General features: G+C 39.8%; 2 protein-coding genes across 2 annotated transcripts; both read left to right on the top strand.

The window, feature by feature from the left end:
• The first annotated feature begins 761 nt into the window (after positions 1–761).
• Positions 762–12,098, top strand: LOC115362027 (glutamate receptor U1). Its single transcript, XM_030055791.1, has 10 exons — positions 762–864; positions 1,032–1,110; positions 3,387–3,418; positions 3,642–3,821; positions 5,451–5,674; positions 7,984–8,081; positions 8,270–8,487; positions 8,917–9,136; positions 11,195–11,445; positions 11,539–12,098. The coding sequence occupies exons 2-10, from the start codon at positions 1,047–1,049 to the stop codon at positions 11,635–11,637; spliced, it is 1,386 nt and encodes a 461-aa protein (XP_029911651.1). The 5' UTR covers positions 762–864; positions 1,032–1,046; the 3' UTR covers positions 11,638–12,098.
• A 3,166-nt stretch (positions 12,099–15,264) lies between these two features.
• On the top strand, positions 15,265–90,278 carry LOC115361472 (MORN repeat-containing protein 1-like). The gene is made up of 13 exons (XM_030054842.1): positions 15,265–15,368; positions 16,596–16,694; positions 18,649–18,759; positions 19,555–19,645; positions 21,219–21,306; positions 26,710–26,806; positions 32,684–32,794; positions 33,910–34,033; positions 36,637–36,857; positions 64,535–64,674; positions 69,350–69,426; positions 84,665–84,735; positions 89,983–90,278. The coding sequence occupies exons 1-13, from the start codon at positions 15,287–15,289 to the stop codon at positions 90,159–90,161; spliced, it is 1,491 nt and encodes a 496-aa protein (XP_029910702.1). The 5' UTR covers positions 15,265–15,286; the 3' UTR covers positions 90,162–90,278.
• Positions 90,279–101,088: the final 10,810 nt, after the last annotated feature.

Here is a 101,088-nt window from a genome sequence, read left to right as displayed (position 1 = left end):
GTGCAAAAAAACCAACTACATAGTTAACAATATGAGAATAAATTTAATAGTAATTTCTGTTGATTGGATTATTGGGATTGTACTTCCTTGAACTACTTTAACCAAAGTGTTGCCATGGTTGCTCTTTTTGATTATAATACATCAAACTGACACCAGATTTGTTTTGTAATTTTTTTTTTTTTTAAAAACAGGATTTAAAGAATTGTGTGTTTCTTTCTCAGTGACTACACATCTTTCATTCTGCATCTGCTCTGTTGAAAGAGTTCCCTCAGGGTTTGAGAAGACAGAAATCTGGTAGAAAAAAAAATTCCTCCACCGCAGACTCCTTCCTCCTTCCCCCACTCCATGCATCTCAGTTCATTACACCCACGTTCCCCATCCCAGTGGCTGCAAAGCTGTGTTATGTAACCTCACAATAACAGGTGTGGTCATTCAAATCAACAAGCTCCAAGCTATATTATGTAGTCATGTTCTATAATAATAGACAGCAGTGTGTAGTAAGTCAATTCAGTCAATTTTGGTGTTGGTTGTTGCATTGGCACCACTTATAGTCAACATGAACTTGAACGAGATATTGTACATATTACAGTGGAATACATCTGCTTGTAATTTTAAGCAGCTCTCTCAAAACTACTTTTTCTCCCATCCCACTCAGCAACAGTCATGTGCTTCTCACTCTTTTGAGGCTCTATCTCCTCCCTCAGCATCCACCCCCATATAAATCCCCCAAAAACTGCTGCACCCAACCGTTCCCACTGCCCACTTGGAGGAGTTGCAGTATCTCCCTTCCATATTTTGCTGAAGTCTTCCCATTCGCTCAAACACGCAAGCAAAGTGAAGGGTTTTATTCACTGTGCATCTGAGGTAAGAGCATTATTGGAGCATTATTATTTTTCACATTTTAACCCATTCAATTATGCATCCATCTCCGTAAAAGTGTTAATAATCTGCAAAATTAAGCTTATTTGTGAAGTTTAATGGATAAAATTTGTTTATTTGTCAATTAAATAATGAACTGATGTCAGTTTCAGGCTGAGCGTGGCATCATGAAAGGCTGCATGACGTTGGTTTTGTGTGTGGCAGCACTGATTGCAGCAGTGTACACTACAGGTAAGCCTAGCACAACACAGCCATGCGCCGAAATGCCACCTAGACCAAATCATTGTATCTAAATTTGTTAATTATTTGCAGACCCAGGTCTTTCTCCACTTATAAAGTGAAAAAGAACCATCATTTGATGTCTTGGTTTGCTGTCAGGGTTGGAAATGAACTTTGATATGATAACTATGATAAATTATTTGCCAGTCACGCATCTTACTACTTCTTCCATTTGCTGAAACACAACACTTTTTTTTCATCTTTGTCCACAGGCCTCTTAACTCCAACAGTGTGCCACCATATTCTGATGCTAGCCTGACAGTCTTACTTAACCTCAGGGTCAACAAGCTAAATATAGATTGCGAGTAGTGAGGGTGCCCTGTTTAATATTTTCTTTGGTAACAAGATTTTAGATTAAAATGATATGTTTTGGTTTTTTTTTTTTTTTTTTTTTTTTTTTTTTTTAACTGTGAGTATGGTGCATGGAAGTGTTCACATATAATAATAATAACAACAACAATAATAATAATAATGATAATAACAATAATAATAATAATAATAATAATAGTTGTTATTTTTATTATAGGTTCATTTTTTGGGGCAGTGCACATTAATGAACAGTTAAAAGAAAATGAAAAAACGAAACCAGAGTTAGAAGGCTAATTTTCATGCATTGTCCCGGGTATTATAGACATTTCATATGGTTGTTGATAGCTGATATTTTGTAAAACTAATCTTGAGGTCTGTAAACCAAGACCTGCGATATTTTCCATATTTCATATTTAAAGTGTTTCTTTCAGTTCAGGTTAATGCCAACCAGACAAGAGGCCTCCAACAGTGCAAGCAGACAGGAGATTTACTACTATAAACGTATAAGAAACAGTCGGTCAAGCTTCGGTTTTTTGCGTCGCACTTCCACTGCTTGACTGGCTTGTTTGACGATGTTGCGGTTGCACGTTCTAAAAATCAGTCTGTTGTTGTGTTAGCTACTGCACTGAAAAGTGAGTTAGCCAGCTAATGAAGGGAAGTGCCGGACTGGACGTTTCGCACAAAGAAAACCTAAAGTGGATGCATCTGTATTTCTGTTGAAAACACCAGGTGAATACCATCCAAAAGATGTTTAATTTGTGTTCAGTTTAAGTTCAACTCTTTGTTATTGAGGTTGAACTCTGCAAATAACATAATTTATGCCTTTGGAGCAGAATCCGAAAAAAAAAAAATGCGAAAACTAAAACTCCAAACTGCTGCCAGCAGACTCTGGCTATCCAGGGGGTGCACCCCAAAATCATTCTCCGCATTTGACTCTTTCCCCACTGGCAGCTGGATGAGGCTGCTGGACTTCTATCAAAGTGCACAGGGGCATCATCTGCTGTGGCACTGTCCTGTTTCTCACGAGTTGAGGTGGTGGAGTCGGGGGGCAGTTCCTTGCTGTGATACACAAAGTACTGTGATAAATCAATTAACTCTGTGGGGAGAAGACTCGGCAGGCAGGCCGTGAACTGACAGGCATCTCCGCAGCTCTTAGGTCTTGCCATCTTCTCTAGAGGAGGCTGATGGGGTGTCATCTGGTTTACATGGGAAAAGATGGGGGAGAGGAGGGTGCCCCTGCACATACCCCCAGCCCAACCGGGCTCGCTTTTGTATAGCAAGTAATTATGAAGAAGTTGCACCCCTGGCACCTCCGCTTATCCCCCCTCCCTTCACTGACCAACCCTGGCAGGGCATGTTAGGTCCCACTGGACATGCTGCGAATGCCATTGGTCACAGTTGACGGCAAAAAGAAAACAAGTTTGAGAGTCATGGATAAATGTGAAATCCTTACCAGACAGAGGGCAGGGGGGAGGCTCTGCCCCAGCTCTGATTATATGGTGGGAGGAAAGGCGAAGGGAGCACCGGAACACATCTTTAGGGAGGGGTCCACACTTTGATCTCCCCCCAGGAGCCTAGGCTGTTTCATAATGTCCTGCTGTTGTACCTTGCAGCTGTCCCACTTGTATGAAGCCCTTTTTCACAGCCCCTGGAAAGAGAACTGAGAACAAGACTATCATTGTCCTCTGCTGGCTGCTTGGCTTATTTACTCCTGTGGCTGAGAGAAAAACACATAGAGGGACACAAAGCAACAACATGGTTCATTAAGGCTTCAGAGCCCGGTTTACCACGGACGTTCGTAGACATGAAATGAAACCACTAATTAGCCAGGATCAGAGCAAAGAACTGGCTCCGAATAAATCCTCTTATCTCATGCTTGATTTTTTGAAAGGAAATTTATTGTATATTTTCCGTTCCAGATGCCAAGGAGTTATCCATCACCACTATAAAGGTACTCCTCCTCTCTCCGGATCTCTGCTCTAAAATGCCAAAGCAGTCATGGCTTTGTTCATCTTTATATCTCTGTCCTCTGCAGTGTGTCATATTGCCTTTTGTCAAATTTCCCCTCATTAGCCATTAAAGTTTCATCTAATCTAATTTCCCTCTAAGTCATGGGGATTTCAGAGTTTAATGGGACTCTCGCATTTGAACAAAGCTTTTCTATCACCCTTTAGCAAGAGCCGTATACCATGCCCAGTGGCTCTGATCTGGAGGGCTACTGCATTGACCTGATATCTGAACTCTCAAAGAAGCTGGGGTTCAGGTACAAAATCCATCTGGTGAAGGACAGCCGCTATGGCTCAATGGATTCCAGTGGGAACTGGAACGGCATGATTGGTGAGGTGATCCGAGGGGTGAGTAGCCATTTCACTATGATGGTGAAACTGGTCTAGATGCAAGGCCTCTACTTTTATTTATCCCTTAGGTAACCAAGAGGGTCCCACTGAGATACAATATCTCCTCTGCTAGGAAGTCCCAGTCAAGACGCCAATGAAAAGCAAGTCACACAGAAAAACACTCAGCTATTCAAAACAATGGAAAGGTTATTCAGAGAATTTTGAGAGTACATAACACTGTTCACATCAAGGCAGTACTGGGTCGGGGCTTTTTGAAACAAGAGCAAGTTCCCTTCGGAATAGTCTTCAAGATATTTCTGAATATATTTATTACAGGGGTAATGTCGCCAGATTTAAATTATTTTGAAGTTTGCCCTGCGCCTAAGGCACCTGGATAGAAAAGGCAGATTTACCGAGCTGTGACGGCACTTTGGAGGAGTTAAAATAATCTGACTGGAAGATCTAGTGATGTAGTTACTTGAAGAATAAGATAATAAGTTTAGAAATTTGCCTGACAATGTCTTAAAAAAGAAATGCAGACATATGCATTTTTTCCTCTGCAATATAGTGATTGAAACTGTATACATATTTGAGTATGTCAAGTAATATGTTAAATACACTCTATCTTATATTTTTACCATGTGTACTAACATGTATTGTATTGTCTTAGCCTTATTTATCAGTTAATCCTGGCACATTTGGGCAATACTGTCCTATTAAAAATCAAAGTGTTACGTACTGCTTACATGATTGAGGTTCCTACAGACCACAGCTACATAGAAAAGCATGCAAGCAAGTTTCCTTCCAATGAAGAGTTGTAGTGGGTCACATCGAACTCTGGTAGCATGATGGGTTGTATAGTTCCCCGGGTGTGATATGAGTCCACATGGTGATGAAATATCTTCATTAGTTGCTCTGTGCTCCCCTGGGCTGCTGGAATACTATATTTTTATTTTTTTATTCTCCATTTGAATAAGAAAGAAGATCCAGCACATAGTGTCTGCAGGAAACTTCCGCATAGTAATTCTGTGCGAGGAAATATCCGGATAATACTTTGACAAATAATTGAAATTACACAGATTGTTGTTTCTTATATGAGCAAATACAAATACAGTATTCTGGATTAGCAGCCCCGGAGAGCACGGAGTAACTAATAAGGATATTTCTTAGGATGAGAATATTTTGTCCACGATTTGGAATCATGTTGCAAGCAGTTAACTACAGATAGATAGATAGATATACTTTATTGATCCCAACCAGGGAAATTCTGGAGTTAGGGTTAGGGTTAGTATACAGCTACAGTATACAACTCAATACTTCAAATCAAAGTTTAATTTTGCTTTGCAGCTGCAAACACTGAAATAATTGACTAGTTTTGGTTTTAGTGGAAAGTTTTAGCATCATATGGTAGTCTAAATGTTATTTCAGAGGTTTTCCATCCAGCTGAATCAAAGTCTGGTGAGGAAATTAATGTTTGTAATATCTTAGCATGGAAATTTCAAGATGCTGAATATCTGTCATCTTGTCTCGCAAGCTATCAAAGATTTCAGACTGAAAATGTCCATCAAAAACTTGAACTGTGTTACTATGACAAATTGTGACTGTGTCTGGATTACGTTCTTGCTGGTGTGCCACACTGTATATCAGGAGGCTGACCTGGCTGTGGCCCCGCTGACCCTCACAGCCGTCAGAGAGCAGTTTGTGGAGATGACCACGCCCTTCATGCAAACAGGAATCGGCTTCATCCTGCGCAAAGACTTGACATCTGAGGAGAGTCACTTCAGCTTCCTCTCCCCTTTCTCTACCGACATGTGGGTGGGCATCCTTATTGCATTCCTGCTAACTGGCCTCAGCATCTTTTTGGTAGCCAGGTGAGTGCCAGCTGGTGTGGTACTGTTAGTGCTGCTTATTCAACAATATGTTGCTTAGAACTGATACATATCATTTTTTTTTTTTTTTTGAGGAATTCTCCAATGAGAGGAAATATCATATGATATTTCATTCAAATATTAACACACGCTCTGTGAATTGTTTTGGTCTTTTAACAACTAATACTCGATTACAGTGGTTGTCTCTGTGTTATTGTTACTCCTACCAGTGCTGTAACCTTGAAAAGGGACTGCTCCAGTCGTTCAAAACAGTATCAGGAGAGCTTAGTTAAGTATTCCAGGGCCAAAGAGTTCTCCTGAGTCCCAGCACAAAATGACCTTTTCCTGAATTTCCTGAAACCAAGTCATTTTCATCTAAAGCAAGACCAGGCAATCCTCAAGTGACCCCACCATCTGAAGCACAAGCTCCAGCTCCAGCTAACATATTTATGAGAAAGAGAAATTTCGGCATCCAAGATACAAAATCAGCAGAACAATGAATACCTCACTCCAGTCAGTCTCACTTAACAAACGGGGAACCTGAATGGGAATTTCTAAACCACTTCTCTGTGTTGTGGTATTTTTTAAATATATTTTTGAGGGGCAATTTTATGGTAATTTTCTTGTAATATAATTTGAAATTTAGAATTACAATAATTATCTATTTACTTTTGGGCAAATTTTCTGGTAATGTTTTGCTAATTTATAATTTTTTGTTCTTTTTTTTGCAACATTTTTTTTTACTACTTTCTTGTACTAATTTTCTAGTTTACTAATGTCTTTCTCATATTTGGGTAATTTCTTGCTAATTTATTCATTGCCTTTCAACCTGTTTCCAAAAGAAATGAAGTGAATTTTCTCAGGATTCACAGAATTAAACTTAGTGTTTGCAGAGAGCTTATCTGAGGAAACGGCCGCACGAGAGGTTTTTTCAACTGTGCATAAAACCTACAGTGAAAGCTGGTGGTGGAAATATTCAGGAGGTGATGTTTCATCGAATACACCAAATGATCACAGAGAAGTACTACTCTATTCTGAAAAGGCATGTCATCCCTTCTGGCTCAAAGCTGAGTGGAGGAGGATTCATTTTCCAGCAGGACAGTGACACAACATGCACTGAAGCTATGCCAAGCCTCTTTGAAGTCCAAGGAGAGTAGGGAGCAGGGAGTGCTGATGTGCATGGCTTTCACCCCAGATCTCAACCCCACTCAACATCTTTGGGGACATTTGAAAAAAAAAAAAAAAAAAAAGCCAAACATATAGTAGCACATCAAGACACACTCAGAGATTACCTTAAAAACAGTGCTGAAACAATGTGGATTCTCAAATTCTTAAAAAGAAAAGAAAGTATTCAGTGCCAAACAGAGTAGAAGCTGGGGACAAAACTTGGACATTCATGTGAAAATTTTTCAGTTTGAGTGAAGGTTGCACAAGTGAAAAAAAACCTTGATTGAGAAATATCGTTTGACAAAAAAATGTATTATGTTTGTATTATTGTTCTCTCTCTCTCACACACACACTCAGTGCTCTATAGGAGACACTTGTATTTTGCCATGAAAGCAAAATTGCTGGTGTGTTGGGCTGTGTAGTTCCCTGGGCATTATACGAGTCCACATGATGGTGACATATCCTCATTAGGTGCCTCATCTGTGCTACATTGGACTGGTAATCCAGAGTACTTTATTTGTGTTTCTCCATTCACTTCCATAGCAAAACAGCTCCAAAATAACACTTTCAGCACATAAACGAACCAAAAACCACAACGGACAAAGTGGATTACACCAACATAAAAAGAGAAGTCCTGCTAAACATTTTTTTGTGTAATTACAGTTATTCACAAAAAAAATTCAGGTATTCAGGTAACTTTTTTCTGGCACAACGTTACTATGCAGAAGTTTTCTGCATAGTAACCTACCCTCCAATTCAAACTAAAAAATAGCCTCAAAAATGCGTACTGGGACTTTTTTATCAACATAATCCACTTCCACAGAGCACTTAATGAGGATATTTGATCACTCCCAGGGAACTATACAACCCAACACTTTAAATTTTACTTTAAGGTACAATTTGTCCATTCCCGTGTGGAGATGATTTCCCACTAGTCACCATGCAAACAGCACAGTTTCTTTTGGGCAAAATGACTGAATCTGCAATGTCTCAGTTAGTACAGATCAAATGCTGTTCTTTCTTGTGGCCCCACTTGATGATTTAGGTTGATAAGATGAGTGTATTTTTTCATAGAAAGTCCTTTGCAGCTTTAACAGTGCTGTCTAGCTGGTCCTCTACTTCCCCTGTCTTCCCTGTATTTCCAGGATCAGTCCTACTGAATGGGCTGAACCAGAGACAGAGGAACATGCCTTCACCTTGATGCACAGTTTCTGGTACATCACTGGAGCTCTCACCCTGCAAGGTAACAGCACTAAAGTGGGCAAATTAAAAAGTGGCGACCAAGCTGTTGATCATTACCAGGCAACCATCAATGTCAATTATAAACAAATTCGAATAATATTCAATAGTACAGAATCATCTGCACTATTCTATACTGAAGCTGTACATACCTGACAAACTCTTACTTGCAGTCTGTGTCTGTCTTCCCAGGTGCTGGTCCTCACCCAAAAGCCTTGTCTGGACGTGTAATTATCGCCATCTGGTGGGTGTTTGCTATACTCCTGCTGGCCTGTTACTTTGCCAACTTCAACTCCATGCTGCACTCTGATACCAAGCATGCCTCCATCAAGAGCTTTGAAGACCTTGCCAACCAGGATGTTATAGATTATGGTACAGTTGAGGCCGGTTCCTCAATGTCTTTCTTCAAGGTACACCCAGTAGTTGCTAATTAGTTAGAGCCCTTGGCACTACAGCAATGATTACTAATGCCTAAGATCTACTGATACATACTTAGTGGTGGTTTCTCAGACAAAGATTAAATCAAAACAGGTGCTGGCTTTAATCCAGAATACTTAATCACCACCAAAACAGCTTAACGTAGTTACTTAGTTACATCTGAACTATGAAATCCTTGGTTCAATTTAAAGTGACATCTTTGTTTTTCTTGGTTTTTGCAACACCTGTGGTAAGAAGTGGTCATTGGTTTGATGTTTATATATATATATATATATATATATATATATATATATATATATATATATATATATGTATGGGACAACAAGTATGTTGAGATTCATCAGTGTCTTCTGCAAGACTGGGGCACTGTCTGGATCCGTTGTTTAATCTTTCCTATTCAGAATTCCAACAATCCTGTGTATCGGCGAATCTACCAGCATATGGAGCGAAAGAAAACTTATGTACCCAACATGGAGGAGGGTATTCGCCGTGCCCAAGAAGGAAACTTTGCCTTTATCGGTGAGGCAGTGTCCCTGGACCTGGCTGTGGCCCGCTACTGTAAACTGACCCGTTCTCAGGAAGTCATTGCTATGAGAGGATACAGCATTGCAGCACCTCTGGGTGAGTGCTATAGGCTTCTTGGAACTTTCTTGGGAAAGAAAGCCATATAAAGGGGGTTGTATTGGATTTTTGCTTTAACATAGTAAACTCCAACTTTATTATTTTTTTTTTATATTGTTTTCCATCTTTTGTGCTATATGTCATTGCTGAGGTGTTTTTTTAAGCGGTCATTTCTGTGGCACTTTGGCAAGGCCTAAGGATCGGCATGTCGGTCTGTATGTCTATCTGTCTGTTCAACACTTTACTCCAAGCAACATATATTGAAATCTAAATTCCATTCTCCCACTTCAAATCTGTAATCCCATGTGCCAAGACAGCGGGGTACCAGTGGTGGAATGCCCAGACTACTTTTTCATATATTCCATCTCCATCTTTGGTGTTAAGAACTCATTGATGTAGTTTGAGGTACTGTCGGTGACACACTGTCATTTTCCATAGCATATAATGCTGCTCATGCTAACTACACAGTTCTTTTATGTATTCAAAAACACGCCAGAAATGTAAAACACATCTCATGTGGAGTTGAGGGCTTTTTCCAAGAAAGAATTACCACACTGATTCTTGGGAATTTGGATAAATCACGTCCCACTAAGAAAAATGCTATTTCTTTTGGAAATTTACAACATTTTAATGAATAAAAAGAATCAAGGGCATAATCAGGGGGTCCTTTGCACATTTGTAAGGTTCTTTTATAGGTTTATTTTTATTTTTTATTAATTTAATGATTATATGTTGGCCCATGGCCTACAAAACCAGTTGTCCTCGGATAGGAGATAATCATTTCTACTTGATTAAAACAATAAAAAGTAATAATTTCATTGAATAATATATTTACCGCATGAAAAAGTACATCATAATATGATGTACTTCTGAGGATCCCTTTTCAAACCTTCAGCTCTACTGCATGCTTCAAGACCACTCAGGCTCCTGGAAGTTTGCTATTTTCTCTTAAATCTCTTCATATTTTTGGACACTGCTACTGTCACAACCATAACATGTCAACACCGTCACTTCTGTATAAAAAATATTAAATTAGATTATGGAATAAATGTATACTTTTTAAGAAGAGGTCTGATGCAGGTAGCAACAGGGCGAAAACAAGCTGGCTAATGTGAACAACTCATGCTGATCATGTGAAAGAGCAGGTTTTTGTCACCACCGTCAGACGTCACCACCGTCAGGTTTTCTGTGTGACGGTGATGACTGAAGTGTGAAAAATGCTTATAACAGTGCTCAGGATTGTTATTTTTTGTACCAAATAGTTAAATAAAGTTGTTAAGCAAGAAGCCATTGACTTGAGTGGCATAAATTTTGGAAATCTATGTTTTAATGAGGTGACTGTCACCACCGTCAGATTAGTGTCACCACCGTCAGAGGCATTTACATTTGTTTTAAATGAATATACGTACAATATGTTTCTTTGGTGCTGTTGAATTATTTAAGTATTAGTCTCTTTTAATACAAAAATATGTTTTTTCAAAAAAAAAAAAAACATTACGGTGACAGTGTTGACAAAAACAAAGTAGCCTAATAACTGGGAAAATGGCTATTTTATGAAAAAAATGCAAAATGAGGAGGTTGCACCGGTACATTGCTGAACAGCCAAGACCTTGGCCTATAATGATATTCCTTCAGATTTTGTAATTTAACACACTTTTTTTTTTTTTTTTTTCAAAATTAAAACCTGTTTTATCCAAATTCCCAACAATCAGTGACCAGACACATCTGTGAAGATTCTCAGTCATCCAGGTTATAGTTATCCAAGGAGAGTTGAACTGAGGACAAGTGTACTTGTTTATAGATTCTTGCAGACTTTTCAGTTCTCATCCAAGAGGCTTCATCATTTCTGATGGACTGGTGGGGAGTCAGTTCCAGTCCAGTTGCCCTCAATTCAACTCTCCTTGGATAATTACCAGACATCAGATGTTGAGAACAGCACATGCAAAACCCACTATAGAATGTAGCAAAACATTTTTTAAAAAACCTTGCAGAATATTAATTTAATTTGTAAAAGACATTGTAACATACTGCTCATAGGACTTCCCTTTCTTCCAACAGGTTCCCAACTAGTAAAAAACCTGACAGTGGCCATCCTCCAGCTGAGTGAGTCTGGTGAGCTAACCTACCTGAGGAACAAATGGTGGGCCAACAGCTGTGTGGGGAGTGATGGAGGGGAGACTTCCGAGGCCCTTCAGCCCCATGACTTACGGGGCCTTTTCCTCCTTCTGGGCATGGGTCTCGGCCTGGGGGTCCTGCTGGCCCTACTGGAACTTGTATCAAAGGCCCGCAACCAAGCTAAGGATGGCAAGGTAATGAAGTGCAGTACGTGTTGTGTTCATGTTGTAGTCAGATTCAATAGCTGTTTAATCTTCTTGCCTTTTTTTCTATTTTGTCCTCTGCAGAAGTCATGCTGCTCGGCATTGACAAAAGAACTAAACCGGCGTTTTGGCAGTGGAGCAGAGAGCACAGACCAAGAGACCTCAGACAAAAACAAAGCTTAAAGGCAGTGTTTACAGGCAAGCTGAAAACATGATAGTGACAGAGAAGGGAATAACCTTGGATGCCTGTGTCAAGAACTTAGTTCCAATTCCAACAAATAGAAAGCAATCTATGTTTTTTGAGTAATAACCATGCCATTCTGTTGTTCAGTTGCAAGATTTATGTTTTGTATCACTTCCAGGAAAGGCTGGTGACCACATGGAACACATGAAGTAGCATTTCCTACTTTAACTACAACATATTATGTCACTGTATAAACAGCAACAGACCGCAGGACTTGGGGCTTCAATCTGCAGTACTACTAATCTGATCAGATTTATTTAGTGATGACTTTTGTGGTATCAAATATGCACCTCTCATCCATGTTATGATCCCCTTTCACCTACTAACTGACATATCTTGTATAATAATTGTGTTTCACTTTAACCTTTGTGTCTCCTAAATAAATCCTTCAATATCCTGAGCGCTCTATTTTCTCAAAATGTGTCCTGTCAGCTACAATGTGAGCTGGGAATGTAAAGTAGAAAGTCTCTTAAGTAGACTGCATTAGTAAGAGCACAGCACAAAACATGACCAATATATGAAATGATCATCAACCAGTGTGCATTTTTGCTGAAACCAAAGTTTTGATGTCCTCCCTATGGTTTACTATAAAATGTTCCTTATTCAGAAGTTCCAGGTTTTTATTTCACAACATGATATGAAACATCCATACATCCAAGTAATTATCACATGGTATCCTCAGGCTGACGGTGATATTTTTTGCTCAGAAACAAACAACAAAAAAAGGTTCAAGTGCTATGTTAGGATTATAATGGATCTTAGACCCGATTTTTTGATACAATGAAGGAAACTTGCATACTTGAAAAAAATGTCTCGCCTGAAACTCTAAGACCACATAAACAAGTGTAAATAAAATAGTAGAGTATTTTGGGGACTGTTTTTTATTGCCGTTACAGCTCTAGGTTATATGGTTTTATACAGTAGGGGAAAGAACTGTAAAAATCCTCAAACAGATTTATAGACTGACAAATAGTGTCACAGGGGGAGTGGGCAAGTTGACCCAAACGCAGACTAGGGAGCCAAAGGTGAGATTCTTTTGTCTTTACTGAAGTTTATTGTGTGGAGCAAGAACAAGCAGGGCATCTATCATAGATCCAAAGCACGACAACAACCTGGCAAGGACAAAACAGAAAGCTGAACTTAAATACAAACCAAGCTAAGAGGGAATAAAGAAGAGGTGGGAGGACACAGGAACAGGCATGGAGCTGATAGGCTGGGAGATGGTAAAAGGTAATCACACAGAATCTGGAGACTGCGACACATAACAGATAAACATTAGCAGTAATACACCCACTTCTATAAAAATTGTAGTAGCCTAAGTATACTGTTATATATACAACAGTAATAAGAAATAAAAATAAAATAAAAAGTAATAAAAATAACAATCTATCAATCATACGTGACAGATATATAGATATAGATACATAGATATACTGTGTAATATTTTATTTGTGTGATAGGTGTCTGTGTGTGTGTGCACGCACATATATGTGTATATATATATATGTGTGTGTGTGTGTGTGTGTATGAGGGACGAAAAATGACAAAACAATAAATAAATGAATAAATAAATAAATATGCATATAAATATATAAATGCATAAATAATTAAATTAATAAATATTTCTACATTTATTTATTTATTTCTGTTTTTATTCATGCATTTATTTATTTATTTGTGTATTGATACATTTATTTATGTATTTATTTATTTATTTTTACATTTATTTATTTATTTATTTATTTCTACATTTATTTATTCATTTGTGTATTTATATATTTATTTTTACATTTATTTATTTATACTTTTATTTATTTCTACATTTATTCATTTATTTATTCTTTCTTTTATTTCTACATTTATTTATTTATTTCTACATTTATTTATTTATTCCTACATTTATTTCTGTATTTCTACATTTCCACATTTATTTATTTCTGTATTTCTGTGTCGTATGTTAATAAGGTGGGCGGTTCTTACATTCGTCTTAAGCACGATTGGTTTGTGGGTGTGATCCTATCCACTGCTACTGCCTGGACTGGCAGTAGCAGTGGATAGCAGTGGACTAGATAGCTACTAGGGCATTAACAACTCCGTCGTCGACGTTATGTCGACCCGTCAACACCGGGAGATTTTGGGGGGGGCTAGCGGGGCTCCAACCGGAGGGAGGGAGGGGTTGTAGTGGAGCGCCGACCGTGTGTGTGGGGGTGTGTGTGTGTTTCTTCGACTTTCGACGGGTCGATGTTTACATTAATGCCCTACTAGCTACTGTGTAAAACGCAATGGAAAGTGTTTTGAGAGCCATCGTCAGTGATTTAAGGTCACTGGCGAATGATGTGGTAAATCATGCACCCACCGACTACTTCCAGTAGTCCGACTACACACACGGTCGGCGCTCCACCACAGCCTCCTCACCCCCCCGGTCGCCCGGTCGGCGTTCCACTACAACCCCTCCCTCCCTCCGGTTGGAGCCCCGCTAGCCCCCCCAAAAATCTCCCGGTGTTGACGGGTCGACGTAACGTCGACAACATTGAAAAGTCTGGCGTTGTTAATGCCCTAGTAGCTAGCTAGTCCACTGCTATCCACTGCTACTGCCAGTCCAGGTAGTAGCAGTGGATAGGATCACACCCACAAACCAATCGTGCTTAAGACTAATGTAAGAACCGCCCACCTTATTAACATACGACACAGAAATACAGAAATAAATAAATGTGGAAATGTAGAAATACAGAAATAAATGTAGGAATAAATAAATAAATGTAGAAATAAATTAATAAATGTAGAAATAAAAGAAAGAATAAATAAATGAATAAATGTAGAAATAAATAAAAGTATAAATAAATAAATAAATAAATAAATGTAAAAATAAATAAATAAATACATAAATAAATGTATAAATACACAAATAAATAAATAAATGCATGAATAAAAACAGAAATAAATAAATAAATAAATGTAGAAATATTTATTAATTTAATTATTTATGCATTTATATATTTATATGCGTATTTATTTATTTATTCATTTATTTATTGTTTTGTCATTTTTCGTCCCTCATAGTGTGTGTGTGTGTGTGTGTGTGTGTGTGTGTGTATATACACACATAGTATGTATACATGTATGTATATATGTATATGCCATATACACATATACATACAGAGTCTTTTTTTTCTACTTGTATTTGGCTGACTTGTATTTATTTATTTATTTACATATATTAAATATATATTAAAGTATACTGTAGATATTACAAGTATATTGCAGATATTAAATCATTGGTATAGAACTAGTGGATTGCCTCGCCAGGCGACAGTCGGTTGCCATAGCAACTGTTGTTTAGGACGCATCGAGGGCACAATGGCCACCGAAAAAGTAGTAGAAAACAAAGAACCAAACTCTCCATACTATGTTGGAGATGTGAGAAACCAAAAGAGACACGGTAAACGCATGAGAACTGTACTGCTGTTTGTCACTGTAGGCCTGCTAGTCGGTGTTAACTGCTAACGTCATGCTGAATGTCGCACCGAGACGTTACACCGGTCAGTAGCACGGTGCTGTTCATATTAATAAACTTAACAATTTAACCTTATGCGTTTAGGTTTTGGCCGCTATGTGTATGCAAACAGCTTTTTCCGATATGAGGGAGAGTGGAACAAGGGAAGAAAGCACGGTGAGTGACCTGTTAGCTATGTTCTCTGTGGAAATAAGAGTAGGTCTACTGTAGCTACTAGAGACGAGAGACCTGTACCAGCCGGCTGTCTGTTGTCCTTGCTTGCTATAACGGGACTTACAGTAAAACCTCACATGACGCCTTTTTGTCATCTTAGAAGCCACTCTCACTTCCTCCTGACACCAGGAATTCTTTCAGAAAAATTCAGGGGTGACTTGGGGTTGAGAGGGACATTCATTCCTAAGGGTACTGTAGTGTTAGTTTTCACTGCAAGTCACACTAATGGTTGTTGTCTCATTGCTGACTGTCTACTGATCCAAGAATAACTGGTGTGTTGTTGCTTTGCAAATTGCCTGACAAACTGATAGTTTAGAATTATAATGCTGTCATCCAGTTAATTATTATGTAACTATCTAACAATCTAGTATCCATCATGGACATGAAGCGCCATCAGCAGCTTTGGCATTTTGTCATTATTTAGGTATACATTTATTCATTTATTTATTCAGCATATTAACATGGGATGTTTAAAGAGCTGTTCCGGCTCTTTGATTCTTAGAACTTCATTGGGTTCTGTCAGGCTGATAACATTTGGAGGAGTGGGATTTGAACAAATCAGTGTTTCCCATGATCATTGGAAGGCACTTATACACTAGACACTGAATGTTGCTGTGTGAAGTTATCATTTAAACAGATAAATTGCTTGGTCATTGCTGCGTGTTCAGTACACAGTATTATTAATATTGGTATATTATTTAATCTTTCATCCCATATTATATGTAAGAAAGTAAACAAGCAAGCCAGTTCATTTGTAGAGCACCTTTCACACACAAGGTAATTCAAAGTTTTTTTTTAATATATTAGGATAGAAATATCAAAAACACAAGACATAAAATCAAAAAACCCAATTACCCAATTTCCCCATGACCCAGTTTACCCTCAGGATGAATAAAAATTTCTGATTCTGATTCTGATAAAAACAGAAACAAAAGTAGTGATCCATAAGACCAGAACAAGAACAATTTAAAGTGGGCAACATTTCAAAACGGTGAAAAGGTCGTAAATTCCTTGAATAAAGCGAACAGGTGGAAAGACAACAGAAGAAGTCACCCTGCACACACAGCTACAGAAATAAGATGTGAAATTATGCTGGGGACCATATGTGAGATCCTTATTATCCCCGTGCCATATCTGTCTGTAACTTGGGTATTCTTCTCTTCTGTCCAGGACAAGGCAAGCTGTTTATGAGAGATGGAAGTTACTACGAGGGTGAGTTCAGGCATGGCGAAATCGAAGGGAATGGATATCGATACTGGGCTACGACAGGTGAGACAGTGAGGCTTTTCACATGGCTTTTCATTGATGCCAATACATACATTGCTCACAATATGTATTCTTCTTAAAGGATCATACCAGTGATTATATGTGTTTAGCATATTAGCTACAAAATATATGTACTTTACATTTCTGATCATTTTTTCCAAAGTGAGCAGTCATATTTTAGAACTCTGATACAATTTTTCCTGTCTTTTACCCAGCCATCGGTTTCCATTTTTTTCAGTACAATATGAAAAAGAACTCTCAGAAACTTCAAACTTTCTTCACACCAGTATTCCAACACCATAATATCCACATTAGTTTTCCTAAAAGCAGCAGCACAGTTGTGTTTTGATTACTTGAAATTGGGTGGATCCCTCCGCCAGAAAATACTTCCCGGGAAAATGTTTGCTTTACACAGCCAGGTATCAGTTCTGTGATTTATGAAGCATGACGACTTTGTTAGCTGCAAAAGCAGAACATTATAAGGTGGGTGTTAAAGCCAATAATTCAAAATTGAAAATTCAGATTTTTATTGCATGCTGTACCCTCTCATGATTGGCAAAATGTTTGGTGCAATGTAAAATGTGGGTAAATCTTTTGTGGCCACTCTGCCAATGGCAGTGTCAAGGATTTCAAGGGAAAATCAACCCAAAGATGCTTAAAAACAATTTAAAACAGCTACTTGCATTTCTGGTCCCATTTATTTATTTAATTAATTAATTAATTAATTTGTGGTGAAATTTACCTGGTAGAGCACGTACCGCATATGAATTGGACTAATGTTGCTTTCCCAGTATACGTGACCAAGTCAAAGAAACGATTTACTGATGAAAGTAGCCTATGTCAGCATCTGATGAAGATTTTCGGCTAATGATCAGAAGAAGAAGACTTTTAGACCGATTGAAGTGTTTACATTCTGTAGTAAACTGATCCCCAATCCAGTATCTAGGTCTCTTTTAAATTACATAAACCCACTGACTGAAGTAGACACAGGAGACTGAGAGAAAGTGCATAGAACAAAAAGATAAATTACATCACTTTGGGCCCTATTCTCGCATTAATATTAGCAGGCAGCAAAGGAATTAAAACCTGGTGATATTATGTCTGGGGTGTGGCCCATTTGTGAATGCCCATTTAAAGAGATTCATAGGCATCGGACTCTCCCAATTAATTTCAGTTAGAGCAGGCATACACTACTTTTAGTGTAGAGAAGTCTACTTTTACACATATTTCAGGTGGTGAGTGCAAGCAGCAAAACATGAAATGCTCATGTGTGTTTGATTGGTATTACTGAAGCAGTACAGCTATACATCCACCAAGTGGCCAGAATTTTCAAGCAAAACATTTGCAAGCATTTGATGTCATGGTAGTGGGTATTTGGGGTAAGACTGCTTTTTGATGGGCAAGGGCAATAGCAATATTTTAGGCCAGAATGGTAACAAAATTGCACAGCTCCAGGGGATTCCACGGGTGGTCCGTGGCCCCCTGGTGGTCTGTGAATGTATTGCAGGACCATGAAATCAATAATGTAACCGCCTGGTAATGCAATCATCTGACCATGCAAACAATAAAGAAGTCTGAATGCTGGAAGCAATTTTTTTCCCTTACACATTTCCATTTATTACATCTTGTTTATAGATAATCAAATTCATTCAAAAATGTAACATTTTTAAAATTCATGGTGACTTTTCTGGTTGATGATTACAAATATCTGGTCCCATCTGGGCTTTGAAATTGTTGTTAAAAAAAAAAAAAAAAATACATAGCTGGACGAATTGGCACAGTTGGAGAGTACGTCCATCTGAGTACAGCATATGTTCCAAAATTCATGTAAATGACAAAACCTTATAATTCTAAGATCACAAATGAATAAAACAGCCCCAAAGCAAAATGGATTCTAAATAGAGAAGCACAAAAACTTGACATGATAACTGTTTGTCTACTTGTGCTATTATTATAGGGGAGTCTTACTCTGGTCAGTTCAGTGAAGGGGAGCTCCATGGGTTTGGAGTGATGCACAAAGCCAGCGGTGAGAGATATGAAGGACAGTTCTCCTATGGCCAAAGAGATGGTATGTAACCATATTGGTATTACAACATTTTTGCAGAGCTTTGCAGTGCTACCCAGATATGTTTTGCCTCTGAAAACTCTTCTACAGCATTTCTTGTTGGGCAGAGGGGGTACAGGAGACTTCATTTTCTAGGCATCTTCTTGCTTTTGTTCCACCTCTTTAACTTTCATGTTTGAAAAAGGTATGCAAAGGTGATACATGCAAAGGTATGCAAGTATCAGTGCTGTGTGGTACGTTGTTACAAATAGTGTATCTGAGTATATTTTTACCCACTGGTGAAAAGTTGCAGTGCACCACACTGTTTTCGTTTGGGTTAGATGGAAGTGTGTACTCAATTCTTATTCCACATGGGTTTCTCTGGTCATGTGACACAGGCAGCTTCAGAGCTGTTTACTGGCACAAACATCATCAAAAGTGCAAAAAAAAAAAACTGAATGACACAACCACAGTTTCAGTTTATATTAATATATTAAAGCAGTGACTGTCTGGATTAATATCTAATATACATAAAAAGAGCAACATCATTTTTAGAATTCGACTTCATGCTGTATATGGAATGGTTTATTCTATGAGCATTTCACAGGCCACTCTGTTGGATCTCTGCTTCAATTTTCTGTTTTGTGTGAATGTAACTTTAATGTTTGTGTCAACTACAGGGGACCATAAGCTGTACCAGATCCTGATCCGTGCTGTTGTACTATTTCAGCTGGAGATAGTGTTGGATAAATGACATTTATTATTCACAATTTTAAGCAAACAGAAAGTCAGTTCTCTTTTTCTTCACTCTATCAACAGGCCATGGTTCTCTTGTGGATAAGGATGGCCAGACATATGAGGGATCCTTTTATCAAAACAAGAGGCATGGTGAAGGCCAGATGCAATACAGGTATACAGGTCTATTATGTCTTCTATATTTCTTAAATTGTGAAGCCAAAGGCAAATTTGCACTTGCTGGACAATAAAGATTCTATCCACTAACCTATCTACAAAATAGTCATTATACTTATGTACTTGAATGAATCATTTACAACAGTGTAGAGCAGAGCAGACTTTGCAAACTGTTTCATGTTCTGGACAATGACTGATCTAGGGGATGGCAGCTGCCATCCTAAAAAAGACCTTGCTGCCCCAACTGCCACCCCAGTTTTGGGCAGCCTAAAAAAATGTTGTTGCAGGTCAGAAATTTGCAGTTCCAAAACTCTAATTTCTGAGTTCAAGTGAACACATCATGGTGTGTGGAAACCCGTAGACAAATTCAAGAAGGATGAGACTATATGGTACTGCACTTTTTCTCTGTCTCACAGTAGTCAGTGGCTTTAGTTGGGCCTTCACACATTATATGGAAAAGTATTGGGCCACCTATATGTTACACCTACGGGAGCTTTTCTGACCTCCCATTCTAAATCCATAGGCATAAATATGGAGTTGGTCCCCCTTCGCAGCTAGAACAGCTTCCACTCTTCTGGGAAGGCTTTCTACAAGAGTTTTGTGTGTGTGGGAATTTTTGCCTGTTCATCGAGAAGAGCATTTGTGAGGTCAGACACTGATGTTGGACAAGAGGACCTGGCTCACAGTCTACATTCTAGTTCATCCCAAAGGTGTTGGATGGGGTTGAGGTCAGGACTCTGTGCGGGCTCTTCCACACCAAACTCAGCCAGCCATGCCTTTATGGAGCTGCTTTGTCTACTGGGGCTCAGTCATGCTGGAAGAAAAAGGGTCTTCCCCAAACTGTTCCCACAAAGCTGGAAGCAGAGAATTGTCCAAAATGTCTCGGTGAGCTGAAGAATTAAGATTGCTTGGTGTTGTGCTTGGTGATGTGAAGCTTGCATGAGGCTGCTCGGCCATGGAAACCCATACCATGAAGCTCCCAGCAAAGAGTTTCTGTGCTGATGTTGATGCCAGAGGAGGTTTGGAGCTGTACAGTTATAGAGTCAGCAGAGCATTTGCCACTTTTACGCACTATGAGCTTCGGCGCTCGGCGACCCCGCTCTGTAACTTTACATGGTCTGCCACCTGGTGGCTGAGTTGTTGTGGTTCCTAAATGCTTCTACTTTGCAATAGTACCACTTACAGTTGATGGTGGAATATCTGGGAAGGAAGAAATTTCTCAAACCGACTTGTTGCAGCGATGACATCCTATTACATCACTATTACAGCACCACGCTGGAATTCAGCGAGCTCTTTAGAACGAGCCATTCTGTCACAAATGGAGGTGGCCTCAGGTATTCTTGTAATGTTTCCAAACTGAAGACATGCTAAAGAAATTAAAGACAAGCCATTTCCCAATTAAGATAGATAGATAGATAGATAGATAGATAGATAGATAGATAGATAGACAGATAGATAGAACAATATAATACAGTATAACAATAGAAAGTAAAAATGTAACTTTCTTTGTGCCTTATGACAAAATGTGAGTCCTTGTCAAACCCTGCAAGGTTTCTCTCTACATTTTTCAGGAATGGGGATCATTACGAAGGAGGTTGGCTTCTGGACCAAAAGCAAGGCCATGGAGTGATGCACTTTGGAGATGGCTCACTCTATGAGGTGAGTCAACATCTCCATCTTACATGGGTTTAGGGGAAAAAATAATAATGATAATAATAAATTAAAAAAAACTTTTGTGCTTTTGATCTTTGACCACTGATCTGAACATTTTTGTATCTACAAATAGATAGAAATACGTCTGTATCTAACAAATTCATTTCACTGAGCTTCATTTGTGAATGTTTTATTTTATTTTTTTATATCAGATATATATATATATATATATATATATATATCAGATATTGTGTGTGTGTGTGTGTGTTATAGTTGGTGCAAAGCAAATGATTTGTTACAAATGAATGATGAACACAGTGGCTGCTATGTAATGCACTTGAACTGATTTCTTATTACCCCCTTTGCACTTTCAGAATCAGAATTAGAATCAGAAATACTTTATTGATCCCTGAGGGAAAATTAGGTAATTAGGTTTCGTGTCCAATGTGAGGTTTGTCATGCACATATGTGGCCACTTGGAGGCACTATTGTATTTTTATTGCAGGCTCAGTGAGGTTTGACTCATAACCAGCTGATGGACACTTTCTAATAATCTGGCATCACACACACACACACACACATCCATGCAGCCCAGCCATTATACATCAAGTGTACTTACTAGTGCGGTATTTCTATTTATGTTAGACTTGCTGAATAGAGTCCTGGGTTATAAACTTCTATTCTGAATCATTTCCCCAGTTTTTTTCTCTGTGAATTTGTCATTAAATTATATGTTAGTGACATTTACATACACGTTTACTCCACATCATTATAGCAGCTTGTATTTTGTATCTAGCTTATGTTTTTGTACTGTACTAAATATCAATGATTACATTTGCCCATCTGAGCTCTAGAGTGGTGTTTTTCATGTGGTGGGGAAAATGTGATATTTCATCATAGTTTTTGTCAACAAAGGTTCATTTCTGTTCAGATTTTGTCTCAGTTTTTAGCGTCTTTCCAACAGTCAGTACAATACAAACAGTTGATTTTTTACATTGTATCAACGGTCAGTCATGAAACACAGGAAAAAAGAAAAATATGAATGAATGAATGAATGAATAAGATGGGATGGGTGTTCAATCGTCTTCTGTTGAGCTTCAGCTCAACAGTTGAGCTGATCAGTATATTTCAGAAAAGGGTTCCAGGTTTTTTGGAGTGTTTTTATCAAGCCTATGAGAGAGAATCTGAGTTTCTGAGTTTCCAAGTTTGATGTTATATAGAACTTCCTTAACCCACTGATGGTGTGTAGGGGGAGAAGTATGCTTCTGTTTCAATAAAAGCAAACGTCAGCATGTCAGTTATTTTACAAAAATCAATAAGATCAACTTGAAAGGGCTGCTCCACATGAACTAGTATATACCAGTATAACTCAGAGATTCATTAGATGATCAACTACGATACAACTTTGACGAGTCGTATTCTGCTTCTACACAGACAGCGTCAGTTTTGACAGGCTGCAGAATTTCGTTTACATCTATGATTTCAACACATTTGTTATTAACATTGAATTATGATGGCATTATGATTATGAAAAAAATAGTCTGTGGTCCCTGGACACATTGTCAGTGAGTTTACTGCACCCTTTTGGATTTTTTTTTTTTTTTTTTTCAGACAAAGGACGTGTGCCTACTTACGTCAACACAGATTGATAGATATATTTATGATATCATTTTTTATGTTAGGCCAAAAAGGTATCTCTATCTCTATCTATTATCTATTATCCATTATCTATCCAGTATTATGTTTATCTATTATGTGTAATTACAGGTGAAACTGTTTGAAAAAACATGTCCTCTTGGTATCAGAATAGTAAGACACTGACTGTGTAAAATGACCCAAACTTGAACCTGCTAATCAGTATCATTGATTTTGCACTGGCATGGAAAGCTGAGAGGCTCAGGCTTAGGAAGCAGCGAGTAGAGGGGGGAGAAAGAGAGAGAGAGGTAGAGAGAGGTAGAGTAGTGGTGACAGGAAACTCCTGACAGCTCCAGTAAGCCAGCACGTACTCCCCTCAGTCCCAGCCTCTAGCCCAGCCGACAAGGAAGTGCCTAAGCAGATTAGGCCCTAAGTCCCATAGATTTCCAGCAACCCCAACACACACACACACACACACACACACACACACACACACACACACACACACGTTCTCCAAACTTAAAAAGCTGCTTATTGATTTTAATGTACGTGGAGATGAAGGTGCAATGGCAATCATCAGGTGTATTACTATGTATTACTAGCCTGAGGCTATGTAGATGTGAAAAAGCTGTTTTTTATGTTGACCCATCATCAACATGTTGTTTTTCCTTCACATGGTGTTTTTTTTATTATTTCTTTTTCTTTTCTTTTCTTTATTTATTTTTGCACAGGCATCTGCTATGAACACTTCATGTTGGGGCTTTTCAAACTTTTTCATGTTCTAGACCCCCAAGTTGACTTTCAATAAACCATGGACCCCCATTTGAATGGATTTTGCTTTATAGGGACCCTTAAATCAAGAGATGTTTTTTGGCTTCTTCTTGCTTATTCGCTAATTGCCTTTTTCCTTCATGTTTTTGGAAGATATCAAGTGACATCAAGGGTTAAATTGTTTAAAATGTCATGCTATCACATTGTGGTGAGATTAAACCAGAAAGAAGAAAATGTTAAAATGGTCCCTCATATATTTTCTTTATTCTAACAATGTACTACTGAATTGACTCCCCCATGTGATAATCACTGGTCATGTCCAAAAAAAAAAAAAATAATAAAATAATAATAATAATAATATATTTGTGATGTTTTGGAATTTTGGTCATGGAAATGGCCAAATTTAAAGAGTGTGAAAATCTGTAATAAAACATCAGTATTGTATTGTTATTATGGTTCTTGACAACCATCCGTTGAACTGTAGCCTGTTGTTTGAATTATTACAGTATAAGGATAGAAACCATTCCCTGAAAACATGGCTAATATCTCAAAGTATCTCCTTTTAAGATAACTTTGCCCGGAAATGTTTGCACTTTTTGGGACCCATCTAAAAACTTAAGGTTGCTATCAGGATGACACATATGGGTTTACCTGAGCCAAAAAAGAAAGAAAAAAAAAACCTACACAGCAGTATCTATCTTCCTCTTGTGCCTTTTTTCTCTTCCTCTCTTAGCAGTGGCCTAGATTTTTCTTAGCCCATTCTGTGCCTGTGCCTTAGCCCTAGGCCTGTCGATGCGATCAGAATTAGAAATTCTAATGGACGTGTCACCACTTTGAAGTGCTGGCTTGAAGAGCTTTGAGTCTGGCGCTCCCTTGGATATGCCAGGCGCAGTCTGCACATTGATCCCTCTGCATTTGTTTGACTTTGACAGTCTCTTTCTTTTTCTCTTTCTCTCCCCTTCTCCCTTCATTCATTCCCCCCTTTTTGCACATTCTCTTTCTTGTTCTCTCCTTCCTCTGCCCTCGTTTTTGTTTTCTCGATTAAACACACACTCAAAAACATGAACACATACACACACACACACACACACACACACACACACAGAGACGCCCCTCACATACAGCACGAGTAATGCACAGGCTTCAGCATTTTTACTGAAGTATGGCTCTCCTTCACTCATTCAGTGATGATACTTCTTTCTATTTCTCAAGTGACTCTCTTAGACTCCAAACTCAATGCTATAGAATATCACCACTCAGTGCTCAGGGTATTCCCTGTTTTGCTCAAAGACACTTCAGCAGTGTGGAACCTTTCCAACATAGATTTCATTGCCATCTTTGGTAACACCTTGTTAACAGTTTTAATTGTTGATAATTTCACCTAAAGCTATTGCATAACTGAGTCTAATCTTGGATTTACAGTGTCTGCAAATATGTGACAGTTATAGTCTGTGTAGTCGTAATAAGTGTTTACTTTGGGGATATTTTTTTCCTCTCTCACTTTATTGTACAAACACATTTGGGAATTCCAGTATCCAACATGAGCATGAAGCACCAGCAGCAGCTTTGCCATTTCTCTATTGGTGCAGTGATTGTTTGGGCTGAATACCAAGAAGGCAATGTATTTCCTTTCTGCACGATGTCAACCCTCAATTAATTTTGTTCCTATGTTGCAAACTGCCTCCTGCTAATGCTATCAAGATGCTCATTTCTCTTGTGTATTATGAGTCTGTGATTGCACACGTGAGCTACGGGAGCTGCTTCAGCCCAAAACACATGCTGCTTCTTGTAGTTGGGTTCAATTTTGGTTGGCTCATATTCACGTTGCAAACAAACCACTCCAGAGTTTGTTTGTAGTCGTACTAAGACCACCTTCTCAACAGGGTCTTAGTCCAGTTGTTTTGGTCCGCATCTAAGCGCAATTGTTGGTTTCACAGCTGCCCAAATGAACTGCACCGAGGGGGTAAATGTGCCAGAGTTCAGTTCAATCAATCTAAACAACATAGGTGTGAAAACGCCCCTAGATTAGCTACATAAAGGATTATGTCCAGTCAGCCTGTCATTTTGGCAAAATAAACCTCAACAGGGTGCAACAGCATGTTAGGGCCACTGCATGGAAAAAAATAACAGAGCAGATGGAAGTGGGTAATAATCTGTGAAATAATAATCTTGGAAAAAAAAAATATGTATATATATATATACATATATATATATATACTGTATATATATAGATATAGATATAGATATAGATAGATATAGATATATATATAGATGTGTGTACGTATGTATGTGTGTGTATACACACACACACACACACACACACACACACACACACATACATACGTACATACACACACATTATCCTATGGGATTTAGTAACAAGGAAATCCTGGTGATTTTATCCCAGAATCACAATCTTCTCCTCAGCATCTGGACTTTGAAGAGACGTTGCTGTGACTTGGGCCGATTCAGAAGAAAACAATCTGGTGATTCTGGGTTCCCTTGTTCCTAAATCCCATTGAAAGTAGAATTTGATGAAGTGATCAGCTGCAAGCCTGATACATGGCAAACAGCAGCGACTGCAGTGTGAGGCTGATCCAACCGTGCAAAGTCTTGTTTAAATTAACAATATTAATCTCAGAAATTCTCCTCTGGCTCCATATTTTTTTTTTCTCTACCCTGGCACTAATGTGCTGTTGTAACAGGGTGATCAGGGTGACCGATGCAAAGCAAAGGAATGATGTCGCCCTCCATTGCAGTGGTCACTTATTTATAATAACAATGGCTGTTGTTCAGAAATTTGGTACACAGAATGCTGTGATTTTACAAAGTAGAAATGACTATTCCATAGTGATGTGTAATAAAAAGTAGTTCTGCTATTTTTTCTTTTTGTTTTCTCCCCAATGAGTACCCCATGGCAGTTTCCATCGTATCACTATAAATGAACACTAGTCAAAACAACAGTAGAAGTAGTGACCCCTCAAACCCCCTTATCTGTTGCAGGGTCAGTGGCGGAACAGCTTGTTCAATGGCCAGGGGATGATGATCCATGCTTCTGGAATCATCTATGAAGGTCTATGGATGAATGGGAGACCTCAGGGTGAGTGAAGTGCTGCTTTGCTTGTTTAAAACTGAATGTCAAGCATAGTGGTCACACATGTCCTTGGAAGAAACAACAGAAACTATGACAACTGTAACTAGACTGCTACTGCTATGAACAGGATGATAGCCTCCATCCATGAAAGAACAGGCTGATATATTTCTATCACTGTACAATTAACAGGACAGTATACTGTGTTACCTCAGTATCAGGCTGAGATTAGCCCACTTTTGGCCTGTCATGTACTAACTCACTGACATGCAAGTTCTATCCTGTTTATGACTCACCAATACTACTACTACAAGTACTACTGTTACTCAGTGGTGTAGTGGTGCATATATACAGTTATACAACATATACCCACCTCTGGCCAAGGGCATTTACCATATACCAGCCTTAACATAGCCAAATATACAGATCAGTCAGTGGTGTAGTGGTTAGCATACACAGGTATACAGCATATAGGCCTACTGACATTTACCATAATATATTACTTATCATGTATGATATATGATCATATATAATACTTATCACATATTTGTATGTTATGCCCACTTACCTAAAAAAAAAAAAAAGCCAGGGATATGTATCAGTGTCTGTCTTGAGGAGCTAGGCTGCAGACGATGAAATCCTGTTAAAACTAAACGTCCTACGAGCCTTTTATATGCACTTCTTCAGCAGTGTTTTTTTTTTTTTTTTTTGTTCTGACGTCTGCTTCTCTTAATGAGTCAATGCAACGCAAAGCAAAGGGAGCATGTGTGCAGTTTTGTGTGATGGAGTGTGTGTGTGTGTGTGTGTGTGTGTGTGTGTTTTCAGCAGCTTTGTCTCAATCCTAATGATTAATTTTTTGTGTCACAGACTATACACTCCTGATCCAAAATTTAAGACCAGTTGAGAAATTGAAAGAATTTACATTTTGCACTGTTGGATTTTAAGAAGGTTCTAAGTAGAGCTTCAAAATGCAAAAAGAAGACATGGGAGTGAGGCAAAAAAAAAAGAAAAAAAAATGAGTAAGCAATTGATTGCAAACAACCATTAAACTGAAATAGGCTGTTCATCAGCTGATCAAAAGTTTAAGACCACTGCCTTTAAAAGCCCAAATCTGCGCAAAAATGTGGATTCAGTGTCATTTTCTGTCAGGTATCCACACTGTCATGACCTCCTGATGGCAAAAGCAAAAAAGCTCACAGTGAGCGCTCCCTGTAAGGGAGCACTGTGACCTCCAAGTCAATTGTGTAAACTTTCATTACGCCTTCACGCAGCGCATTTTAAAGGCGAGGACAAGGGCTCATTTGATTGGTTTAAAGTGAATCGGCTGTGTCAAACCCACTCCATGCCTTCTCTCCTCCCTTCCACCAGTAGGAGGAACGGCGCAGTACTTGCACCACGGCGCACGGTGTGCCAAACTTGCAAAATCCACCTGGCCACACCCAGTTGGTGAAGTGCAGCTGCACTGCACCCCCGCCTCGCCCGGTCTGCGAAACTAGAGCCCTAAGTCTTACACACTGTTCCTTTAAGTTCAATTCTAAAACTCAAGTTACAGCTAACTAACCACAGACTTTTACACGTTTTGTAAAATACTGTGCAGATACTGTGAAATGTTTTCTGCTCCGTCTTTACTGTTTGACAGTTTGACAGACATCAGATTTTTTTTTTTTTGCAGTTTGTGCACTCTCATTAAACCCTTAGAGAAGGGCACAGATTGATGTGCGCTTAATGAGTGGTTAAACATAGCAGGGGTATTCAGACTTTTTCATACTCTGGGTCCCCAAATTGACTTGCATTTAACCCAGGACCCTCATTTGAGGTGGTTTTCCCCTAGGCACTCTGATATATTTTCATTTGCATCAAATATTAAATGTTTAGATGTCATACTCCCAGTGACAGGGCCCCTTATTTTTTCCCACTTAACTGTTCTAGACTGTAAAAATAAGAGGGCTGTGGTGATTGACCTGTAGCCGGTCAGGATTCAGTGAGGCTGTTGTCTGGCAGTAATGTTGCAGCTGGACATTCATACATCAGCCTTCACCCACTGTACCCACAGAGTGTACTAGAGAGAGGAGCCTGTGTGAGATAGAACAAAGGTTATGATATTGTAACCCTAGTATAAGCACAGGCATAGCCCACTACCTATAGACTCTGCAGAAGATGGTTACAGATGCCGGCAGCTTGGTACACCGCCTGTCCTGATTAGCGGACTGTGTTTATGCTAATTTCAGTGAGCTAGTCCATGTGTATGATTGGAGGAGAGTATTACCCCCAGAGTCCAGTAAAGTGCTCGACTGCAGACTGCACTTACAGAACTAGGGTTACAATATCATAACCTTCGATGGTCTCCCTCCATCAAATAAGATATATTTCTATCTCTGTAGAGTTAATGATAATTACGTACCAAGCCAAAACAATGAAAGAATGAAGGATCATTTGACTTCAGAACAACCAACTCAAAATGTTCAGCAAGCATATGCAGTTTACATTTGGTAGGTGGCATGAGGACTTATGGCAGAATATATTTCAATCTGTATTTCCAAGAATGGCTTCAGCAAGAATCACATTTGTAGTTTTGTGTTATAGCACCCACACTGCTTGATCCAGTGTTGTATTTTTCCACTTAGATTGTAAATATTCATATAATTTTTCATTGTTTTTCCTCTGGTGAATTTAGCATTGCAATCTCATGAATCATTTGACAAGAAGTGTCCAACCTGTTCTGCTCTTGCATATACCTTCTGTGCACATGTTTAGGTGTGGATTCAGGCTGTAGCTGCTCTTTGTCCTCTCTCCTGTTAATACACATGTCCTAGACAGGCCTCTTGGTCTTTCCCCAGCCACCTACTGATTGACTCACAGTCTCAGCGGAGCATAATGACAGAGTGGCACTGTTTGTTGTCTTGGCCCCTTGTGGAAGGCTGTGACATTCAGAGGGGGAGGCTCCTGCTGACACCAGGGGCACCCTGTGGCGGTGACCCCAGAACCCCTTTACCACCACCGCCTGGCCCTCCCTCCCCAGGACCCCCTGCCTTTTGATGTCTGCAGATGTGCCTGCCTGCATGATAATGGCCTCCACTAGAGGAGGCACCTTACAGTGCTTGCTTATATATCACACAGGGGACAGCAAGAGCAGACTGGGGTGTCCATGGTGTGTGTGTGTATTTTCAAGATTGTGTGTCTGTATGTGTGTCTGCATCCTGTGTGTGTGCGTGGCTTGAGGAGCTCTACATTGCATTATTGATGGTCCTCAGGGAGGGATGAAAGTGTGCCCAGTGGCGGCAGCAGGGAGGAGGAGGAGGAGGTGGCTGGAGACTGATATCAGAGCGCCTTGTGTTTTAACACATTCCACAAGCCTGTCATGCATTGACATCCACATCCAGAGACAGCTATAGGTTTCTATAGATAAGAGCCCTGACAGGTGAGGCCCCTAGTGGATGTCAGGGCAGGGGGTTAAGGAGGAGGAGGGCAGAGTGGTGCTCTATGGGGTGCATTGAATTGACATTCCCTGAGTGGTTGCAGTGGGGGGGTTGGCGAGAGAATAGGATTAGACTGATAGGCAGTGCCATCCCTAGACATTTGGGGCCCTAGGCAAAAAATTACTCTGGGGCCCTTGTGTTTTAGCATGAATAGATCAGTGTAGGTCCAAAAGATTAACAACCTGAAAGATTTTATTTCACCCTGTGACTAAATTTTACTTTAGCTCTTTTCATTTTTCATTTTTTGGGGAAATTTTTGAAAATACTTTTTTTTCTTTCCGCAATTATTTTGTGATTACTTTGTCATAATTTTTTGATAAAATTTTTGGGGTAACTCAGTTATCATTGTTTCTTGTAATATGGTTTTAAATATGTAATTACAGTAATGATAAATATTGTTTTACTTTTTTTTTTTTTAACTAGATTTACTAGTTTGGTAATAATACTAATTTCAAGTTGTTTTTTTTTTTTTTTTTTTTTTTAGTTTGCTGATTTATCACATAAGTGTATTAACTAGCTAGATGCTTATTTGGACTTTAAAGGCCCAATCTGGGAATCTTTTTTGGGCCATTAAGGGCATTTAAATTTAAGGCCTATGTATACTATACAATTGAAAATTTTGTTTACTCGAAATTCAGAATGGCTGGCAATTTTAATCCATTTCAAACAGGACAGTTATAATGTTTTCCTGGAGGATGACATATCTGTGAGTTTCCTGTTTTGAAAATACATTTTTAATGGCTTTTGAGACCCTACTGGACTGTGCTGAAGGCCAGAACCTGCTGAAAAGCGTTAAGTCTCTCATCAGTGAGCTATAGGTCAGGTTACACTATGTATGTTTATAAATGATGGAAATCATCATTTTAATACATCCTGGGTTGAAAAATAAACCTATTCTTTAATGCAATATGCATTCCTCTATGGGTGTATGTGTTTGTACCTTCTCTTGCTCACATGCACATGGGGAGGGTCGTAGGTAGGGAGTACTGCCCCATCTTATTTGTTCAAACCTGCATAGAGCTGACAGGGGTATAAATTGCCCACATTAAACATCCAGCAACTGTGGCATCTGTTGGTTCTTTATGGTAATGCCTGCTGTCAGTGAGGAGCCACCCCCCTTCCCCCTTGCTCAGATTATTGATCTCTTCTCTAATCTCTTCTGTCCCCATTGTTTTACAGCCTCGTCGCCCAACTCTGGGCCAATCATCATTGCTTATTATGAGTCCTAATGCCTGCTGCACCTGTGCTCCTCTGCTGAATGCTGATGAGCAGCTAGCTAAGGGTTAGCAGGTTTATCAACTCTGGGCTTTCCGTGTTGCAATGAATCATATATCAACAATTAGGCTTGTACAGTATGTGTAGGCTGGTGAGATGTAGACTGATATTGTTAGTCGGGCTGATACTAGCCCTTTATTAAACACTGGATATCAGCCTATCATGTTGTGTTCTCCACATATGTGATGGATGTGATGCAGTTAGTAGGATTACATATTTATAACTTAACAATACTGCACCGACCCAAATTGATCTTAAATGGCATTTCGTTTGGATTCCACACAAATATGACTGTATTTTCTAATACTTGTTATCCTACTTCTTCCATACTTGTTTCAGTTTTAAGAAGCTTAATAAAATTCTGCAGGAAACAGCGGATCCATGTAGTGACTTTTTGGACACAAAAAGGGCAAATTTGAGGACATCGGCTTTCAGCACAAAATACAATCTATCAGCAGCTTCATCCAAGTCCCAACACTTCTAGTTATCTTTAGGAATGATTGCTGGGGGTTCACCTCAATGGCATCCAGCCAGTATCCAGCACTCAATAACAATGAGAGGAGGATAGCACCACTACTGTCCTGCAGAACAGCTGGGAAGGAAGTGAAATTTTTCAAACTGTTTGAATTATGCCTTTAAAACTTGGCACAAGCTCAGTGTGAACCCTTACATCAGGTTGAGTTTTCACTGACAGTTACACAGTGTAGTATGGCGTGATGACTTCATACCACGACATGACATGACATGACATGACATGGCACATGCTGTCAGGGAAAAGACTGGCGAGCATGCTAATAACTCTTGTACAGTGTATGCATGAGCTGGGACTTCAGCCGCCTCCTGGATGGCTTGGAATACCCTTATCTGATGTTGTATGTTAATCAGCTAACCTTGAGGGCAGGAGGGGGGGTGAAAAGCAGCAGCAGAAAAAGTGAGAAAGATCTGTCTTCTTTGCTTGTAACACTTTGACCCAATCCACTGGGGTTCCAGTTCACGCTCAACAGCTGTTAATGAGTATGCACAGTTTTATGAAAATTCACAGTTGGTATTGAAAAGGGTTTTTTTTTCTGCCTGAGGCATTTGGGAGAAAGTGAATGGTCTTGATTAGACATTGAAACCTGTTTGTATGTGACAGGTGGTGCGTCAAAAATGCTGATTGAGGGAGGCGACGCCTTGGAGGTCTTCCAGGAGTCTCCATTTTGTGTTGAAGTACAACTGCAGACAGAGGAGGGGGAGCAGATAACAGGTGAGGAAATAAAAGGGACACGCTTTGGGAGAGTGAAGAGAGGAACTGGAAACAGTCAAAGACGTAGCCATGGGAAGGTGTTTAGGGGGGAACAGGGGGTGCTGTTTGGAACGTGTGTGTGTGTGCCCACGCATGTGTCTGTATGCATATGGGGCATGTTGCATATTTCTATCCATTTAAAAAAAAAAAAAAAAAAGTTTATGTACACGTTGTCTATTCCATCTTTGCAAGATGGACCAGTGTACAACTTACATAGGGCATTGCAAGGAAAGAACAGTGTAGTGACACCAATTATCAACCATAAACAATCGCACTTAGGGAAGTCACCAAAAAAATCAAGACTGCACTATGTATGCTGATGTCACTGGACCAGCTAAAAGAATGATGAGAAATGCAGGGAAATACAAGAACATAGTGATAGTAAATAAACTTCATTGCAATGGAGACAGATAAAACAAGAAATTGTACTTTCAATATAATGCAAACAACAACAAATCCAAGAGTCCAACCTGACAAAACTGCACACAGGAAAAACACGAGGGCACAACTCTCTCTGACTCAACAAATGAACTAAAATAAAGCTATCCCTTTAAAGCAAAATTCTCTAACGTATGGAAAGGCTGGAGTTCTTTAACAATAATGAATGCTTATTCTCTACTTACTGCTCCTTTATTTTGTGCAGATTGTGTATATATCCAAACTGCCAATGTACAGTTTGAATGAAGATATCCCTCCTCTTGGTCTTGATTCTTTGACCAGAATGTTGTTCCTGTTTGTTTGTCCTGATATACACATTGATATATACATATATACATTGATATACACAATAACACTTACTAAATCCCAATCAGTTTCTTACTGAAAACCCTACTGGTATCACTAGTGTTCCAAGCACCATGAAGAATAAAATGTAAAACTAACAAAGTAATGATTAAGAGGAAACCTTCAAATCTTATATAGTTATTTGTGATTTGTGGTTTTAACATTACTAACTATAGTATTATGACTTGGGCTACTTGAAATCACTTTTGCTTGTTTTTTAGTACTGTTCATAATATCTGTGTTAGGTGCTACTTAAGCGTGCACTTTAAATGAATTTGATTTGATTTTTCCAGGTGAGAGCGGTAGGGTTCTGCAGATATCAGCAGGCATTCGCATGCCTGATCTCCCTCCAACATCGTCTGCCAGCCTGCTGAAGATGGCCAAGGACATCAAAGAAAGCGCCATCCAGACACCCTTGTAGGTGATGCCAACACATGCTAGCACTGGATTTAGATGCCAACATGCCAGAACTGTCTGAATTGGATACCTGACAAAATCCCTTTTCCACCGTTCCGTATGGATTTAAAAATCACTGAATTGGTGCGTTCCCTCTAGCCCACACTTAAACTGATTCAATGCTTGTAAATCCGTGAGGGGTGGTGAACAAATGTGTATGTCAGGAGAGAATGGACCTTGGGTTGATTCTCTGCCAAAGTATGTGCTCCTACGCTGTAGTCATGTTTGTTGATGACTAAAAAGCAGTGACAATATCCCTTTACTTAACACTGTTCATGCCAGTATGTCTGTAATACCATCTCTTAGCTGTTTAGACAGTGACTGCATAGTTGTTTGACTCTAATCCTGTTTTTGGCTCCATTCTGTTTTCAGCACATCTCAGAGCAGGATGTACTGAGTCTAAACTGGTATTGTCTGTGTTTCTCTTGGCAACTTGGCAAGAGAGCGTTGGACAGTTTAGATAGAAATGTTTGTCGTGGATGTTGTGGTGACAGTTACACCAATATTTGGTTTGCAATATACTGAGCTGATAATGGCCTTTTAATAAAAATACATAATGGTGTGTCAGTATCATCCACTGCAGATATGATAGAGGTTCCTCATGTTTTTCTTTACTCAACAACTTAAGGGGTGGAAGTCTGAAATACACAGTGCTTCGACCGTTTATGTTTTTTTGTTATTCCTTTGGAAAACTTGGGATGTTAATGTCATGATGTTGAGATGTTTCCAGCACAGAAAAAGAAATCACTCCATTGCATCCTTGGATGATGTCCGAAAGATACTGTGCATCTGCAATCATGACGCGTCCACAAATTTTTTTCTGAAGAGCCCTGACTCTACAATTATTGACCAATTCTTTCAATATTTGGAGGCGGATTGTAGTTTTTGGTATGATGGCAAAAGTAATAATAATATCTTTATTCGTATAGCACTTTTCAAAACACACAGTTACAAAGTGCTTCACAATAAAAATAATAAAAATAAAAAATAAAATACAATAAAAATTAATAAAATAAAATAAAAATAAAAGTGTGGATAAAACCAAAACAAAAGTACTGCCTGAAAAGAGATTTTGTCCTAAAAGGTATACAGACCCACTGCTTGTGAATGCCATAGAAGTCACAATTTTTTAGGGGGAAATGTTCCTCTATGGCGAAAACTTCCAGGTGGTAAAAGCTTTGATGAAAACTACTTTGGTTTAAGTTCCTAAACTTGTACGGTGGATACTATGTGGTCTTAAGTGACTCAACATCCCGGTTACAAAATAAGTCACCTTCTGATCGATGATATTTGAAACCAGGCCACACAATTTGAACACTGATTCTCAGTCAGAATCTGGAATCTGTGGCCAGTACTTAATGTTGGGGTACTTAAACCCCAAGACTAACAAAACAGGGCCAAGACTGTTGACACTGGCCATTCAGCCCAATGTGTTTTTTTTTTTTTTTCTTTTTTTGGCCCCAACTGTGTGAGTTTATTGGCTGAACCTGGCCATGTTAGTGTAGTGTGAAGCGATTCATGGCTCACCAAACCTAACATTTGAGACAAAAATACAATATCAACAACAAGAGCTAATGGAGTTTTACTGGTGAAGGAGAAAGAAAATGAACCAGAATGGACAGAACAATGCCCTCAGTGCCCTTTCACAAAGACAACTTATATCAGGAAGAATCTCCCCTTGTTCATCCACTGATTTGCTGCTATTCAATTTCTGTTGGAGGAATAAAATCTCATAATAAATGTCAATGTGCCATATGTAATATGTAATAACAAGTTAAGTGAAAGAAAATTATCCAAAATTGCTCAGAAATATTATCCTTGTTATATTGCTTCAAAATATGCATATAATATAAATGTGATCCTGTAGCTTCTGTGCAGTGGAGCAACAAATGATAGAATGCCTATTTTGTAAGTTTTTTTTAAAGGGATAGTTCACCCCTTTTGAAAAAATATATATGTTATTTCACTTCCCATCTAGCTGAGATGTAGGACAGTGGTGGTTTTCTTAAAAATATCAATTATCAGTTGTGAGTATCAATAACAATTTGAGTGGATTATTTTTAAGAATGCTTGCTGGGGGGAAGTCCACGTCAATGGCAGGAGGCTAACGGTTAGCAGTTGGAGCATCCAGCCAGTATCCAGCAGTGATATATCATTTATTTTAAAATGTGTGAACTATGAAAATTAATGTTTGTAATTGGAGAAATGGATAGGCATTTTTGAATCACAGAATCAGGCAGCATGTTATCAGTTTTCTTCACATGTGAATGCCATCACAAAATACCAGCTATTGGCAGCTACAGTATAAAAAATATCAGAATCAGCCTTCAAAAACCTGTATCAATTGAACTCGTTTTGATAATGTCAGATGTTCTCTGTCTTTTTTCTCTGTCTTTCATTGTCTCTCTCTCTCTCTCGCCCACTTTTATCCACTTTCACTCTTGTCCTCCTTCACATTCCATCTCCTTCTCTTCCACCCATACAATACATCACTCTTCTCCCACCATTTCCACACACATCCTGACTCCCTCTGTGTGTTTCTCTCTCTCTCTGCCTTCACTTAGTGGCTTTCAGGTTGTCAGCTACCCTTTGATGGAGAGAGCCTTTGAAAGCTCCAGAGGACCAGCAGCCCCCCCCGTGCTGGAGTTAGCGGTGGTGGGGGCTAAATCAGGCTCGGTGGCGGAGGCTGAGTCGTCGCTCCTGGAGGGCGAGTGGGAGTCTGGAAGCCGATCAGACGGCCCGGCACATGGGGGTGGAGGAACTGCCACCCCCAGCTACCTGGACGGTGAGGGGAGATAGTGGTACATATGGCAGCAAGCCCTGTAGTCATACATACACGCAGACATACTAGAAACACACATTTAGGGGTGTATTAAATCACCCTCTGTAGTTTACAGTAGCGTATATGCTTTGTAGAGTATATGCTTTGTGTCTTTGCTCTATTTGCACCTTCCTTCTCCTTTCTCACTTGCCTTCTCTCAACCCAATCCTCTAAAACATTTATTCCTGTGTAGCTTTTGACCAATACAGGTTTGTGATAACTTTTCAGCTGCCAGTACAAAAGAACCAAACCAAACAAAAATCTCCAAAAAACAAGATATTAATGATATTGTGCTTGGTCCTGTGTGTGTGTGTGTGTGTGTGTGTGTGTGTGTGTGTGTGTCTTAGTCTATCTGTGGCTAATCTCTCAAACTACTGGGCCAATGTGCCTACATTTTGTGCATAGTTATGCCTGTATGATAAAGAGCCTCTCGTGGTTGGGGTGATGCAAAACCATTGCAAAATGTTTGTTTTTGCTACTGCTCATCTACCGTTGTTGTCCCCCCCACCCCTTCACATGGGTTGCTATACCCTCACTTCACTCACTATCTAGTTTGCTCAACCACCACTGCTCTCTTCCTCTCTCTCTTTTCCCATACTACTGGGTCGCTACGTTGCTACATCATTCCATCACTAATCTTTACAAGTATTTATTGTGTGTGTTTGTGTGTGAGAGAGAAAGAGAGAGCTAGAACTTAAGTCATAATTTTGAATTTTCCCATTCTAATTTGTGCTCTTTTTGAAACACAGTTTCTTTCAAAAGCCACTCCTGACACAGAGCTTGAAATAGCTTGCAAGCCATAGGTTCCAAACCACTGGTGTAATGCGTGTAATAAAGTAAAACACACACAGAGAGAACAAGAAACAGCTAAACTTGCAAGGCTTTGGGAGGTTTATGGTATAGTTTCTATAGATGTACTGAATTACACTTGAATTATACAGTAATTTAATCTGAATTTGAAAAGCGTTTGACAATACCCTTAGCTGCTGAGTCTCTCCTGCATCATAGTTAGACACAGGGTAGCCTACTGTCCAGAGAAGGGGAGATACACCTAGTATTATTGCACTCTATTGAGTATATTCTTTTAGTTCAAATAGCTATGTTTGAGTTTGACCATTTTCAAAACAAACAAACAAACAAACGAACAAAAAAAAAAAAAAAAAAAAAAAAAAAAACAGCATGTAGACCATTGTGGGAGACTTAAACTTCTCTGAAACCCAGATGTTCAAAAATTGATAGAAAAAGATGGGAAAAATAGAGTAAAGTCTAGTTCCTGTCTGAAAGCAGTTTTATTGCACGTTATACCAACAAGTTTTATGTAGCTGAGTTCAGAGTCATAGAAAAGGAAGATGCCTTGACTTGCCCGTATTAGATGTTTATTAAAAGGTCACTTTTGTCCCAGTATATTGTTAAACCAACATATTGGTCTACCTTGCATAAACATGTCTATCTTGTTTGCTTAGGCTTTTTATCTTTTCGTTTCTTTGTTGTCATCTATTGCCTTATTCTCCTCCCTATTTCAATTCCCATCTCCTCAAAAGCTTATTTCAGAGAGACCAAAGAACATTACGGTTGCTGTGAGAGCCTGTGGCTGGCTGAGGTTGGTATGAAAATGTAAAAATGCCTAGAGTGCCCCCAGCTCCGTTAGTCTGCAACTTAAAAGGCAGCTTGGATGTTGGCTGCTGTAATATACTTATACACTTAGGATTTCCCTCAGGGAGCCCCCAAGTTTTGGGACTGAGATGCAACTCTATCAAGAGTTGCAGATGTCTCAATTAGTTGAGGAAGAGAGGCTTTCGCAGCACAGGGATGCTGTACCTCCTTGTAGAGTTTAGTGCTGGTGGGCTACTTTCAGGAGGAGGGGGTGGGCATTTAGGGCTTCCGAACAGCATAAAAAAACATTGAGGAATAAATGCAAAGCCATTACGCAGCATTCAAAGAACATGTACCATTAAAGCTCAGGAAGAGATAAACATCCTTATGGAAGGTTCAAATCCAGCCTACACCCTTTGCTGCGTGTCATCTCCTCTCTTCTTAAAAAACACATATGGACATTGTACCTCATAGCCTATGTCCTCAGATCAACCTTACCATGTTTTCCTGGATTCAGCACACATGTTGCTCACTCACAATCGTCTGTTTTATGTTATTGAGCACATTATTTGTACCTTTGAGCTTGAGTGTTATGACCCCTGCAACGTCAAGTAGAGACAGACACCAGAGGTTTTTTTTTTTTTTTTCTAACCCTAACCCTTTTTTTTTTTTTTTTTTTTTTTTTTTTTTTTTTTTTTAATGGGTGTTTTATTTCAATGATTAAATAAGTTAAAATCTAGGGGATGAACATGAAAAGCAAAGCACAAAGGAGAGCATGGTGAGCAGCAGCCTCAAGAGTGTGGAAAGAATGAAGCCTTTCTCAGGAAACAGGCTCCATGCCTTTATCTACACCTTCGCACGTGTGGACAGTTTAGGCAGTTTATCCCATGCACCACCCAAGGACTCATGCACTGCCACTGCAAGGCCAGTGGGGGTGCAGAGGGAACACTTCCTAATGTTAGCTTCCTGGTTGACTTGCTAACTTAGGAGAGGTATTGGGTAAAATAACTGTTGAGCCCTAGGCCTAAATAGTAAGTAGTTTCTCTAATTAGTTACTTATTAAAAGTAATTTGTTAGCGTCTTTAAAGTTACCCACATTGAAGTGTGATAACACAGATACCCAGAAATACCAATACTGTGCTACGAGATGTTTGTCATTGGGTAATATGTATGCTGAATTCATAGTAATGTTACGTTGATCTGAAGATAGAAGCAGTGTAGTCTACGTGATACACAGGTATATGCTGTATACCCACTAGAAAAGGTCCCGAATTTCCGTATAACCACTTAAAAATGCGCAAAGATACGTATCAGTATGTGTTTTTGACATAACGTTCACTTTCCCATTCATGAAGTCGCCTTCTCTGTGTTACGAAGCGGGCTCTTTTTGATCATAGGGGCTTCCATCAGGCGTGACGTTTCGGGGGACACTACAGCTGGAGCTGACGTTAACGTTTCAGAAAGGGAGCCTGTGTGTGTGTGTGTGTGTGTGTGTGTGTGTGTGTGTGTGTGTGTGTGTGTATGCGTGTGCATGTGCACGTATACCCACTAGAGTAAACTAGACTACACCACTGGATAGAAGCTACTGGGTAAAATCTCAGTGTGTGCTTAAAAACATTACCTGATTCCAGACATGGGACCAAATCATTGTTCTGCAAGTCACAAGTAAGTCTCAAGTCCTGGCATTCAAGTCCTAAGTCAAGTCTCAAGTCAAAACAAAAGTCAAGACTGCCAAGTCCAGTTCAAGTCCCGATTCCTTATCTTTGAATTTCGTGTCCTAAACGTCTTAATTCTCTCATGTTAATGCTCTCTCTTTACCAACCTTAATTTAATAATTTGTTGAACCTCTGTCTGCAACATCTACTTTTGCACATGGTCCATTAGCAGTTCAATTTGGGAATAAAAAAGGTACTGAAATGACAAGATTTAGATTTAGCTTACTACAAAGAATGGGATGCCCTACCTCTTCTGCGAGTACTTTACTGAATGAATGAATGAATGAATGAATGAATGAATTTTATAATATGACCAGTGTTGGAGTCATTATTGACCTGCTGGAAATCAAGCTTTAGCTGCTTGGTCGGAGTGGGCATCCACTAAGCTTGAGCATCACTCTGGGGTTGGGGTGTGGGGTGTGGGGGGGTCTGTCTGTTACTTCTAGCATTGTGTTAGCATGTGCCTTTGCATGTACTGGGAAAGATTTGGTATTGTCTTCACAGCAGTGGGTAGTTGTTTCTGGCCTGGGCATAGTTTGCACTTTACTGTGCCATTCTTCTCCTTTTACACAAAGTCGAAGTAATATGCATATCTCCCCCAAAAGTTGCAGACTGCTCTGCCATTTTAGTCCTATCTTCTGCATGAACTCTAGCCAAAGTCACAAGAAGCCACGTGATTGTTGAGCAGCCTGCATGAAAGGCATGTTTGATGATTTTTTTACTATCTGCCCTTTATGCAGATAATTGAAGAACTTAAATAACACAAGTTAGAGCGTGGACACCCGACCCGAGCCTGTTGGGACCTGTCGGGACCCATCAGGACCTGTCGGGACTTGTTGGGACCCAACGGGTGGGCCGGGTTCAGACAAAAATTTAGAAATTATATTCTGCTTCAAGTTGGGTTTGGTTATGTTGGTGTTATTTAAGTGAAAAATGATGGATCTACTGTCTGTTTTGTGCAACTTGCTGTATAGTGCTGGAGTTTACATGACAACACTGCAGGCAACACATAGGCCATGTATGTAACCTAGCAATGGAAGACAAACACAATCTTGGGCTAGGGTTGGCCTGTTGGGTTGAGGTTGGGCTTGGTTACTTTGGTTAGTATGCTCTTGTCTCGGGTCAGGTTTGGACAGAAATATGTGGCCCTGTTCGCACTTTAATACAAGTAATGACATAATTATTTGATTAGTAACTGCAGTGTGACTACTGAATTTAGGAACAGTAACATGTTATATCACTGCATCACAGGAAAATGTAATGTGACACATTAACACATTACTTTTTAATGAGTTACTCCCCACTGTTTCCATAGGGCATTAACCTAAAAGTGGACCCGTCAAAGCGTCGTCATCATTAACTGACGTCATTAACCCCATTTTTAATCTTTGGGTTTAGGGAAGATATGCAATCAAGTCTTTCCAAGTCAAAGTAAAGTCTCAAATCAACAAAGTCTTTTTTGATTTTGTCAAGTCGAGTGTAAAGTCATCAAATTTTTGACTTGGTTTCAAGTCACGTCCATGTCATGTGAGTCCACACCTACAGTTGTGTTCAAAATAATAGCAGTGTGTTTAAAAAAGTGAGTAAAGTCCATAATCCTTAATAGCTTTTATTTCCATACACACAAATGCATTGGGAACACTGCACATGCTATTCCAAATCAAAACATGAAGAAAAATTTATCAAATATGTTATTACTCTACAGAAAGTGAAGAAAAAGGAATATTAGTCTGTTCAAAAAAATAGCAGTGTCTGCATTTTTCTTTACAAACTCAAACATTTACTGTATAAACTGAAAAATGCTTGAAGATTTAGCTTTCCTGTGAATCACTGAACTAATATTTAGTCGTATAACCATAGTTTCTGAGAAATGCTTCACATCTGTGTTGCATGGAGTCAGCCAGCTTTTGGCACCTGTGAACAGGTATTCCAGCTCAGGACGATTGGACTACATTCTACAATTCCTCTACATTTCTTGGTTTTGCCTCAGAAACAGCATTTTTGATGTCACCGCACAAGTTTTCTATTGGATTAAGGTCCAGGGATTGGGCTGGTCACTCCACAACGTTAATCTTGTTGGTCTGGTACCAAGATCCTGCTTGCTTATTGGTGTGTTTGGGGTCGTTGTCTTGTTGAAACACCCATTTCAAGGGCATTTCCTCTTCAGCTTAAGGCAACATGACCTCTTCAAGTATTTTGATGTATTCAAACTGATCCATGATCCCTGGTAAGCGATAAATAGGCCCAACACCATAGTATGAGAAACATCCCCGTATCATGATGCTGGTGCCACCATGCTTCACTGTCTTCACAGTGTACTGTGGCTTGAATTCAGTGTCTGGGGGTCGTCTGACAAACTGTCTGCAGCCCCTAGCCCCAAAAAGAACAATCTTGCTTTCATCAGTCCACAAAATGTCACGCCATTTCCCTTGAGGCCAGTCAATGTGTTCTTTGGCAAATTGTAACCTCTTCAGCACGTCGTTTTTGCAACAGTGAGACTTTGCGGGGGCTTCTTGTCCATAGCTTGGCTTCACATAGGCCTCTTCTAATTGTTAGAGTACTCACAGGTAATTTTAGACCTTCTTTGTTCTCCCTGAAGGTGATCATTGGCTGAGTCTTTGCCATTTGGGCTATTCTTCAATCTATTTGAATGGTAGTTTTCCATTTTCTTCCACGTCTTTCTGGTTTTGGTTGCCATTTTAAAGCATCTGAGATCATTTTAGCTGAGCAGCCTATCATTTTCTGCACTTCTTTATATGTTTTCCCCTCTCCAATCAACTTTTTAATCAAAATACGCTGTTCATCTGAACAATATCTGGAACGACCCATTCTACTCAGATTTTCAGAGAAATGCACCATAACCAGCATGTACAACATTTGCTGCCTTTGTCCTTGAATAAGTGCCACCTGTTTGACACCTGTTTTTTCACAGAATGAATGACCTCTCTAATTGAACTCCACACTGCTATTATTTTGAACACGCCCTTTTCAATTAATGATTCAGTTACACAGAATCAGCAGCATGCAAGTCATGACTGTTGGATCTGTTGGTTTTCTATTACTCTACTGCACCTACTAGTAAATTATTTGCCATGTAGGAATATAATTTCTACCAAAAACAGTGATTGATGTGGTTAGTGATGTTGAACTGCTATTATTTTGAACACAACTGTATGCCTGATACTATATGATATCAATTATTCTTAGAATGAAGCTGTTGAAATAATACTGTAGCTGATATTTTGTGACCATTTTCATACATTAAAATTACAAATATTCAGTGTTTTCCCCCAAAATATTATTCTTGCCAGGGTGATGAGCCTCTACAAGATCTCAAAGGGGACTCAAAGGACATTTCCACACCTACTGTATGTGGGGCAGTTCTTTCATACCCTTCCTATTTCCTCTGTAGCAAGGTTTATTTGGCCATATGAGAACACAGCAGTTGGACCAAGACCTTGTTGAGAGGACACTATGTTGGTACGTCTCCAAACCCTGGAGCTTCATTTGGAGTAGTAACAAGAATTAGCCGTGATCCCCCCCAAATGCAGGAAGGACTTTGCATTATGAGTTAAAACAAGTCCAGTGTTGCAGAAACATGTTTCAAAGGAAAATCCAAAATGTTAATGGGCATTTTGCATGCAGGAATGTTAGCAGACTCTCCTGTTTATACAAACTGAAGTGTCAAACCAAGACATTCAGTGACAAGCTATCAATTATTTATCAAGAATCTCATTCCAGCACCAGTGGGATAATGAGGACCACACCAGACACAATTCCTACACAGAGTTTGACAGCTAATGTGAGTGCAGCTGATAGTCATGCTCCATGTTGGTTTACCAACAAGAAAGCCCTTTCCTACCCCAGGGTTTTGATTGCTGAGGGAAAGGACTGATTCCATGTGGCTTTAGTTTATAGACTGTGGCTTGAAATGTAACCTTGCCAGTGCATAAATAACAAGCAAAATGATAATCAGCAATCCTTCCCTAACTTGCACAAAATAAACTGACAATAAATTTGAATATACCCTAAAACTCCAAACTAAGATTAATAATATTAACTGCTGATAGCTGATATTTTGTAACAATAATCAATATCATTAAAGTTGACCATTTCCGTGCCAAAGGAGCCCCAAATAATTATTTGGATTGGTTTTTCACTAAGAATGGTATTCGTACTTGGTTGGAAATTTAAACCATACAATTCTGAGGGTGTTTTCACACCTGATGTGTTTTGTCAAGTCGAGTCTAAAGTCATCATTTCTTGGCCAGTGTTTTGAACACTGGTCAAGAAAGAGATGATAACAGCCTTTTGAGTAACTAGAAAGTGCAATAGGTATCTAGCAGTCCAGGGGCAAAAATCCCATTTCAGTATTGGGGGGGACAACAAACAGCAAAATTTCAGAGAGTAATTGCTGGGGGGGACTGTCTGGCACGACTGTACCTCCCTCTTTCTCTCTTATGCTCCTTTGAAATTTGCCGTACAGCGTTGAGCCCTCAGCATGTTCATATGTTTTAAATAATGGTATTGAAAGCAATAATCCTCTAACCAAATTTCTTTGCTCACTGTTCTATTTCCACTACAGTCTGTCAAAGTAGCTTTACAAGAACAAGAAACTCAAAATACCTTGAAATACCTTGAATATTCCAACTACATCAAACTATTCTTCAAAAAACATATTTATTGTAATGTCAACAAAAAACAAAGCAAGATATGGCATCAAATAGTGACATACAGTATATGTTTGAGCTGTACACTGTCCCTTTTAGATTAAATAAGAAAATCAAATGAAACTATGCCACAAAGTAATGCAACTTAAAATGCAAATCTTAAAATCTATCGAGAGACAAGCTCAAAATATCAGTAAAATATGAATTATTTCTGACATTAATATCCTGACAGACTTTTTGAAAGAATAAAAAAAAAAAAAATGCTCCTCCTGTGGTCATGCCCCCTTGAGGCTGATTTTCTCACTTTTTTAAGAGCGTCCAACATCAACGTGCACTCAGAACAATGAATTATTCAGTTTAATAATTCATTGCACTAAGATTCTCTACATGTTTATTGAAAAAAGTGTAACCACTGCATTATATAATATGTTATTGCCAAATACATATGAATTTATTAGATTTTGTATGCAGGATTTTTATTACAAAAGGCAGGTGTTACTACGAAATTAAGGGACAGTTATTACATTTTAGAAATGTTATTACAAATGTGGTGTTGTTACAAACACCCAAATGCATGTGATTCCTAAAAATCACATCAGCACATCTTTAGAGAGCAGTGGCAGGCACACATGCTGGCAGCCAAGGGTTAAAGAAGCATGCTGAGAGCCAAGTGGCATCACTGTCTGTTAAGTGCTATTTACTTACCTATCATTTTATTGATTTTTTTTTTTTTTTTGTATAAATCTGTCAAGTCAATTAATACAAATTACTTGACTGCAATCTAGTAATCTTATCTGAAAAACAAAAGATTTCCATATTGTGTGCATGCACATCTATACATTTGAAAAGATTTATCTTTATATGTGTTTACATCTTTTCTTATGTGATAAAATTTAGTGTGCATGCAGGGTGTAGTCAAAAACTTGCCAAGGGGTTTGACAGATTCCAAATGATCATACAAATTATCACCAGAGTTATGCTGGAAGGCATGAAAGAGAAAGATCAAAATTCACTTGGTGGTAAGCAACATATACACACACAGAGCTTCCGATCCTCATTAGTGCTTTGTAGATACACCCACATGCTCAATGCTCACGCTGGCAACCACACACAAACATAAGATCATACACATCCATACAGGGGACTCATCCAAACGTGCACAAGTAATTGAACAGTCAGTACACTACAAACACAGAGCAATAAAAGCAGAGGGGGGAAAGGGAAAAAACGAAGGGAAAGAAAGATAACAACAACAAAAAAAACAACAACAGGTAAACAAATGAATCAGAAGTATTTAGAGGTGGCAGACAGGTTAGCCCACTGTCTAGCTCAATCGAACACATCATAACAGTGCTGTACTTGTGATTAGACAGTGTTTGGACAAGCATGTAGGACCCACCAGGGCTGGATCATAGAGCTCATAGGGCAACATGTAGGCTATTTGAGGTGGTAAATGTAACCTAACACTGGAGGACAAGCAAAATCTTAGGCTCAAGTCGGGTTCAGACGAAAATATACAGCCCAATATGCACCCTAATCTGTACAGTATGTCTTCACGCAGCTGGCTTTTGAGAGGGAAAAGAGACTTACTCACTTTCTTTTGATTTTTACTACAGTATGATAACAAAGGCTACTTTAGATAGGAAATACAAGAAATCATAACGAGGGTTTTACAGAGAAAACACCTGACTAAAACCACTGTTGTTTTTGTTAACTACAACTACTGCAGTTGTTGTCAACTAAAACTAAAAATAACAGAATTTAAATGACTAAAATGTGACTGAAACTAAAATGCGTTTTAGTTGAAAGACTAAAACTAAATCAAAAATGGTTGTCAAAATTAACATTGATATTTAGGGCTGCCCCCTGAAAGTTAATGTTATTCATTCATTCATTTTCCGAACAGCTTATCTGGAAGGGTTGAGGGGGTGCTGGAGCCTATCCCAGTGCTCATTGCACAGGACACCCTAGACAGGTCGCCAGTCCATCACAGGGCAGCAACTTAATATTATTTATTAGTTATTATTATTTTTTTTATGTTAGATATAGTTACTGGGCATTGTAGTATGACAATAAAACAAGACATTCTTGTACAAATTCTCTCCCACAGGGAATATATTGCACTGGAGAATAGAAACATTTTAAGTTTTTATGTCTTTTTAGAACTGGTAGATGTGCAATTAATTGGATTAATTAACTGGAGAATTGCATATGACAGCCCTTAAGCTATTCTGACCATAATCAACGTGAAAACATGCCACATGTAAGAGCACCAAACAAAAACTGCTGCCGCCCACTCAGCCGGTGGAGGAAGAAAGAAGGACCGCGATTCACAAGGACAGTGGTTCTCAAACTTTTTTTTCACTAATGTACCATTTTGAAATATTTTTTCAGCCAAGTACCACCTGACCCAGTGCAAAGGGAAAAAAAAGATGAAAAATAAGCTATACACAGAGGTCCAATCCAGCTCCATCAGTATGCGAAACAACAACCGGATACTGAGGAGATTTTGTTGTTTCTGTTTTTGCTTCTTTTTCTCTTCTTTCTCCATGTTCATTCAGCCACTAATCCATTTTCCCGACTTTTGTCTGGCTTTCCGGTCACAGTGAACAAACATCCTTGCTCCACGACCACGGCAGCAGATTTAAACTAAAAACACACAACTTCAAGAAACCCATGAAATGATTTGGCTTAAAAAAATACCCTCCTTTTACATTTTTAAAGATTCCGGTTTTAAAACATATTGACTACTACTAAAAATTTAAAACTCAGAAATTACAAATTGGCGCTCCAATTAGTTAGCAGAGCCTGAAGGGTTTTTTGTTTCTTTATTTTCCCCATACAGTATTTTGTTATTTGTTGCTCATTGTAATTTATTATTTGTAATTTTTTTTTTTTACACTTAAGTATATTTACAGAATTGCATTTAATGTAAATTTTAAGTAATATGTATGCTTCATGTACTTAAAGGAGAAGACAAAAAAACTTTGGGAAACCTGGAGGAAATACTAAATATAAAATGTGGTTTTTGAAACTTACATTTACAGTTTCACTGAACTTATTAGAACATTGGGTAATTATTTTAGGAATTATGCACGATTTTTTTTTTTTTTTTTTTTTTTTTTAACATAAAATGACCCTTGAAATTTGAGAATCATCACTGTGGCTCTTCTTTCCACCAAACGATTTACAGCCGGCCTGGTATTTCGTGGTTTGAGCTTTCTAAATTTCTGTATCAGCCCACCCAAGCTCCTCCTCTGCCCTCCTCCTCACCCCTGGCCTCTTCAGTTTCATTCAAAGCTTCTCTGAAACGTCATATTGTGCAGATAAACATATCCAAACTTCAGATCATTCTAGTGTCTCTGTCACTGCAATAAGCACTGCAGCAACATAAAAAATGAATTCAAAAACAGTTTACCTTGGACCTTAAAGTCAGCAAGCAGCTTCACCGCAGTTTCAAATTGGAGGTCGAAAACAAAATTATCCAAGTAACCCAACATGAGCCTTTCGACAGTGAAATGTAAAACACTTTTTGTGCCTTAACTGTCAGTTTTAGCTTAGTGCACATTTAACCTGACTCTAAATGTAAGATTTATAAAAATCAAATAATAATAACCAGAGAGACTGATCATGGCATCTTTGATCGATGGTCTTGGTACTGTGTGCCTGGACAGTCATTCTGCCCAGGGACCTATTCTAAACATCCTATTGATTTAAAGGACGATGCCTTTCATTCCACTACAATATGAAAATGAAAATGAAATGAGACCAAACTTTCTTCACACCAGTATTCCATCATGGTAATAAAGTCATCCACATGATTTAGTTTAGTTTTTCTAAAAGCAGCAGCACTGTTGTGTTTTGATGACTTGAAACTGTGCGCAGTGAAACAGAGGGAAACATCTGCTTCACACAGCAAATTATCAGCTCTGTGGTTGATGAATGGGGACAACTTTGCTGGCTGCAGAAGAAGAACATTATTTTGATGATATATTGTGAAAGTAGCCCTTTAGTAGCCCCGTATGATTTGCAAAATGGTTTGTTGCATTGTAAGATGTGGGGAAATTGCAGTCATGCTCATGATATTTCAATAACAGATACTGAGCATTTCATAATGGTGTTTGTATTTAAATTTTACATCAGTGCATATATATTAATCAACAAAAGCAACAGAAAAGATATTAGAAGGTTGATCATCATATGTGCCTCTGGGATATGTTACAAATCTGACCATCTACAGTGTATTTCCACTGTGTATTTCTGTGAAATTCTGTGTGAACAAGACCTTATCTCCCTGCATCACCTTCTTAGCAGCCTGCACCATGCCTCTCTCAGCCACTCAGGCCTTGTGAATGGCTTTGGATTGAGAGGAGGTTTCAGACAGTGAAAGTTCAAAAGCAACCCCCTCTCTGTCAAGTGGAAATGCACTGGAGGGATAATCCTCGCCTTCACCATGCCGCAGAGGGAGGGAGAGAGAGAGAGAGAGAGAGAGAGAGAGAGAGAGAGAGAAAAGAGAACTGGACTAAATGAAAGGATAGGTACTGTGTGGTCAGAAAACAAATACAGCTGGAATTGGTGCAAACGCTGGCAAAGTTGATAGAAGGAAGCAAATAAAGAGACTTCACTCTAGGTCATGGAAATTTATGCAAAAAGGTGTTCAAGGAAAATTTTGCCTAGGACAATGAAGTAAAAGCCATTAAGCTTCAAGGAGGACTCTCTCTAGCAGAAAATGGCCAGTAATCATAGCAGGACATCTGCATTTACAAACCTCCATAGAGGACACTGATGATATTTACATGCAATTTTTTTCTGTTTCAATTGAATAAAGAACTTTGATTTAGTAATAGCTTAGTAATAGCAACAGTTAGTGGTATCTTCCTCTGTGGCTTTACCTATATATATATATATATGTGTGTGTGTGTGTGTGTGTGTGTGTATATATATATATATATGTGTATATATATATATGTGTGTATGTGTGTGTGTGTGTGTGTGTGTGTGTGTGTGTGTGTGTGTGTATATATATATATATATACCGTATTGGCCCGAATATAAGACGGTGTTTTTTGCATTGAAATAAGACTGAAAAAGTGGGGGTCGTCTTATATTCGGGGTCTAGACATTCACGATGCTAGATGGCGCCAGATATCATTGAAGCGAATGCTGAACTTGACTCCCCAGGCCAAAGCGAACCCCTGTCACGAAGAATAAAAATAAAAATAGCGGTAGCACGAAGAAGAAAAATAAAAAATAGCGGTAAGAAAGAAAAGAGAAGAAAATAATAGAAGAGATAACAGAAAACGGAGAAATGTAGCGACAATCTGGAGAAAAGTGGGTCGAAGATCGGCCAGGTTAACCGGCAGCTGAGGAGAAGTTATGATGTAAACTTCAAGATGATGGTGATAAATGAGGCAGAGTCTTCAAACAATTGCAAAGCGGCTGTGAAATATGGTGTCACAGAGTGTAATGTACGGAGATGGAGAGCTCAAAAAGATCACCTAAAAAATGCTCACAGTCAGAGAAAAGCTTTCCGTGGTCCTCAGAGCGGCCGCTTCCAAGAACTTGACAGGAGGGTGTGCGCGTACGTGGACGAGAGACGAAAGGACGGGATGCCCATCAGCAGAGCTGTCATTCAGCTCAAGGCCGTGGAAATAGCCAAAGAGCTAAACATACCCACCGCTGACTTCAAAGCAAGCCTCAGCTGGTGTAAAAGAATGATGCGGCGTAACGGACTAACGCTGCGACGCAGAACAAGTCTAGCCCAGCGCCTGCCCTCTGACTTTGGAGAGAAGCTGTTGTCTTTTCAGCGCTATGTAATCAACTTAAGGAAAAAGCACTCTTACCCACTGGATCAGATTGGCAATGCTGATCAGACACCTGTGTTTTTTGACATGCCAACACCTGTTACTATACACAAGTAAGGTGAGAAATCAGTTATTATAAAATCCACTGGAAATGAGAAGAGCCGCGTTACCGTCATGTTAGCCTGCCTCGCAGACAGAACCAACCTCCCTCCGTATGTGGTTTTAAAACGTAAGACAGTACCTAAGGAGGCGATGCCAGCTGGCATTATTGTACGTGCCCAGGAAAAGGGCTGGATGGAGACCGAGCTTGTAGTGGACTGGCTCAAGGTTGTGTGGGGCAGACGGCGTGGGGGACTCAGAAAAAAGAGGAACATGCTGATTTTGGATGCATTTCGTGGACACTTGTCTGATCCAGTCAAAAAACAAGTGAAGGCGATGAACGGCGACTTAGTGATCATTCCGGGGGGAATGACAAGTCAGCTGCAGGTGTTGGATGTTGTGGTCAACAAACCATTCAAAGACAATCTGCGAAAGAAATACACAGAGTGGCTCCTGTCTGGTGATCACGCACTCACACCGACAGGAAAGATTCAGAAGCCTTCGGTATGTTTGCTCTGTGAGTGGATCCTCCACGCATGGGATGCAGTTTCCCCAAAGAGCATCATCCACGGGTTTAAAAAATGTTGTATATCAACTGCCCTGGACGGCAGTGAGGATGACGTGCTATGGGAGGAACCAGCGGAGCCAGAGGATGGGAGTGAGGACAGTGACACTGAGCACAGCGAGGCAGAGGATGTTTGTGAGGAGTAATGTTCTGTCATGACAGATCTCAGCTACTCTCAAGTTTAACCAGTTTGCATTATTTTATTGCAATGTTTTTCCTTATTCAGATTTGTTTCAAGACTACAGTTACAGTTAGACTTCACTTTGATGGTTAATGCAGTTATTGCAATTTTGTTGTTTTATCACAATAGATTGGTTTATTTACATTTCAAAAACCAGAAGCCATTCATTTACGAATGTGATTGCACTTTAGTTTACATATTTAAATGTTCAGATATTAAGATTTGAATGAGGCAAAATAACATGCTTTTTCTCTCAAATATTTTGTTATAATCATTTGTTTCAGATGTACTGTAATTATTTTCTGTATAAAAATTAATTTGGTGTTCAAAAAGTCTTTTTTCAAACTTGAGTCTTGAAAAAGAGGGGGTCGTCTTATAATCAGGGCCGTCTTATATTCGGGCCAATACGGTATATATATATCAGAGAATAAGGACATAAAGGGCCCTATCTTGTGCCAGACTCCCTAAACCCGCTATTTGCGGATTTAGGATTTAGGAAGAGGCGTTCCCCCGTAAAAGTTGCTATCTTGTGCACCTCCCGCTATCCGCAAAACACCTGCGCTACCCGCTATATTATGCATAGGCGTGTTTTGGGCATTACGCCAGTTAAACCAATCAGTGTGCCAGGTGCCATTGCCTTTAAGGGCAGGCTGCGCTATCCTAAATCCTAAATCCTAAACCCGCGATGGAGAGAGGGAGGTAGATTTTCTCAGGCCTTCTACTGAGGCTAAAGCAAGTTGGCTTTATATACATATTATATATTATATTATAGGCGAGTTAATTCGGGAGGTGGAGCCACATGTGTCCAAGCGGACGTGTCACAAGGAGTAAAATCCCCGGGTCACACCACACACACACAAGAGGCAGAGGTGGAACTATGTGTAAACTAATTTGACAAGGTAGATTGGGCAAATAAAATATGAAAAATAAAAATATAGCACAGCTGCTGGCTTATGATAAAACAATAAAACGTGCTGGCGTAAGTGTCCAATTAAAACAGTCTTTCCTCTAAACAGTCTATATGAGTAATAGACTCAGTCCATTCCGGCGGCGTCCCGGTATCAGTCCGACCGTGTGCGTGGCGAGGCTCCGTCGGGGCGCGTATTGAAGCCGCCTGGGCGCGCTCTCGTAACAGCCCAAACTTTAGGGATAGCGGATAGCGGGTGGTCAGGACCACCCGCTATCCCTATCCCTATCCCTATCCCTATCCCGCTATCCCTAAAGTGTGTGCGCAAGATAGCAACTTTAGGGATAGCGCATGAAACACGCCCACGGACACAACTCCAGGCGCAAATGACGGAGTCGGCATAACGGATAGCGGGTAGCGGGTGGCGCAAGATACCGTTTAGGGATAGCGGAAGTTCCTAAATCCGCAATTTGCGGGTAGCGGGTAGTGGCAGCGGATAGCGGGTGGCACAAGATAGGGACCAAAGTGTTTTAGTAAGGTGTTAAGCCACCACGAGCTTCCAAAACAGCTTCAAAGCTCCTCAGCATAGTTTCTCCAAATCTCTGAAACTCTGCTGGAGGGATGGACTTCCATTTTTCCAAAAGATCCTGAACATGGAGACAGATATTATAGCAGGGCTGCCGTGCATAAAGCCCTCAGTACAAAGACAAATGCACATTCAGATCATCCTTGACCATTTTCTGGACAAGTGGACAACTGTATGTGGCTCCACCAAGACAATGCTGGACCCCTACAGTGAGGGGGTCCAGCAGAGGAATAAAGGCTCACTGCAGATCAGTATAAAATTGATCACCTGTATCGTGTGATGAAACATTTCTATCCTTGTGGGCATGGTCTCTTCCAGGATGACCATACCCCCATCCACAGGGCACGCGGGCTCACTGAACAGTTGATGAGGATAAAAATGATGTAGCCTAAATCATTTGCTACATCCTTCGCATTCACTACTTGTCAACTCCAAACACCTTTTGAACACTGACAGCACTCTCTACCAATATCATCAAAATACCAAATGAGGGAATATCTTTTGGAAGAATGGTGCTCTGCAGGGCTGTCAAATTTACATTAGATATTCTAATATTCTTTGAATATCAAAAAAAAAAAAAAAAAATCAACATTTAATTTGCTAAATTAATTTGCTCTCAGCTGTGCTCTGTCTTTTGTTTCTGTATTTTCACACAGCCTCTTCATGCTAATTGACCACAGTGATAACACTGACCCACACAGGTGCACAGCATCATAGGGCTAAAAAATAGTTGTAGCTCCAGAAAATCTAAAAAGTGCTGTCTGGCGATTCTACGGTTTCTGGTAAGTTGAACGAGAAACGCAGCCAAAGTAGAAAGTGCTGTGTGAAATATGTCATTCTGAACTAGCATACAACTCCACCGCTGGTAAATCTGAAGCAATGTCTGCAAACTGAGCAGCCGACAGATTTCACACAGATCTGTGACGAGGTACCGGCTTCAAATCCAAAGCCATTTAGCCACTTCCAAAGCCCTTACGTGCCTTATATTGGATGGTATTGCCTTTTTGCGCCCCCCTGTGGATGTTATGTGAACAACAGGAGTCGCCATGCTGCAGTTTAATGACGCATTTGATGAACATTTGATGTAATGTTTTTATTTACTTAATTTTGATAACTATTCAAATATGTTGGACTACAATATTCAAATTAGATTTTTTGGTCTGGTTGACAGCCCTGGTACTCCAGCCCTCCAGGAGAGCTCCAGAGACTTGGAGAATCTAGGGCAAGGAGCACTGACGCTCTTATGGAGACTTTCAACTCATCTACATGGCCACATTAAGAAAGATGTCGACCAAAGATTCCTAATCATAATGGGAGGTCTGTAAAGAGAGACACAACGTTGTGGTGATGTTGCCCTGGCTGCCAGCCAGCACCTCATGGCATTGGCTCTCAGCAGTTCAACTAGGTGAAAAAAACAGCCAGCCCTTTCCTTCTAATCCACTTTGTCTCCTTTTCCATCCACATCCACAGGTTAAACTGATATATGGTTCAGATATTGGCCTTTTAATAAGAATCCTACCTTGTCCAATTACATCCCATTGAACTAAATATACACTGTTAATCCTAAAGTCTGTTTACTTTAGTCTGAATTAAGTTTTCAACTTGTTACTTTCCTCCATGACTTTGTGTTCAGACTAAACATGAAGCACGTTTTGCATGCAGCACAATTACATACAAAGTCAATGCAAAGTAGTGAATGGACGTAAAGCAATTTTATGGTGATTTTCATGTAAGTTATTTTTAAATATATATTTTTGATACTTATAATAATTTTCTTGTCATTTTTCTTCACTTTTTTGCTAATTTGAAGGTAATGTTTTACAAATCATCTATTTTTTTTTCTTTTTATAATTTTCTGATTTTTTGTGATTTTTTGTAATTTTCATTTTTTTTTATTACAAATTTTCAGATCAGTTCTTGCTTATTCACTCATCACTTTTTTCCCCATGTTTTTGCTCATGTTTCAAAGAGCTGAGATATAGGGCCCTATCTTGTGCCACCCGCTATCCGCTGCCACTACCCGCTACCCGCAAATTGTGGATTTAGGAGCTTCCGCTATCCCTAAACGGTATCTTGCGCCACCCGCTACCCGCTATCTGTTATGCCGACTCCGTCATTTGCGCCTGGAGGTGTGTCCGTTGGCGTGTTTCATGCGCTATCCCTAAAGTTGCTATCTTGCGCACACATTTTAGGGATAGATAACTATCCCTAAAGTTTGGGCTGTTACAAGAGCGCGCCCAGGCGGCTTCAATGCGCGCCCCGACAGAGCCTCGCCACGCACACGGTCGGACTGATACCGGGATGCCGCCGGAATGGACTGAGTATATTACTCATATAGACTGTTTAGAGGAAAGACTGTTTTAATTGGACACTTACGCCAGCACGTTTTATTGTTTTATCATAAGCCAGCAGCTGTGCTATATTTTTATTTTTAATATTTTATTTGCCCAATCTACCTTGTCAATAAATTAGTTTACACATAGTTCCACCTCTGCCTCTTGTGTGTGGTGTGTGACCCGGGGATTTTACTCAGTCAGTACAACCTTGTGACACGTCCACTTGGACACATGTGGCTCCACCTCCCGAATTAACTCACCTATAATATAATATATAATATGTATATAAAGCCAACTTGCTTTAGCCTCAGTAGAAGCCCTGAGAAAATCTACTTCCCTCTCTCCATCGCTGGTTTAGGATTTAGGATTTAGGATAGCGCAGCCTGCCCTTAAAGGCAATGGCACCTGGCACACTGATTGGTGTAACTGGCATAACGCCCAAAACACGCCTATGCATAATATAGCGGGTAGCGCAGGTGTTTTGCGGATAGCGGGAGGTGCACAAGATAGCAACTTTTACGGGGGAACGCCTCTTCCTAAATCCTAAATCCGCAAATAGCGGGTTTAGGGAGTCTGGCGCAAGATAGGGCCCATAGAGTGTTGGCACAAATCTTGCTGTATTGGTAGAATGTGGCGCCCTCCCTCACTCAGATAGTCATATATATACACATGCACATACACCACCTGTGCGTGTGTTTCCTCAGTTTCACAGCTAGGGCCCAGTCCCGCAGGAGTGCTGCCTCATCAAGTCTGGAAGCGGGCTAGCAAAGGGCATCATCATTAAATTAGTCTCTGATCACTCTCCCTAAGTAATTATCCCCCTGCCCAGGCTCCTGCAGCATGTCGACTTAATTGATTTAATGGAGTGTGTTCTCACTCTCTCTCTCTCTCTCTCTCTCTCTCTCTCTCTCTCCCTCTCCCCCCCCCCTCACTTTCTCCTTCTCTGACTTACTTCACTTTTTCCTTTGCTTCATGCACACATTCCTCTGGTAAGATATTATTGAATTTCAGAGTCAATGAGGTGAAAGGGCCTTGCACTCAAAAATGGACTCCAAAAATGCTCTAGCATGAATGCTTTTACTGATGATGATGATGCCACATTTCATCACCTTTTTTAATACAGGGGTATATAAACCTTTTTCATGTCAAGGACACCAAAATCCTGAGTAAAAAGAGTTTGCACCCACAGTCACCCTTTCTAAATTTTAGTGTTGTTGCTGATGTTGAAGGACCTGGGAACTGGTGAACGTGTTGCATGCTGAGGTGGAGTCTGACAGTATTGTCAAGTCAATGGTGGATCTAAGGGGTGGCAGGGGCTAACCCTAACCCTAATAAAAAAAAAAAAGTTTTTCAAAATTTGATATTGTTTCAACAAGCAAATGCCCCAGTTTATGTGTAGGAAGATAATAGCAAAAAAAAAAAAAAAAAAAAAAAAAAAAAAAGCAGTCTTTGGAGTTAGCTTGCATTACTTTGCATTTATAACTGTGTGTTTATTGTGTATGGGTAATATCTAGCCTAACCTATACTAATCAGTCACAAATATTGTATGATAATTACAGTTTCTAAAGGTTTCTGGAATTGCATAAAGCAAATTCCCTATGTCCCATTAGAATGTTTTGATCTAATAATTTTATGCATGGCACACACCAAGACGTCTATTCTATCAGCCTACTGTCAGATGATGATTATAGTAGTGTATGATAATCATTGGCATATTGATTTGGCGTGTTTAAAGATTGACTCTGACAAGAGCAGTACAAGCAGATGCTTGGCTAAGTGGTATCAGCAGCCATGAATATCATATGGCTCAGGGCTAATGCTCGACCTTATTGCTGCTTAATGAACCGCTAAGAGACAATCAGTGCCATTTGCCCACCTCTCTACATGGAAAAATGAATCACAAACACAGTGCTTCCAGCTAGTTTGCGCTCAGCACTGCAAACCAAATCTCAGTTTTCTGTAAGGTCAAAGTACTTCTTAAGAAATGGTACTCCCCTCAGACCAGCATATAAGCGACTTAACCAACTGATGTAATTAAATGTACACCATAAGCAAAAACAAGCACATGCACACCCGCACACAGCCCCTTGCGCTACCTCTTTGCTCAGTTAGACGAGATAATGAGGCCCCACTGCAATTATGGCAATCAGATAGGCAGGTTTGGGCATATTTGGGCATGCTTGCTAACATAGCATGTTAATTGGCTGTAGCACCAAGACACCGAAAGACCAAAAGCAACCTGAGGGAGCTGATTGAGACAAGGCCTCAAGGGTAGGACACATGAAGATGGGGAGCTGTAACCTCCACGTCAATCCCTTTATGACTAAGGACAAAATTGGCGCTGGCAGGCAATGCTTAATTTGAAAATTAATGGGCCATGGGATTTTTTTTACCACTTAAGACACTTTGCAGCCCCAGCGCTGTTACTTCCGTCCTGTCCTCTCCGCTGCCAGGGTTTTACGACTCCTCCACTGCCAGAGTGTGAGTGGATCTTGCATACGCTGCAGTTATTGCGTGGCTAATTTGATTAAATACTGATGCGTCCTTGTTGCTGGTCGAACAGAGAGGTGCCCAAGCACATCCTGACTGAGATGTGCACAGTGGGTTGGACTTCATCACAGAGCCCTGTGTCAGGAGATTGAAGGGGTCAGGGCCTATGGCTTTGACTCAGATAGGGCAGTGAAGTTTCCAAACAGCATGCATAGTTCAAACATTCATGTTACACCAGAGAATTCTTCTTTGAGCATTCCTGACTGAGCTGAGGGGAACTCTTGGTTGCCATTTGTGTTTTATTGTATTGCAAGGATAAGTAGGATGTGTACTGCCATCCAGAAATCAAATCAGAAATCAGAAATCTTTAGTTTCATTATACTAATTATCATTATTACCATTATCCACAGTGAAACCGCAGTACACCGTTGGTCAAAATTGAGTTCTGACTATAATCAGACTTCTAGATGTCTGTTTTATATTGTGACAAACAATTCATTTTTAATCTTGATCCAAGTTGAATGAAATGCCCAGTCAGGCCGCAGTTATTAAAGTTATTTTGTTATCGCCAATCATTCTGGACCTCTGATCCTGAATAAAAATGAAATGAGGACCTTTGAGTTATGTGTTTGAGAACTCCTGCACTATGAGATGGATCATGATATTACATAAATTGATTCTTAACAAAGCACGTTCCAAATATTTTAATAAGAGGGAGGTTCAACCCTGAGTACATATCATATTTTAAGACAGATAATCTGCACATTCTTAACCCTCACCCCTGCAAGGTCTCCCCTCCTCATCTCTAAAAAACACAAAAATATCTGACAACCAAATCATCCGAGCAGCGACAGATAAAAAAACTCTGTCTAGACTATCAGACACACACTCAGCTCCGTTCCTATCACCATGGTTGCAGCTCACTGATTTGTAGAGCTGTTTAAAGAATTCTGGGTAATGTAGTACCTCTGCCTTGTGTCGGGAATAAAGCCTGTACATTCTCTTGTGTGGATATTTTTTAAAGCCTTTTCACAATGTTCATGTTTTCTTTTGTTTTCTGGTTTGACTTTCTAACAGATTAACACGCAAATGCCATGATGTTTTGTATCACACTATTCTCAAAAGCATCATATCATAAGCAGCCAGACTTTGAAGAGACATTGCTGTGCTTATTCAGAAGAAAACAATTCCGGGATTTTCTTGTCACTTTATCTGATAGTACAAGACAAATTATTTTTCCGAGTTTTTTTTCTCATAAATTTATGACTTTATAATCTCAGAATTGAAAATGTGTTTTTCTCATAAATTTGAGAGTTTTTTTCTTGCACATGTCCGACTTTATCTCAGAAATCCTGAGTATTTTTCTCAATTATTTCTGGTTTTAAGACACTAAGGAATGCTTGTAGGGAAGCAGGATGGGCTTTTGGTCCTAAAATGTCCCTTGAGGCAGGTAGTGTTTTCAGTTGGGGACTGAGTAGAGATGGGTGAGAGAAGATAGTTTGAGATCTGTAGACCTCCATTGTTGATACAGTATTTAATTTGGGCATTTTTTTTTCCATCCAAACCAGCTACAGATAAGTGGGGAGGGCCTTAAGTGTCTTATGATTTTATGGATAAGATGAATATAATGCTGACCATTGACCAGTGTAAACACTTGAAATTAAATAAGGCCCCCTAAAGCTTACAGTTCCTCGGGTTTCCATGCATCCTGGAAAACCTGCAAATTTATGGACTAGTTTTCCAGCCATGGGAAACACCTGGAAAATGTGAAAACTTATGGAATGTCCTGGAAATAGTCGAGATCCTGGAAAATTACAAAGTTGTAAAGTGATAAACCTCATTTGATATTACTTTTTCACTTTTTTGCTTTAGCTGCTGATGCCCTGTTTCAGCAGCTTTTGATACCCACATGTTGTCTTTCGCCGCTCCGCAGTGCCACATGTTTGGAAGGCAAATTGGTCAAAAACACACTAAACGAAGCTTTGATCAATACAATGTTTTTGTAAAATGAAGACATTTGTGAATTGGTTTCCTGTTGTTACCATGGTCATTTTTTATTTATTTATTTTGTACTACACATGTTGACTGCGTGTTATAAGACACATGGATTTCACATAGTTGTGAGCTGTTTGGCCACTTTATCCAGTTTTAATCATTCTTATGTGACCTGTGAGCAACAGCAAACATGAATATAAGTCACTGATTTTTTTTTGTTTGTTTGTTTGTTTTTTCAGAATCAACTTAGCAGTGAGTTACCTGTGCAGTCATCATGCATTGTGGACAGTTTGCACATGGCAGTTGAATTTGGGCCTCCTTGCCTGCTCTCATCTCAGAATCTTTTCATAGATTTTTTTTAACCTAAGTAGGAATTCCGGCACTGACATTTACCACAACCATTTTTTTTATTGTAAGAATGCATAACGTTTTTTTTTGTGTGTGTGATCCCCGAATACTCAGCTGTGGAAAGAGCAGGAAAATGAGAAACCTGGAGTGTAATTGCACACTTTAGTAATCTGAGAGAGCAAGTGGAAAATTTTCCAGCATGTTTCCTTTGCAGAGGGTTTCTCATTTTTCGGAGAAAATGCAGTAGTGCCCGACGTTGGGCTTACGGTGAGATTCAGTGAAGAAAACCATATTTTTAACTCAGCTGCAGACTAGCAAAGAAATGGAAATGTTCAAAACCCTTTTCATGTCAGGTCAAATGGATTTCTGAATAAATCTCTGCTGAAAGGACAAAACACGGGGGTCTTAACAGTATATTCGGCTGCTTAGGAGGAGGGCAGCAGCCCACACATAATGTGCTCGTCTCCTCAAACCTTTTTATTCACGCAGCAGACAGAAATCATTTTAAGAGTGAACAGACATAGAATGTTTATTTGCCAAACTTGAGACATCAAAGAACTGCGAGCATGACAACCAAAAATTGGTGGTGGGCGAGTGTTCATTTTGTTCGTTTTTTTTACCCTCCAGCTTAATCTGTCGTGCTTGGCTGGTTTTATTACGTGTGGGTGACATGCAGACATGAGTAATATTAGACTGTAAAACCTCATTTATAATTATTTAATCCGGCTTTCTGGGTCAATACAGCCAATCAGTTTCTATCAGGAGGAGTGAACCCCCCTTGTGAGATGATGAGTTGCTTGTGAAATGATGCATAATCAAAGCTAATATTCTGCAATTTGATCTCTGAATGGTGCATTTTACTATAGTGGCTAATGCATTCGTCTGATGTTATCGTCAGTTCTTTAGCTTGCCTGCTCTTCTGTGTTTTGTTGCATCTGTACCTGCTCCTTTGACTTCAGCGTTAATTCGTCTCTCCTCATATCTGTCATCCCTGCTTTCCTTATTATCAGCTGTACTGATGCCATTATCTGTCTCATCCCTCTTTGTTCCTTGCTTTCTTCATGCTTTTCATCTTACCAGCTCATCCCACGCTCTTTTTTCTGTTTTCCATTTCTTTCTTTTTTCTCCCATTTTTCATTCAGTGTTATCATGGCTTTTCCTCTTCCTCTCCTCTCCCATTTTGCTCTTCCCTCACCAACTTACTGCTCTGTCCCCTGCATCACCTCTTTTTCTCTGCCCTCATTCTTTTCCTTGCTTTCCCCCTCTCTCCTCTCCAAATCATTGAGGTGAGTGAGTTGATTCGATTTGCAACTGAATCTAGCCAAGAGTGAATGTCTGTTCTGCTGCCTCCTCGGTTACTTCAGTGCTTCCTTCCACCTCCAGTTGCTCCCATTCACCTCCCAGTTCACCTCCGCGTCTACATCGCTCTGGCTCATTATGTCATTCAGAGAGCATTCTCATTCTCGAGGGGGAATCAAACCACAAACAGGATGTGGTTCAGTCAGTGAAGGTATAGGATCAAGTTGCCCTTGTTCACAGATCAGTTTTTTTGGCATGAAAACGATGTTGACTCTATCAATTTTTAAATGAACAGTTAAGGTTTGTGATGATTAATGTTGGCATTAACGTTAAGTGAGGCATGTAAAGCACTTAGGTTAAGGTTAGGTCACTATAACAATTTGTTTGAGGTTAGGGTACCATCAGAATCTGATCTGGGGTGAGCGGAAATGGGCAGATTTCACCCATGAGTGCCAGAGAACAAGTGAACAAGACTCAACTCAATCCAAGAAAATGTTAAAGAGGGAGCAGATGGTACATCATAGTGACATCATTCCAAATTTGCGTTAGTGCTAAGCTTTGGTGCCATTAACATTGCGGTCAACGCATGGAAGATCTCACTATATAAACCTTTACCTATTCGATTCTATTGTATTCTATTGTATTCTATTCTATTCAGATCTTATTTCATTTGTAACTTGTAGGAGTCAATGATAATCTATTGAAGTGAATAGCCAAATGCTATATGCTGTGACTGAAGTTTGTCTGTTGACAGTTTGAGTTGTCATTGGGTAATGTTAACAAAATGATGTTAATATTTGCCCCATCCAGAAATATTTGAAATGTACAATCTAATAAAATGTACATGAAATATGAGATAGTTAACAATATAACATATTACCAATAATTAAAACACCTGTTGGGGTTAATAACTTGTTAGCTTACTTTACTGGTAGCCTAAAGGTGTGTTCAGACCAAACGCAAAGCGTGTTTTTGCATAGTGGACTCTCACGTATAAGGCCGCAATTTTTTTGCCCAAGTTGAAAAATGTCAACTGACATAGATCCGCGAATGACACGACAGCTGAAAAGTACAGACGTCAGCAGAGAAAAGAAAAATGGAGAACAAGCAGCAGCAGTCCAAGTCACATAAGGACATTAGGGCTCTGCTCTCTACCTGGACAGAGGATAATGTCCGACGTCAAATCGACAGTGTTTGTTGACAATAACTTTATGCAATATATAGTGAGAGGTGGCAGCAGTGGGGATCCATCATACAACGCGACAGGTCTGTGAAAAACTGAAAAAACTGAGGTCTCAGTACAAGGCAGTGAAAGCACACAACACACAAAGTGGCATCCAAAGGAAAGAAACCCTGTTCCAATCTGCAGTAGTTAATTGGTTCTGGGTATGCAGACTTTAACCACTCTCTTCCTACTTGTCTCTCGTGTCCATTCACTCTGAGGCGCCATGTGATGGTTTGGTTATAGAGCAAGGCTGCAGGGCCATCGGTACAACAGTGGAAACTCGAATGCTTTTTGTTCTTGTGGATTGAGGCTGCGGGCTGTTAGCGTCGTCTGGCTCAAAGATAGCTCTAGCTCGCAGTGGCATGACAGTGGAAAGACGGCTATTCCAAACTCCTTCACCTCTGATAATCATGATGTGTGCAGCTCACTGACCTCACGCTAAAGGATTTCTGAATACTGGAGTTTAGATTTTTCAAACAGTCACTTCTTGCTCTCTTTGAAGGCCCCAACATGTGATGTTGCTTAGTGCAGCTTTAACTGCTGTTCACCTGGGTGTCTGGTGTGATGGAGGTGCATGATGAGCAGGTGAACTCGGACACAGCCTCTGTCAAAGAGAGAGAGAGAGAGGGAGAGATACGATGAATGACAAAGAGAGAGACTGCTGCTAATTAGCAGCTGCTTGCACCATGCTGGGAGGTCAAACGATCTTAGCTACATCACAGCCTGCTAGAGAGGAAGGGAGGAAAGATGGAAGTAATCCTTCACTCATGCTGCTCTGTGGTCCCAGAAGGAAGATCTCTAACCTTTCTCCATCTGCACCCCCCTAACACACACTTACTCCTCCCTGCCTTCTCCGTCTTTCTCTTCTGTTTTTTTCCCCTTTACTCTCTCCCTCTCTCCCTCTCCTAATCATCATAAGTACTGGGCACCCCCACAGCGTCAGCTGTCTCCTTGCTAGTTCAGTATCCCTGTGTAGCTGATTGCCATGATCTGTCTGCTCCAGCATCGTAGGATGGGCATGTCAAATTGAAGTAGACACAAGGATTCAACTGATATGCGTTTTTGAAGATTGATAGATACTTTTGGTTTGAAGCTGCCATAGCTGATGCTTGATGCTAGCATCTTTACGACATACCCTTTTCATGCTAAAGACATAAAAAAGTACAAATATTCAGTGTTACCCACGAATTTTAATGGAAAAAAGGGTGGAAAACTGAAACAGCACTTTGACCACACGCCACAAAAGCTCTCCCCTGAAAACCAGGATGATTATAAAACTGTATACATGCATACATGTGTGGAGTCTGATTAAAATGTCTCTTAAGAATCAATACAGGCTTCCCTTTCAAACTTACCAGGCGCTGATTCTTGCCTATTTCCCACCTTATTGTGAAGTCAGTACCTAACAAGCCACCGACACAGCAAGCAGTGTAATCGCCATTTTACCATGGGGGTGCTTTCAGCAAGTCAGGTGGAACAGGTTTCTTTCATCCCTTTAACAATGCCTCCTTTAACAATCCAATTCAGAGTCACTTTGCATTGCTGTTTCTAGGAAGACACCAGAAAATAAGGTGAAATAATACATTGTGATGTGAAGTTCTAGCACTGCTTATGTAGGATTCATGCAGGGTCAGAGAGGTTTTCTGATCTGAGTGGATGGCTTTTTTGGTTTTGTCTTGTTTTGTTTGTTTTGACAAAATTGTCTCTGTTTATTTGGGTGTAAGTATTCACAAACAGATTAATGGTTTTACATTTACAAATAAATTCATTTGAGATACTTGTACTGATGCTGATGACACTGTTGACTGTTATTTTCCTCAAATCAAAGGGCATGTCACAGGGCAGGAAGCAAGCTACAGCCCCTGGCCAACCAGGAGGACAGAGCAAGGCCAAGCCAAATTTCAAGATTTGATGTTGGCACCTCCCCCCTCTGATTTCATCCCCTTCAAGATGGATGACATTGAAAAGGTAACATAGTTAATCCAGATTAGATAGCCAAGATTTTGATTCATTCTAAGAATTTGTGCCTAGCCTAATCAAAATGAGGTACATAGGATCCTTTTAGTTTTCAAAATACACCATACACAGACGTTCAGCAAAGTTCACAGCTTGTGTTGGAGGGGAAAAGGAAAAAAAAAAGTAGTACAATGCGGTGATGGGGGTTAAAATCTCGATAAAGATATTTGTTGGGTATTGGTCCTTTAACTTGCTCTGCAGTCCATGGAACAGCTGGTTTGCAGTTAGCTAGCCTTTTTCTCCAACACCGGGTCTCTGGAGATATTTGGGTGGGTGTGGGGGAGTAAAAGATAATACAATAAATCAAGAGAAGAGAAGAGAAGAGAAGGTGCACAATGCAAAACAGCCAGGTGTAGATTAAGTGAGAACCGTTAAAATCTATACTGACAGATTCAAAAAATGTGGAAATGGAGAGTGGAATAAGCACATAATTTATTAATGAAGCCAGCCGATGATGAAAACCTTGTACACTGAACCCTCAATTTCTTTACCTATTTCACTTTTTTGTCATTTGATTCTAAACAGTGCTCACATCAACTGACCTTCAGCAGTTATGCCTATTTTCCAGAGTGCCCACTCTAACTCAAGAAATGAGGGAGAAGGCACATGGAGAGATGATTTCATAAATGTTCTATATTTTATACTATATTTTGAAAATTTTGGGAAGGTACGATGATGGATTAAAAACATGCTTTTTATTTGCATGTTTAAGTTCGACTGACTCGAGCACCCTTGACAAGTTAAAGAACAACACTTTCTTATTAAAGTAAAATTGAACTCTGGTAGAGTGTTGGGTTGTCCAGTTCTCTGAGAGGATATTTCACCACATGGTGGTGATGAACAACATGAACAAAGTGGAGTAATACCTGCATAGGAAACAAGTCCCAATACCCATTTTTAGAGTAAATTAAACAGCTTATTTCTTGTTTTTTTCCATTTGAATTGGACAGTAGATCTGGCAGGTAGTGCCTGCAGGAAACTTCCACATAGTAACCTCACACCAGGAACAAGCAATCTGATAGTACTTTCACAAGTAATTGTAATTACATGAAAAAAAAAAAAAAGGGTACCTGGATTTGATGTTTTTGAAATTGGCATAATCTACCATGATGCCATTAGTTTCTGTGTTGGCAGCTGTTTTGCTGTGGAGGGGAATGGAAAGATACAAATACAGTTTTGCCAACACTCAATGACAACATTTTGCTTGAAGAGCCACCTTCAGGTGGGCAAATTCCTCCTCAGCTGAGAGGCTTGAGATAAACAGGGACTTCCAGAGGATTTCAGCAATTTGTGAGAACTGCTGTTTAAGGCAAAACATAAAGTGTAAGCAAAGATCATCATGACATGAAACTGGCTGATTTACTCATGCTAGTGTTTGTACAGCTATCTTAATTGTTATTTTCACAGTCTGACATTTCTCCCATAACACAGCTATACTGCTACTGTTTTACTCACATCCTTGTCCCAATGGTTCCTTTCTCACCTAACATATACACTTATTCTTGCCCCATTCATCCATTTAGGGTTTTCTGGGTGCATGCATTATTTAAAAACATTACTTTTTATTTACAGTTTTTTTTTTCTTTTAAATTAATTGGTTATAAGATGAGGCCAAGCAAAAATGTAAAAAGTATGAAAGTAGTTTGCCATCTAAGACATAAGTTTAGTGTAGAGGTCGGGAAATTTGTGTCACAATGTAACTGTTTCTTTGACATTAGCATATAAACATGTTGAACAGGAATTTAAAGCATGAAAAAATGACACCCTGGACAATAGGTGTAACATTCACTGTGGCTGGAATAATATTTTAACAAATCAAGTTTACAGGCCCACAAGGGAAAAAAATGGTGTAACTGCTGTGAGGAGACCATTTTCCCATCATGCCCTGTTCTCGGGACCGGGACAGCAGCAGCAAATATGCATGTCTGTTTCTGGTTGATGGGAAAGTGGAGACATATATCGACTAATACAGTGATGTAATGGTGTGGCTCGCAAGCATGTGAAAAAACAAACAGGATCTCAGAAGGTTTACAATCTGAAGCTACTTTGAGCCGGCTTGAGCACCAGCCCGGAGTTAGAACTAGGTTTGTGTTGTGGAAATGAAGAACAAGAGGACACTCAGTCAGACAGAGTATAAACACTAAGACTCCCTAAACCCGCTATTTGCGGATTTAGGATTTAGGAAGAGGCGTTCCCCCGTAAAAGTTGCTATCTTGTGCACCTCCCGCTATCCGCAAAACACCTGCGCTACCCGCTATATTATGCATAGGTGTGTTTTGGGTGTTATGCCAGTTAAACCAATCAGTGTGCCAGGTGCCATTGCCTTTAAGGGCAGGCTGCGCTATCCTAAATCCTAAATCCTAAACCCGCGATGGAGAGAGGGAGGTAGATTTTCTCAGGGCTTCTACTGAGGCTAAAGCAAGTTGGCTTTATATACATATTATATATTATATTATAGGCGAGTTAATTCGGGAGGTGGAGCCACATGTGTCCAAGTGGACGTGTCACAAGGTTGTACTGATTGAGTAAAATCCCCGGGCCACACCACACACACACAAGAGGCAGAGGTGGAACTATGTGTAAACTAATTTATTGACAAGGTAGATTGGGCAAATAAAATATTAAAAATAAAAATATAGCACAGCTGCTGGCTTATGATAAAACAATAAAACGTGCTGGCGTAAGTGTCCAATTAAAACAGTCTTTCCTCTAAACAGTCTATATGAGTAATATACTCAGTCCATTCCGGTGGCGTCCTGGTATCAGTCCGACCGTGTGCGTGGTGAGGCTCCATCGGGGCGCGCATTGAAGCCACCTGGGCGCGCTCTCCTAACAGCCCAAACTTTAGGGATAGCGGATAGCGGGTGGTCAGGACCACCCGCTATCCGCTTTCCCTAAAGTGTGTGCGCAAGATAGCAACTTTAGGGATAGCGCATGAAACACTCCCACGGACACACCTCCAGGCGCAAATGACGGAGTCGGCATAATGGATAGCGGGTAGCGGGTGGCGCAAGATACCGTTTAGGGATAGCGGAAGTTCCTAAATCCGCAACTTGCGGGTAGCGGGTAGTGGCAGCGGATAGCGGGTGGCACAAGATAGGGCCCATAATGTGAAGCAATAGAACAAAACAGGCCATGTGTTATAGTAAAGGACATCACAGCTGTGATTTGGTTGCTACAGATCATGACAGCAGCGATGCAGTTTTATTGTATACAACAGATGTTTCTATTCAAGTAGTCTGATTGGTCAAGAGTTTGTGTGTGTTATTTACTATAACAACATGGTAGCCCCATCATTTTAGTATTACTCCACTACAGCAGCTATCAAAGTCACAACTAATTCTCATTAATAGGTGATTCTGTTAAGCTAGCTAACACCTGACAGTTAACTGAAACAACAGTATCTATGTGGCTTATAACAGATATGTTTCCTAATAGAACTTGTGGCAAATGTTACTGTTCACAAGATTCCTTGTCACAGAAGATGCGTTGAACAAAGTTGAGAAGAGATGAGGTGCTGCCATACAGACGGTATGGGCTCTCCACTGTAAAGCTGCATGTCATCTGCAAACAGTCGAGCCCTCAGATTGGTATTAGTTTGGGCAACTATACTTTTTTTTTTTTTTTTTTTGGATCATTAAAGACATTAAAAACTTCAGCATTCCAGCATTTTTATTTGAGATAAGCACAATATAGTTGTTCCATTTCTTTTATATAATATTACAGTTTTGGTTTTGGAGCAACAATATTGTTTTTATCTCACATAAAACACTGAAATAATATTGAATAATAATAGTGTTACCATTTTTAATGATGTTCTTATTGAGCCTTTAAAACCTGAGCAAATTCACTTGATTTTTTTAAAAACATGATGTATTTGAAATTGAACTTCAAGAAAATGACCATGAAATACTCACAAAATTACAAATAAATAAATAAATAAATGAAAACTACAATAAATAAAAACCTAAACAGACAATTGGGAAAATTGTTTTAAAAAACCTACAAGAAAAAACTATGTTTAAAAAAATAGAAAACTGTGTTGCTAATTAGGATTATATATTTAACATTAAACTACAAGAAAATTCCAATGAAATAAAACAAAACGGTAGAAAAAAATTACACAAAAAATTACACAAAAAAATCTTTAAAAAAAAAAAAAAAATTGAAATTTTGTTCAGAAGATGACATTAAAAATTAAAGGCTGCCCATGCTCCTGGGTTTCAAGGAATTAATTTTATTTATTAAAAGGTGAAACGTGCTCTATGAATAAATTGATTATTATTATACTGGTAGTAATAGTAGTAGTAGTAGTAATAGTGGTGGTAGCAAAGGAACAATTGTGCGGTCACAGATGTTTATTGTATATCTAACATCTTCCAGTGGGCTCGTCAGACATGTGGACAGCATGTGCTGCATAAAGGACACTGTGCTTCTCAAACAAACCTCTTCTCCAGTCAAGCCGCAACATACTGTGCTGCCGTCACTTTGGTGGAGTCACTTTCAGCATTAGTAAATGCATGCCAGGTTGCACAATCTCTATATCCATTACGCACAACTCTGGCACGTCTCAAATGTAATGTGTTGTGCACAGTTCTCATCTCACTGTGTCCTGTGTACTCCACAGAAACAGACAAAGAAGCCTACACCCGGCAACAGCAGTGACAAAAGCTCTCGTACCCAGGACAACAAGCAAGACAGGAGGTATGTCATTTGGTATGCAGAATAACAAGAATAACATTAGTAATAATAATGATAATAATAATGATAACTTCATCATAACAAAGTGCTTGAACAAAATTAAATGGATATGTAAAGAATGAAACTAGCGTTCAGACAAAGGATAAAATATGACAAACATACAAGTGATAAAAAATAAAGATAAAAGATAAAATTTGTGACTTACACATGCACATAACATCAATAAAAAAAAGTGCACACAAAAATCTATATAATTAATAAAACAATAAAAAAAAAAAGAATCTGTTACAAGCAAGTTTTAAAAGGTGCCTTTTTGCTTTGACATTTAAAAGAAGACAGATGACTGTATTTTAAAAGGAAGGTTTTCCACAGCTTTGAAATGAGCATAAGCTTAAATATGCTAAAATAATATACAAAAATAGAAAAAAACTGTAGAAGAATGTAAAGTTAATGCACAGAAAAACAGGGCAATGAAATGTGTACAGCCTCAAGGGTGTGAATATGAATGTCAGTACATAAATATATAAATTGTATAGCCAATATTAAATACATTATGTTTTTGTCACTAGGACAAAAAAAATCTTTATGAATCAATGAATCAATTGTGTAATAATAATCAATTGAGTATTAATTTGATACAATAACACACTTTAAAAGTAATCAGTAAAATCTTCTCAGGAACTGGAAGGCTTAAAGGCTTCCTGTTGAACCATTACCAGCTGATTCACAGAACAGAATAACCCTGCTTTTACTTATATGGTTTAAGTCCATATGTAAGTGAATATTATAATGTGCGTGTTATCCACTGGCACAAGCATCATCTATTTTTTGCTTTTCCTTCCTAAGAACGCAGGTGGGCCATTGGCAGCATGAGGTGCTTTCGTCAAAATATCATCAGCCAAAACAGAGCGACATTTCAGTGGCATGTTATTTGCAACAAAGCTGCTTGATTACCCCTCCTGCACTTTCCATTTTGTGTAATGGAACAATTGTTTCCACCCACTCGCCCTAAAATGGCAAAGACGGGAGTGATTGTGTACACTCACCTGCAGCCACTTAGGGGCACACCATAGGGACTCATGGGAGATGGAGAGAGACAGTAGAAGGCAGTACTCGTCATTATAAAATTAGACAGACGGGAGGCAGTGAACTTAGGTTTTGTATGAGCTCCTCTGTTGTTCTCACAACTGTTGATTTCATGCTAAAATACTAACATCTTGAACAGTGGCACACATCAACATATGCAAGCACATACAAGTTACATGTGCAGACATTTGTGCACGCCCGCATTAAAGAGATACTTCACATATTTTGAAAAATTACCTGTTGTAGAACAGTTTCTGTAGGACAGCAGTGGTGCTCTCTTCCTCTCATTGTTACTGAGTGCTGGATACTGGCTGGATGCTCCAAATGCTAACTGTTAGCCTCCTACCATTGAGCTGGACTTCCCCTCAGCTAATAATCTTAAATAACTGCTCTTTATATCCCAACCTTTGCGTATTTCCTTCTTTATAGAAACAGAAAACAGTCCCTGAGGAAATGTTTGCATTACACAGCCAATTATCGTCTCTGTGGTTTATGAATGGGGATTACAATGTTAGCTGCAGAAGAAGATCATTTTAAGGCAGGTGTTAACGAAACATTCAAATTTGAAAATCAGGGGATATTGATTATGGGTTGTGAAATATTTGGTACACCCACATGATATGTGAAACGGTTTGTTGCAATGTAAAATGTGGGGAAACTGCAGTCAATGGGACAAGCATTCAGAATCATACCAATACACTGTTAAATGGGTTGATACCAGGTACAATTATAGTAAACAAAGGCCGGAAGAACAGTGCCCTCTTCCTTTGTGCAGTAGAGCAGTCTAGAAGCTTATCCACCAAATTCCACCTGGTGACAGCCAATGAAAAATACAGTGCAGAGGCTGCCAATCTGGTTGGCGATGGTCTTGTTTATTTATGGTAGTATAGTAATGCCTCATGATGAATATGACTATTCTACATATAGCACCTTCACCATGTTACACAGCAGTAGTGTGCAACCATTCACTACAGTGGTGCTACTCACATGAGAGAATATACTACCTAGTTGTGCGTCAGATGTGCAGAAACCTACTGGGATGTTTTGATCATGATATGACAGAGGAAGACACACTGGAGGACTTGATTGCGCTAGTGAATGTGAAGCTGAAAGGAAAGGAGGAATAATAATATGAAATCTGATTTTTTTCACTGATAGCCCCCAAAACACACCCACACACGTCGTGACAATCTCTCACTCAGTTTTCACAGTTCTATCACATTCACTTCATCTTATATGGACACAACGGTGCACGTGCACACACACACTCACACACGCACACACACAAACACACACACACACACACAGATACACACCTCTCTTTGTTGTTACTTCTTCCCATTGCTACCACCTGCATCCATGTGAGAGCCACGCCATTTGGGTCCCAATTCTTCTTTGACTGATCTGAAGGCACTTCCCCTGAGGGCGAAACGTGCTATGATTTATTCATGTTCAGACACATGATTTATTAAAACACACACAATTTGTTAATCTTTTAGAAGAATTGAAAGATGTGGCCCTCCACTGATTCCGTGTAGTCTGCTCATGTATGTGTTCTTTCCCCGTGAGGAATGCAGCCCGGTGCCCAATTAGCCGGCTCGATCAGATAATGAACACAGGAATTACAGAAGGAATGTTCAATCTGTGATTCAGCTCCGCTTTTTCTGTGTACACAGCTGTGTAACTTTACAGACAACGGATTACAGGCTGATCCTAATTATGGATTTTATGATGACATATCCTTTCATAACCACTACTCACACTGCATAAGATTTTATCAACCATTAAGATCTTGGCTAATTGGGCAAAATAGTTAAATCAACCCACATAACATTCCAGCAAGCATCTTTTCTTGTTCATAGGGGTTATTACAATGTCTGTGACAGTTTGAAACCTACTGTAGTGCAACCCAGTGTTTCCCTTGTGGGCTGAATAAAGAATGCTGTATAGAGATGCCAGGTGTCCGCTGGAGCAAAAGATAAAATGACATCAGTTTAATAAGCTCCTGCCATAAAAAAGCCCTACCAGGAGGCAAAACCATAAAAAGCTGTGGGGTTTTTGAGTCGCTTGTGTAGAACTTTTATTTGACACAAGTTAATTAGACATGTTCATCTCTTTCGGCAAGGCCACCTTTCTCAGACTGAGGTTCCATAACTCGATCCTGCATAATGGCAACACGCAGGCGTTTTGGCACCAGTGTCAATCAACGACACCGGTCTGTGTAAAGTTACTTCTTTTGTTGCTTGATTTCATTCAGTGGCCCCTATTCTTGCGGAGAAGGAGAAAAAGGTTTCCCAAATTAATTGGATCAGCGATTAAGTAGGAGGCATCTCACTCCACTGAGCAGAGACAATGGGAGAAGAAAGGGTCAATGCAGACGCCGGCTGAAAATTGACACTTGAATTAGATAATGAAGAATAGAGGGCAGACGAAGGGGAGAGAAGCCTATCGGTGTGAGGTCTTCAAGGAGGTCCAGACTTTAACTTGCCTATTGTGGCCAACGAGACAGTTTTGATGGACTCGTGCTGCTCCACAATATTGATTTGCAAGAAGAACCTGAATTAGTGACATTCTTTACTTGTTATTGTGCCGTTCAAGGCAGTGAGAAACACTTTTCTACTCAGTGTGACCGGAGTTTCTAACAGGGACAAAGGAGAAATGCTTGTGTTCCTTTGGAGACCCATCTTGTTCAACTCTAGTTGAACAAGCAATGCCAAGTATATGGCACTGCAAAGGCCTTTGATGGTTAAAGTGAAAGGCTGTAACCGAAATGCAATTCATTGTAAATTGTAACTGCTGTGTCTTGTCATTCTTTTTGTTGCTGACTGAGATTAATTAGTTAAAGGGATAGTTCACCTATTTTGAAAATTTTCATATACCCCCCCCCAAACACACACACACACACACACACACACACACACACACACACACACACACAGCTGTTCTATAGGACAGTAGTGGTGCTCTCTTCCTCTCATTGTTACTGAGTGCTGGATACTGGCTGGATGCTCCACATGCTAACTGTTAGCCTCCTGCCATTGAGGTGGACTTCCCCCCAGCTAACAAGACCCTCTCTACTCAAAAGCCGATTTTCTTTTTATTTTCATATTTTTGGAAGCTATACAAATTAGAGGCTAATGGCTGAATGCTGCTAAAACTAGTGTAGTTGAGTGTTTTGGTGACGAAAAACACTGTCCACTGTGGACAGCAGACAAGTGCCAACTGGCTTCACACAGAGGCAACCAAGAAAGTCGTGTTAACCAAATGTTAAAATCCAAGCTATGACCCACACAAACTTGATATGTGCTAATACATTCAGTTAATAGAGCTAATGTTAGTGCAGTGCTAGTTAACATTACAGTGCACTTGACAGTTGCAGGCTGACAGCATTATAGATACACTGATAAATAAACCAACCAATGTGATACATCATCAAGTGTCTGATTTTGATGTACAGCAGGCTCCTCTCCAGAATCAGAGTCTACTCACACATATATTGCAGTATTTTGCCAAAGTTGCCTGTTGCCATCACGAGATGAGGCGCAGTATTTAGTAAGTGGCTAGCTCGTTTGCCTGGGGCAAAGAGTTGGGGGTATCTCTGGGGGGTGGGTGTGGGGGTGTACATTTGCATATTCATAGATGCTCGCATACTTGATGAGGACAAGGAAGTAGTGGTAAACATATAAAATAGTAGAATACATCTGGTGGGGCTCCTTAAATTACTGTGTTAATCCTCTCACATTGATAAATAAACATATTTGGAGTTAGCTGATGTATAGCAGAACTTTTACAACCCAAAATGGCATAAAAAAATGTTGACAGCATTTGCCAATAGTAGAATTTTCTTGTGTGGTCTACGCTCTCTGTGCTGGTCCTCAGTTCCAGCGGTGGCTGGCAGCTGCCTGAAATGTAGGTGAAACCTGTGATAGAGGGAAGCGGAGGAAAAAAAGAAGCTTGCCACAACAGTATTTGCCAGAAATCTTTTAGTTGTTATTTTTGAATACACATGTTCAATGAAGAAAACAAACAATAGCAAACTCAAGCTGTCTCCTCCCAATTCTGTGGTGGCTGCTGCTCTTCTGGTGTGGAGTGATACAGGAAGTGCAAACCTTACCGCATCTGTCCAGATGTCGATAACAGGCCAAAAAAAAAAAAAAATCCTGTATGATTTAAGACTGAAATAAACCTTTCATTCATTCATTCATTCATTCATTCATTCAAATACGGGTTTAAAAAGTAATAATCTGTGAGCACCTGGTAATTGTATGTATATTTTAGTTTCAGAAAATTATCCTTGTAAAGTGATGTAAAACCTTCTATGAGTGGATTAAGGCAGTTATATTTAAGGATATTAAGCAGGGGGAGAGGAAGATTGCACCACTACTGTCCTACATAACAGCAAAGAGGGGTAGAAAAAATAATAATATCAGATATTTCAAAATGGGCAAACTATCCCTTTAGCTAAATCTAATGAATATCAGATATGTCGAAGTATATTTTTTCTTACAACTGGCCACATTTCTGCTGTTCACCTCAAACTGTAGGTCTTGCGCCTCAAACCACAAGACCTACAGTTTATTTCTGTTGGAATAATGCCAAGGTCATATTTGTTACTATGAATGAATCATTTGACATCCAGAGTATCCCTCCCATTCTGATTACATGTGCACACTGTGATGTTTTCCTTTTCATTCTGACTTGCTTAGCGGTGGCCTTTGCTCCTCCAGGTGGTCTCAGTGAAGCAAAGGCAGCTCTTTCAGCGAGGTGATATATCTGGGCCGTGAGATAAACCAGACAAGCAAAGTCTCTGCTGTCTCTCACACACAAACAGAAACCATGGCCAAGTCATAACGTAAAAGCGGCACAATGGCACGAGGGAGACAACTCCTGACACTGCACTGCGGTAGCAGTTTTTTCCCCCTCCCTTACCCAACTGAATTAGTCCTGGAACTTTGAAAAGCTAAGGCTCTGCTTCCTAATGGCAAAAGCGAGGGCTGGGAGCAGGTGGTATTGGTGGGGAGAAAGGGTGGGGGGGTAATTGCAAAAAGCAGGTGCAGGGTTGCGTGTGGGGCGAGAGGGTATGCGGGGGGCCAAAGTGAAAATAGGTGGATAGGAGGAAGGGATGTGCAGAAATTTTGCCAGAGAAGTTTTGGCTCTCTTCACATTGTAATAGCCTGAGCTCCCATTGCAATAGGCATAACGAAAGCAGTGGAATATCTGTGTGTGTGTGTGCGTGCGTGCGTGCGTGTGTGTGCGTGTGTGTGTATGTGTGTGTGCGTGTGTGGAGAGGGGGGGGGGGTTCCACATTTGAATGTACAGAGTGGACTGTATAGCATGTCTAAGGGACTTAGACCCATTCTCTGATTCACTCTGACAAAAAAGTGAAGGGTTGTAAAAGGTGGTAGAATGTCTGTGAGGGTGCTCCAGCATGCATGAATAAAAGACACACACACACATACACATGATGTGAATGTATCTGGGTGTATGTGTGTGTGCATGACACTTCTGGGATTCTGTCTCTGGGGTGAGAGAAAGAGAGTGAGAGAGAGAGAGAGAGCTGTGGCTTATGTCTCTCCATCCAGGTAGCCTACAACTCCCAAGCAGTACATCGGGGGAGTAAGCACAGGGATCTGGTGGTGGTGGGGGTTTCCCTTGCCTCTGACATAAATACTAATCTGGGGTTCTGGGGTAAAACCAGAGCTTGAGCAACTGTTAAAAGATATGGCTCATGCTCATTGCGGCTGACATACTGAAACATTTTCATGTGCAAAGAGGTTTTCATGACTAGACAGATACTAAGTAAGGCTTTTATTTTGCATTTCTTTATTTCTTTGTTTGGCTTTTGACACAATCTGCCAGAGGTATTTAGTTTGGCAAGATGATGGGCACATTTTGAATTGCTGTTGAAAATTATCCATTTTGAAAAACTTGATATTATTTCATCCCCCCCCAGCTGTTCTAGTGCTCTCTTCCTCTCATTGTTACTGAGTGCTGGATACTGGCTGGATGCTCCAAATGCTAACTCCTGCCTCCTGCCATTGAGCTGGACTTCCCCTCAGCTAACACTCTGAAAAATAACCTCCATAATCCGCTCAGTTTAGTTTGGTTTAGTTTGTTTATTTGCACAATAAAAGTGACAACAACAACAGCAACAACAACAACAACAACAAAGCAGTTAAAAACATGTGCAGGGTGAGAAATGAAACCCAAAGGGCTTATATAGGAGCCTCACCCCGAAAAACACAAATTGTTAACTTAACAAAGTTTGGGTTTGGTGATGTGTGGTTGAATTTTAACAGCCTGAAATGGTGTAAAAAAATGTCCAAAAAATATTAATAAACAGTAGAACTATTTTCTTGTGCAGACTAAGTCGGTTTCAAAAGTGGCTGGCACGGTTGTAAAGAGGTATGTGTATAACACGCTAGCTACATTAGTCGCAAGATATCTTTTCGTACTCAGGAAAAAGTTGTCATTTTTGTCCTCCAACATGAGTACATGTGTTCAGTGAAGAAAAAAAAAATGATTGCAACCTCGAGCAATCTACTTCTGTCTCTGTGGTGGATAAATCCATCCAAAACTCTTGTTTGCAATTCCAGCAGTTTTGCTCGCTGTTGAGCTAAATCTGGTGGGCGGGACCTGAAAGATGCAATGACATGTCTCTATTGGCCGGTCTTGATTGGAGTGACAGCTTTGTAACATCCACAGTTATAATGTAATTGCTGCCACTTTCTGGAAGAGTGTGGATCACAGCGGCTAGTATACAAAACTTTTGGATTTGCAAACAAAGCAAAAATGTTTGATTTGTATTTTAATCTCAAAGTTAATTTACATGCAATTAAACATATTTTGATTGCAGTGTTGATAATATTGCTCTCAAATCTATTTTTTGATTGCAAACTGATACAGACCAGTCTGTTTGATTGCATAATAAAGATAGATAGATAGATAGATAGATAGATAGATAGATAGATAGATAGATAGATATACTTTATTGATCCCAACCAGGGAAATTCTGGTGTTCCAGCAGCAACAGTAGAAACATATAATAAAGTTAAATAAAATAGAATAAAGGCTAAATATTTACAATAAAGACGATAAAGGCTAAAACTAAAAATGTACAATAAGGGCTAACCTAGAAAAAGAGATATGACGTGAAAATAAACATATGGTAATGAATAGGAAATATACAGATGGAACTGAATTGTATAGATAAGGAGAGTTAGCATGAAACCCTGAGAACCAAGAACCAAGTGGCAGAACCCAACGCCCGGTACTGGGACTCAGGAACTAACCGACTTGATTCGGCCTTTTAAGGAATCACCACTTCCCCTCCAGTCTGAAAAACAGTGTGAATGTATATTCATGTAAACAAACAAACAAACAAACAAAAACACTCCATACCTGTTTTGTATGTATATGTTGTCACTTGTGTTTGTGCAATGTGGCAGCGCACACAAAGTTCAAGCCTGTATGGCGAGCGACATTTGCCCCCCCATCCACCCATGAGTCATCAATCAGAAAAGGTCGTGCCGTTCTGTATCCTGTTTATATGCAACCTCTCTACTCCAGGAGTTCCCAGTTTCTCTTTGACTCTGTCTTTCTTCTCCTCTGTGGCCCCTTTCTCTCCAGCTATCTTGTTTCAGCCATAGCACTGTTTTGTCTCTCTCTGTGTGCGTACCCCCCTCCATCTCCTCCAGGCCTCCACGTCCAATAGAACCTGTGAAGAAGAGAGAAGCACTCCCTCTCACCCTCCAGGGGTTGTTTCAGATGGAGAGGCCGCCCCCATTGTCATGTGTACTCAATGAAAAGAGTACCGCCGGCAGGGGGTTGACTGTATGTCCTGGGCCTCCTTTATAAGCCCCTCTCTTTCTTTGACCCCCTTTCTCTCATTTTCATGATCCTTGGAATGCACTCAGAAGCTGCAGGAACTCCAAACGGCTGGCGGAGGGCGCTCATAATACTTGTCCCTCATCTTTTCACTTTTTTCTCCATCTCAGTCTTTCTTACCCCCTACGTCTTGTGTTTTTTCCCCCTGACCCACGTCTAAGGGATAAGTCACTTCAGAGAGCGATGTGGACAGGGCACTTATTTATTTACTCTTGCTAAGGCCTTGTCCTCTATGCTTGGAAAGACTGTGCGGGTTCAAACCCTTGGTCCACCCCCCACAGTGCTCTCATCTCTTAAAAGCCTCTCCAACGGTGCCAGTGTTTCTTGAAAAGATGGTGCTTCTGGGAGAGAGACATGGCGGCATTGAAAACCATGCCATTTGGTGTATAGGCGGTAGCCCCAGAGAATGCTGTGAGAGAGGCAAATTAATAGCATCAGACAGCCCTGTGACAGGAAACCCCATTATGTGACAGCCATACAATATTGCCAAGACTAGGTTTCAAAAAAAGGGGAAAAAAAAAATTACATTATTAAACCCCTCTACCACCACCCACAAGAACCAATTCTGTATCTTCCCACTCAAAAAAAAAAAAAAAAAACCTAAGCCTCTCTTAAGGACTTAATCCATGACTCTAAAGCCACCACTTAAGACCAATCATTTCCTTACATTGTCACTTGAGCCAAGGTGAGATTTCAACATTGTTTAGACAGGAAAGGAGGCAACACATTCCTACTGTGTATGATTGGAGCGAGCTGATTCAGATAAAACATGGGCTTCAATAAGAACAAAGCTGCTTTAATATCCTAATGCAATTGTTATGCACAAAATGATAGAGTTACTATTATTGACATCAAGGAACATTTACACAGACATCTGTAAAATACAAAATAAAATTTATGAATTAATTTAAAAAAAATTAAAACTTCCAAAAGACTGCCAAGAGACCGTTGGGGGGGTTAAGATTTACAGTGTTTGCTTTGTGGACAACCAAACACCATATGAACAAAGAGATGGATACAACTTTTTGCAGGTCAGGTGCACTATGAGCGAAATGCCTGATGCCATTGTTCCAATAGCTAACAGTATTTCAAAAGTGTCCAGCACAATGACATGCAGGCCCATATATCACTGATATCCATGAATGAATAATGTTTGACCTTTAGGGAGAAGGAGCCCCTTTGGTGCCCCCTCCTCCAACCTGATATTATCCCCATGTCTTCTGACAACTCGTCTTTCAAGCAAAATTGAACTTTGCTAGAATGTTGGGTTGTATAGTTCCCTGGGTATTATATGGTGGTGAACTGTGAAGAAAATGAAGAAATATCCTCATTAGCTGCTCCATAGTCACCTGGGCTGCTAATCCACAAACTGTATTTCTATCTCTCCATTCACATCTATAGCACATAAACCAATGTGAACAAAGCAGATTATGCCAATATAAAAAGCAACGAGTCCCAGTACCCATTTTTTTAGTCTATGCACTGGCGACAGCTAGCTAGAGGCATTATGTTTTCAGGTTGACCACCCGTCTGTCCATCTGTACAGTCGTATGTTGGTCCCATGAACACGATATCTCAGGAATGTCTTGAGGGGATTTCTTTAAAATTGACACAAATGTCCACTGTGACTCAGGGATGATCTGATTAGATTTTGGTCGTCAAAGGTCAAGGTCACTGTGACTGCATGTCTGTCCCATTTGCTTGTGGATGCGATATCTCAGGAATGCCTGGAGGAAATTTCTTGAAATTTAGCACAAACATCCACTTGAATTCTAGAATGATCAGATTAGATTTTGGTGGTCTAAGGTCAAAGGTCAAGGTCACCATTTTGGTCATAACTTAAGAATTAACACACTAACTACACACAAATGTCTAACAGAATAAAAAGATGAAGTGATGACATTTTATATTCAAAGGGTGAAAGGTCAACTTTAATGTGACATCATTAATGTTCTGCAAAAACATTTACATCTTAGCTCAGGAACAGAAGGGGAGCTTGTTACCATATTTCACATTTGGTCTGATACTGAATTGGTGACACTGGGTGCCCCCTTTGAAACTGCTGTGATTGTATAGATCTTCTGTGCTGCCAGGTTGAAGATGTGTGTGAAGTATCAACATTTAGAATATTTTTCTTCTTTGCAGCAACATTCATATCTGAAGCATTGTCTACTGCACTAGCTACAACTTATGGCACTTTTCCACTAGCACCTACTCGGCTCGACCCTACTCGGTTTGTAAGCTTTTCCATTAGGTGGTAGTACCTGGTACCAGGTAATATTTTAGTACCTACTCGGCCGGGGTTCCAAGTGAGCTGAGTTGAGCCAAATATGTGACGTAAGCAGAGTGCAGGCCACTGATTGGACAGGGAGTGACGACACATGAGAGCGACTCCTTCACGATAACCAAACCCGGCATAAAAAAAAAAAAAACAAAAAGAAAAAAAGGCAACAGCGACCGTGTGCATTGATCATTGCTGAAGTTGACAAAGTTGGAAAATGGCAAGCAAACATGTACCATGGTCAAATGAAGAGTTTTCTGACTTTTCTGTGCTTGGCGGTGTGGCCGCCTTGCTATGACGACTCCACCGACGATGAGGTGGTACTCAATTGTAATGGAAAACAACCGAAACCGAGGCAAGCCGAGAAGAATCAAGCCGAGTAGGTGCTAGTGGAAAAGCGCCATTAGTATTCTATCTGAATCAGCTTTATGACACGCTTGTGAACACATACAAGGAATTTGACTCTGTTTTTGTGAGTCTGGACAGACATGGATGTAAACTGCAACTTGACTGGTTGGTGGAGACATACAACGGTGAGGTGGTGTTTCTAGCTGTGCAAATGCAGTTATTTATAAGTACTATCAGGTCATTTCTTCGTGGCATAAGGGAACTAGGCGGTGAGGATATTTCACCATCATTTGGTCTAAAATTACATCCAGTTAACTAAACAACCCAACCTTCTGACAAAGTTCAGTTTTACTTTCGGCTATTCTTCGCTTTCATTTCTTGGCTTTTCTGTCATGTTCAAGTTGCAGCACATGCAAAAATAAAGACTCTGGGCAGAGCAAATAGAGAGCACAGCTGTCCAGTTTGTGGTGACCAGGGATCTTGGCCAGCCTGCCTTTGAATGCGAGCACATTACATAACCAACTTGGATCCATCACACTTGTTTCTGTTTCATGAAGGGTAGTTTCACTGATGCTTCAAACAATGCCTCAAATGACCCATAGTTCAACCTAGATTGTATTAACTATTCTTTTAATGAGAAAAAAAAATCTCTCTTTGTGGCTTTGGACATTCTGCAGCATTCATCTCATTTACAACAGACTGATGTTTTCAACGCCAAAGGTATTGTTCCAAGCAGGGCTGTGCAGAGACATTATGCAGAGCAGGGGCTCAAACTAAAGAGGGGCACATACATCACCTACATACGTGCTTTGTTCTACTGTAATGTTTCCATGCCACCATTCATAATCACACACAGTTCCTCTGTGTTATTCAACCTCTGCTTTCTGTGAGAAAGAAAGTTAGGAAGGATGTAATGGATAGATGGATAAACAGACATACAGATGGACAGATGCTGACATGTGCTTGAGCAACTCATGGGTTAAACAACCTTCTGTTTTCATAGTCTGTATCAGTGTGTTACACTTCATTAGGCCTCAGAAATCATGTTGCCATTTGTCTCTGACTTGTTAGCAATTTCAAGACATTCAGGTCGGAAAAAAAAAAACAAAAAAAAAAAAACATTGGCTGTGGGAGAAATGAATGGGGTTTTCCATAATCCGACAAAATTATTCACAGCATTTGGACACTCATGCACACAATCAGTGTAGATTTAAAAAAAAAAAAAAAAAAAAAAATTGTGATTAGCTACCCATGATGACCCTGTGGCACACAACAAGATTTGTAGTGATTCCCCTCACCATCTGTGGTGAATTCACTGGAGTCTGCAGGTGCCTTAATCTAAAATGTTTGAAGTCAGTTTGAAGTCATAATAATTAATAATAATTATGCATACATTCTCTATATGAGTCTAAAATTGTCTGACAAGAGTCATGAAATAATAATCTCGAAAAAAACAAACAAATAAAACAAAAAACTAAATGTCATTCTTTTTTTTCTTTTTCTTTTTCTTTTTCTTTTTTTTTTTTTTTTAACTCAGAATTTGCTTATAATGCACATGTGGTGGCTTATGTGCCACTTCAACTAAGTTATCTATATTTGGGGTATATGTTCATATGAAAATGTTATCTTGCATGGTAGTCAGTCAAAAGGCATTCTTGCAAAATCAGAACATGGACTGACATCACTGCTGGCAGTCAGTGCAACCCCACGCCTTTTTTCAATCCATCTCCACCTCCTGGAGCCAAACAGTATGCTGCATACTGGCTGGAATCCTTTCTCTATAATAGCTCTCCCTTATCCCTCGCCCAGTACACAAACTTCCTTTTGGAGTGGGTCTGTCCAAAAAGTGAGATGACAGCTTTACAAATATCCCAGGCCAAGATATCACTTATTTGTATGTGCAGGTATGACAGATGCATTTGTCAACATGAATGTGACATTTCACGTTGAGAATGGGCAATGAAAATGAATATGAAAAACCTCAGTATTTGATCCCACCCCCAGAGATCTAAACATGTCTGAAATGCATGATGGGCAAGCACCATCACCGGCTGAAATGGATGTTGACTTTTTATCTGTGTTGTTTGAGGAGAATAAAAGCACAGACGAGTTGAGAATTTAAGCAGCAGTCACAATTTAGAAATTCAAAGAGCTTTTCAGGGATCATTTTTAGCTCTTAGAAATCATTTGTGATCGTCTTTGATGCCTTTTAGGCTACATCTGTGTTGAGACATCTCAGTCTCCTTTTAGCATAACAAGGAGCATGCATCTGATAGTAGGAACAGTGCTGTAAAAAGGATGGGTCTTTCCTTTCACTCCCAACGGGATTAGCAGACAGTATACTGATAAGATTGGCGTCATAATCCTGTCTTATGGTCGTCTCAGGATCTTTGATCCCGCTCTAAATTCATATGCATGAATGTATAGAAAGAGTTAGAGATAACGAGACTCTAATGCCCCGAAAGCTGGATTTCCATATAGCACTTTGGCTTTAATCATGCTTTATTGATTAGTCCCAAAACATGAAACATACAGTGGGTATACTACATTCGCCAATGTTCAAAGATTTTCATGAAATATGGAAGTTCAATTAAAAGATGAGAGTGCATGGGGCTGGTTTAATTAGTTGATTTATTTGATGGGACCTGACTTTGTAGTGACTGGCAGATCAACTTAATGTGTCAATGTCTTCTCTCTTTTTATCTGTCGTTTATTTTGGAACTTCTTCCAGCATCTTCTTCCAGCATCCTTTGGGGAACCTAAATACAAGGATACAAGGATACAAGGAAGTTTATTTGTCATTATACAACAGGTTGAATAATGAAATTAAAGTGTGGTTCCCTCTTGATTGATTAATTAAATAAGGATTAAATAAGGACCACTCTACCTCACACTTGCTGCGGCTCTTGAGCAAGGCACTTTACCCCCAACACTTTGTTCTGTGTGGGATGTGGCACTGGTTGATGAGGTTTTGATGAATATCCATTGTGTGGAACTGGCATAGCTTGACAGCTGCATGTTTACTGACGGAGGTCCGTGCTCTCCTGAGTGCTTTCTAGTTCATTTTTGATTTTATGTGTCCACCTCCACCCCCACCAGAGAAAAAGAGGAAGACATTCACTGTAGACATTTAGTTCACAGACATCACTTTGCTTGATTGCTTGGTAGCAAGAGTCTTTATATTCAGTAATGTCTCAATGCTATGTACAAGGGGTGCCGCCCTGTTGTACGGTAAACCTGTGGGCATGTAAAGTCCTTTGAGACTGTGATAATCTAACACTGATGTTGGGCTATAAATAAACTTGAACTTAAACATGCAACTCATTCCATGTCCACACTAATCCAGACAACGGATCAGTGAAAACACACTTTAATTTCTCTGTTTTGCCCTTCCCTCAACACTAAAACAGCCTTTCCACTCCCAATTGGATGAATAAAAAATTGTTGGTTTCCTGATGTATTAGCTGTAAAGTATAACTGGCGTTTCTAGAACTCCCCAGCTAGTGTGGAATTAGAGAGACTTAGAGATAGCAATGTGCCAAGTTGCCTTTAAAATAAAAATTTAAAAAATAAAAACTTTTTTACCCTGTCTTCCTCTCTGTATCTTCTCTCCTCTATCTCTCACACCTCTTTCTTCAGGCCAAGCGTGGGGTCCTGTTTGACGAGCAACTCCAAGAAAATGGCCCCGGAGGGCAGGAGTGTGAGACCAGGTACTGTTTCCTTTAAGCACAATGTCTGTCTTTTCTCCCAGCATTCCTCGATATCCCTGAGAGGAACGTCCCACATCCAACAAAAATGAAGTCGGTGCACACAAAGTTAAAAGGTGCAGAGGACACTGTAATTGCATATTGTGGATATACGCTTCTCTCCAGCTGAACACAGGAGGGGGGACACTTCAACAGAGCGAGCTGAAATAACATGGAGGTACCAGGACGTCCAACAACAATTCACTCACCGTCTTTCCTTTCGGTCCATCCCTAGTATAAAAAGCAGGCCACATATAAATTTAAGATTAAAAGCAAGAGAAAGGTATGGAATTACACGGATCCCTGATGCATAACTGTGCAGGAATGTATGTCCTGTCAGCATGGAGAACATACAGTCCACTCTTACCTCCAAAGCGGCCCTATATGTCGATAGAGTATTTTCACAACCGAGGGCCTCCTCTAGAGGGTTATTCTGAGACATTTCGCCTTTCCACAATACTGATTTTAAGAATGTTAGCTGGGGGGATGTCCATCTCAATGACAGGAGGCTAATAACTAGCATTTGGAGCACCCAGCCAGTAACAATGAGAGGAAGATAGCATCACTAGTGTCCTACATTACAACTATAGTGTGAGTAAGATAATATCAAATTTTTCAATGTGGATGAACTATCCCTTTAATACTTTGTCTTTTTATAGAGATGCAGTGTTCAGTGATCTAATCCTGCATTCTGATTCACCATATGTAGACCTTACCACATTGGCAAGTATTCATATGAATATGTCCATATTCTTGCCACTAATACACAAGTATTGCTTCTCATTCGGGACAATTTCATTCACACAGAACACACACCATCTCTCTTTCCGTCAGTGTGTATTTCAGCCAAGGAAAGTGATATTGCACATGTCAGGAGGGACAGGTGTGGCAGCCATATACCCAGGAAGTGGGGCTTAGGTTAAGGGAAGCCGCTTGCCACAGATACCCATACCCCTGTGAGGCTCATGGGGCTAAATCCTGCCACCCCATAGTAATTCCATGAAAATCCTGACCAGCAGTCCCCCCACCCCGTCACACCCCACCCTCCTGCAACCCGTCTCAACAGTAACATGATAGCCCACCGCCGCTGTTAGGCCCTAGCTCGATAGAGGAGCTGGCTCAGGGACAACAGCTGAGGAGAGTGGGCCATATCCGTTAGCATAAAAACTGTGGCTGCATGTTCATGGGTGTGTGTGTGTGTGTACATGCACAAGATGGCTGTGATGTCATGGGAGATATTCTTGAGCTGTCAGCTGTGATCATTTCTCTCTGTGTCAATCTCTCTCTTTGTTTCTCTCTGCAGTCTTTTCATGCATGTGAAAGTGGGAATAAACAGTGCTGTGCAAACATGACCAGCCACTCAGGAGTCCTACACATTGGTACAAATTAGCCACTTTGTGGACCTAACTAAACTGGCCCATCCATGTTTGTTTGTTGTTGCTTTGTTTGTTTGTTTGTTTGTTTGTTTGCTTGTTTTTTTAATGTGTGTGTGTGTGTGTGTGTGTGTGTGTGTGTGTACACTGTCCCACATATTCTCTCTTTTAATTTGTGATTTCTTACATTTCTGAAAATGCCTTTCAAGCAACTTTCTAGCAACAGGGTCTGAATGCATTATTTTTTTCTTTAACTGCTCTGTTACATCCCTCCCAGATCCTTACTTTACCCTAAGGTAACCAGACATCCCGCATTGTCCCGGTTTCAAGCTGGGTGTCCCAGTTCCCGACAAATATTTGTAAAACACTAAAATGTCCCAGTTTTCAACATTCACTACCAAATGTCCCGGTTTTTCACTGTTCACAGCCACAATTTGAACCAAACACACACATATTTTACACTAAAACTAGTCTGATCAGATCTTTACTTTTGATGCTACGACCCTCAGAAGCGGGTGATGTCATGTTCAACACAGATTTTGCTAGCAGATCCCCACAGAAACGTCTTGCTTTAAAAGCACTCTGTGTGTCCTCATTCCCACATTTTTAAACATAGATATAGACATGTTATACATCAAACATGTTCAGCGTTGTTCAGCATTTTCAAGCTGAACATTGTGTTTTATGTTTACTAGTGTTATTATACAGTTTTAAAATCATTCAAACTATGTGACATGGAAATGGGAGAACTGCCAATGGGACATTGTCAGAGGTATGTGTGCCGCTGAGTGACATCTTTACAGTTGCTTTTTAGTCCAGTAATTTTAGGCCAAAATTGGGGTCAACCTAGGACGAATTGCAAGAGAAGCAAACTCAACTGATTTTGTATCCTCAGAAATCCCATTGGTGGAAAGTTTTGAAAATCACCTATTTATGACCACATATTACCAAAAACACTGTTTTTAACACACAGGGGAAAGGGGTTCAACATTTTACTTTCAGATATCACTATAAAAATTCACAAATTGATTACACACCCAAAGACAAGAAAAAAAGTCAGTTACAAGTTCTTTGAATTATTCTGTTTACACATGCATATCACACATTATCTGGTTTGATATGCGCTAATTAGAATAAATGCCAGAACAGATATTTAAACAGTGAATTAAAAGGTTGCTATATATATAGTAACCTTGAATTAAAAGGTTAATGTATACCAGTGAATTAAAAGGTTACTATATATATAGTAACCTTCAAATTCACTGTTTAAATGTCTCTTCTGGCATTTATTCCTTATATTCCTTATTAGTGCAAAACTAAGGCATCCCATCACTCCCATCAAGTCCCATCACTTCAGGTGGGATGGCAAAATCCATATAACACATCACAGAAGATGTCACACCAACATCACGTGACACCTCTGATGAAGGCTGCAGAAGCAAAGTAGCCGAAACTTGTCAGGTACAAACAATTCACCTTACAGGCCTTTATAAAAGAAAAACTGTGGTTAACATTAATTTGTAGGCCAAATGAACCTTTTTAATATAGAAATACACCCTGACTTACTCTGAGGGATTGACACCAACACCTTACTATTACCTTGACTGTGACCTTACTGTTGCATTTCTACATTTACTGAAATTTTTTCTGCTGTCAAATTCTGTTATAGCTGCAAATACCTTGATATGATGTGACATCATCTTTGTTTGGCCAGCTATCTGTGGCAAAAAGAAGCCACCAAACCACAAAACTGAAATACAAAGTTTGAACATCTCTCCGCCTACTGCATAATTTTATACAAACACATTTTTTCTAGCGCAGATCCTTACTGGACCTGCAGGAGGCGCTAGAGGGAAGGTCATTGGAGACACCCAAATTGCCAGCTTTCATCCTCTAGCCAACATAAATGTTGTCGCAAAATTTATTGGCATCGCATATGTTTTTTTTTTTTTTTTTTTTTTTGAGATATTAGTGAACAATATTAATTAATTTGACCTGTTGGTGGTGCTAGAGGAAAGATCATACTGTCAGCAAAATGAACAGCTTGCATCTTCTAGCCAACATGAATGTTGTCACCAAATTTCAACCATTACAACCACCACTGCTACCGGTACAACATTTAGGCCTGCTGGTGGTGCTAGAGGAAAGGTCATGGAGTCACCAGAACTGACAAGTATCACCATCTAGCCAACATGAATGTTGGAACCAAATTCCATGGCAGTGCTAAAGTTGTCATAGCTACAAACCAGTTTACAATCAAAATATGTGCAGTTACTCTTCAAATGCTTTAGGGTGTATTTTTCTTGTACCAAACCTGAAACTGGAATGCATTCACCATTTCTGACAACTTTGAATCTGTGCAGACCTGAACTCATCTTTTGTTTTCACTTGTCATCAGCTCACATTTCCATAAGGCCATTTTACATTCAGTTATTAAATAAATTGTAGACCCAATATGACACGATAAAAGACGCCTGCAAATGTCACTTGGTTAATGAGTCCATGGGTGTCAGACACTATGGTGCAATACTAAGGAAAAAAAAAGACATGATACATGATTGAACTGATTTGTCTGGCGGCTGCAGGTCCTCAGCAGTGCGGTGTAGTTTTAGGTTGGACCTGCAGTGTGTTGATAAGAAGCACTAAGATTGGTCTTGGTGTTGCAACCAGCCTTGCTAATTAGTGAAATACTCAATTACATGCAAGTGGTGAGCCGGTCTCATAAGACAGAGGATCGATAGACTCAGTCAATAGGCTCCATTTAGAGTCCACTTTGAGTGTCCATCCATGATGTCTGGGTGGGAGTGGACATGAGACCTGCACTAATGAATATGTGGGGCAGGAGTGGACTGTTAGCCTGTGGCAGCTCTGATGGAGTAGCCACTGAAACGGTCAACTCTATACTGTAGCACCATATAGCGTTGCATTTTTCATATAGAAATCCTGCTGATATGGACTGGAATACATTTTACAGAGTGGTAAACTTGATGTGGTATGAGTAGAGAAACTCCCAAGTGAAAAGCACAGGGACAGCTAGCACAACAGGATTCTCTTCTTGTGACAGGACACAGAGGGGTAGAGTACAGTGGTTTGGTTTGCAGCTTCAAGCACTTGAAGTGACACTGCAGGTTGTGTGACTGTCTGTTGAATGTGCCCAGCTATGTAAGACTGTCTAAATTTAAAGGGATAGTTCACCCAGTTTGCAAATGAGATGCTATGTTAATTCCCTCTTAGCTGTTGTGTAGGACAGTAGTGGTGCTCTCTTCCTCTCATTGTTACTGAGTGCTGGATACTCTAAAAGCTAACTGGTAGCCAGCTGAGTCTGGTGATCTGTAGCTGATTTTGATTTGTGAAATAGAGCAAAAAATGTTTTGTTAACTTTCTTTAGTTACTTGGTTAATCTTAGGGAACATGTCACTACTTCAGTGAGCGTCTGCATCAATGTGTCACTTGACGTCTTCTGTAGATACTTCAGCGAATCAATGTATCGCTGGAATATTCTTTTTATCTGATTAGCTGGTGCATGGCAGGGCCTTCTGAACTCTACCCGGAACTCTCTTGATTCCTCTTCCTGTTCCACTGTTATAGAAAATAGCGGCGCAGCTCGGTGGGCGTTATCCTGGTCATTTCTCTGCGTGAGAAACACAAGGTGTGGCGAGTGAGTGTGTGAACGGGTTGAAGTGTGTGTCTCACGCCCAGTTTGGGAGACTTGAGAGCTTTGAACTATCCTTTTAAGAGTACTCTCCATTAATTTCTTAACTTATTTAATGGTAAAATGATGTTTCATTTGTCTTTCATCTTATATCTAGGCCTACATTTAATTTTTTTCCTCATACAGGTGAATATGTTATCATGGTGAAAGACGTGACCAGCCCGCCATTCCTGGGCCAGACCATACCTGTTACTTTTGCCCTTCTGAGAGTTCTCCCAGCCAAGACAAGCAACAGTCATGCGGACAAGACAGAAAAGACCAAGCCTGAAAAGATCATGTCATGTCCTGTTGACACAGGGATCTGATATACAGTATTTTACTATGCATGCCAAGCGGATTTAAGCAACTACCACTTCAGCATCATACAAGATCAGTGGCGGGAAAAGGGCTTCTGTTCAGTAAAGCGCTGTGATGATTTGAATAAAGGCACAATGTTAAATGTTTCTGTTTCTTGTAACCACATTATTAACTCCTGGAAACCAAAGAGAACATGGATGGCTGCTTTTTTTTTTTTTAAGTCTGTACTTAACCCTATAAAGAAAATTCTCTTTCTCTTTCTTTTTTAGTTTTTGACATAATTTTCTTGTAATTTCATATAAAATAAATAATTCCAATAATGAATATAGTTTTCCTCATCATTTTGTTGTGTGCTCATTTTCTGCTCATTTTCTTGCAATTTGTTGTTCTTTTTTGTAATGTTCTCGCTTTTATTTATTTATTTATTTATCTATTTATTTATTCATTTATTTTCGATACTTTCTGGCACTTTTCTTTTAATGTAATCTTAAATATATATTCTAATGTTTTTCTTAAGAAATCAAGTGAATTGTCTCAAGTTTCACAGGGTTAATTTGTTGAGCTGCTAAAACAGTTCAACATAATTGAAAAAAAAAACAAAAAAAAAACTTCTGTTTCTGCTTAAGTGGCAAGCATCCAAATAATATGTTTCCCATTAATGATGCTGGGAAATTCAGGCTTTGTGGAGAGAGAGCCCAATCATTCTAAAGGGATCTTCTGAACATGACAGAGCAGGGGTGGGGAACCTCTGGCCTCTGGACTGTATGCAGCCTCCAACATCATTTAATATGCCGTTTGATATGCGTGATATGATTTGCCTATGAGACATAACATAAATACAAAAAAGCAAAAAAAGTAAAACTACACTACACATCAATTGCTTTTTTCTCAGACATAAAAGAAAATCACATAAAAAGTAAAAAGTAAACTAACACTTCCTTTCAGGTGGGCCCTTCCATGCCTGTTATGAGACAGTCTGAAGAGTCCAGTTGGTTAATATGGGAGCTGGATGGAAGAGGGCAGCGCTTCATGATGCTTCACTGCACTTGGGCATCCTTTCTGAATGTTCTGATCCCACACGCATTTACGTGTCATCGCTCACATGCATCATGGCGACTGTCAAGAAAAGAAAAGTGAGGTTCCAGGAGAAATGGACAATATTTTTGTTGTTGTTGTTGTTGTTGTTGAAGCAAAAGGTAAGTCAGTGTGCCTAGTTTGTGGGGATGTACTCACAGTGATGAAAAAAGCCAATCTGAAGCGCCAGTACAACTTCAAACATTCGGAACTGGAGGAGGTGCAATGACAAATGCGTTTGGGAAAAGTTCATACCTCTCTTCGGGTTTCACAAGACTGCATTCTGACATTGTGGTGTGTGAGCCAATAGCTAAGAAGCTGAAACCTCAATCAGAAAGAGAATTTCTACCACTGCAGAATTACTAGTGCCAGACAAAGTAATATTGTTGCAAAGCATCAGTTTGTCCTGAAAAAACTGTTGCAGAACTGATACCTGATATAGCACAAGATGTTTAAAAAAACACAGAAGGGCGCTGCAAGACATTTACAGGTTTTTCTCTCTGGCCTGCAATGAAACAGTTTCCTGAAGATTTTCCCATTCTGAGGAGACGTGCCCTGAAGTTTGGGACAGCCCACTGTTGTGGGCAGTTCTTTTCAAAAGACGCAGACTGACTGACCCAAACCTGGAAAACCAGCTGCAAATAGCATCATCATCACTACCAGCTGACATCAGGCGTCTCGCCAGAGAGAAGCAGTTCCAGCCATTACGTTGACATTTGTGTAAAGATTGTTCACATTTTCTGTAGTCAAAGTAGCATTACTCTTGTGAGGCACATACAAGACATGACATAAACCAGCTCCACCTATAGCTCCTCAACCTTATAGCAGCCTCAGAATGAGCCTGCTGTAAGACTTATATAAGTCATGATAAATAATGGTGTTGCTCTTTTCGGTTGGCCTGGTGAGGCAGCTTCCACCATGAGGTCATGATCTTAGAGGACCACACCCAAGCATGAACAGACCAGACAATGCGTCACAACAGCAGAGTCAAGCTTGCCTCTGTGAGCATAAGAAACATTAGCTGGCCCTGACTGACCCAAGGACAGATACTACACATCTCCAAACTGACATTTTTTAGGTCCACAAACCCCCATTTGATAAGATTTACTCCCGTCAGGACTCATATAAAGACATTTTTGTTGTTGATTTAATATTAAATTGTATCTACAGTGTATGGGAGAAATTAATAGTAGTGAGAGTGAGTAATCCTACAGGTGTATTGGGGTGGAAATTTACAGGAAGTCAGCAAGTATGTGTGTATTTCTACCTATCTCTACATACATACATACATTTTACATTTTAAGTGGCATTATTTTGACATTATATAAGAGATGCAGGAAAATAAGTTTCAAAAATTTATGAGAAAAAAGAAAATTCTCTGAAACTGAAGTAGTAAATTTACAAGTAAAAAATCACAAATTTATGAGAAAAAAACTTGGAGAAATAGTTTAAGTATATAGTAATAGTATTGTGTGAGAAAAACTGTTTTTCTTCAGAGATTTTTTTTCCATATATTTGTGGCTTTATAATCCCAGAATTTTCAAGTTTTTTCTGGTAATTTTACCACTTTAATCTCAGAGAATATCGGAGATTTTTTTTTTTTTTTTTTTTTGGCAAATTTATGACTTGAATCTTGGAAATTCTGAGGGTTTTTTTTTCCCACAGAATATTACCCCCTGGCTCCATCACTTTTTTGCTCCCTTCACTGGCCCTAATATGCCATTGTGGTAATTAGTTCAATCAGTCTATTTTTTTTTTTTAAGAGACCCAAATTGTTTGTGTTTTTGTGTTTTTCTTTTCCTCATGTTATGATACATATAGAACAACATTATTCAGACGTTTCTGAGCAGAGCCACTGTGTCCTGCTGAGTCCTACATTGTTGTTTCCCCTTGTCTCTTGCCCTCCTTCTCCACTCTGGCCTTTCTTCCCATCAGCCGACCCACGCCTTCCCACCCTTTATCCTGCAGATGTTGGCTTAACTTTGTAGTTTGTCATTTCAACACAAAGGCTGCTCTGTTGATGAGGGCCTGGCACTGTCCTGGACGCCTGCCAGCATAATCTGTCCTAGACAGCCGCTCAGAGAGCCGAGGGGAGGGCGGGCACGAGCTGGGCGCAGAGCGGAGGGGTGGGCGGGTGGGGGGCGGGGCGGGGCGGGGAAGGACTCACAGCTGTGAGGGGAGGGTCGACTGCACTCCCCACCCCCCCACCCCCCCGGCTCCCTTCCCTCCTCCTGTAGGCTGACTGCTCCGGCATCCACCAGATGATCCACAACACACACGTTCAGTAGCTCTTGCAAACTGTGGATCCAGTGAATATGAATAAATCAACTGGCAAGAGACTGATGGAATGCAACAGTCACATACGGGCCCTTTTTTTTTTTTTTTTTTTTTTTTTTTTTTTTTTGGAATGACAACAACTTTTTTAGTACTTTTTTCTCTAAACTTCCAGATATGTCCTCACTCCTTGGCCTCAGGGGGGTTTCAGTGGTTGGCTAGGTCCTTTGGATTGATCCACGAACAAACCTAGCAGTCAGACTAAATCTTCCAAAGTTACTGTGTTTCTTTAGGAATTCTCTGTTGAAGACTGGCTTTTCTTCAGCCCCACAGGCAGAGAGTAGACATACTTCTCCACTGTCCATCATACCTGCACCTGTATTGGCTACTTTTTCTTAGACAATAGACTCATACCTTGTGTTCCTTCATGCTCTCATAATGCCATTCTTATATCAGACCACACCCCTCCAATTCTGGACTTAGTGGTGGGTGGAGGACTTCATTCTCGCACACCTTGTTTTTTGTCAGCCCAGATTGATCTTTTCATAGCCACAAATGAAACACCCAGTATCTCACCTTCTCTTCTGTGGGACCCCTTTAGCCCTTTATAGGGCAAGTGACTATTTTTGGTAATTTCAGAAATTTTACATATCAGGCCCATCCCCTGTCTCAGTTAGTTCAATAATCATTTGGTCTTCACCCAGCCAATCAGCAAAGATCGCTCTACATCCCAGGTCACATGATTGTGGCATTTGACCAATCTCAATGGCTTTGATTTTCTATTACAAAATGAAAATTTTCGAAAAATTTTATAGAAGTAATAAAGTCCTGTCATGTTCTCTACTAACAGGCTAGGGATGTTTTTTTGAATTTCAAAGTATTTCAATGAGTTCCCTATAAAGGGTTAGGGCCTTCATTAGTGGACAAATTATGTCCTATACTGGTTTTAATAAGAAACAGGAGAATGAGACTGATTAAGCTCATGACTCGAATATTACAGCTAGATAAGATACACACAACCTCTCCTGCCCCAGTGGTATACAAAGATCATCTTTCTTTACAGGCAGAATTGATATGTTGTCAGCTGTTCAAGTTGAAGAAATGTTACTCAAATCAAAGCATGCTCACTATGAGTATGGGGATAAGGCAAACAAATTAATCACTCATCAACTTCACCAGATATCCTCTGCTCATCAGATTTCTCAAATTCAAACCTCCAGGGGTGTAATGACTGATCCTCAGATAATTAACAATCAATTTAGAGATTTGTATTCCTCTCTTTATATCTCAGAGCAATCGTCTGATTCCTCAGCCTACGACTCATTTTTTTTTTAATCACTCTTACCATCCCCACCAAAGCCACACCATTAAAGCTGTAGTTAGAAGATCCCATAACGATTGAGGAGATCTCATGAGCAACAGGTGCAATGCAGTGCTCCAAATGGCTTCAACCGGATGGGCTTACTGTTGAGTTTTACCTGTGGTTTATGGGTAAAATAGCCCCTCTCTTGATGAACGTGTTCATGTATTCAATTGAAACCAGCTTTCTCCCTCAATCCTTATCACAAGCTTCTTTTTCATCAATATTGTGATTAGTTTACACACCAAGGAGGCTTTTGACAGAGTTGAGTATAGGTATCTTTTTCATGTTTTGGAGAAATTTGGCTTTGGCAAGTTCCATTTGTAGCACTACCACATACAACGGTCCTCCCAAAAATTAAAGCAGACTTTGTAGCTTTTCTAACATTGTTGGCCAGATGTCAGCTATTAGTTTTTTGGAAATTCTCCTTTCCTGCCTCCTTCATTTTAGCAAACTAGAAAAGATTAAATACACACTGCGTGAGTCCACAGTTACATTTGTCAGGCAGCCAACTTTGAAATATGTACACACACACACACACATGCACGGGGTTAAATAAATTAAAATATTTTGAAATGGGTGGACTATCCCTTTAAATATCCACCTCTCAACCCAGATGACCTCCACTTTCCAGGCCATTGTCTACTTTGCACATATCAGGCCTGTAATTAAACCGTGCACCTGAGAATGTAAGTGCTTTGTTTAGCCAACACAAGATTTGATTCATTGAATGGTTGGTGACACCATGTCCTCACTTGGCTTCCTGAAGGCACAAATGTTCTTGGGATGAACAGCTAAAGCAGTCTGGGTCTCATGATCAGTTGGCAACATTGTACTGATTGTAAGAACGCCATAAAGTCACCGGGATGGAAAGAAACATTGGTCTTTTTAATCTCTTATATACAGATAGGTAATGCTGCTCAGGTGACAATACTTGTGTTTGAGAGGTGACTAACATACATTTCCACGTCTGTGACTCCCAAGTTTGGAGCTCTGACTGAAACTGTGAGGAATAACGTGCGGCATATGGAGTGAGGTTCATGCCACCAGGTGGGACCTGATCCAGGCCAGCCACAGTTTATAGCCTCACCATGGAAACAGAATATGTACTAATCAGAAAAACATGCAGGGGGTGGCAGTTTGTGGAGGCCTCAGATGATCTGCAATAGCAAAGTTCCAAGACACAGAATGTTTTTTTTTTTTTGTTTTTTTTTCCATCACTGATATTCATACTGTAGTTTTTGAGTTAAAACATTTGACTGGCTCGATGGATTCATTTGACTTCATTCTTGGTTTTGCCTGCATGGCGTCTTCTGATTTCTCCTAAAAGGCGTAAAGTGGTAATCTGTAAGATCAATGTTTTTGCCACTTAGTGACCCTTTTGACCCCCCCCCCCCCCCCCATCCCCCTTTCAGTTGTCCTTCTCTTAACCCAAAACAAATATTCAAGAAACATCTAGTATTATTATATTTGATGTCATACAACACCTAGATACCTGTTAATATATGATAAAAATAGGATTTCATGTTTCCAGTTCCATCAGTGCTTTATTTAACATCTTCTATTGTTCTAAAGAAAGACTCTGTGCATGACAGAGAACAGCACTGTCCGCCTTCCCTGTCAAGGAATTTTGTTTTTAAATGGTAAATAAATTGATGCAGTTGGTGAAATGAGCTGAATCAGAGATTTCACAAAATATACTGGTTCCTGCCCTTCTGTTGCTACCTTTGCAAATGAACAAAATACATAAATAAATAGGATTTGTAATCCCTTAACAGCAGGGGGCACTATTTATGGAACAGGGACTGTCTTGTTCCTATTAAAAATGCCTAAATGGCAAGGAATCCTTTTTCCTATGGGCTAGCTGCAAAAGCGAGCACTCTCAGCTCACACAGTGGCTCGATCACAGTTGCACCTACCCCGTTCGAGCCTCTCTGTCACCTCAAATTCTTGCCAAGCATTTTATCAGTATCAGTACCGTGAGCTGAGCAGCTGGGACTGTGTTTGGACGGTGGCGTGCTCTCCAACAAGGCTGCACAGATCAAGAGCCGGGGGGAAGATTTATCCCCTCAGAGACAGCAGCGCTGAGGTGCTGTCATCTCTTGCCCTTCTAACCGGATGGTACAGAGCTGACACGAGGCCAAAGCCTGTGCTAACACCACGCCGCCTGGCTCAGCACACACAGGGCAGGAAGTGTTTTCCAGGCCTGCCAAACCCACCGTGACTCAGGAAGCAACATCTTAGTCAGGCTCGCAGAGCTACTGTCATGTCCAGTCCTGCAATACAACCTGCTCAACTGAGACAGGTAACTTGGTTTGGAACTTGGAACGATGTTGGATGAAAATACCAGACAAAACGTCTTTGAAAGGTTGTACATTTACAAGTAACAAGAAGGAAGAAGAAGGAAGCTAACATTAAATTGATTTATAGAATTTCTTACTCCATTAAGGATACCTAAAATTTCCAAAGACAATTTACCAAATTGTCTAAATATAACAGTAAAGAATGAATATTTATGCATCTGTTATGGCATTGTGATTTATATTACTGATTTATTTATTTATTTAAGATAAGATAAGATATTCCTTTATTAGTCCCACAGTGGGGAAATTTCCAATTTATTTTATATTTATTTATTTTTATGTATGAATTTTGAGTGTGTGCATGTTAGTGTTCATGCAAGTATATTTTCATGAGCTGAAAATGGAGGGAGGGAGATGCACAGTGCTCAGCTGTATTTCATTGTTTACTTAATAATGAATACTTTTGAGTTTATTTTGCATATGGTCACAGTAAAACAGTTTAATGCATTGAATAGACATTTTGAGTGAATTTTAAAATTGCCATAGAAATGAAATATCTATTGCAGAGTTTTCAAACTTTTTCCCTTTGTGAACAAAGGCAAAGGCAAATCAAGTGAATTTGCACACGTTTCAAAGGATTGCTTAGATGTCTTCCTTGAATGCTGACAAACTGTGGTGAGGTTGATCTGGAAATTTGAAATTAAAGATTAAAGTTTTCCTCATTCATATGAGGACCCCCACCACCCCTACCCCACCCCCTTTTGAAAACCACTGATCTAATGTAATGGTGTGGTATCTTTACAGTAAGATGCAGAGCAGAGAATATATAGTAAATTACAAATTCATTGCACTGTATACTAACTTTGTTCGGATGAAATTATTTTCTCTCTGATGACTGTTTCATTTTGAAATTAAGCAGCAACATAAATTCAATAAGGAACAAATGGTGTTCTGATACTAGGATAAACATTTTGCATGATGCACTAACTCACCTTTGAATTATTATTTTTATTTTTGCATTGCTAGATGTGATTTTGAGTGCAGAATTAAGAGTAATGACATGAAGAGTCCAATGGTTTTCTTCCTTTCCTGTACCAGTGATCTGAATGGCAGTCACTAGAGGTCTGAAAACTAATTCATAAGAATCCTTGCCAAAAAAAAAAAAAAAAAAAAAAGCTCATGTCCTGCATTGGTAGATGCTGGTTTTCACCACATGAAACCAAGCTGAGAAGTGTGTGTGATGTTTCATTGGCGCACACATGCTGCCCGGCAACAGACAAACGCGACTAACTGAATCACGGCGAGGACCATCTGGGGAGCTGAATGTGCCATGCTGTGCCAAGCTGCAGAAAAATAACTCATCATCGCGCTGCCCTCCAAGGGGGGCGGGGTGGGGGGTGGGGGGCTGGGGGGCAGAGCAGTGGCAGCCTTGCCAAGGAGGCTCACAATGCCTCATTATTATGATGAGAACCTGGGATGGGCAACTCACCGCCTGCCCTTTTCGTTGTCTAGCGGCTGGGATTCGGTCAGTGCGTCTGTCTGGCACGTTGACTCAAGCTTGCAAGTGTGCCGAAGTCAAATATATTCATAAAGGCGTTGCAGTTGCATCATAAGTCTCCTAGCAATCATGATTGGCTCCATTATGGAGGTTGAATGGAGAATTGGCTGTGCTAAAATTATGTCTAAATCACAGAAATTGAAATGGGTAGAATTGGCATGGGCCTTTGGCGCAAGGCAGATCAGACTATTTCTGAGTGGTTGCCAAGGCAACAGCTGTACACGTTCACTGGTGCCACAGCGGCAGCAGAGTTTGTCTACGACGGCCGAGAAAACAGTTGTTTTCATGAGAAGATGAATAAAAGAAATCTCAAAATAATCTTTTGGCTATTGGTTTTGATTCAAATAAAAAAAGTTGACTCTTACCTGGAAGGTTGTTGATGGCTTTTGCCAGAGCTTTATTCGATAATTCTGTTAAACTGCAACGCTGCTAGGTAGGATTAGCTGACAACATCGCTAACATTAACATAAGCCTGAGATAGGCTGTGAATGAGCTTCCAATCATTTTAAATATCTGATGATTAGTTTGAGTGTGATGATGTGTAGCTGAATTTTTACAGCCAAAAATGGCTTAAAATGGTGACAGTTAATTTTTCTTATCTTTAATATCAACAATATAACTATTTTCTTGTGCTGGTCCTCAGTTAGAGCGGTGGCTGGCAGGTGTCTCAAAGGTACGGGAGACGTGTGTGATAGAGGGGAGTGGAGGGAAAGAAGAAGCTAGACACATTACTAGCCAGCTATCTTTAAGTACTTCTTTAGTACTTCCTCTGGTTTTAGTTTCAGAAGTTATTTTTCAGAGTATTAGCTGGATGGAGGTTCACCTCAATGGCAGGAGGCTAACAGTTAGCATTTGGAGCATCCAGCCAGTATCCAGCACTCAGTAACAATGAGAGGAAGAGAGCACCACTACTGTCCTACAGAGCAGCTGGAGGGAGTGAAATAATATCACATTTTTCAAAATGGGTGAACTATCCCTTTAAAATTCTTGGGGAACTGCTCAGTTTGGTGGTCAGTGGCCCACATGAATGTATGTAAACATGCACAATGGTGGCCTGTGCTTCAGTTCAGCCCCACATGGCCAGCATGGCAGTCCATAGCTCTGGGTGCATGATGTGCTGTGTTGTCATCCTGCAGTCTGGATCCCCACGCTGCTCTCCCTCAGAGTGCTGGACCTTCACTGCAGCCCACACTGCTGTGACTCAGAAGCCAGCAGGCAGCCTTTCCCTGACCAGCTTGACTGGTGTGGTGTCATCTGCCAGTGACTAATGGCACTAGGAGGGACTGGGTAGCCAAAGAAAACCACAGTCTGGTACCTCACCATGGCTCCAGGGGCCTTCAGGTGGGGCACTACAGGTGACTGAGAGAACAAGCCCTCTCATTCTGTCTGAATGAAATTTGATATGTTAGGTAAGGGCTTAAATAAGAACACTTTTTGTATTATTGTGTAGTTGTTTTGTAATTAGCATTCAGATCAGCCAATATTTTTTTAGTCGGTTGATTTACATATCAGTCATTTTGCAGTTTCAGTCTGATATATAGCAAACCAGTTGGTAGTTTACAGAAGCATTTGTGAAAATATTTTTTATGAATGCATGAAAAATGCATTATGAATATTGCTAAAAGCTGTTGTCCTACTTTTTAGTAGAAAATACTGCATGAAATAAAAATGGCAATTTTTCAGTAAAAACTCCTAGCATTCAGTGGCGTCACACACAAAGCTGAAACAAGTGTTTACATCCAGGAAAAGGCAATATAAATAAAGAACTAAATGTCTTAGTAAGTAAGTAAGTAAGTCAGTAAAATAATAAATTGATTTACAATTTAAAATTACAGTTTTGTTTGTTTGTGAATTTAATAGTATAATGCACCGTAATGCAGCAAATTAAGAAAGTGTATTAATTAAATGATCACATTTGTTTACAATGATTGTTTTGTATATTTTACAAAATTACAGTTCACTCCAGCTAATAGCACAATTTTCACCTTGAGACAGGACAAACAGCCATGGCAGTCAATACTACCCATGCTGTCGCTGTACCTCAATTTACAGGAGACACAGCACGGAGGAGTTTGATTGACAATGGTCTACAGTCCCTACAGTGTAAAATTGTGTTCCTTTTCTTTTCTGTTGCTCTCAAAATTGATTTCTATTTTAACAATACATTTCCTCTCCATCTCTGAGCGCTTAAACACTTTTAAGGCCAAATCAAGGTTTATTCTCTTAATCAATAAGCCCGGCTTTAACTGACTGCCGCTCTTTTCATGTAGTAGATATTCCCTCAACAATATTGTTCAGCGTACTTACAGAGTCTGAATCCTCCCGCTGAAGATCAATGCCCTCAAATGAGAATTGTCAGATAAATA

This window comes from Myripristis murdjan, chromosome 7, assembly GCF_902150065.1.
Source record: "Myripristis murdjan chromosome 7, fMyrMur1.1, whole genome shotgun sequence".
NCBI classification, from domain to species: domain Eukaryota; kingdom Metazoa; phylum Chordata; class Actinopteri; order Holocentriformes; family Holocentridae; genus Myripristis; species Myripristis murdjan.
The sequence above is the reverse complement of the archived record's forward strand: the minus strand, read 5'-3'. Positions and strand labels throughout refer to the sequence as shown.

Excerpts from the sequence above, each read along its gene's own strand:
- LOC115362027 (XM_030055791.1), top strand. The coding sequence starts at position 1,047 with ATGAAAGGCTGCATGACGTTGGTTTTGTGTGTGGCAGCACTGATTGCA. Across the intron at positions 3,419-3,641 it reads TATCCATCACCACTATAAAG|CAAGAGCCGTATACCATGCC; the intron begins GTACTCCTCCTC and ends ATCACCCTTTAG. Across the intron at positions 5,675-7,983 it reads AGCATCTTTTTGGTAGCCAG|GATCAGTCCTACTGAATGGG; the intron begins GTGAGTGCCAGC and ends CTGTATTTCCAG.
- LOC115361472 (XM_030054842.1), top strand. The coding sequence starts at position 15,287 with ATGCGTTTAGGTTTTGGCCGCTATGTGTATGCAAACAGCTTTTTCCGA. Across the intron at positions 15,369-16,595 it reads GAACAAGGGAAGAAAGCACG|GACAAGGCAAGCTGTTTATG; the intron begins GTGAGTGACCTG and ends TCTTCTGTCCAG. Across the intron at positions 32,795-33,909 it reads GGAGGGGGAGCAGATAACAG|GTGAGAGCGGTAGGGTTCTG; the intron begins GTGAGGAAATAA and ends TGATTTTTCCAG.